Genomic DNA, 144179 nt, shown 5'->3' with positions numbered 1-144179 from the left:
TTTTGGGTGTGACAAATAAAAGAAAAATGTCTTTTTATACTGGTAACATGGAATGATGAGCACTATGATTCCAACATTTCTTGACATAGTCCCCAGCAGGTTGATGTACTTCTTGCCTCATTCCATAATATTTCCAATTACTTAGGGAATTACGCGTTTTAGCAGCTACAAAATGCCACCCACAGAGTAATTAATAAAAGCAACAACATAATCAAGTTCTGGGCAGAGCCAACAGTGTGTTCAAGTGGAGAACTTACTTGGTGGACTCCTGCTTACATCTGCTAGCTTTAGGAATATATGCAGCTGGTTTATCACATAGGGCAAGAGAGGAAAGAGAGAGCAGAGCACAGTAGATAAAAGCAGGTATGGTTGTAGCTGACTGTGGGTCAAATAATGGTTATAACTTAACCCCTCCAAGATGCTTCCACAAAGCAAGCCACCCTGAACGCGATCTTCCGTGCACACATTGAAGACCTGCAGAACCGCAGCAGACGTAACAATGTGCGTCTGAGAGGCCTACCTGAAGCAACCCGGCAGGAAGACCTAGCGGACTCGGTAAGAGCCATCTTTGATAAGATCCTCAACCATGCTCACTCCCCTCCGATCCGCATTGACCGAGTGCATAGAGCCCTCCGCCCGATGCCACGCGGAGAGGCTCCCCCTCGAGACGTGATCTGCCGGATCCACCATTTTGAAATTAAGGATGCAATTATGAGAGCAGCGAGACAGTATGGCGCAGTAGACTTTGATGGAGCCTCCGTTACCCTGTTTCAGGACCTGGCCCCCTTCACCCTTGCACAACGGAAAGCTATTCGCCCGTTAGTGCAGCAGCTGCAGACATCAGGCGCAATCTACCGATGGGGCTTCCCTTTCCATCTGCGTGCAAAAATAGACACTCGCACGGCTATCCTGAGAACCCCTGCTGATCTCAAAGGCTTCTGCACCGCACTCGCCATCCCTCAAATTGAACTCCCTGATTGGGACCCAGACTCTCTACTTATTGAAAGCCAACAAAGACCACGACGAAACGGCCCTCAGGACGCCGCAACCTCGTAAGTAAGGCCCAGGGACTACACCCCCATGGTTTGCTCACCACCACAAACTGAGCCCTCTATCCCCCGCCTTTATGTGGAGCCTCCGGGTGAGTCTATTTCTATCTCAAGACTCGCACATACCCGGCCCTACGTTGCTACCCTGACTTTGGTATTGTAAACCACCCTTTGACACAAGAAAGAGAGGCGGGCAGGGGGGTCTCACTTTTTCCTATAATTTAGTTCCATTGCAATCCCCCGCCACCTCTCAGAAAGCATTTTTTGTTCACTATTGGTTCAACAGTTGATAGTTTTTTTTCTTTTACTCTCCTTCTAGGTAGCTATATCTTACTGCTGTTACTGTGTTATGTAATTGCCGTATGAACATACTGTGGAGCGCTATTATACATGAAAAACCTACACATCTACAATATGCCTCTCCTTAAAAGGCTTGCTATGCAGGCCCGGTACTTGCAGCCCCTCTATTTCTTTTCCCCCCATGCTCCCTTATGGCATACTCATACAATATCAGATATTCAGGCTCGTGAGCTCTGAAAAACGGTACCATGCTGCTTTGTTCCCCACACATTATGGCCTTTAGGGCTATACAAAGTGTTCCAGACAGAAAACTCGCATTTTTAATTGTGACATTAATAATTTGCTTGTCGTCCAACCCTGGACGACCATCTCTCTCTCATTACTCTAACTCTGTCCTTTATATATTCTTTCCTGTCCCGCTGGCCACAGGCCCCACACCGCGTCACTCCTGTCCCCACAGCTACTACCTACACCATTCAAATGTTCCTTAAAATAAGAACAGTGAACGCCAGGGGACTTAATGTCCCTGAAAAAAGGAGGGCTTTATTGAAGCAATTGCATAAAGACAAAATACACGTTGTGTTCCTACAGGAGACGCACTTCAGAGGGGACTCACACCCCAAACTAACAGATAGAAACTACACCCAGGCTTTTTACAGCAACAACCCAGACTCCAAGTCTAAAGGAGTAGCAATCCTCCTCTCCAAACATATATCTCTCTCGTCCCTGCAGACGCACAGAGATTCTGCGGGTAGACTCCTTTTTATAAAGGGTGAATACTTATCCAGGAAACTCACATTGGGTACATTTTATGCCCCCAATGGTGGGCAACCAGCCTTCTTGGTCAGGGCCCTTGAAACCTTGGACTCATTTGCCGAAGGCAGCCTCATACTGGGAGGAGACTTAAACGCGGTCCTGGACCCAACGATAGACAACTCGGCAGGTAAGAGCTCCCTGACCAACAAGGCAATCAGATCCTGCAGAACTGCCCTAAGAATTAGACAGCATATTGATGTTTGGAGAGTACAGAATCCAACCTCCAGAGACTTCACATACTTCTCGCCCTTACACAACACCTATACCCGCATAGATTTTATTTTCATCTCCCAAAATCTCCTCTCTGAGCCAATCACCACTGATATCAACCCCTCCCTCCTATCAGATCATTCCACTGTGACCCTTGAGATAGGACTCCGTCCCAAACAAAGCCTTCCTCGACAATGGCGCCTAAACACCTCCCTGTTGCAAAAACCGGAACTCAAATCAAAACTACAAAAGGCCATCTCAGACTACTTTGTAACCAATAACGTTGAAAATATCTCCCCACTAACCCTCTGGGCGGCACATAAATGCGTCATCCGAGGCATTCTCATACAAGAAGCTAGTATACTCAATAAACAGCGTCTGTCAGCCCTAAATAACTCCCTCTCCTTAATTAGCCAGCTTGAACAAAAACATAAATCAACAATGACAACAGAGGATTACTCCAATCTCACGCAGGAAAAAGATAAATTACGCCAACTTCTATACCAAAAAGAAAAGCACATAATCCTGAAATGCAGACGCACGTACTATGAGTATAGCAACAAATGCAGCAAATATCTAGCCCGGGCCCTACGTGAGCAACAGACAAGAACACATGTCCCATACATACAAGACCATAATGGTTCCAAGAAAACCAGAAATGAATCCATAGCAAGAATTTTCCGAAATTTTTATCACACTCTTTACAACCTCCCTAAGCAACAGACACGCGCCCCCTCAGTAACTAAGGAACAATCTATCACACAATACCTGAGCAAATCAGGACTTCCCTCCCTTTCACCAGAGGCATCGGAGGAACTAGAGCAACCCATCACACCAGATGAAATTAGATTAGCTATCAAAGAGTCTCCGGTAGGAAAAGCCCCCGGCCCAGACGGGTTCCCCTTGGAATACTATAGGGCTTTCAAGGAAGATCTCTGCCCCTTCTTAACCACAGCACTTAATAGCCTAATTTCAGATGATCCCCCGCATACTCAACTTCCCCAAGATATGCTAGCAGCACAAATCACGGTCATCCCGAAAGCAGGTAGGGACGCCACCTTGTGTTCCAATTATAGACCTATATCTTTACTCAATGTCGATCTCAAACTGTTTGCCAAAATCCTCGCCAACAGGCTCTCCCCCTATATGGGCCAACTCGTGCACCCCGACCAAGCTGGCTTCATCCCCTGCAGAGAGGCTAGGGACAACACCATCAGAGCAGTGGATCTGATTGAATGGGCCCATAAGGCACATGTCCCCACTCTGCTCCTGTCAACTGACGCCGAAAAAGCGTTTGACAGGGTAGATTGGGGCTTTTTAGAGGGTACTCTTAAACATATAAGACTCGGCTCTCACATGTTGAGATGGATTCTGTCTCTATACTCTCGCCCCTCAGCTTGTGTCGGGGTGAACGGAACTGTGTCAGACTCACTGCCAATCACCAACGGCACCAGGCAGGGCTGCCCGTTATCCCCACTCATTTTTGCCCTAACTCTAGAACCGCTCTTACGCACAATACGGGCGAACAAGGATGTTAAGGGTCTACAGCTCCCTTCTTCTGAACACAAGGTGGCGGCCTACGCCGATGACCTTCTCTTTTTCATTGCAGAACCTCACATATCTCTCCCTAACCTAATGCGCGAATTAAACACCTACCAGAATCTAGCCAACTATAAAATTAACTCAGACAAAAGTCAGGCAATGGGAATCTCACTTAATCCAGAGCAGAAAGCTAACATTCAACATAACTTCCCCTTCAAATGGGTACCCCATTCCATCAGCTACCTGGGAATCCATCTTCCACCTGTAAGCTCCCTAATATATAAATATAACTTTCCCCCTATAGTAGCCAAAATTAAACAGGATCTACAGCAATGGGACCAACCCCATTTTTCATGGCTGGGCCGCATAAACATCTTAAAGATGAATGTGCTCCCCAGGCTGCTATACCTATACCAAGCACTGCCCATCATGCCCCCTCCAGAACATTTCCGGGATCTGAGAAAATGCTTTTCCCAGTTCATCTGGAAAAGGAAACCTCCTAGAATTCGGCATTCAGCCATGGTACTAACGAAACCCCAAGGAGGATTGGCAGTCCCTGACCCAAAGAAATATCATGCTGCCGCATCCCTTTGCCGACTAATTGACTGGCACCGCCATACTACATACAAAAGATGGGTACAGCTGGAACAAGATCTTTTGGGAAAAGACCTTAACACTTTCCCATGGCAGTCTGCCAGGGTCTCCACCGACTACACCTCTCCATCCTCCACCCTCACCTCTCTCTACCAAAACCGCCGCCTACATTTGATCTCACCCTGGCCGACCCCCCTGCTCCCATTACTGAACAATCCCCTCTTTCCACCGGGAAATAAACCCCGGGGATACACCGCCTGGAGATCGGAACCGGTCTTAAGGGCTAAGGAATTAATCTCCAATAATATCTGGACACCTTTATCCAAGATCCAATCATCTAGGGAAAACCCAAACCTAGATGCATGGAGCCTCATGCAATTTCAACACTTTCTGCGCTCTCTAGGCACTAGGGACCAATTATCCCGGGACCTAACTCCCTTTGAATCACTCTGCTTGGGCTCTGGTCAGACTAAAAGGTCTCTCTCACAGATTTATCAACTGCTTATACATGATGACTCCTGGTCCTTAAACCTCAAACTTAAATGGGAACAGGAACTAGAACATGTATTCACAGATAAACAATGGGAAAAAATACTCCTCCTTAATCAAAAAGCCTCTGTCTCAGCAAAGATTCAAGAATCTAATTATAAAATACTGAGCAGATGGTACTATACCCCTGTTAGACTACACAGCATGTATCCGGCAGTTGACCCTACATGTTGGAGATGCAACTCTGACCAGGGCACCCTGTTACACATTCTCTGGAGCTGCCCCGTAATCAACCCCTTTTGGCAAGAAGTACAGAAGATAATTAAAACACTTACAGACGGTGAACCCAACCCTGACCCAGCTTACTACTTGCTACATCACACTACTAAATCTATTAAAAGCTTTAAAAGGTCCCTAGCTAAACATCTAATACAAGCAGCACGTATTCTCATAACACGCCACTGGAAATCCACTAGTCCTCCTACAATCTCTGAATGGCTTAAGGAAATACAAATGATTAACCTTATGGAATCCATGACACATGCCATTCACGGCAGGGAGGAATCACATAATCGCACATGGATCCACTGGCATATATATACTGAATCACCAGAATACAAAGCAGCAATATCCTCCACCCCACAGCCCCCATAGACACGGCCCACACCCCCTGGCGTTCACAAACCACCCATCCTCATCTAAAAGACTTTATCACTCGTATAGGGGACGGACCTTTAAGGCGTGGCGGAGGCCACCTGGCCGACGGGACTCTTCTTCCTTTTTTCTACTTCTCTCTTTCTTCTTTTCTTCTCTACTACACTCTACCCTATTCATCTTATCTTTTCCTCCTACCTACTTTACTTTTCCAGACGGTTAATCCAGTCTAACAACAGGACAACATATAGCCTATAGATACCACTGAATAGACCCTCCAGTGAAAGATCGTGATTCCCCCAGGTATGGACACTCAAAGCATACGTAAGGTGGGAGACACGGAGAATACACTCTATGGCCAACAATATACCTTCATTAAGGTGAGTCCCTGGTGGATTGATCCCTATGGGCCCCAGGGATTCCTCACTCCCATTCTCAACAAGCAGCAGCTATCGGTTGAGTGGTTCTCCACTCCCCACATTTCTCACTCTTTGAGTGGTTCTCCTCCCTGTCTCTCGCCAGTCCACACTTTCGCACATTTAAAAAAGCAGAATACACTCCCAGCGTAGATGCCACTGGTTCGGTATCTCCCAATTGCAACACCACCAAACTTCGTTGAGTGTAACCTGCCTGATACTCCATACACGAGTGTTTCAATTATTATTGATATATAACTCACTGTCTGAACATACATGAAGACTGTCCTGTAACCTCTCTGATGATTGATATCTTCTGTACTGTTAAACTGTTAAAAATTCTGAAAATAAAAAATCTATAAAAAAAAAAAATAATGGTTATAACTTAAAACTTGTAATCCAAGGTTATATGTTGTAGCCGTTAATGCTCCACACTTACTGCACCCTTTGGGTCACAAGTACCACTGCTCCGCAGACCACGGTACCATACATCCTCCTAAGGAAAAAGATGTAGATTTGTGACTAAATTAAAACAAGTCCCACTGCAGTCAAAAGTAGTGATGGTCATGTCTAGGAAAACTCATGGAGAGCCATTTGATCAGTTTGGTCAGATGATAGATATATGAGACTCTGATTTGCTCATGATCATGTGCTAAAGCAGGATGTGATCACAGCAAATCAGAGTTGGCAAATCTATTAGCAGATCAAACAAATCACATGCTTCTCCATTAGTTCTCCTAGCCATGACCATCACTAGTATTCAACAAGAGATTCAATGAAATGGTCACGCATCTAACCAAGATGCACCTGACAAACACTCACTGCATAGGGCTAATAAGCCTCACAAAGGCACAACTGTGCTCATTGCAGTAGAACAGGTGCATTAAGAACTAATGCATCTCACAATACAAATAATGGAAGCAAACTTATGCATTACATGTTATTCAACTTATTAGGGGACCTTACCCTTCTCTTATTGCGAGAGACATCAGTTCCATGCTGCAAAGTATGTTAGCAGGGACGGCTCGTGCAGCCTTCTCTCGGGGTCCCCACCCTAACCTAAGTTTAAAATCACCCAACTTGCTTCCATTATTTGTATTGTGAGATGCATTAGCTCTTAATGCACCTGTTCAACTGCAATGACCACAGTTGTGCCATTGAGAGGCTTTTTAGCCCTATGCAGTGAGCGTTTGTCAGGTGCATCTTGGTTAGATGCGCGACCATTTCATTAAATCTCTTGTTGCATGGCCATCACTAGTCAGATGTAATGCATTTCATATAGGGATATAAGAAACAGAATTTCTTTTAACATTACAATAAGACAGAAATCTCTTGAAGGCGTAGGTGTTCCTCATTTTATCAAATATGAAATGCAGCTCATAGGTATAGAAAATCATTTTATTAGTGTTTTTAAGATTCAGGATATTCTCTGGTCTCCTCAAATCCTAAGCCAAATTCTTAGATCTGACTTTAATATAACAAAAGACCAAGGTATGGCTCAAAACAAATTCCTTTGGGGGTAAATCTATTATCAGAATAACTGATATAGTGGATGTAAAATCAAAATATTTATGGACTTGAGAGATAGACTCAATATCTTTTTTAATGAGTTCTCAAAGATACTCGCTTATACGCCATTATATTGCTTTTAAGCAATTTCCTTCAAATCCTACTAATATTTTCCTACTTGAAAAACTGGCATTAAACCATTCTGCTGTGTCCCTAATATATAAGAACTTTACTTTGGTGGGTAATTCAATTTAATCAATATCCCAATTACAATGGAATATATATATATATATATATATATATATATATATATATATATATATATATATATATATATATATATATATATATATATATATATATAATCTTGGTCTCCCTTTGAGTCAGACATGTTGGAAGAAATCTGGGAAAATATGGCTAGATGCTCCCCTAATTTGATGCTTACTGAAACGTCTATCAAATTCTTCACTATACATATCTTACTCCAGAAGATAGCCACATTTTCTTCTTCTAACAGCTCTGACTGTTTTAGAGGATGTCCTTGACAGGTTACTTTTGGGATTCCAAAAATTAAACATTTTTTACAAAGTAACAAGCCTTTTATTTAATAAATCTGGACCCCCCAAAAATGCCTTATTAAGTACTAGGGATTATTAATAAGATGCAAATAATTTCTCTTGCATGTAAATTTCATGTAATTATATGCAGCTTGAAACTTCACCAATCAGAAAAACCTCCTAACCATTTCATTGGTCCAAGTTCAAATGGAACATGCAAGGATAAATTATTTGCATCTCATTGATCATTCGTATTAAGTACTCACCTTGCAGATTTATTTTATCCGAGAATAAATTCCTTAAAGGATACCAGAGCCAAAAAGGTTTGGAGAAACGGGGGAGCAAGCATGTATGGGGAACTGTCCTGATGGCCACTGCTTCCCCGTTCTTCTCCTGCCCCCCTCCTTACATGCCTAAAGCCCCCCCTTCAGCCTCCTCTGGGTTGCCAGAGTTGGGCTTCAGTGCGCAGGGGTGAGCCTGGCTGCGCACGTCCTTCAGCAGGCGACATCACAATTAAGTCATGCACAGAGCACTCCCGGACGCGGTCGCATCCTGAGGGACACGCACAGCCAGGCCATTTCTTCAAACCTCTTTGACTCTGGTATCCTTTAAGAAACTATTAGCTACAACTATAATCATTATTGCTTCCAAATGGTTTGATAAAGATCTCGAGTAGTTTACAGTAATTATTAGAGTGAACAATATTTTTATTATTAAATACTTAACACGTTTACAATCGGATTCTGTTGCAACTTTTTTTTTAAAATGTTGACCCCTTGTATTCAATCATATTTCCAAGCTCAAATCACACTTGTACATAACAGGAATCCGTTCTAATCAATATGCTCATACTGTTCTTTTCCTTTTTTTTATTGTTTTCAAACCTATACTTATGTATATTACTTTATATCTCAACTCAACTGAAGTGACATTAGCACAATACAATGTGACTAATGTAGTAGTTATTTTTCTTTTGATTTGCCTTTAAATTGCTTTATCCTTTTTGTTTACCTTTTTGATTTAGTTTTTAGTCCCATTTTTCAATGTATGCTCTTGTTCACACAAGATTTTCTTAACAAATATAATAAAAAAGTTAAAACTAGAAAAAGCAAGGAATAAATAAAGCATTTCATAACAAATCGTTTAGGTTCTTCAAGAACCCCTTATCCAAAAATAGAAACTATGGAGACTGATATATCCTGAATCCATTCTCCAGGATATTTCTTAAAGCGGAATATAACCCTGCATTTCAACTTTACTCTAAAATATTATTTACAGCATATTATATGCAAAAAGCATTTTTTTTTTACTAGACCAGCATTGGAAGGGTTAAACACAGACGTTTCAAGTTCCGTGGAGAGATATGCAGAAGTTCAGATTGTTACATTCTATGTATCTATTGATAAACAGTTACACACTCTTTGGCAGTCCTCCAAGCTCCTTCTCAGTCAGAGAGATGAGTCATTCAACACTTAGATACATTTCTGTAAACAAAATGTATCTCTTTTCAGCTTCGGATGCGTCTGCAGAAATCTAAAGGAACTTTAAAGCCCTGTGTAACCCTTCCAATGCTGGTCTAGTAAAAAAAAAATGCTGGTTGCATATAATATACTGTAAATAATGTTTTAGAGCAAAGTTGAAATGCAGGGTTATATTCCGCTTTAATCCCGCTATATCTCTCCTTCTCCAACCCTATGTTTCTCTCTTCTTTTATATTCCCTCTCATGAATCACCTGTAAACGAATTAGCCTTTCCTTTCATAGGTATACTTAGGGCTTTCCCCCTTTTCAAAGGTTAATAGATACTATTATGACAACTTATGTTCTGTTCTATATCCCCCCTCCTTCTCTAACCCTATCCTGTTGATAGGGGAACCTTCCTTTTACAAACTCCAATTTCAGCATTTGACACCTCAATAATTCTTAATTTCTAGTGTTTTATAAGCAAATAATGATTGTTGCAAGTTACAAATAATCTTCATGAAATTTGTCTATGTTAAAAGCGACCTTCATTATTTTATTGAAAGGCAAAATCCAAAGTAATCAAGATAACACTCCAATTCACTCACATATTGTTATGTCTTTGACGTTTTATACTTACTCTTGGGTTTTAAGTCTTACTTGCTAAATATACTACTACTGTATGAGGTTTTATTGCCACTCTGAATTCTTACTACTGAGCTGATACAAGTTTCATATAATTACAAATGTGTGTATCCTATAACTTAAAAAAACGAATAAAAATGATTGAAACAAACAAACAAAAAATAATATATAAACCAGCTTTAGTAAGCATAAATATATACCGTAGTAACTCACCAAACAAACAACTAATACAAATCCCTGCTATATACATATAAAGTGTTCAGTGTATGTGCATATATATATATTGGCAAATTGAAATGATTTTCTGATGATACCAACAGGCAAATATGAATTACATGAAGGTATGGGAAATGATAGACAAATAGCACTTGTATGCACATAATACTACCGACATTCAGATTTGTGAACAATAGTAAAATACCATTATTATTGCTTATAATATTAATTAGAAGATATAAATGACATTCATCTATTGGAAACAATAGAAAAACACTTACATTGTGCTTATTAACAACAGAAATCAATACCATACATACAGTGCATACGGAAAGTATTCACAGTTCATAACTTTTTCCACATTTTGTTATGTTACAGCCTTACTCCAAATGGATTAAAATCATGTTTTCCTCAGAATTGTACACAACACCCCATAATGACAACATGAAAAAAGTTTACTTGGGGTTTTGGCAAATTGATTAAAAATAAAAAAACTGAGAAAGCACATGTACATAAGTATTCCCAGTCTTTGCCATGAAGCTCAAAATTAAGCTCAGGTGCATCCGGTTCCCCCTGATCATCCTTGAGATGTTTCTGCAGTTTAATTGGAGTCCACCTTTGGTAAATTCAATTGATTGCTCATGATTTGGAAAGGCACACACCTGTCTGTATAAGGTCCCACAGAGTTGATAGTTCATGTCAAAGAACAATCCAAGAATGAAGTCAAAGGAATTGTCTGTACACCTCTGAGGCAGGATTGTCTCGCGTCACAAATCCGGAAAAGGCTACAGAAACGTTTCTTCTGCTTTGAAGGTCCCAATAAGCACAGTGGCCTCCATCATCTGTAAGTGGAAGAGGTACAAAACCACCAGAACTCTTCCTAAAGCTGGCTGGCCATCTACACTGAGTAATCAGGAGACAAGGGCCTTAGTCAGGGAGGTGACCAAGAACTCAATTGTCACTCTTTCAGAGCTTCAGAGGTCTTCTGTGGAGAGAGGAGTACCTTATAGATGGACAACCATCGCTGCAGCAATCCACCAATCAGGCTAGTTTCAATGCTAACACAAAATCGAATATATCATCTATTAAAAAAAACCTTGTACATTGTATGCGTAGGTTCAAATACATTAGACCATAACTATGGCAGGGATTAGACTGTGAGACCGTCTGAGGACAGTCAATGTGACATGGCTATGTGTTCTGTAATTTGCTGCAGAATATGTCAGTTCCATATAAATACATAATAATACTATAGCAGGGAAATGAGACTATGCCTATTGTAGGGATTTGTGTGATGAAACGCGGAAAAGCCGCTGCCTCTCAAGGTGAGGCGGCTTTTTCCGCGTCCAGCATGGCGTCACAACGCGGAAAAGACGCCGCATGCCGCATAGGCAGAGCGGCGGAATCCGTATTGGGAACGGCGGAATCCGCATTGGTAACGGCGGAATCCGCATTGGAGGTGGCTCCCACACTCGGTTCACTGGATACATTGCAAAACAGTACTGGTGTGGCTGGGACTGATAGTCCACCTAGATTCAGAGTGACGCGCGCGCACAGAAGCAGAGCTTAAATAACAGCCAGAAGGGAGTCAGCTGACCAGGCGGGTCAGCTGACATTTTCCACTACTCTCATTGGTCCAGCAATTAGGGAGGTCCTGGAGAGGTCCTTGTGTATATATATTGCTGGCTGTTCACTTGCTCTTTGTCTGGCGTTGCGAACACATACGTGGGAGCACTCAGACCCGTAGTCAGATCCTTAAGTGTGCCGGGACCAGCTGGAGCTGTAATCCTACACTTAGCTAGATTCTGTTGATAGTTTAAAGTACTAGCTTGATTGTGATTATCTGTTATGACCTTCTGCCTGCCTGACCATCCTCTTGTATTCTGATCTTGTACCTTGCTATTTTGATACTCTGTTGCCGAACCCCGGCTCGTCCTTAGACTTTGCTTCTGCCTCTTGATCTTGTACCTCGATATTTCTGATACCCTGTTGCCGAACTCTGCCTGTACCTAGACTCCGCCTCTGCCTTCTGAATCTGTACTTTATCTGTCCGTGTGTTACGACCTGGCTTGTCTGACCTCGAGAACCAACCTCACTATTGGAGGCGGTTCCCCGTCCTGTTAGTGACATTTTCTCCTGAGTGTCACTCTCAGACTTACCTTCCTACTCGCAGCCTGACTCCTCCTGCCTTGGAGAGTTCAGGTCTTCGGAAGGAAGCCGTGCAGTACTCACCACTGCACTGAGGCTTAGTCCTCTTAGTGTTACCGTTACACCAAACACTACACTCTACTCTAGTTCAGAGGTTAGCTGGTATATCGGATTATCGGTGATACTGCAGATCACTTATAATCTGGTATACATCTGTATTCCCAGTGATACTGCAGATCACCGGTAATCAGATCCTCTCTGTGCTCCACCGTTCATTACAGAACGCCAGACCCAAGACAAAATGGACGCACGCACTGGTCCTCTGGGTGAACTTGCCACCTCAGTGGATAATGTCAATCGAGTGCTGGGTGAACACAAAGCATTGATTGAGGCTCTGACAGGGTCCGTCCAAACCCTCCAGACGTCAGTGGATGAAGTGCGATCCCCTCCTAGCGCAGACATACGCATGCCCGTTCCAGAACGGTTCTCTGGCCACAGATCTGACTTCCGCAATTTTAGGAGTAGAGTGTTATCATATTTTGAATTAAGACCCGATCCTCTGGTACTGAGGCCCAGAAAGTCACGTTCATCAAAACTCTACTGGCCGGTGATTCTCAGACCTGGGCATAAAACCTGTCCCCTAGAGACACAGCTCTGACCTCAGTAGAGGAAATCTTTAAGGCCATGGCCGTAATTTACGACAACCCAGATCTTTCTGCGACCTCTGAGCGAAAGCTCAAGCTTTTACGGCAAAGCAAGGGTCCAGTCGAAGAGTACACGGCCGAATTTCGTAGGTGCTCCGTTACCGCCAGATTTGACACCTATGCCCTGATGGATTACTTCCTGTCTGGGTTGTCGGAGGAGGTCTCCAACCTAATGTTAAGTTTGCCCGAGCCCAAAACAGTCGATGAGGCCATCTCATCGGCCATTCGAGTCGACCGTAGGCTACGCCATCAGAGACAGACTAGGGGCAGTCACCGTGCACCCCTAGTAACGCCATCTCCGCCTGTCTCACCCTCTCCGGCCTTGCCTCCACCCGAGCCAATGCAGATTGGTCGATCAAAACTGACCCAGGTGGAACGAAGGCGGAGAATGACTGAACAACTGTGCCTGTACTGTGCAGAAGCAGGGCATAGAGTGCGAAACTGCCCTAACAAGCCGGGAAACGAGTCTGCCTAGGAGTAGTGGGGGGTGACACCCTAGGCACACAATTCTCACCCCATAAAAAGAAAAAATTGCTTCTCCCTTGTACGATTACATGGGATAATAAGTCTTTAGCCACTGAGGCTTTTATTGATTCTGGCTCAGCGGCTAATTTTATGAACTTTGAATTTGCTCAGGAGTTGGGTATTCCTCTCACTCCAGTGAGACCCCCCATTCAGGTCATGGCAGTAGACGATTCCCCTCTGCAACGGAATCGTTCCCTGTCACAGACCCCGGAGGTGAAGGTCACGGTAGGGGTACTACATGGGGAACAACTACAGTTTTTCGTATTTCATATGTCAACCTCCACTATCATCCTAGGCATGCCGTGGTTACAAGTCCATTCACCACAAATAGACTGGGCTACGGGTCAGGTAACCAGCTGGTCCGATCATTGTCGCCAGCAGTGTTTAGGGAAGGTGACATTGGGCCAGACCAGGGTTCAGTTGGAAGGGGTTCCAGTACAGTATTCTGAGTATGCCGATGTGTTCTGTCCTAAGGCCGCTGACAAGTTACCGCTGCATCGCCCATTTGATTGCCCCATTGATCTCCAAACTGGTTGTATGCCCCCTAGGGGTCATCTTTACAATTTGTCCGGGCCAGAGAAACTGCTTTACCCCTTTATTGTCAAGGTGGACTCCTCGGAGGTCGGGGTGGGGGCTGTGCTGTCTCAGCGGTCAGGGTTACAGGGAAGATTACATCCTTGTGCTTATTTCTCTCATAGGTTCTCCCCGGCGGAGAGAAACTACGATATCGGCAACGGAGAGCTCCTGGCCATTAAACTTGCCTTTGAAGAATGGCGTCACTGGCTGGAAGGAGCAGAGCATACCATTACAGTGTACACTGATCACAAGAACCTGGAGTACATCGAGGGGGCTAAAAGGATAAGTCCCCGACAGGCTCGATGGTCATTGTTCTTTTCGAGGTTCAGGTTCATTATTACGTACACCCCGGGCAGCAAGAACATCAAGGCAGATGCCCTGTCCAGATGTTTTGAGCTGGAGACAGCCCAGCCCTCTGACCCAGAATCCATTATACCACAGAGGTTAGTGCTAGCGGCAACTGAGACTTGCGAGGACTGGACAGAGACCCTGAGTCCCTTCCAGCAGGATGTCCCTGAGGGGAAACCGGAAGGGGTTATGTTTGTGCCCTTACCCTTTCGTCTCCGCATTTTACAGATGTTTCATTCCCACAAGAATGCGGGACACCCGGCGGCAGCCAGAACTCAGGATCTGGTATCCAGGTGTGCTTGGTGGCCTTCTCTGGCAGCAGACTGCAGGGAGTTCGTTAGGGAGTGTGCTGTATGCGCAAAAAGTAAACCCTCCCGGCTGGCACCTGTGGGTACCTTGCAGCCTTTGCCCACCCCGAGTGAACCATGGACTCACTTGTCCATGGATTTTGTAGGTGAGCTTCCCAGGTCAGAGGGTATGTCGGTCATTTGGGTGGTGGTCGACCGCTTCAGTAAAATGGCCCATTTTGTGCCCTTGAAAGGACTCCCCTCGGCCCAGGAATTGGCCGACTTGTTTATCACACATGTTTTCCGGCTACACGGCATTCCGGAAAATATAGTGTCGGATCGGGGAGTCCAGTTCGTTTCTAGATTTTGGAGGGCATTTTGCCAACAAATGGGCATGAAGCTGTCGTTTTCATCGGGCTACCACCCACAGACCAATGGTCAAACGGAGAGAACCAATCAGTCTTTAGAGCAATTTTTGAGGTGCTACGTTGCAGAGGCGCAGAACGTCTGGGTAAAATTTTTGCCTTTCGCGGAGTTCGCGCAAAATAATTTGAGAAGCTCTTCCACCGGATTTTCTCCGTTCCAGGTAGTGTCTGGAAGATTGCCCAAATTCTCACCATTGCCAGTGGCCTCCACCCCGTTTCCAGCTCTGGAGGCCTGGCAAAAGTCTTTTAAAAACATTTGGCGCAAGGTGAGAGATAATTTGCAAAAGGCGTTTTTGAATCAGAAGGGTCAAGCTGATAAAAGACGTTTGGTGGAGTGGAGCTTCCAGCCAGGAGACTTGGTGTGGGTATCCACATGTCATTTGACCCTGAAACAGCCCTCAGACAAATTGGGCCCCAAGTTTGTCGGTCCGTTTCCGATAGTTAAAAAGATTAACAACGTTACCTATACCGTTGATCTGCCCGCCAGCATGCGTGGGGTAAGATCATTTCACGTATCCCTGCTCAAACCTGCAGTCCATATGGGCCCTACTCCTCCTCCTCCTGTCCTGGTAGATTGTCAACCTGAGTTCGAAATAGAGAAAATTTTGGACTCACGCATTGTCCAGAACTCGGTACAGTATCTGGTACACTGGAAGGGGTATGGCATTGAGGAGAGACAATGGGTACCGGGGACTCGCATGCATGCGGATGAATTGAGGAAAGAGTTTCATGCCTTACACCCCGAGAAACCTGGTAGGAGTTGTCCGGAGTCCACTCCTCGGGGGGTTTACTGTGATGAAACGCGGAAAAGCCGCTGCCTCTCAAGGTGGGGCGGCTGTTTCCGCGTCCAGCATGGCGTCACAACGCGGAAAAGATGCCGCATGCCGCATAGGCAGAGCAGCGGAATCCGCATTGGGAACGGCGGAATCCGCATTGGTAACGGCGGAATCCGCATTGGAGGCGGCTCCCGCACTCGGTTCACTGGATACATTGCAAAACAGTACTGGTGTGGCTGGGACTGATAGTCCACCTAGATTCAGAGTGACGCGCGCGCACAGAAGCAGAGCTTAAATAACAGCCAGAAGGGAGTCAGCTGACCAGGCGGGTCAGCTGACATTTTCCACTACTCTCAATGGTCCAGCAATTAGGGAGGTCCTGGAGAGGTCCTTGTGTATATATACTGCAGGCTGTTCACTTGCTCTTTGTCTGGCGTTGCGAACACATACGTGGGAGCACTCAGACCCGTAGTCAGATCCTTAAGTGTGCCGGGACCAGCTGGAGCTGTAATCCTACACTTAGCTAGATTCTGTTGATAGTTTAAAGTACTAGCTTGATTGTGATTATCTGTTATGACCTTCTGCCTGCCTGACCATCCTCTTGTATTCTGATCTTGTACCTTGCTATTCTGATACTCTGTTGCCGAACCCCGGCTCGTCCTTAGACTTTGCTTCTGCCTCTTGATCTTGTACCTCGATATTTCTGATACCCTGTTGCCGAACTCTGCCTGTACCTAGACTCCGCCTCTGCCTTCTGAATCTGTACTTTATCTGTCCGTGTGTTACGACCTGGCTTGTCTTACCTCGAGAACCAACCTCACTATTGGAAGCGGCTCCCCGTCCTGTTAGTGACACTTTCTCCTGAGTGTCACTTTCAGACTTACCTTCCTACTCGCAGCCTGACTCCTCCCGCCTTGGAGAGTTCAGGTCTTCGGAAGGAAGCCGTGCAGTACTCACCATTGCACTGAGGCTTAGTCCTCTTAGTGTTACCGTTGCACCAAACACTACACTCTACTCTAGTTCAGAGGTTAGCTGGTATATCGGATTATCGGTGATACTGCAGATCACTTATAATCTGGTATATATCTGTATTCCCAGTGATACTGCAGATCACCGGTAATCAGATCCTCTCTGCGCTCCACCGTTCGTTACAATTTGATTGTGAGCTGTTTTGGTGGGTAGAATCACTGGGTGCTGCTGATGGTGGTAGTGGGGGTGGGGGGATTACTTGTTGCAGCTGCTGGGTAAAAGGGGGAGCTCACTGGGTTTTGGTGGTTGGATGGAGGGCGGATCAGTGGGGGCTGTTGCTGGTGGTGTGCTGGTCATTGTCCTGCTGGAAGCTGAACCTCCGCCACAGTCTCAAGTCTTTTGCAGTCTCCAAGAGGTTTTCTTCCAAGTTTGCCTTGTATTTGGCTCCATCCATCTTCCCATCAACTCTGACCAGCTTCCCTGTCCCTGCTGAAGAGATGCACCCCCCGAGCATGATGCTGCCAGCACCATATTTGACAGTGGGGATGGTGTGTTCAGAGTGATGTGCAGTGTTAGTTTTCCACCACACATATCGTTTTGCATTTTGGCCAAAAAGTTCCATTTTGGTCTCATCTGACCAGAGCACCTTCTTCCACATGGTTGCTGTGTCCCCCACATGGCTTGTGGCAAACTGCAAATGGGACTTCTTATGCTTTCTGTTATCAATGCCTTTCCTCTTGCCACTCTTCCATAAAGGCCAACTTTGTACAGTGCATGACTAATAGTTGTCCTATGGACAGAGTCTCCCACCTGAGCTGTAGATCTCTGCAGCTCGTCCAGAGTCACCATGGGCCTCTTGACTGCATTTCTGATCAGCGCTCTCCTTGTTCGGCCTGTGAGTTTAGGTGGATGGCCTTGTCTTGGTAGGTTTACAGTTGTGCCATACTCCTTCCATTTCTGAATGATCGCTTGAACAGTGCTCCGTGGGATGTTCAAGGCTTTAGAAATCTTTTTGTAGCCTAAGCCTGTTTTAAATTTCTCAATAACTTGATCCCTGACCTGTCTTGGACCTGTCTTGTGTGTTCTTTGGACTTCACAGTGTTGTTGCTCCCAATATTCTCTTAGACAACCTCTGAGGCCCTCACAGAGCAGCTGAATTTGTACTGACATTAGATTACACACAGGTGCACTCTATTTAGCCATTAGCACCCATCAGGCAATGTCTATAGGTAACAGACTGCACTCAGATCAAAGGGGGCTGAATAATTATGCACACACCACTTTGCAGTTATTTGTAAAAAATGTTTGGAATCATGTATGATTTTTGCTCCACTTCTCACGTGTACACCACTTTGTGTTAGTCTTTCATGTGGAATTCCAATAAAATTGATTCATGTTTGTGGCAGTAATATGACAAAATGTGGAAAACTTCAAGGGGGCCGAATACTTTTGCAACCTACTGTAATAGAAACAATTTCATGTTAGAACATGCTATTGGATTTAATGAATGACAATGCAAAAATCTGTACATGCATATAGTGTATATGGCTGGAGACATGCTTTAATACTACTAACACTAGGGGGGCGTGGCTGCCGGCGGAGCGGATGGCAGCATAAGAGGAGAGCTCCGTTCTCAATCTGCCTAACACTGGCTCCAAGCGACTTTTTCCGCCCTGTGGACTATCACACTAATGGAGGAGGATAAGATGGAGACGGAAACCTGCAAGAAACAAGGTAGGACCACTGGCAAACCCCAAAAACTAACAGACTTTTTCCCAGGGAAGCCGCGTGGTCCAATCCAAGATGGCGCCGCCACAAAATGCACAGATCCAGTCCCTGTAGCTCGCAAAGCAAGAGGCGGCGGTAACAGTGCAGAGGCAACAGCGGGTAACGCTTCTGAGAGGTCTGATGATTCTTCTCCCTCTCCGGGCACCCCATCCTCTAGAAGTCCATCAAAAAACAAGCAGAGACTGCAGGACAATGAGGAAGAGGAGGTAAGCTCTATTTCACACATGGAGCCTCTCCTCCCGATCCTTCACATCTCAATATAGTAGGCTTTCCCACTTCGGTCCAAACAGTCCCCCAAGACTTTATGAAAGAGATTCTACTCTCCTTCAAACAAGCTTCCTCTTTACAAAATTCCTTATGTTCTCTAGGGGAAAGAGTAGCTCATACAGAAGATCAGGTTGCTTCATTAACACAAGAACATAATAAAGTGGTAGATAATATGGATGCACAGCTAAAAGAAATCACCAGGCTTAAACTAAAAATGACAGAAGCAGAAGACAGAAATCGGCGAAACAATTTGAAATTCCGTGGAATCGATGAATCTATTCCGCCTGAAGGTCTAAGTGACTTTTTGTTTTCCTTTTTTTTCTTGTTGTGTTTGTATCACTTTATTATTATTTTCTCTACTAACCTAGGCTTCTGAGACTGGTTACCACCTGTTGTGGCATTTACATCTCAGATTTTCTGACAATTTCTATACTACAATCTGAAGTTAATTACTTTTTGGTTTGTACTTCTCCAAAGATTTGTCCCATTTGGTGCCTATCCTGCTATAAGCTACGCTTGTAGGCTCTGCTATAAAGCAATACAGATTAAGATGGTTTTTCCATGGAAAGGTCCATTGGGCTGTTACAAATGCATGTATAGTGTTGGTGTTTATAAAAGTCTGTTTGTAGACCTAACATTGTTCATGTAATGACATCTCCTTTTTCTTGTTGTATGCCTAAAATTGTCAATAAAAAGTTCTTGAATAAAAAAAAATACTACTAACACTATCCTTAAAGTAACCTAATACTAACTAGCCCTACCAATGTCATACAATAATTGAGGCAAACTGTACTGTCTAGGCCAGGGGTAGGGAACCTATGGCTCGGGAGCCATTTGTGGCTCTTTTGATGGCTACATCTGGCTTACAGACGAATCAGTAAGGCGTGTTTCACTAAGCTTTGTTTCACTTCAAAGTAGGCACGCTACTGCTCTAGCATGCACTACTAACTTACTCACCCTTCCCCCAAAACTAACAGCTGCTCCAATTGTCCCACCCTGGATCCTATCAGATCCAGGGACTTTGTAGGATAAGATCCTCGCACTTTCATTGGATCAATAGGCTGTCTCTCACTTGACAGGCAGCCAATTGGGCCAAAGTGTGAGGATCTCGTCCTACAAAGTGAATCAACCCCCAAGTCAGCTAGCTAATTGTACAAGCTGTTAGTCTTTATTTATCCTGTCTGGCTCTCGGAGAAATTGCTGATGATGCAGAAACCCAAGAGAAGCTGAAGACGTGTCTGACACTTCCGCTGCCTGGAGGATCTACTGTGTACACATCACCATGGCAACAGGGACATGAGCCCTCTGCTGTGCATGCGCACTGTGCCATTTTGAAACATATTGTATGGCTCTCGCAGAATTACATTTTAAAATATGTGGCGTTTATGGCTCTCTCAGTCAAAAAAGAGCACACTCATGTAGGACAATTACTGTATGGGCATGATCAACCACGATTTCTTTGTGGCATGTCTCCTTAACTCTGTATAAAATATACCGGTATTCGTTTACAAAAACACATTTACGTACATGCCTTCCCAGCAGCACCAAGTGCCAGATTTATTGTTTTGAGAACAATGAAGAACACTGGAGAGCATATGTGATCGAGCAAACCTAAATAGTTTCCTTTTTAAAAGTGCCAGCTATTGGTGGACCAAAGCATGCAAACAGAGTGAGGCCCCATTCACACTTGCAAAACGCTAGCGCTTATGCTAGCGTTTTGCTCTGGCGACTTTTGGTGATTAAAACGAAAAAATCGCCCAATTCACACTTGGCGATTTTTCGCGATCGCTATTAGCGTTTCTGTAGCACTAAACGCGATCGCCGGGAAATCGCCTGAAAATGGTGCAGGATAAAAATTTGCATTTGCCGATTTGCGTTAATCGCGGGCGATTAACGCAAAACGCCCTAGTGTCATAATAGGGTATTATGGCACTAGCGCTTTAAAAAGCACTAGTGCTTGAGCGTTTTGCCTTAGGCTGCTAAAGTGATCTGCTTTGCAGTGGGCGGAATCATCTGGTGTTAGAATCCCCATCCCCTTCTTTGTTTTTTTAACACAGGCTATCCTGGACAGTTCTTGCTGTGAATACATCTTATTTTAATGCATTAACCTTTCAACATTCTCTGCTATATTCTGAAATGACCAAGGAATGAGGTGAAAATGTTTGCCACCTAAAATCATGTTTTAAAGAAAATACCACCAAGGTTTATTGGATCACGTATGTTCTCTAGTGTTTGCTACTGTTCATGGCAACACAAGCATGTGGAATACAATCAAGTGACAACGTCCCTACTACGTGCTTATATACCCAGATCATCAGCAGATTCAGGAATATGTTTAGCATAGGTTCCTTTCCTTGACAGAGGGGAAAGTATTACAAATGATGGTGACTGTTAGTAACCTTTCTATAGGATCTCCAAACATAGGAAATATTGAACAATTCTGATCACCCTACTCTGCTGGTAGTTCAGTTCTGATACAGAATAATGTCATGCAATGAACTAATAAACTGAGCTTCCCAATAAAGGTGGGCACGAGTCACTAAACAGTGAATGTTAATAATATTATTATTATTGATTTATAAAGCGCCAACATATTCCGTGGCGCTGTACAAAGTAAGAAAAGAACATAGGGTACATAATAATACAAACAATAGTGTACACTGATATACAAGATATATAATTAGTGACACAATACAGAATACAAAATACAGAATTAGTAATGAGAGTGATAAAAGTAACATGATAAATAAAATGTATAATAATGTTCAAGACACAAAAGGGCTTAGGACAAAGGGAAATTTTTAGAGAGCGTTTATAATATACATAAGTAAATAATCAGTTAATGTAAATAATATGTACATGCTGTGACCTATCATGGCCTGTGCTGTAGAAGGAGAAATTAGGCCCTGCCTTGGTCTCCAGTTAGGTCACAGATATGCAGTGCTTCTTTATTTTGATTGAGACTATCCAGAACCCTAATGCCTATTGATTGCTTTTTTTCTTTCAGCCAATCATAGTCTATATAAGAGACACTGGGGTTTATAATCTACAATAGCAAAAAGTATCTTAATATTTAAATCAGCTTCAAAAGTGATGGAAGGTTGGATGCTGTATACAAGTACTGGTTAAATGAATGAGCTGCTATAAACTGGGTTTCGATAAACCCAAATTCTGCCTCCTGGGTGGAGCTAATTAGCATATTATTTCATTTGATCATCATCCCTGTAGTAGTTATTATATTCTGTATGGCTGCACAGCTCACTGACTGCATGGTGTTCAAGGACAGAAAGTATATATACCTTGCAGCTTGTATGGCGTATGACAAATGCTCGTTCATATTTCACCACATTCGCATGATGTGTTGTATTGGAATAAGCAAATATGCCATGGCTTGTTTGAAGGAAAAAGGCCAAAATATATAGAGAGTTCTGCCCCCAGCTACTACAGCAACCCCGTAGGGACTGTCATCAGGAATAATATACAGATAGAGACACGGAGCATAAAACGACTCCAGAACATTTGATATATTTGTTTAGCAGATATTGTCAAGGCAGGTAAAGTGTTGTCAAACATTAATTCTAACATGGAGGCTTGTCCTGAGTTTTCCTCTGTTTATTCTTTCTTGGCAAAGCTCTTGAATGTCATGTTGTGCAAGAGATTGGAAACTCTCATGGATTCTTATTAGGAAAATTAGGACAGATTTAGAGTGGTCAAGCTAAGCAATACAAACATTCACTGTGTACTCTGCTGCTTTGTTTTATTTCCCGATATAGATGGAAGAAGTATTAGCTGGAATAATACCGCAGTAATTCTCAGTTAATCTAAAACTCACGAACAGCCGTATAAATTCTACCCACATATCCCGTCAGTCTATTCTCTGCGGGGCTGTTATAAATGGTACATAACCAAAAGAAGATAAAAAATGATTATTAAGTCAATTACGTACTTCAGTGTTTTCATTTTCTTTTGTGTGTACAGGTTTCTCTAACTTATATATCCTCAATATCTCTCTGGTGACCCATATAACCTAGATTTTGTCTTCAATTGAGAACCTGTGGGAAAAGCAATTTTGAAACAATATAGAACAAAAAAATTGATTGGGTACCTCCTCTGCTACATCTTTTCTATCTAACATAAAATAACACAATTTTCATGAAATCCTCTGTGTTCAGAAACCCATTTACTTTCAGCATGACACGTTTATTGGTGCCTAGCACTGGAGTGTGTTGTATTTGAAGATCAGTTGGTTCCATTTACTTATATGTATATTTTCCAAAGTCAGATTTTTATGTGTTGTTAAAAAGAAAAGATATTTGAATTAAAAGTGTTGAGTGGAAAGGGATATTTACAAAAACTTTACCTTCACTCTAATTAACAGATATGTATTATTCACTTTAGCGCATTAGGGAACTCTAATTTTACAGCAAGGCAAACGAATACAGATTAAATGTGATGTGACTTGTTAATTTGCAGTTTAAAGGCTTTCTAGATGGCGGAGAAGCTATTTGAACCTTTACGTGGTCAAGGTAAAAATTCCAAAGGTTTAATTACCCAGTATGCTCCTTCATTAATGTCTTCGGTACTAAATATCAAAATGTTAAACATTGGTACATAGACCAAAGCCCAAACAGCTTACAGTAATTAGCCCCACTAAACTGTAAAGCAGGCAGCATTCAAAACGCATAAGTACATAATTAAAAAGGTTACATTTTTCTCTTCTAAAAAGAATTCATTAAAGCCAACGATCCTTTAATTAAAAAATTGCCCTGGTTCAGTCATATACATATGTATGGCCCTGTTTATAAATACTGATATATGCAAACGTGTCATTTGTAATGTATTAGAAGTGCATCAGACTAGCAAAACTGGGAAAATTCCAGCCAGTCAGACGGCTGCACAGATACCACAGTGTATTATAATCTTACATGTAGTTATGAGAAGAGGAAAGGACATCTTCTTTCAGTTCTGGGGTTTTACATACAAGGCCGGATACTTTAGGTGCCCCTAGGCAAAGTATGTTGTGGCTCTCCTCTCTTGTGCAGCAGAGCCCCTCCCATTCCATGTGTATCATCCATGTGTGCAGCCTCCCTCTCTTTCATGAACAGCTTCCTTGAACATACATTTTTCTTTTTCGTGTGCTGCTCCCCATTTTCGGTCTCCTTTTTAGTAGTAGTAACCTCTCTTTCATGCCCAGGTCCCCTCTTGGGCTGCATCCGCCAAAGTCCCGGGCTTTTGTGGCCCTTCCAGAAATCTGCCAGTGTTTACATATCAGAACATTATAAAGAATATCAACTGGTCCTTGAGAAGCGAACTTCGACTGGGCCATTGCAGCACATTGATTCTTTTATTTTTCATCCATTCCATTGTGGATTTTGTGGTGTGCTTTGAATTATTGTCCAGCATTGTGGCGAACATTTTGCTGCCCAACCACCGGCACTCAAAATACCTGCTTTGCAAATCCTCACCCCTCTACTATTGTGGTTGAATATTGGTATGAGATGTTTGTACTTATATGCTACTTTGGCTTTTAAAAAACATATCAGGCTTAAGGGTATGTCCAAAGGGCATTGTGGTTCATTGAGATGTAACTTTTCATACTTAGCTTTTATATTTGTACTGTCACAAACTTTGACATTTAACATGCCAAGTAAGGTCTGTAGAGTCTGAGATGTAGCTCATATTTTTTGTGCAGTTTCTCAAAATACCGCATGGTCTGTCCTTGAGGTAGGTCTGCTGGTATGTCCAGTCCTGGAAAGATTGGCCACTGTCTTGAATATTTTCCTTTTGTGAAATATCTTTCTCCCTGTAGAATAGAGATCTTCAGTTTGTTTGGAAATGGTCCTATAACCCATAGTTCCCCAACCCTGTCCTCAAGGCCCACCAACAGTACATGTTTTGCACTAAACCACAAATATTCACAGGTAAGGTAATTAGTGTCCCAGCAGAGCCAATTAACTACCTGTGTGGATTTCCACAAAACATGTACTGTTGGTGGGCCTTGAGGACAGGGTTGGGGAACACTGCAAACCCTTCCCAGACTCATTTGAAGCAACAGTTACTTCTCTCAAGTCAGTGCTGGTATTTTTACTCCTTGGCATTTAGCTAACACGCACCTGAATGTTCCGAACCAGCGGTGGTTAGTAGCGATTAGACTTGCTCATGATCAGTTATCTGTGTGTTACTTACCCTCTTCATTTCTATGGAAGACTTAACATATTTTTTTACGCACTGCTTCTGCATTCTGTGTAAAGGTGCATCCATGCATCCAATTCTGAATGGCCACTTACCGACCAATTTTACCACCTCAATTTAGCATAAGAGCCACCAGACTTTGATTACTATGAACAATATTTGTAGGTAAGCTCTCATACTATATGGAAGTGGTAAAACTGGCCAGTCATTGGTCAATCAAATTCAGATGTGTGTATTAGGGTTTACGGCGTGTACACATACCCAAGTCTGATTGACCAATAACTGGCCAATTTTACTACAGCTATGTATTATGGGGGCCAGAACATTTTGAATGATGTGAACACATGGTATAGTTAAGCTCTCATGTTAAATGGAAGTGGTAAAACCGAATGCATGTACATACCCTTAAGCCTGATACACGCTCCCAGGGAGAGACATTGTTGGAGATAGGGAAAGCGTTAGCTTGCTCCTCGCTGAAATTTGTTTCTGAAAGCACCCCAAAAAATCTATTTTGAGGGCTAATATTCTTCTGATGTGTTTTTTTGTGTATGTGACACTGACACTGCATAGATACAGCCCTGTCTGTTGCACTCGCAGCTGGTCCTTGCTGTACTGTGCCAGGCCCAGTACACTGTATTACCAGTGCATATCTTTCCACTGTATTTGTGTGATTTAACTTACTATACCATAGCTCTCTTTGTGGGTGACACTGCATAGATAAAGCTCACAGTCTCAAACAGCTGTTTGCGGTGCGTTGAAAAGTGAGTTTGGTCTGTCAGTGTGAAGTAGTACTTACACTACCTGATCCATGTATACACACGCAAGATGTTTTCAAGCACTTTAGGCCTCCAATTTAGGAATGTAATGTGATTTCTGCCCTTTAGGGATTATAACCCTGCTCTGCATCAAATGTATAATTTTCCCAGGGACTTTTGGCATGTATCCCACTCTGGCATGCCCCCCTTCAGGTGTTAAACCCCTTGAAACAACTTTCCATCACATTTTGTGGCCAGAAAAAGTCTTTGTAGGTTTTAAAATTCGCCTGCCCATTGAAGTATTTTGCGGTTCGCTCGAACACAAACTTTTGCTCGTCCGCAAACCTAAAATGTGAGGTTCGAGCCATCTCTTCTTTTAGGTTATTATTGCTATCCTGTACCCCTACCTGTAACATTATCCATCAGTGTCAGCCCATTGAAGATGTGAGGCAGGGGCGGTTCTAGCTACAATGGGGCCCTGAGGCACAAGTAACTTGGGTACACCCAAGCAATGCCTCCCCTTCCCTGAAGCCCTCGGGCCACTCCCAGGATCCATCCCACCACACTACCAGCTGCACAAAATCGTTAGGTGTCCATTATATATCCCCAAAAGCATTGTTGGGGACCCAGCTATGCTCTATGCTCCAGACTTCTCCCCACGGTGCCGCTCTTCCTTGTTCTCTGCAGGCATGTATGTATGGGGTCACCATTGCTGGAAGGGAGGGGGACACACCTTGGGGGCACCTACAGGCTCTGGGGCCCTAGGGCAATATTGCCCCTTTTGCCTCTATGGAAGTGCCGGCCCTAATGTGAGGATATCTCTATTTAAGAGTGGCAGAGATAGCCACAAATAGAACATTTGTTTGTGAGATGGGTTGAAGCTAAGTTCCATAACTAGTTTTTTTTTTATTTCTAGCTCCTATCTTCTGTCCTTTTTAGTTTTTGCAAATGCAATCCCAGGGCTTTATGGTGGTCCCAAGGACAAAACATAAAGAAAAATCTCTCCAATGACAACAACCTCCAAAATGTAATTAATGTCCTCACTATATAAAACCTAACTAAAACTTTTTTTTTCTGGAATTGGGTTATCTGTGTCTTTAACCTTAGAGCAAAGTGCACATGAAGCTCATAGCAGACACTCAACTTTTAAGTCAGACAACTAAACAGTGAACTGTGGTTGTTATAGGCAATGTAATTTGCCCATTGATTTCTTTTCTCTTACATAAACCTATTATATTGCCTTAAAGCTGTCCTAGATTCTCAGTGAAGCTGCTGTTGTGTAAAGTCAGCATGTAATATCAACCATCCTGTCCTTGCATTTAATTGGAACACAGCACAAGGCACACTGCAGCTTATGGTAACTCACAGACAAAGGGATATTAAAGTTTAGTAACTGAAAAGCCATTACCCCGGTGATCATTTATAGCAAACTATATTTTTTGTGTTGCAGTAGGACACATTGGGCTTGATTCACAAAGATTTTCTGTTAAATTATTTCACCTTATTTATTAACTTACAATTTATCTCTCCTTAAACGACTTAACTCATGATTTACTTCTCCCTATCTAACTTAACTCATGGTTTAGCTCTCCTTATTTGACATAACTCATGGTTTAGCTTTCCTTATTTGACATAACTCATGGTTTAGCTCCTTATCTATTTATCTCATTAATTATCTCTCCTTATTTGTTTATCTATGCATTAGCATGCCTTACAGTTAAAAGGGCACTATGGCGAAAAATTGTAAAATTTAAAATATGTGCAAACATATACAAATAAGAAGTACATTTTTTCCAGAGTAAAATGAGCAATAAATTACTTTTCTCCTATGTTGCTGTCACTTACAGTAGGTAGTAGAAATCTGACAGAAGCGACAGGTTTTGGACTAGTCCATCTCTTCAGAGGGGATTCTCAGGGATTTATTTATTTTCAAAAGCACTTAGTGAATGGCAGTTACTCTGTCCAACTGCCAAAAAACTGTGTAGCAAGCAGGAAAGCTGGCCATCATCATTGTTTAACCTCCCTAGCGGTATGGACAGAAATGTCCGTTCAAAAAAACATGCTGTGAACAGTATAAACATGCATACACATCAATACTCTCCTGCACTGTATACTAGACCCTTGCTTGACACATTTTGGCAAGTTACAGGAAAAAAAAAGTTTTAAAAATAAATTTTATCACTGTTTGCACAGAAATCCTGGGGAAATTGAACGCTGGGGAGGTTAAATTCTTTTAGTGAATATCTTTATAAAGAATAAATGCCATGCTGAGAATCCCCTATGAAGAGATGGACTAGTCCAAAACCTGTCACTTCTGTCAGATTTCTACTACCTACTGTAAGTGACAGCAACATAGGAGAAAAGTAATTTATGGCTCATTTTACTCTGGAAAAAATGTACCTCTTATCTGTTTATGTTTGCACATATTTTAAATTATACAATTTTTCGCCATAGTGCCCCTTTAAGATGAAAAATAAGTAATCTTTGTGAATCAACCCCATTCTGAGGTGATGCAAATGGAGGATTCTATTGTGAAATTATGAAGAATTTTAAAACATAAAATGTGGCCTTCATTTTGAACAACAAATGAGACAGCTGTAAAAAGTTAGCATAATAAACTAACATCCTGGGCCCTTATTTAATTCACTTTTTCTCCTAGGTTTTCTCCTAGGCAATCATTTTTCATCTTCTGTTTGAAATAACTTTTGAGTGCTCTAGACTTGAAAATGTACCAAAAGTTAGGTGAAAAGTACTGTCAAGAGTAATATGAGTATTTTCTTGCTTGCTGGACTGGTAGCTTAAAAGGCATTTCATTAATAAGTTGTGAAAATATCACTTAGGAAAAAGTGAATTGCATAAGGGCTCCTGAGTTTTCTCCTAGAAGATGATTGTTCATCTTCTCTTTAAAGAGGAGCTGTTAGGTATAGGGTCTCAGAGAAAAAAACACATATATCAGTAGCTAAATATTGGCTCTACTTACATTACATATGCATTTCACTGTCCACATTTGGATTTCACAGAATTTTTATATAGTATTTGCAGAGAATGATGCTCCTGACAGCTCATGGTAGGTTCCATGTTTGTCTGTCTCCTATGAAGCCAATTGTGATGTCATATCCTCCCTGCTTCCTGATGATTCGACTCACAAAAAAGATCCTAATGGACAACACTACTGTGCAGTGAATATTAATTAGCCATGTGGCTAGGAACAATAGCGGACTCATGCAGTATACTCTAACGGAACATGTGCCCGGTGATTTTTCAGTGCTGCCGCTGTTACAAGCTGCGGTAACACGAGCCTGTAACTTCTCACTGAATGAAAGCAGCCTTAGGGCGTGATAGGGAAATGAAGGGAATGACCCAAGGTACTGCAGTGGGGAGAAGAGGCAGCCCCAGAATGCTTTGCAGTATCTGTTATGCGTCCTGCCAGCCTCCTTCAGAGCCTGGGAATAACCAGCCTTGCTGTTCAGCACACATCATAGTAAGAGAGATTTTTAACTTCAGTATTGCCCTTTTGGCTTCCTTCTAAACTGTTTAACCACTTTAGGACTCAGCCTTTACCCCCCCTTAAGGACCAGCGATGATTTCTAAAATCTGTGCTGGGTGGGCTCTACAGCCCCCAGCACAGATCAAATAACAGGCAGAGCGACCAGATCGCCCCCCTTTTTTCCCCACTAGGGGGATGATGTGCTGGGGGGGTCTGATCGCTCCTGCATGCGTGTGGGTGGTGGGGGGGGGGGCACCTCAAAGCCCCCTCCATGGCAGGATTCCCCCTCTCCCTCTTCTCCCTCCCTGCCCTGGAGATCGGAGGCTGCACAGGAACGGATCTGTCCTGTGCAGCCTCTAACAGGCTCCTGCCTGTCATGTGACAGGGATCCCCGGCCGCTGACTGGCCGGGGATCGCTGATCTAGTACAACGCTGCTACTGTTAGCATTGTAAAAATGTAAACAAAGCGGATTATTTCCGCTTGTATTTACATTTAGCCCGCGAGCCGCGATCGGCAGCCCGCAGGTTATTCACGGAGCCCCCCGCTGTGAATTGACAGGAAGCAGCCGCTCGCACGAGTGGCTGTTTCCTGATTAATTAGCCTGCAGCCGGCGACGCAGATGTGCGTCGCTGGTCCTGCAGCTACCACTTTGCCGACGCGCGTTATGAGTGGGCGGTCGGCAAGTGGTTAACACAGGAGAATAGAGGTTTAAATTAGTTTTTGCAGCCTGACAGTTACTCTTTAAAATAACTTTTCAGGTGTAAAAATATCACCTAAGAGAGAAAGTTATTTGGATGTGGCCCCCAGGCCTATATGCAATTCACTTTGTCTTCTGAGTTGTTTTCCTGAGTTACAGAGTACCCAGCAAGCTCATGGTGAACCAGAACTCCCAGGTGATATTTTCACACGTTGTTAATAAAATACCCTTTAAACTACCAGCAAGCAAGAAAATGCTCATAATTATTTTGATAGGACTTTTCACCTACTTTTTGGCACTTTTTCAATTGCAAAGTCCTGAAAAATGATTTTAAATACGAGATTAAAAATTATCTCCTGGGAGAAAAATGTAATTGCATATGGACCCTGCAGGATTACAGGGGGACTTGCACCATGCATCACTTCTCACCTTAGGGTTTTTATATGTTTTTTAATTATTTATAATAATATAAAAAAAATTACAAAGGACCCCCTCCCCTAATCTTTTTAACATCTAAGATAGAAGTTTACAAAAAAAAAATATAACGTCAAAGGAATCAAGTATACTGGAGAAGAAAGAAGATTACAGGAGAGAAAGTTGAAGTATACGGATTAAGATATGGACACAGATGAATTTTTTTTTTTAAATTATGTTATCTGAAATGTATTGTACCTTTTTAACTTTTAACCTTTTCTTCTAGATGAGTAGGGAGTAAAAGATGACCCCCTTTACCTAATTACCTAGAAGTGGGTAGTCATCTGGAGGCCCTTTTACCATTAAATTAGTTCTCAGATTACACCCTAAGCTTTTCCAAAACTACTGCCACTTTATTATATAATTCTGGGAATTCAAAATGAGTGCATTGAATACAGAGTAAATGGTAGTGATTAGTAATTTCTTAATTTGCTAATTAGAAATGACTAAACATTAAAGTGGACTTGAACTCAGAACTCCTCTCTGCTCTAAAAGATACACAACAGCATAAAAACCTTTAAACAAAACACATGTATTTGTTGCAGCTGATACAAAGTGTAACATAAATCTGCACTGTTTCTACTTTCCGATTCATGGAAAAAGCCATATTGTTTACAGCCTGCGCTTTCAAATGGGCTTATCTGCTTATCTGCCATAGGCAGTCATGTGACACAGGGGGAGATCAAATTACAACTAGCGATTAGACACAAATTAAGGAGAATTTGACAGGCTAAACTCTTTAAGTACATACAGGGTGCATTTCTGTTATGTTTTCCTTGTGTCCTGTGCAAGAGTTCAGGTCCACTTTAATCTGCTATGGTCCACAGGCACCTTCACGGCCTTGTGCATATCTAAGACTGTGGTCTTATAAACTTGTCTGCAGGGGCGTTGCTAAGATCCTAGGAGATCCGAGGCACCTGCTGAAAATAATGGGGGTGGTCATGTAGTGAGTGGGCGTGGCCATGTATGAGGAAAAATGTACATGAACTTAGCAGCAGTGTAACCTAAAGATAATAGGCATGCCCAACAAAATGTTAGATGGAGATCCTTAAGCTTTAATTAGACAGCGGGTCCCCCCCCCCATAAATAGGTAGCATTTCACATAAATAGGCAGAGAGCCCCCTAAATATTTACTAGGTAGAGTCCTATCACCTGGCTTCTGTGTTGTCCTCACCTGGCTGGCCTGGGTGCTGTGCTTGGCAGGCCTTGTGATACTGTGACAGCTGGCTGGCCTGGTGATAGTGCACTGGCTGGCATGGTGATGCTGTGTAGGAAGACTGGCCTGGTGAAGCTGTGCAGGCTGGCCATGATGCTGTGGTTGATAATGTTCTGGCTGGCGGTAATGATGGGCTGGTTGGCGGTGATGCTGCACTAGTAGGGGGCCTTGCTGTGCTGGCTGACAGTGATGCTGCGCTGGTCTAGCAATAATGCTGAGCTGGACTGGCGGTGATGCAGTGGCCTGGCTGGCAGTAATTCTTTGACCTAGCTGGTGATGATGCTTTGTCTTAGCGGGTGGTGCTAAGCTGCCAGTGATGTGTTGTCTGGTGATGATGCTGGGCTGGCCGTGATACTGCACTGGCAGTGATGCTGAGCTGGGCTGGCAGTGATGCTGAGCTGGGCTGGCGGTGATGCTGAGCTGGGCTGGCGGTGATGCTGAGCTGGGCTGGCGGTGATGCTGACCTGGGCTGGCGGTGATGCTGAGCTGGGTTGGGGGTGGTGCTGAGCTGGGCTGGCAGGTGATGCTGCACATGGCTGGCGAGTGATGCTGAGCTGGGGAGGCAGGTGATGCGGAGCTGGGGAGGCGGGTGATGCTGAGCTGGAGAGGCGGGTGATGCTGAGCTGGACTGGCGGTGCTGCTGAGCTGGGCTGGTGGTGCTGCTGAGCTGGGCTGGCGGTGATGCTGGACTGATGGTGATGCTGGGCTGGAGGTGATGGGCTGGCCTCACTAGTGGTGATGCTATAATAATTTATGTAGATAAGTTCTTGCCACATAGCTTGTACTTGGCTCCAGCACCGATTAGATCATACACCAAAGGAATACACAGTGAGCTAGGGAACAACTGCTGGTTCCATTACTCAGAACATATTTAGGTGCCGGTGGTAGGTTCTGATGAAGTACCGCCAAACCATGTTCTGAGTGACTGAACCAGAAGATAGGCAGTTTTTTCCCCAGCTCACTGTGTAAGCCTTTGGTGTACGATCAAATCGGTGTTGGGGCCAAAAGCAGGCTATGTGGTGGGAGCATTCCTTATCTCCACAATTTATTATAACATTATCTATAATATAATCTTTTAAATTCATCTGCATTTTGTAATTGCATTTTTATCTTTTAGACTAAGAGATAAAAATGCACTTGCCACTTACAAAATGACCATAAATATAAATAGAGAGGCAATAGATTCCCTATAGACAGGGGAGGAGAAGCAATAAATTCCCGTACTGTGTGGATGGCTGATGTTGTCTCCTCTCCTTCCTTCCCCCCCTGCACAGCATTGTAGAAGAGGAGGACTCTGGGCAGCCATGCAGACGAGGCCATGCTCTCTTCCAGGGCAGCAGTATTGCTCTATGCACGCTCCTCTGAAGCACCGTGAGGAGCGTGCAATAACATAGGAGGCCACGGCCACCACTCACAGGGTGCAGGGGGAAAGCGGCTCGTTGTTATGGCCACTGTACTGCAAGGAGGGTAAGCAGAGAGCAGTGATGCCATAACAATGGACACTGCTGCTTCATTTCGGGGACTCACAATTGGCACCGCGTGGAGGTTTGGGGCACAGTGGGTGGAGATTGGAAGCACGTGCTCCAGATGTTCAGCCCTAATGACGCGCCTGCTTGTCTGGGAGTGCTCACCTTTGTGTATCATCACATCAGCTTTTGAGCACCAGTGTAGAAGCAGGCAACAGTGAGGGTACATGAGGATTGTTCACCAAAGGTGTCGTTCAGATAGCTGCTGTTCAAACTCTCCCTGAAAGCACTTATTACTGTTAACGTGTGTGTGTGTGTGTGTGTGTGTGTGTGTGTGTGTGTGTGTGTGTGTGTGTGTGTTTAATTCTGGGTGCATTTACAACAAAAAAAAAAAACACCAACTTGAAGTAAAAATAAGCTTATGAGATAATGAAATTTATAGTATGGCTTATAGATAAAACAGTAGCTAATGTTTAGAATCCACACTCTGGCCTTGATTCACTAAGACAAATAACGTGCCTTATCCGAGTTGACATGCTTTATCAGAGTTAACATACCATATCAGAGTTAACACGCCTTATCAGAGTAGCATAGGTAGTGCTGACGAAAGCTGCACTTGTTCTGCCCTGAGCCCCTGCGGGTCCAATCACTTTAAAGGACATTATCCCCACACTTTGATTGGCCCAATAGGCTGTCTGTCAAGTTTCCTGTTAAGTGACAGGCAGCCTATTGGGCCAATCAAAGTGCGGGGATAAAGTCCTTTAAAGTGATCGGACCCCTGCAGGGGCTTAGGGCAGGACGAGTGGAGCTTTCGTCATTGCCAATTAGCAGGCATACATTTGTAGTACTCCCTATGTTACACTGATAAGGCATGTTAACTCTGATAAGGCATGCTATTTGTCTTAGTGAATCAAGCCCTCTGTCTTTTAAGCTGAACAAGAAGCAAAAGAAACAACCCGTTGTTGCATTAAAATCTTATCTCTCTTCTCACTGATGGATAACAGGCTTTTTACTTCTATTTACTTTTTAGGAAACTAGATTGTATCCCACAACCAATCTCTTTTGCATAAAAAGTCTAGTTTTTTTTTAACTCTTTCTGTATTGTAAAACAGAAAAGGACTTCAGATAATTTCTAACTAGGGCTTGTACTATATGAGTTTGTCACTTCTAGTTATGGACTAACATGTTCGCAATGTCTCCTGACACTGTCACACAAAAGCATTTCACACCACTGTTGAGTTTGTAGTGTAGTGTTAGGCCTACACTGCACAAGCAGTGGATTTGTTTACGTTTACAAATTTAAAAAAAAGTCTCTTTGTAAAATATGTATTTTTGAGGGAACATGCCATTATCCACCTCTGTCGTGCCATTGTCTGTGTTTTTAGATAGATTTTTTTGTTTTGATACATGTTCAAAAGAAATTATGGCTGAACATATGGCCTGAAGGTTTTTGAAGTTCGTCTGCGGTTAAACTCAGTGGGGTCCGCCACAAACGCTCGGTTTACGAACTTTCACGGAAAAGTTTCCAATGGTCGTCCATCACTAGTCACTTCAGGTATGCTTTAAAATATCAAAGACATTGCTAATAATTGCGTTCAGAAAACAAGGTCATTGACCTGGAGTGAGGTCTATGGCAGAAGTGGAGAATTTTCATTTCCTGGCACAAACCAATTACCACTCTGGAGACTTTTATTTTTATTTTACTATGTTCTTGTTCTGGAATTTTTTTTAACTCACTTATTTTCTATCATTTGGCATACATGAGGATAATAGTGACAAAAACATGTGGTGTTGGAGAACATATTCATTTACTTTATTACTGTTTATTAACCACTTCAGCCTACAGCTTCGAAAATCTTATGCATCCGAGCAATGTTCACCTCCCATTCATTCGCTAATAACTTTATCGCTACTTATCAAAATTAATTGATCTATATCTCGTTTTTTCCGCCACTAATTAGGCTTTCTTTAGGTAGTATATTTTGCTAAGAGCCACTTTACTGTAAATACATTTTAACGGGAAGATTAAGATAGAAATGGAAAAAAATCATTATTTCTCAGTTTTTGGCCATTATAGTTTAAAATTAATACATGCTACAGTAATTAACACCCATGCATTTTATGTGCCCATTTGTCCCACTTATTACACCATTTAAATTACATCCCTATCACAATTTATGGCGCCGATATTTTATTTAGAAATAAAGGTGAATTTTTTCAATTTGCATCCATCACTATTTACAAGCTTATAATTTTAAAAAATTTAATAAGATACTCTCTTGACATGTATATTTAAAAACTGTAATTTTTTTTATTTTTTTTTTAATACAAAAATGTATTTGGGTAATTTTAGTTTGGGAGGTAAATAGCCAATTTTAGATGTAATGTAATGTATTTTTTTATTCAATACAGGTATGTGGGTGCAGTTTACTATTTGGCCACAAGATGGCCACATTCAAAAAATTCCTAGATGCGAACGATGTCGCATCTAGGAACTAAAAAGAGGAGAAGAAGTTTCCTGGGGGCAGAAATACCACGCTCTCTGATGAGAAAGCGTCGGTATTTCTGCCGGGGACTTAGATCGGTGAATGGGAATTATATTCCCATTCACTGATCGGGGGGGGCAGCGGGAGGCAGTATGAGCGCGCGCGGGCGCGCGCCCGATCGCGCGCACCACACGGCTGCAGCACCACTGCCTATCTGGACGGATATATGCGTCCAGATATGGCGAAGTGGTTAAATGGACATGACTGTGGGTGTTTTTTTAAGGCAATGAAATGGTCAGAGATAACCCTGGATGGAATCAGTAAGCCACACATTAAAATCAAAATGTAATTTGAACAAATAAATGTATAACAATTTGTAGTTGAAAATGTTTTAAAATAAAGTGCACTTATGTCATAATTACAGGATAACTGAAGTGAGAGGGATATGGAGGCTGCCATATTTATTTCCTTTAAACTATACCAGTTGCCTGGCATGTTGCAGATCAGCTGCCTTTAATACTTTTAGCCATAGACCCTGAACAAGCTTATGCAAATCAGGTGTTTCTGACATTATTCTCAGATCTAACAAGATAAGCTGCATGCTTGTTTTTGCTGTTAAGGCGCTACTGCAGCCAAATAGATCAGCAGGGCTGCCAGGCAAGTGGTATTGTTTAAATCGACCCTGAGTGCTACATATATGTCCCCTGGCATCCTCTTCTCCCCTCTCCTGGCTCCGCTGGTGGCTCCGGTAATTTGCAACTCTCGAGTGAAGTGCTCCCCCCTTCTCGCGCCTGTTACGCTGGTCGCCGTAAGCCTCCTGTGCATGTGTGGTTCTCTAAAGACTGATACGCATGTGCAGGAGGCTTACGGTGACTGGCATGATGATGCGGCAGATGCGCGGCTTTACCTGATAGTCGCCGATTACCCGACCAAGAGAGGGGAGAAGAGGATGCCAGAGGTCCTTGGGGGCTACTTGGGACTGGAGGAAGCCCCAGGTAAGTGGAAATGTCTTTTTAATGTAACGCCCAGGGTCCCTTTAAAAATAAATAAATATGGCAGCATCCATATTCTTCTCACTTCAATGGTCTTTTTAAAAAATTAGGCATGCATATTCACCTATATTTACAGTGGCTTGCAAAAGTATTCGGCCCCCTTGAAGTTTTCCACATTTTGTCACATTACTGCCACAAACATGAATCAATTTTATTGGAATTCCATGTGAAAGACCAATACAAGGTGGTGTACACTTGAGAAGTGGAACGAAAATCATACATGATTCCAAACATTTTTTACAAATCAATAACTGCAAAGTGGTGTGTTCGTAATTATTCAGCCCCCTTTGGTCTGAGTGCAGTCAGTTGCCTATAGACATTGCCTGATGAGTGCTAATGACTAAATAGAGTGCACCTGTGTGTAATCTAATGTCAGTACAAATACAGCTGCTCTGTGACAACCTCAGATGTTGTCTAAGAGAATATTGGGAGCAACAACACCATGAAGTCCAAAGAACACACCAGACAGGTCAGGGATAAAGTTATTGAGAAATTTAAAGCAGGCTTAGGCTAAAAAATTTTTTCCAAAGCCTTGAACATCCCACGGAACACTATTCAAACGATCATTCAGAAATGGACGGAGTATGGCACAGTTGTAAACCTACCAAGACAAGGCTGTACACCTAAACTCACAGGCCAAACAAGGAGAGCGCTGATCAGAAATGCAGTCAAGAGGCCCATGGTGACTCTGGACGAACTGCAGAGATCTACAGCTCAGGTGGGGGAATCTGTCCATAGGACAACTATTAGTCATGCACTGCACAAAATAGGCCTTTATGGAAGAGTGGCAAGAAGAAAGCCATTGTTAACAGAAAAGCATAAGAAATCCCATTTGCAGTTTGCCACAAGCCATGTGGGGGACAGTGCAAACATGTGGAAGAAGGTGCTCTGGTCAGATGAGACCAAAATGGAACTTTGTGGCCAAAATGCAAAACACTTTGTGTGGCAGAAAACTAACACTGCACATCACTCTGAACACACCATCTCCACTGTCAAATATGGTGGTGGCAGTTAGTGTTGGGCGAACAGTGTTCGCCACTGTTCGGGTTCTGCAGAACATCACCCTGTTCGGGTGATGTTCGAGTTCGGCCGAACACCTGACGGTGCTCGGCCAAACCGTTCGGCCACATGGCCGAACTAAGAGCGCATGGCCGAACGTTCCCCGAACGTTCGGCTAGCGCTGTGATTGGCCGAACGGGTCACGTGGTTCGGACCCGAACGCGCTCTGATTGGCCGAACGGTCACGTGGTTCGGGTAAATAAATACCCGAACCACGTCATATCTCCGCCATTTGTCTGTGGGTTTAGCTTTGGGTAGGCAGGCAGGGTAGTTCGCGCTCCAGCCACGCTAGCCAGGGTCCCCCCCAGTCATTGTGTGTCACTGCTGGGAACAGTAGTACACCGCTCGTTCAGCCACACTATATAGCATTCTGTGTACTGTTCTGTGTCTGCTGGGAATAGTGGTACACCGCTCGTTCAGCCACACTATATAGCATTCTGTGTACTGTTCTGTGTCTGCTGGGAACAGTAGTACACCGCTCGTTCAGCCACACTATATAGCATTCTGTGTACTGTTCTGTGTCTGCTGGGAACAGTAGTACACCGCTCGTTCAGCCACACTATATAGCATTCTGTGTACTGTTCTGTGTCTGCTGGGAACAGTAGTACACCGCTCGTTCAGCCACACTATATAGCATTCTGTGTACTGTTCTGTGTCTGCTGGGGATAGTGGTACACCGCTCGTTCAGCCACACTATATAGCATTCTGTGTACTGTTCTGTGTCTGCTGGGAACAGTAGTACACCGCTCTTTCAGCCACACTATATAGCATTCTGTGTACTGTTCTGTGTCTGCTGGGAACAGTAGTACACCGCTCGTTCAGCCACACTATATAGCATTCTGTGTACTGTTCTGTGTCTGCTGGGAACAGTAGTACACCGCTCGTTCAGCCACACTATATAGCATTCTGTGTACTGTTCTGTGTCTGCTGGGAACAGTAGTACACCGCTCGTTCAGCCACACTATATAGCATTCTGTGTACTGTTCTGTGTCTGCTGGGAATAGTGGTACACCGCTCGTTCAGCCACACTATATAGCATTCTGTGTACTGTTCTGTGTCTGCTGGGAATAGTGGTACAACGCTCGTTCAGCCACACTATATAGCATTCTGTGTACTGTTCTGTGTCTGCTGGGAATAGTGGTACACCGCTCGCTCAGCCACACTATATAGCATTCTGTGTACTGTTCTGTGTCTGCTGGGAACAGTAGTACACCGCTCGTTCAGCCACACTATATAGCATTCTGTGTACTGTTCTGTGTCTGCTGGGAACAGTAGTACACCGCTCGTTCAGCCACACTATATAGCATTCTGTGTACTGTTCTGTGTCTGCTGGGAATAGTGGTACACCGCTCGTTCAGCCACACTATATAGCATTCTGTGTACTGTTCTGTGTCTGCTGGGAATAGTGGTACACCGCTCACCCGCCACTGTATAGCATTGTGCTCTGTGTCGCTGCTGGGAATAGTGGTACACCGCTCACCCGTCACTGTATAGCATTGTGCTCTGTGTCGCTGCTGGGAATAGTGGTACTGTATAGCATTTCTGTACTGCCACTGTACTGCTGCCAGTCAGCGTGTACTGTAAGGATAAGTGAAATGAGGAAGAAATCCGGTGAAAGAGGGAGGGGCAAGGGAAGAGGTGTTTCCCCTGACGGTTCACGTACAGGCCACAGGGGAGCACCCAAGAAAACCCACTCAATACCGCCCATGTTGTCCAGGACAACAACCCTCACAAATCCAAAAGAACAGGACCAGATAATTACTTGGATGACCTCTCAAGCGTCCAGCAGTGGGTTAAGCAGCACCAGCACATCACGCACGAGGTCCGAGTCCTCAGCCAGTTACAAGGAGCCAGTGGGCACAAAGCTGACACAACCGGCAGCGACACCACGCACACAACTGCCAGATAACCAGTCCGATGAATTACCTCAGGACACAATGGGGTATTCGCAGGAGCTATTCCCAGCCCAACAAACTTCCACCTTTCAAAGGTCAATGGAGGAACAGCCAGAAATGTTGTGCCTGGATTCACAACCGTTAACTGTGGGAAATGCACCGCGCACTGAAATACAAGGCGAGTCCGAAGAGGACTCGGAAACCCAAATCCCAGAGCAATTTGGGCAGGAGGGGTTGCAATTGCAGGAGGTCGGCCGACAAGATCTGGAAGACGACGTTGGAGTGTGCTGCGCAGAGGTTGTTGTGGGGAGCTCTACTCCACGGCGGCGGCCCACAATGACATATGACGAGTTTGAGGAGATGGAAGAGGAGGGTATGGACAATGTGGACAGAGACCCAGATTTTGTTTGTGAACGAGAACATCGCCGTCGTAGCAGCAGCACAGATGAGTCTGTTGAAGAACCCACTGCTGCACGAGCTCGCCTTGTGCCACAAGGTAGGCGGCGCGCAATTTCAGGCACCACAAGCGTGGAAGTTCAAGTGAGAGGCAAAAGAGGAGCAAACAGAAATCGCCAGCAAGGAGGCAGGTGCTCCAAAGTCTGGGCTTTCTTTGAAGACTGCACTGAGGATGTTACCATGGCGATTTGCAAGGTGTGCAAGACCCGCCTGAGCAGGGGGAAAAGTATTAACAACCTCTCCACCACCAGCATGAGCCGTCACATGCTATCCAAACATCCCACTCTTTGGGCAAACGCGTCAGGACAGGGTACCAGAAACAACACTGCCTCCCTTGGGTTCACCAGACCCGCCTCAGCAGCAGCAGTAGCCCAGCCATTGCGTGGTTCACAACATTCACAAACATCAGACGACGCTGACACTGTCACTTTCCGGAGTAGTGCTCTTGAGGTCTCCCAGTGTTCTTCAAACACAACAACCAACAGCCCTTCCGTGTGCAGCGCTACGGTTCAGTTGTCTGTGTCGGAGATGTTTGAGCGCAAGAGGAAATTGCCAGCAAATGACCCCCGGGCCGTGGCAGTAACAGCCAGCATAGCCAAGCTTCTGGCCTGCGAAATGCTGCCATATCGATTGGTGGAGACAAACAGCTTCAAGGGCATGATGTCAGTGGCCATCCCACGTTACGTGGTTCCCAGCCGCTACCACTTTGCACGCTCTGCAGTGCCTGAGTTGCATGAGCACGTGGTCAGCAAAATAACCCGAAGCTTGAAGAATGCCGTTGCCTGCAAGGTTCACCTCACCACTGACACCTGGACGAGTGCGTTCGGCCAGGGTCGATACATCTCCCTTACCGCGCACTGGGTGAACCTTGTGGAGCCTGGCAGCGATTCCTCACCTGCTACGGCACGGGTGTTGCCCACGCCACAAACAGCTGCACCGCCGTCCCTCCCACTGGATAACAGCAGCACCTACCTCTCTGACTCCTTCTCCTCCAACGCATCTCAAAGCTGTACCTCATCCGGAAACGCTAACCCAGCAGCAGTAGGATCGTGGAAGCAGTGCAGCACAGCTGTTGGCATGCGTCAGCAAGCGTTGCTGAAGCTAATCTGCCTTGGGGATAAGCAGCACACAGGGGAGGAAATTTGGAAGGGAATAAAGGAACAGACGGATTTGTGGCTGGCACCGCTGGACCTGAAACCGGGCATGGTTGTGTGTGATAATGGGAGTAATCTCATTCGCGCTTTAAGGTTGGCTAAGCTGACACACATCCCTTGCCTGGCGCACGTGATGAACCTAGTAGTTCAGCGGTTCCTGAGGACATACCCAGGCGTGGCCGATCTTCTGTTGAAGGTGCGTCGAGTGGCCAAACATTGTAGAACTTCCAGTACTGCTTCGGGGGCACTCGCCAAGATGCAGGAGCGCTTCAATCTCCCCCACCATCGCTTGCTGTGTGATGTCCCTACGCGCTGGAATTCTACGCTGCACATGCTAGCCCGCTTTTGCGAGCAGAAGAGTGCAGTGGTCCAGTACATGACGGCGCAGTACCGAGGCGCATCCGGCCAGCTGCCAAGCTTCTGTGGATCCGATTGGGCCAACATGTTGGACCTCTGCCAAGTCCTCCAAAATTTTGAGCAATCCACGTTGCTTGTGAGCAGTGACAACTCTTCAGTCAGCATTACCATACCACTGCTGTGTTTACTGAAGAGGTCGATGTTAAAAATCAAGGAAACAGCTGTCATGATGCAACTGGGGGAATCTGAAGGAGAAAACGATCAGCGTGATGGTACCAACATCAGGCCATCCGCCTCAGGGAACGCTGGCCCCAGCAGCTATGACGAAGAAGAGGAGGAGGAACAGCTGGAGTTGGAGCAGGAATTTCATGCCACCACTGACGAGGGCCAGAGCGGTGCACGTTGGACTTCCACAATTCAACGCGAATGGTCAGCAGAAGCAGACCAGGAGGAAGGTGACGACTATGATGCATCACAACAACTATCACAACGCTCACAAGAGGATGATGAGGATTCTGGTAGGACTCTGGCACACATGGCTCAATTCATGCTAGACTGCATTGAACGTGACCCACGCATTGTGCGCATTCTGGACAACACCAATTACTGGGTTTATACCCTTCTGGATCCACGGTACAAACACAATGTTCCAAAACTGCTTGAAGAAAGAGTCAGACAGGTCAAAATGGAAGAATACCAGCAGGCCCTTGTGGAGACTTTAGAGAGGAGATTGACATCCTCCCCCTCCTCTAGCCAGTTGTACGCAGACAGACTGACTTCCGCAAACCCAGGACGACCAGGAGGGCAGCAAACAACGCAAGCCGCAGCTAGTACCCAAAAGGGAATGGTATCGGCAGTGTCCTTGGAGTGGGAAAATTTTCTGACACCCATGCAGCAGCAGCCCACAGAACAGCAAGCGTGCAGATCCACCTCCAACACCGATCGCCTGGAGAAGATGGTCAAGGACTACATGTCAGATGACGTAGCTGTGTCTAACAATCCATCTGCACCCTTCAACTATTGGGTATCGAAGCTAGACACCTGGCACGAACTGGCAATGTACGCAATAGAGGTGCTGGCTTGCCCGGCAGCCAGCGTTATGTCGGAACGCTGTTTCAGTGCTGCCGGAGGCATCGTCACAGATCGGCGTATCCGCCTCTCCACAGAAAATGCAGACCGTCTGACTCAAATTAAAATGAATCAATCCTGGATTGGAAACGACTACGCAACACTCCAGGACCCCAACCAAGTAACATGACCAATGAACATCTGGGATGGTTTAGCGTTTCCGGTCCCTGTTTATTGAACCTCTCATCTGTATTACACTTATGACTGCATGGCGGCAAAAAGCATTGCTATATCCGCACGCTTTTTGTCCTCATGCAAGGCCTGTGTTGTTGTGTCTCAAAAAGCTTGGCCTTCTCCTCCTGCGCCTGCTCCTAGTCCTGTTCCATCACGTCTGCTGCTGCTGGGTTAGCATTTCCAGTCCCTGTTTATTGAACCTCTCATCTGTATTACATTTATGACTGCATGGCGGCAAAAAGCATTGCTATATCCGCACGCTTTTTGTCCTCATGCAAGGCCTGGGTTGCGTCTCAAAAAGCGTGGCCTTCTCCTCCTGCGCCTGCTCCTGTTCCATCACGTCTGCTGCTGCTGCTGGGTTAGCGTTGCCGCTCCCTGTTTATGGAACCTCTTATCTTTATTACATTTATGACTGCATGGCGGTACAAAGCATGCTATCCGCACGCTTCTTGCCCTCATGCAAGGCCTGGGTTGTTGTGTCTCACAAAGCGTGGCCTTCTCCTCCTGCACCTGCTCCTGTTCCATCACGTCTGCTGCTGCTGCTGCTGCTGCTGGGTTAGCGTTGCCGGTCCCTGTTTATGGAACCTCTTATCTTTATTACATTTATGACTGCATGGCGGTACAAAGCATGCTATCCGCACGCTTCTTGCCCTCATGCAAGGCCGGGGTTGTTGTGTCTCACAAAGCGTGGCCTTCTCCTCCTGCGCCTCCTCCTGTTCCATCACGTGTGCTGCTGCTGGGTTAGCGTTACCGGTCCCTTTTCCTGGAACCTCTTATATGTATTACATTTATGACTGCATGCCGACAAAAAACATGTTACCTGTGCAAAGAAAACAGACATTTCCCGCATTTAAAAGACAGTTTTCCCTTTGAAACTTTAAAATCGATTTTCTCAAAAACTATAAGCTCTTTTTGCAAATTTTTTTTTCCTCTTGTACCCACTCCCAAGGTGCACATACCCTGTAAATTTGGGGTATGTAGCATGTAAGGAGGCTTTACAAACCACAAAAGTTCGGGTCCCCATTGACTTCCATTATGTTCGGAGTTCGGGTCGAACACCCGAACATCGCGGCCATGTTCGGCCTGTTCGGCCCGAACCCGAACATCTAGATGTTCGCCCAACACTAGTGGCAGTATCATGCTCTTGGGGTGCTTCTCTTCAGCAGGGACAGGGAAGCTGGTCAGAGTTGATGGGAAGATGGATAGAGCCAAATACAGGGCAATCTTGGAAGAAAACCTCTTGGAGGCCTGAAACACACCAGAGGAGTTTTTCTGAGCGTTTTGAGTTTTTAAATCTGCTGCTAATGTTATCCTATGTGTCTGTGCACACTGGAGCAATGAGGTTTTGTAAAAAACCCCATAGCATTACATTGGGAAGAGGTTTTGAAACCTCTAAAAGCTCTTCCCAATGTAATGCTATGGGGTTTTTTACAAAACCTCATTGCTCCAGTGTGCACAGACACATAGGATAACATTAGCAGCAGATTTAAAAACTCAAAACGCTCAGAAAAACTCCTCTGGTGTGTTTCAGGCCGCAGTCTGCAAAAGACTTGAGACTGGGGCGATGGTTCACCTTCCAGCAGGACAAGGACCCTAAACATAAAGCCAGGGCAACAATGGAATGGTTTAAAACAAAACATATCCATGTGTTAGAATGGCCCAGTCAAAGTCCAGATCTAAATCTAATCGAAAATCTGTGGCAAGATCTGAAAACTGCTGTTCACAAACTCTGTCCATCTAATCTGACTGAGCTGGAGCTGTTTTGCAAAGAAGAATGGGCAAGGATTTCAGTCTCTAGATGTGCAAAGCTGGTAGAGACATACCCTAAAAGACTGGCAGCTGTAATTGCAGCAAAAGGTGGTTATACAAAGTATTGACTCAGGGGGGCCGAATAATTATGCACACCCCACTTTGCAGTTATTTATTTGTAAAAAATGTTTGGAATCATGTATGATTTTCGTTCCACTTCTCACGTGTACACCACTTTGTATTGGTCTTTCACGTGGAATTCCAATAAAATTGATTCATGTTTGTGGCAGTAATGTGACAAAATGTGGAAAACTTGAAGGGGGTCGAATACTTTTGCAAGCCACTGTATCTGCAGCCTTGATGAATATGTTTGAATTGTGGACAAATATTTAGCTGCTTTGTGCAGATGATTATTACGTATTTGGTATTGCTATTTTATTGTTCTTTTAGTATTCTTTTGCTCCTTTAGCTTGTTCAGGTAAACTGGTTGGAGAGTATAATCATTTACTCTTTTACATTCTCCTTCTGTCCTGTAGAAGCTGTTCTGAGATCCTCAGTGATCTGTTGTTTCAGATGTACAATCTGATGGCTGAAAATGACATCTATAAATGTTGTCAGACAGAGATGTAATTGCATCACAGAAAAAGTACCCAGCCACAATCCCTTTACATGTGCATGCTGTTGGCCGCACGCCACGGCGCTAAATCACATTTTGTTTCTCCTCTAATATGCTAAAGAACATATTTGCATTTGAACATCTCTCTTTCAAACATTACAGCTGTACATTGCTTAAATAGCATGAATAAATAATAAGAAATAAATGTAACATCTGAAAAGCAAGGATGATACTTTTAAGTTTATTAGGCATTGGAGGTTTCTTAGGCTCTTAAAGGACATCCGAGGTGAAATATGACATAATGAGATAGACATGTGTATGTACAGTGCCAAACACAAACAAATAACTATGCTGCATTCATTTTTTTCTTTCTTAGCCTGAAAGAATTAAACATTAGGTATGAAAGTTACAATTTCTGTCCGGGTCGGGACCGGGTCGGACTGGGTCAGACTATAGCGTAATGCTCACTGATGGGGAATTACAGCCAAAAAACTTTTTCCTGGCAGTAATTGACTTCTGAGAGTAGGAAAGAGATAAGACGGGTCAGTAGTTCATAGATTTTAGCTCTGGCATACTTCAATGAATGTGTCATTGAGCAGAGACCATGAAACTGTAATAACTTAAAAAGTACATTTAAATTTAAAATAAAACTGTGGGATGTCTTAAAAAGTCATTTTAGGAGGAGGAGGATAGATACAGTTGTTTATCTCATCATTATATTTTCACCTCGGATGTCCTTTAACACTAAAATTGCTCCTGCAATTCATGTACAAGCCCCAGTTATTAGTGACTTTTTGTTTTGAGTGAGATTGAAGAATGTGCATCTGTAAAAAGGACACTAATGACATATAGTAGAATGTAATACATTATTAAGGATACACAGTTTTATGTTAATTATCCTGGTTTCTGTATAAGAAACACTTCCTATATCTACTTATTGCTGTACATTGGTATGTAACACCCTCCCAGGGATGCTTAGCCTAGGCTATAAGCAAGAAGTTTTGAATCAGGATGATACCATTTATTGGCTAACTTAAAATAATAAGAGCAAGCAAATCATTGATGCTGGAGGAGAAGCACTGAGGGGAGAGCCCGAAGTGAGGGAAGGGGAGGAGTGGCCCCCCTCCCAGCCGATCTAGGTGGCCATGCTCTCCCCTCATGCTGCGACCCCACCTGCCCCCCAAACCAGCCCTGGGAATTCCCCGGATGGCCCTCTCACGTGTGCAGAGGCTGCAGCCCCTATTGTTATGCCACTGTTTTGTACTATAATTTGAAAATAAAAACTTAAAGTTTAAAAAACTTGAGAACATGGATTTATATCAATAAGGCAAGACTGTTGTTAGATTGATCAGGATGCTTAAAAAAGTAAGCAAATATTAAGTACTAGTCTACCTAAGCCTGTTTAAAAACGGGCTCTAGGTAGTGAACTTACAGCCGCCAGTCAGTGTGCGCGTGCACCTGGCCACCCTGCTTTCTGGCCCGACCTCCCGTCCCAACAGCTGTCTGTACTGCGCACATGCGCAGTACAAAAAAGCCACGGATGAACAGACAGGGAAAGTGGATGACTCAGGGACAGTAGGCTTTGAGAAAGGCGGCTGTAGACCGCTGAAACGCGTAAGCCCTTTGTACGCACTCCAAGCGGTCCAAATATTGCCATAAGAACAAGGACTCTGTGATTATACCAACAAGCACGACAGGTACACTTGCAAGTACGCTTTGTACCTTTGCCATACAAAGTAGCAACCTAGCAACAAAGGACACAACAGAGGACGCGAGGAGTAGGTGACGTCACCGGAAGTGAACTAGCCTCGACCCGGAAGCATTGCACCCAATCAGTGGACAGATCGAGGATACAGCCCGCAAGCGGACTCGAGTCAATGATCTGCCGGCCGGAGCTCTGACCCGAAACATTGGACATCAGGGGTGTGAGTACATTCCCCATACCATTTGATTGCGACAATTACAGACTGTACGCTGTGGGATGTGAGTATACTCCCATACTATTATACTATTATACTCCTATATTACTGGATTGCGGAAGCTACAGATTATACGTTTTTTGGATTGAATCTCATGAACTGATATACACCCTTATACTTCACCATCAACAGGAAGCTTTTTTGACAAATTAATTTTAGAGGAATTTTATCCCTTTAAAAGCGATCCTTTCATCTTTATTTATTTATTACAACAAGGAAAAAACTCCTTTTTTTATATAGATCTTTTATTTATCTTTTCATATATATATTTTTTCATAATGATTAATTTTTATGCACATTGGAGGGTCTGTGTGAGTGTGTATGCATGAATGTGGTACACGGAGCTCATAAGGAATATATACAAATGTGTTACAATCACTGTATTATACAAATTGCTCTACTTAAACTGCTCTAATTCATGTGACATTTGATTGCTATATTTTAGATCATATAACATATGTATTTTGAATAAATAGAAAATTATTTTTATCAGATTGAATAACACTGATCATTTATTAGTGGCAAATTGTTATATTATATAACAGGCCCAGCGCGACTGGTCCTCGCTTTTATTTTAATATATTGTTTTGTATAGGGTGAGTGGGTCCCCCTATCTTACCAGTTTTGCAGCAGGGCAAGATAAGATACGTTTATACCTACATAAGCGCCCTCCAACCTTAGAGATTCATTAAGTACTAGTCTACCTAAGCCTGTTTAAAAACGGGCTCTAGGTAGTGAACTTACAGCCGCCAGTCAGTGTGCGCGCGCACCCGGCCACCCTGCTTTCTGGCCCGACCTCCCGTCCCAACAGCTGTCTGTACTGCGCACATGCGCAGTACAAAAAAGCCACGGATGAACAGACAGGGAAAGTGGATGACTCAGGGACAGTTGGGTTTTATTGTATAGGATATGTACAATAACAGTACATACTGCACAATAACAGTACTTGTATATTTGTCTTCCTTACTTGGCTTTCTTGCTGCTTTAAGAGGATTAATTCCAGATGCTACTCGTGTCAACAAATAATGAGGGTAAATGTTTTTTATAGTTAAAGGATTTTTCCAAAATATCCAGCATTCAGCCCTCGACTAAAATGGCCTAACATGCACACTGAAAACATGCAGAAAAGCGTTCTGTATTTCATTAGGAGTCATGTGCCTGAGGGTTTGTCCATTCTCTAGTATCATTTCAGGCAGCTGCAATTGCATCTAAATGAGTGAGAGAAAATATCTTATTGATTATTATAGGTTTAATATTTCTTATTACACTGCTGTATTCTTTCCAACATTTTACATGCCTGATTACCACTTTATAGGTCTCTCTGTGATTAATAGAAATAAATCTCTCTCTGGCTAAACACAAATGGCAGTTTGTACATTCATAATTGAATTGAGATTACTTATATTTATCATGAAACCTTAATATAACATGGCTCATTGATTTAAACAAACATTGATAATAGAAGTAATGGAGCACATTAGACTGCAGTAAATAGGTTAATGTGAATCTCCTACACGTGATAGGAAATAATACACATTTAATGCACATTATTAAAGCACCATAACATAAATACCATTAATAAATATGATTTAAATAGTTAATAAGCAAGGGGAAAACATTGTGTTTTGATGGCATGGAAGCAGAACAGCAATGTCTGTGCTTGTGTTTGTATCTGCGGGGTCATAAGATGAGGAGTGTAAGCACTAGTTGGCAGTTTGTATCTGCTAAGGCATAAACAACACTATTGCGTGGTTTACTATCTATCTTCTCTCTCTTCTTTAACTATTCGGGTGTAAGAGATCAGGGGATCAGTCTACCTACAATGCTCCAAACTGACACTTGAGACCACTTACACACACTTTCTCCATCACCACAATTTTAAGGCATTGATTCTTCCATGTTAAACCTTCATTAGGGTCCAACTCTCACAACCATACATTGCCACTGGAAAAACCATGGCTTTGACTATAGGAATATTTGTTGACAAGGCAACATTTTTGCTTTTTATTACACTGTCCAAGTGTGTCATTGCTTTCCTTTTAAGGAGTATTTGTATTTTAATTCATGTCTGCATTCTTCATCTGCAGTGATCTTTGAGTCCAAGAACACAAAGTCTGATACTGCTTCCAAAAAACAGTTGAGCTTATCGTAGATTTCAGGAAGCACCCCTCCATGCTCTTGCCAGTCCTCATTGAGAAGACTAAAGTCTCCAGGGTATCCGACATTCATCTGACATTTGTTTCCTCAGCATGACCATAACTAAGGACTAAGGTGGGAGCCGAACACCTCCAAAATACAGAAGAAAGGTCAGCAGAGGCTATTCGTCCTGCGCTAACTGTAGAAATTTGGCATGTATGTCACGTTGCTGACTGGCTTTTACACCGCTACCACAGAATCCATCCTCTACTCCTCCATCATTGTCTGGTATGCCAGGGCATCCGCCAAGGACATAAACTTCAAAGAGTAATACATTCTGCTGAAAGGATCATAGGATTGCCCCTACCGCTGGTAGACTTTCTCTACATGGCAAGACTGTGGTCGAGGGCGTCCAAGATTTTGCACGATCCCACCCAGCTGGGCAGTTGCTCCTGCCAACGGCATGACGTTACAGAACCATCTTCTCCAGAACTACCAGGTGCAGAAACATATTCTTCCCTCAAGCTGTCCTCCACCTGAACTCCAACCCCTCCCACCATGTGCGTCCGTGGCACTTTAGCCCCTAGCCAGAGCTCTGAACTCTTGCCGCTATGCCCGTCTCAGTGTATATCTCATGTTTGTCCTTGTACTGTATGTCTTGTACAGTGCCTATGCCATGTGTACCACAACCAATTCCGGGTACAACAAGTATCATACTTAACAAACAAAGTCCATTCCGATACAAGTTCCTCAGGAGACATGTTAGGTGATCCAGTACTCCCATCTTTTTAAAGCAGCGGAGACTACCCAGGAAAAAAATAAACACATATATAAGTAAATAAATACTTGTTCTGCTTGCATAAAATATGAATTGTAATGTGCACGCTTTGATGTCAGATAATTGCATATACTAAAAAAAGAAAAAACTGTTCCAGACATTTTCCATCTTTACTGCATCTTACTGAAGCCAAACCCTATGTCATTTCTTCTCTTGCTCTTTTTACCTCCTAGAAACTGCACTGGCATATCTAGCTTGCTTAGTAAACACATGTGAGCATAGCATTGATTGTATTTTAGCAGCTTCTGCATGGGGTAAAGTGTATTTCCCTTCTCAGCCTCATGTCACACAGAACTGCCCTCAGCCAATCAGTAAGGAGTCGAAATGTCATAGGGGTGATAAAAAGCTTACCTCTCTCTAGAAATGTGCCAGAAAGGAGCCAGGCTGACTGAGATAAGATTAGTTGCAGAAGGAAAATATATGATTATATTGGAATGTTTGCAATGCAGGGTCAGGATGTAGACTACATAATAAGCACAGAGCAGTGGGTAAATGGAATTTGATTTTGTGGCTGACAATCCTGCTTTAAGAACTTGCAATAATTTATTGTGATCCACACAGTCAAAGGCTCAGGTTTAGGCAATGAAACAGAAGAAGTAGTGTTTTTCAGAAATTCCCTTGCTTTCTCCATAATCCATCAAAGGTTGGCAATTTGATATCTAGTTCCCCTGCCTCTTTGAAAACGAACGTGTTCTTCCGGTAGTTCTTGGTTCACATATTGCTGACGCCTAGCCTGCAAAATCTTGAGCATGACCTTGCTAGCTTGTAAAATGAGGGCAATTATCCAGTAGTTACAAAAATCCTTGGCATTGCCCTTCTTTGGAATTGGGATTTAAACTGACTTTTTCCAGTCCCATGGCCATTGTTGCATTTTCTAAACCTTCTGGCATATTGAGTGCATCATCTTTTACTATTGGGTACTGTGTAAAGGTAAATGAGATGCTAATACTTTTGAATTGATGCACATTTATGGTAAATTTATACAATTTCAAATTGTATCAATTATACAATATCAAAGCATAATGCAATGGAATGGACCAAATGTTGTTATTGGTGGTTTGGGTTGTTCTAGTAACAAGCTGTATACATTTGCATAACATAAAAAGTATAACTAATGTAAAATTGGGTAACCTGAATAATGTATTACATTCTACTCTAGGTAATTATAGTGTCTGTTTAACCACTTGCCGACCGCCTACTTCATATTGGCGGCGGCAAAGTGGCAGCCCCAGGACCACGTAACGCAGATTGGCGTCAGGTCCTGGGGCACTCTCTGGCCGGGGATCGCGCGCTGGGATGCGCGCGCATCCGCCGGCAATAGGCTCCGCCCACCCGCGACGTCAACCCGCCGGTCAATCGGAAGCGCCGGCGGGTTGTTAACCCGACGATCGCCGGATAGGAAGCGTATAATACGCTTTGTAATGTTTACAAAGTGTATTATACAGGCTGCCTCCTGCCCTGGTGGTCCCAGTGTCCGAGGGACCACCAGGGCAGGCTGCAGCCACCCTAGTCTGCACCCAAACACACTGATCTGCCCCCCCCTACCCCCTGATCGCCCACAGTACCCCTCAGACCCCCCCCCTGCCCACCCCCCAGACCACCGTTTGCACACAATCACCCCCCTAATCACCCATCAATCACTCCCTGTCACTATCTGTCAACGCTATTTTTTTTTTTAGTCCCTAAACTGCCCCCTGCTCCCTCCTGATCACCCCCCCACCCCTCAGATTCTCCCCAGACCCCCCCCAGACCCTCCCCCCCTGTGTACTGTATGCATCTATCCCCCCTGATCACCTGTCAATCACCTGTCAATCACCCGTCAATCACCCCCTGTCACTGCCACCCATCAATCAGCCCCTAACCTGCCCCTTGCGGGCAATCTGATCACCCACCCACACCAATAGATCGCCCGCAGATCCGACATCAGATCACCTCCTAAATCCATTGTTTACATCTATTCTCTCCTCTAAACACCCACTAATTACCCATCAATCACCCATCAATCACCCCCTATCACCACCTGTCACTTTTACCCATCAGATTAGACCCTTGCGGGCACCCAATCACCTGCCCACACGCTCAGATTGCCCTCAAACCCCCCCTTATCGATTCGCCAGTGCATTATTTACATCCGTTCTTCCCTGTAATAACCCACTGATCACCTGTCAATCACCCCCTGTCACTGCCACCCATCAATCACCCCCTGTCACTGCCACCCATCAATCAGCCCCTAACCTGCCCCTTGCGGGCAATCTGATCACCCACCCACACCAATAGATCGCCCGCAGATCCGACATCAGATCACCTCCCAAGTGCAGTGTTTACATCTCTTCTCTCCTCTAAACACCCACTAATTACCCATCAATCACCCCCTATCACCACCTGTCACTGTTACCCATCAGATTAGACCCTAATCTGCCCCTTGCGGGCACCCAATCACCCGCCCACACGCTCAGATTGCCCTCAGACCCCCGCCTTATCAATTCGCCAGTGCAATATTTACATCTGTTATTCCCTGTAATAACCCACTGATCACCTGTCAATCACCCATCAATCACCCCCTGTCACTGCCACCCATTAATCACCCCCTGTCACTGCCACCCATCAATCAGCCCCTAACCTGCCCCTTGCAGGCAATCTGATCACCCACCCACACCAATAGATCGCCCGCAGATCTGACATCAGATCAGCTCCCAAGTGCAGTGTTTACATCTCTTCTCTCCTCTAAACACCCACTAATTACCCATCAATCACCCCCTATCACCACCTGTCACTGTTACCCATCAGATTAGACCCTAATCTGCCCCTTGCGGGCACCCAATCACCCGCCCACACCTCAGAACGCCCTCAGACCCCAGCCCTGATCACCTCGCTAGTGCATTGCTTGCATCTATTTCCCCCCTCTAATCACACCTTGAGACACCCATAAATCACCTCCTGTCACCCCCTAGCACACCTACCCATCAGATCAGGCCCTAATTTGCCCCGTGTGGGCTCCTGATCACTCAGCCAAACCCTCAGATCCCCCTCAGACCCCCTTCCGATCACCTCCCCAGTGCATTGATTGCATCTATTTTCCCCTCTAACCGCCCCCTGAGACACCCATCAATCACCTCCTGTCACCCCCCTAGCACTCCTATCCATCAGATCAGGCCCAATACATCCTGTCATCTAAGAGGCCACCCTGCTTATGACCGTTTCCACAAAATTTGCCCCCTCATAGACCACCTGTCATCAAAATTTGCAGATGCTTATACCCCTGAACAGTCATTTTGAGAAATTTGGTTTCCAGACTACTCACAGTTTTGGGCCCGTAAAATGCCAGGGCAGTATAGGAACCCCACAAGTGACCCCATTTTAGAAAGAAGACACCCCAAGGTATTCTGTTAGGTGTATGATGAGTTCATAGAAGATTTTATTTTTTGTCAAAAGTTAGCGGAAATTGGATTTTTATTGTTTTTTTCACAAAGTGTCATTTTTCACTAACTTGTGACAAAAAATAAAATCTTCTATGAACTCACCATACCCCTAACGGAATACCTTGGGGTGTCTTCTTTCTAAAATGGGGTCACTTGTGGGGTTCCTATACTGCCCTGGCATTTTAGGGGCCCTAAACCGTGGGGAGTAGTCTAGAAAACAAATGCCTCAAAATGACCTGTGAATAGGACGTTGGGCCCCTTAGCGCACCTAGGCTGCAGAAAAGTGTCACACATGTAGTATCGCCATACTCAGGAGAAGTGGTATAATGTGTTTTGTGGTGTATTTTTACACATACCCATGCTGGGTGGGAGAAATCTCTCTGTAAATGGACAATTGTGTGTAAAAAAAAAATCAAAAATGTGTCATTTACAGAGATATTTTTTCCACCCAGCATGGTTATATGTAAAAATACACCACAAAACACATTATACTACTTCTTCTGAGTACGGCGATACCACATGTGTGACACTTTTTTGCAGCCTAACTGTGCTAAGTGGCCCAAAGTCCAATGAGTACCTTTAGGATTTCACAGGTCATTTTGAGACATTTGGGTTCAAGACTACTCCTCACGGTTTAGGGCCCCTAAAATGCCAGGGCAGTATTGGAACCCCACAAATGACCCCATTCTAGAAAGAAGACACCCCAAGGTATTCTGTTAGGTGTATGATGAGTTCATAGAAGATTTTATTTTTTTGTCAAAAGTTAGCGGAAATTGGATTTTTATTGTTTTTTTCACAAAGTGTCATTTTTCACTAACTTGTGACAAAAAATAAAATCTTCTATGAACTCACCATACCCCTAACAGAATACCTTGGGGTGTCTTCTTTCTAAAATGGAGTCACTTGTGGGGTTCCTATACTGCCCTGGCATTTTAGGGGCCCTAAACCGTGAGGAGTAGTCTAGAATCCAAATGTCTCAAAATGACCTGTGAATAGGACGTTAGGCCCCTTAGCGCACCTAGGTTGCAAAAAAGTGTCACACATGTGGTATCGCCGTACTCAGAAGAAGTAGTATAATGTGTTTTGGGGTGTATTTTTATACATACCCATGCTGGGTGGGAGAAATCTCTCTGTAAATGGACAATTGTGTGTAAAAAAAATCAAATAATTGTCATTTACAGAGATATTTCTCCCACCTAGCATCTGTATGTGTAAAAATACACCCCAAAACACATTATACTACTTCTCCTGAGTACGGCGGTACCACATGTGTGGCACTTTTTTGCACCCTAAGTGCGCTAAGGGGCCCAAAGTCCAATGAGTACCTTTAGGATTTCACAGGTCATTTTGCGACATTTGGTTTCAAGACTACTCCTCACGGTTTAGGGCCCCTAAAATGCCAGGGCAGTATAGGAACCCCACAAATGACCCCGTTTTAGAAAGAAGACACCCCAAGGTATTCCGTTAGGAGTATGGTGAGTTTATAGAAGATTTTATTTTTGTCACAAATTAGCGGAAAATGACACTTTGTGAAAAAAAACAATTAAAATCAATTTCCGCTAACTTGTGACAAAAAAAAAAAATCTTCTATAAACTCACCATACTCCTAATGGAATACCTTGGGGTGTCTTCTTTCTAAAATGGGGTAATTTGTGGGATTCCTATACTGTCCTGGCATTTTAGGGGCCCTAAACCGTGAGGAGCAGTCTTGAAACGAAATTTCTCAAAATGACCTGTGAAATCCTAAAGGTACTCATTGGACTTTGGGCCCCTTAGCGCAGTTAGGGTGCAAAAAAGTGCCACACATGTGGTATCGCCGTACTCAGGAGAAGTAGTATAATGTGTTTTGGGGTGTATTTTTCCACATACCCATGCTGAGTGGGAGAAATATCTCTATAAATTGACAATTGTGTGTAAAAAAAATAAAAAAATTGTCATTTACGGAGATATTTCTCCCACCCAGCATGGGTATGTGTAAAAATGCACCCCAAAACACATTATACTACTTCTCCTGAGTACGGCAATACCACATGTGTGGCACTTTTTTGCAGCCTAACTGCGCTAAGGGGCCCAAAGTCCAATGAGCATCTTTAGGCTTTACAGGGGTGCTTACAATTAGGCACCCCCCAAAATTCCAGGACAGTGAACACACCCCACAAATGGCCCCATTTCGGAAAGTAGACACTTCAAGGTATTCAGAGAGGAGCATAGTGAGTCCGTGGCAGATTTCATTTTTTTTTGTCGCAAGTTAGAAGAAATGGAAACTTTTTTTTTTTTTCTGTCACAAAGTGTCATTTTCCGCTAACTTGTGACAAAAAATAAAATCTTCAATGAACTCACCATGCCTCTCACTGAATACTTTGGGATGTCTTCTTTCCAAAATGGGGTAATTTGGGGGGTATTTGTACTATCCTGGAATTTTAGCCCTTCATGAAACCTGACAGGTGCGCAGAAAAGTCAGAGATGCTTGAAAATGGGAAAATTCACTTTTTGCACCATAGTTTGTAAACGCTATAACTTTTACCCAATCCAATAAATATACACTGAATGGTTTTTTTTTTATCAAAGACATGTAGCAGAATAACTTTCGCGCTCAAATGTATAGGAAATTTTACTTTATTTGAAAAATGTCAGCACAGAAAGTTAAAAAAGTCATTTTTTTGACAAAATTCATGTCTTTTTTGATGAATATAATAAAAAGTAAAACTCGCAGCAGCAATCAAATAGCACCAAAAGAAAGCTGTATTAGTGACAAGAAAAAGAGGTAAAATTCATTTAGGTGGTAGGTTGTATGACTGAGCAATAAACCGTGAAAGCTGCAGTGGTCCGAATGGAAAAAAAGGCTCTGGTCCTTAAGGGGTTTTATGACTGCAGTCCTTAAGTGGTTAAGTTTGATATTACTTTTCTTAACTAATTGTAGTACTTTTTGAATTGTGTCATGTATGTGTACATTAGATGAGAATTCGTCTCCTTTGAGAAAATGCAGGAGAAAATAATTCATAAGTGATTTTCTATTCATACAGCATATATGTGAACTTTCAGCTAATGTTATTATTATAGAGGCTATTCTCTGTGACCTACGCAAGTAAAATTAAGCTAGAGTGCAGTCTTCCTCTGTACTGTACCACTTGGGGTATCAACAAACATAAAAATGTTATCAAAGATGAGACTGTTATCAAAGCTACTCTAAGTCAAACTATACTGTAGTCAGTGAAAAGGAACAGGAACTTCTGGTCTCAAGTTCAAATTACTGTTATATTTACCACTACAAGTAACTTCTCCAGCTGATCAGCTCATTGCCATCTCAGCAGTGCCATCTGTACTGTTCTCTGAAAAAGAAAGATTGAGGTGATTAAACAAGTAAATATCAGATCTATTGGTAGAAACAGAATATGTGCCTTTTAGGCATATTTTGTTAAATGAAATCTAAATTCTGGACTGAAAGTATGATCTTGACATAATCACTCCATGGCCTTTGCAGAATTAGTAGTTTAACTTACCAAGAATCTCATTGATTTACTTTAATCCAACAGTGAATGAAAAGCCATGTGAAACGTAGAAGAAAATGCGAAAGTAGCAAGGCATCAACCTTGGCAAAAAAAGTTCACATATCCATAGAGTGAAGTAGTCACAGCCAGGGCCACTATGGGTGCACAAGATAATCCAGATCCATACAACAAATCAGCTGGAAATGCAACCTTGTAGTGAAAAAAGTTTTGATTTATATTGAATGAGTGACAACGTGAATGACAGCAAGACATTTCAGGTGGCTAATAAACAAGGACAGAAGCCTTGATTTCTTGGACACCCAGAATTATTTTTTTTATTCACTCATAGACTTGAAGTGATGCTTTATGTGAATAACTTCTTGCTCATTTGAAGAAAAATACTCACATGTGCCTTCTGTTTTGGGAAGGCAAAATTATATTTGGCACACTATTTTTTTTAGCATGGAAACTTTTTGGCTCTAACACGAAACATGTCGTGTATTGCTGAGATTTGATAAACACAAGTTTAAAAGCCAATGGACTGCCTCCTTCGTATTTATTGATTTATAAACTTTTTGGCTCTAGTTGATGCTCTTTAAAAATTATCTTAGTGATTCTGGTTCTTTAAGTGTAACCGAAGCGACATGTGACATGATGAGATAAATAGGTGTATGTAGAGTGTAAAACATATTAATAATCAGGTTGTTTTACTTGCTTTATTTTTCTGCCTGAAAGAGTTCATTTGTAGGCATGTAAGTGACAACTTCTGTCTTGTCGGTACCTTGTCGGGAATATAGTAGACATCACTGATAAGCAAATTACAGCCTTAAAAGTTTTCTTGGCAGAATACAACTAATACAACTTCTGAGAGCAGAGGGAAATAGGAAAAGGTCAATACTTCATGTATTTTCACTCAGAGACACTTAGACACAAGTGTTAGAGTGTAATTGTTTGATGAGAAGCTCTCTGAATTCCCTTTATACACTTGTACATAAATATTTGTGGCTGTCCTGTTGATCATCTGCCTCTAATACTTTAAGACACAAACTCTAAACAAGCAGGTAGATCAGGAGCTCTGACCCAAGTCTGACCCGATGAGGTGCATGATTGTTTTAGGGCTGTTATTCAGACACTACTTCAGCCAAAGAAATCAGCTAAACAGCCAGGCAACTGGTTTTGTTCAAAAGAAAATAAATATGGTAGCCACCGTATGCTTCCTACTTCAGGTTCCCTTTAAAATTAGAGCGGTAGTGCTTAACAATATGGGGAATATCCAAATGATCCTTTTTTCCAAAATATGTCTGAGAATTGACGTCAATCACTTGTCTAAGTGCTGTATACAAGGTAAAAAAGTCATGATAAACATAAAAGTAAACTTAAAGTTAATATTGAAAACTATAATTTCACATGTACAGCACCTATAGCCCACAAGTGAAGCACATTTTCAAACATAATGCACATACAATTATACTTTCTGCTCTATGAAAAGTCGTGCTCTGAGGACACACTGATCCTGCCTCCAACATGACTAACGGTTGACCATTATTTTCATTTCCTCCAATGATTTAGATAGGGAAATCAGAATTTAGCTTAGAAGAGAGTTGGTTTGATGAACAGTTTATTCCATTTATCCAACATCTGTTTGAGAAATGAACCTAGCCACTGCTGTCAAGCATTATCCGAGCCTGATTTCAGGAAGAAAATTAAGACATTTTTATTATGTTGTTTAAAAAAACATGACTTGAGCTAACTGTTCTAGCATACCAGGTATATCAGAGACCAAAAAATACATCAAATTTCTTTTACTTGGTAAAAATTCTGTCCGCAATTAAATATAGATGACCGGACTTCAAATATTTGAAGTCCATATCACCATTCACCAGGGATGTGCTTTCAAAACAGAGACTTTCATGCTGCAACAAATCTTTTAAGCCTTGATTTCACAAGTGACCTTCATAGTGTTGATGGATGGACAATGACATTAGAGTCTTCTGCCAGTTCTGCTGTCAATTCTGAATTTGTCTTCTTTCTGTACCTTGAGGATATTATCTCCAGGAATTGCTCATCTTTGTTAGACAGCTTTCAGGATTCCAGACATTGGTTTGTCAATTACAGATGATCTTTCCTTGTATTGCTTGATAGAGCCTTCGATACTACAAATTGGAAAGGGAATAATGCAAGGTACACTGTTCTGTCTTTTTTTGCAGAGCAAAACATTGTAGGAATGATTTAATGTTTTTAAAAAATGTAAAACCAACAGTTAGAGATCACAAATATAATAAAAGGTAATTTATATACAATAGTTCATAAAAGCACATTGTCCAAAATGACAATAGTGCTATTTGAGGAGTGTGTATGTTCATGTTCATTTGATTTGGGTGCAGGGAGAAGCTGAGAGACATCTCTCTCTACTCAAGGTAATCTAGGGGAATATACAAATACATATTCCCCTACTGATTAACTCATTTCTTCCTCTTCGGATGTAAATTGGGGTACAGCTGTTGGCAGCAACCAAATTACAGAGGTTTAATTAGGGCATCCAAATCCGGTGGTGCGCAGACGCCAAAATAATCTATTTAAGATCTGTGCACTAGGTATGGTTATGCCTGTGAGTTATGCACAACATATGATATTTATCTGATAATAGTAATTCAGATTGAATATAGCCATTTTTGAGAAAGTTCATAATTTTGTGTAAATATGAATCTTGTGAAAATTCCATATTTTCATGAACATTTACAGTGAGGAGAAAATTGAATTTTTTAAGTGAAATTGACTTTGGGGAACATTCTACCTTATCACTAACTAAACCAATGATGTCCAATAACAGTGAGTATTTCAAAATTAAAATAATAAATGATAATTGGCCCAATTTTGGTAGCACCCTTTCACCTGCTTTTTGGACCGTTTTCAATTGCAAAATGCTGAAAAGCTTTTTTTAAGAGAAGATGAAATGTATTAACAGGAAAAAAACTCAGGAGAAAAAAGGTCAATGTTTGAAAACAAAAACAAAAAACAAAACAAACAGTTCAAAGCATGTTTTTATGGCACATACAGACATTAGATACTGTAATCATCTTCTGAACTGTCTGTTTCTCCATGGTGAAGTGATGAATTAGATTCCAATGACATCTTTGTAAACTTTTTCAGATGATTGTTCTCAGAAGGAACAGTTGAACTTTATTTTACTTTGTATTCTCTAAGTTTTTGAATTATCTATTAACACCAGCCACCGTTGTATAATAATAACATTTGATGGAACAGGAGCCATATTTATATAAACTATTCAAGAATGATGGTGGGACAACACCCCATCCCACTTTCTTTCGATGTCACATTGGCGCTACAGCAGGGTGAAGCAGTGTACTGTGTGTGGAATGACCATGATAGTAGTTTGTGTGCATCGTTAGGCGGGAAGAGATAATTTCAATTTGTATCAGTATAGTCATCCTCTTGTATTTGTTTTAATGATGATGATGATGTTGGTGTTGTTATGAGCTGACAGATATACATATGATGGTGATGATTTTGACACCAGGTAAACCCCCACTCCTTATGGTTTAAAATCCTATACTGATTGGAGATTAGTTACACGGTGTCACAGGTTATTACTGTTATATTGATTTTGTTGGCTAAATATTATTTAGAGTTTTGTCAATTGTTATTTTTCCTCTGACATAAGACAGGCATGGTGATGCATGATCCTTTAATATGAATGTGAATGTCTATGAGCTAATAAATGAATAATGCATTTTTCTACAGTCCAGCTGTGTGCAGCATCAGATTGTCATCTGTCATGGAATACATATTATAAGTAGCTTTTGTACTGAAAATAGTATGCTTATGTAACTTCTTGAGACATCATCATCAGTAGAACTGTAGTCTGTGGTTCCAAATAACCTTTGGCACTTAGCTCAGAATGCGCCATTCTTATAACATAAGTACGTATAATTGCAGAACGTATGTGTATAAGAGCAAAGGAGTGCTGTGAAGCTTAGATGTGCAGGTCACTTGCATGTAGCCAGTGAAAAATGAAACAATTCACACTTGTATTTTACAGCATTGTCCCCTGACAAGCATATTTAAACAATGCTGAATTAGTGACGTCAATATCCAGTATGCGTGGCAAAAGAGTCCGTAGATTTCATTGCAGTTTTACAGCCTAATTTCATTTGTATGGTAAAGCCTCATACACACTGATGATCAGTGACCTGAAATTATCTTTCTAGACAGATAGCTTTAGGTGGTAGTTTGGAAGGGTTGTTGTACAGAGATGCTGTTCACCCATGGCCAAGCAGCGTGTTCTGCTCCATGGGTGGGAAGATGTGCGTCCTCCATAGGAACTGCTCGGGTCAGGTAGGCCAGCAATGTACTCATACAGATTTCCTGCTGAAACAATCATGAATGAGCATTTAAGCCATAGAAAATCTAATATGAGTATAGATTAAAGCTACATTTACAGTGACATCTTGCAGTGCACTTCCTGTCAAAACCGGGATTGCGGTACAATGGAGGGGAAAGGTCGCATTGCACATCATGTATGTGGTGCAATCAGGGCCGGTACTAGACTTTTTGCTATCGGAGGCAAACTTATTTTTCTATTTTACTGTGGGTTTTATTGTTTATTTGTTATTTTTCATATATTCATTTTCTTTGTGCAGATTGGAGATACTGGGTATCTTTTGTCACAGTGGAGATCTTCAAAATGGTCCTGTCAAGTACAAGTGCTGCACATTTTAGTTTTTGGGGTTTTCTAATGGGGCAACAAATTAAGTGGGACTTACCATGAAGTTTAAGGTAACATCAGGCCCGGTCCGCCCATGATGCCAGGTGAAGGGACTTCCTCAGGCAGCAAAAGTCTGGGGGCAGCACCAAGCAGACAAAGGAAGTGAAGAGAGTGCCTAGACAACCAATACTTGGGGCACCTGTAACTGGCTACCTACATATAGTGAGGGCGGTTTTTGGGGGGCTCACCACAGCTATAACATGCGGTGCAAATTGCCAGGTGCACATTCCAATTCAGGGGGGGGGGGGGTGCACATCCTCACAAGTTTGTATCAGGCAGCAAAAAGTCTAGAACCGGCCCTGAGTAGGGTAGCTTTTTGGATTTCATGTGGTTAATTGCATTACTGTTTCTACTTTACTTACGTAAAAGATAACTGTACTACTGAGAATAAGAAACATTATCTGTTAACACCAACATGTAAAAAGCACAGATAAATAAATAGATAAAAAAAGAAACAAACTAGGCCTCCTGCCTAGATCTGCCTCCTGCCTAGATTCCAACCAATTTGGAGAAAGATATCTGGTCACTGCAGCCTAGTGCCATTCCAGTCTTAAATGGAAGTTTTAAGAAGTGATATCATCTCCTGTCTATATTAAAAAGCCAGGAGATAGACAAAGGGAAATACTTTGTGACTATGGGTAGGAAGTCTGCTAGATTGGTAGGGGCTTCCAACCTTCCAAACCAAATAAACTTAGCTAATACTTTAGAACAATGCTGAAGACACCCTAAAACAGAGTTAGATACACACTCATGGAGCGGAACGGTTCTGGATCCCTTAGAGCCTTCACAGTCCTGTCTCCAAGCCCTAGATCCCCTGCTGTCCACTTTTGTAATTCCTTGACTTCGGGAGTTCCCAAGCACATACTCAGTACAGAGCCACATGTCTTTGGAGGCATTTGGGGACACTCACACTCCTAATGATCCAGCAGCAGGTCCTTCCTCTTCAGTGGACATCAATTCCAGAACTCAGCCCGAGATGGAGTGTACACTGCATGCTCACTACCCTCGGGGCAGAGTTTACATTACTGGTGCTAAGGCCAGGGTTATTTAAACCTTGGCCAAACAGTTTCCAGTGCAGTTTCACATCTGTGCAGCTGCAGCATGTTGCCACCCCCATTCCGGATGACTTGTTAGTCCTGTCAATCAATCCTGTTGCCAGTCAGTCCTGTCATCAATCAGTCCTGTCACCAGTCACTTCTATCAGTCAGTCTTGTCACCAATCAGTTCTGCCAGCCAGTACTGTCAGTCAGTCCTGTCTCCAGTCTGGCCTACCAGTCCTACCCTCCAGTGTATTCTGGTAGTCCTACTCTCCTGTCCATGCAGCCAGTTTTATCTTCTAGTCCCTCCTGCCAGTTCTACCCTCCAGTCTATAGTGTCTTGAAGAGAGGAAAAGAACACAAAGATACCCAGAACCGAATCTGGTGTAGTATTTATATATTATATTCATAATATTGTATATATAATATGATGGTAATTGAAGAATAGATGAGAATTTATACTCACAAAATTGGGTTGCCAAGAGAAGCAACCACTCAGTGTGCATGAGGGAAAGTGCTGCCCACCCCTCAGCCATTAATTCAGCACAAGGCTCTGAAAAAAAAGGAAATTGTTCACTAAAATAGTAAGTCTCCCTTGCAAGAGGGATAAGCTATGAAAACACAAATAGGAGGCACTCGTTAAACTAACAGAGGTAAAAAGGTTGTAGACGGGTCCTACCTTAAATGAAGACACACTGTAAGTTCAATGCAGAACAACTTTATTTAGCACAATGGAATTCACCTCTACAAACAGCTTCTTCAGGTCAATAGTAGTGCACAAAAACAAGGTGTATTGATCTTGGCACTTACCCTCCAGTCCATCCTGACACTCTTATTTTCCAGTCTCCCCTGTCTAGCCTACCTGTAAGTCCTTTGTACCAGTACACCCTTCTCCTTAGTTTTACCAGCTTTTCCTCCCCTCACTGTAGGGTTCTTCCAGGGTTTTTACATAGTGGTCACTAGGCACCAAAGTAGCCCATTACTCATTAGAGGTGACCGCCCACCATCCCCTACAGGGTGCTCTGGTGAATACCTGTGGTAACTTAGACTCCATGCCCTGGGAGCACCACACCAACCACTGATGTTGAAATCAACAGGGCCTTGACAACAAACTAGGCAAGGGTGTCATTTATATATTTGATACTTTTTGGAGGGCTGATGAATAAACTATACTTATGGACATAAGCTTCTAAATTAGAAACTGAATGACTGGCATTTGTTTCTAAGTATCTACTGTATATAAAAATAAGCAAAAAAAAACAAACAAAACAACACAAAAAACAATTATAACAAAATACTAGCGTTCATTTCAAAAGTGACCCAGAGGTTTAAGATAAAAATGTAAAGGTTACCTTTTTAATAGAGCAAATTATGCTTACATTTCACAGTAATTACATGCAGAATCTCATTTGGCAAGATAAAGCACGCAAGCATATTCAGTACACAATGATAAAGCTGAACAATCAACAATAGCCAACAGGGCCAGACAGTGTAACTACTACATACTGAATGGCAGGTGGCTAAAGAACAAAGCAGCAAGACACAGGGCAAGCCTGAAGCCAGCAGTCTGCCACACAAAGTGCAGCTGTGAAGGTGGAAATGACTAAATAGCTGCTACATGAATTTCAATTACAGGGGTTTTGAGATCATATATTATGGTTCATCCATTGCTAGATGTGGGATGTCTAGACACAAAATATAGCTAATTAAGTTGAGATCAGGATGACAGGATGGAGCAACAATGTCTTGGAACCTGAAGGGCAGGTAAAAGTTGTTTTCTTATGACCCAGTAGAGCACCTCATTTCTGTCTTTTTAAAGACTTTTTTTCTTTTCTCATTACTGTCTTGAATTTCTACTTAATATTTATAGAGATGGTCCAAACGGTTCGCCGCCGAACTTCGGTGGTTCGCGTTCGCCAGCGAACGCTTCCAGATGTTTGGTTTGCCCCCATAGTGCATCTTGAGGGTCAACTTTGACCCTCTACATCACAGTCAGCAGGCACATTGTAGCCAATCAGACTACACTCCCTCCTGGAGCCCCACTCCTCTTATAAAAGGCAGGCAGCGTCAGGCTTTGGACTCACTCGTGTGCCTGCATTAATTAGAGAAGGGAAAGCTGCTGCAGACTCTCATAGGGAAAACTTAAATAGGTTCTTGTAGGTTTGGTAGCTTGCTCCTTGCTCATTCTTATTGCTAAAAAAAGCACCCCTCAACAGCTCTTTTGAGAACTAATCTTATTCTTGTGATCTATTTTTTTTTTTGTGTGTGTGTGTGTGTTTCCCACTGACACTTGTGTTACATAGACAGGCTTGGTAATTCCTACTGTGTGTGCCACTGCCAGGCCCAGCACATTCAGTGACTACCTGTCTGTGTGTCTGGGGGCACATTGTAATACCCATCACTGCATATACCTACCTGTTGTGTTCAGTGCACCCACCTACCTACGTGAGTGCACGCAGTGTGATATATTACTCCATGCATACCTGTTAACTGCACCTGTGTGACTGCACATTGTATTAGTCAAGTCAGTACATACCTTTCACGTCATTCCACCCAATATGGACAAAACAAAAGGCAGAGGCAGGCCACCTGGCAGGTCTGTTCAATTTCGCGCTGTCGTGATTTCGTGCGGCCCTCGACCAAGGTACAGTGTTCAGAAGAAGGCACGTGCCATCAACCCCCACTATTGTCAGGACGTAGTTGACTATTTAACACAGAACACCTCATCTTTTTCAGCTTCCGCACGGAAGCGTGACATATCTTCCTCTTCCTGCTCTGATTCTGGCACCCCACTTAACACTCAGTCAGCCGCCACCACCACCAAAGTGCCATCACCCCAGGGCTCAGCGGTGTGGAAATTTTTGTGTGTGTCTGCCTCAGATGAGAGCAATGCCATCTGTACTCTCTGCACCGAAAATTGAGCCGTGGAAAGACCAAGACCCGTGTAGGGACAACTACCTTACGAAGGCACATGATTACAAAGCACAAACTACAATTGGATGACCACCTGAGGAAAAGCAGCACACAAAAGCAGATCCACACACCGCAGTGGAAGATAACAGGCCGCAATTTTTTCTCAAAAAAGGCGATGCCTAAACTGTACCATGATGTTGAAAGGCAAGTGGGGACATCTCTGGCATACAGCGTTGGGTCAAGGGTCCATCTGACCACGGATGCCTGGTCTGCAAAGCACGCTCAGGCCTGCCCCAAGACTAAGTCAGTCCCCACACACAGCATCTCTGCCTGCACGCCGTGTGACTGCCTGCCCCAAGACTAAGTCACTCCCCACACAGCATCTCTGCCAGCAGGCTGGTTGACTGCCTTCTCCACCACCACCAACAGGGTCCAGGACTCAAGGTGGATTCCTGAATTTTTAAAGCCGCTGCTAGCAGTGGCCACTATAATCATTTTTAAGGTGCGTGTACATGCCTGCCTAATTTTTTGGGCTGCACTGCAGCAACAAAACAAAAGGCATGTGCATGTGTCAATTCCCCTTCGTGATCATTATCTTGCCGCGGTGAAGGGGCTTGCGTATCACAATGAAGCAATGACCGCTGGCTATATGAGTGTCTCGGGGAGGGGGGGCGGCACACCCAAGATAATAAGGTCATTGCTTCATTGTGGATAAACAAAATTCGATCAGCTGGACAGTCACTGTTCTGTCATTGAGCTACCTCAGCCTGGCGACCATATGGGCTTGAAAACCGCCATGGCCTGCACTCTCGCCATGGTGCGCACCAGTCTAGCATGGTCGTCACTACACAAACAGCTGTTTGCGGTGCGTTACACAGTGAGTTTGGTGTGTCAGTGTGAAGCAGTACTCTAATTACACTCCCTGATTGATGTATACACATGCAAGATGTTTTAAAGCACTTTAGGCCTGCAATTTAGCATTCAATGTGATTTCTGCCCTTAAAACGCTGCTTTGCGTCAAATCCAGATTTTTCTCCAGGACTTTTGGCGTCTATCCCACTCCACCATGCCCCCCTCCAGGTGTTAGACCCCTTGAAACATCTTTTCCATCACTTTTCTGGCCAGCATAAGTGTTTCTAGTTTTCAAAGTTCGCCACCCCATTGAAGTCTATTGCGGTTCTCGAAAGTTTACACGAACCGAACTTTCGCGGAAGTTCGCGATCCGAAAATCAGAAGTTCGGGCCATCTCTAAATATTTATATGGATTGATATTTCAGAAAAAGTTTTGATACGCTAAGCATGGGTTGAGTCTCTTAGGGCATCTACACATGAGAACTGATTCCCTTTTTCTTTTCTCCTGAGTTTTCTCACAGGTGATGTTTTCTCAACGTATCTATAAAGTATCTCTTGAGCACCTTACAAGTGAAAAAGTACAGCAAATAATGTAAAGAAGAGTAATATCAAACTTGTAGATTTGGAAAAATGTATTTTGAGTATTTTTTGTTTTGCTTGCTTTAGTACTGAAAAGCTACTGGTTCTCAAGGTGTAAAAGATTTGTGAGAAATCTTAAGAGAAAAGTCAGTTAATCTGTGGCACTGTGGCGGAATCTAGAATTTAGGGAACAATGCAGTGAAATCAATGAAGAAGCAGAAATTGAAAAATCACCTTCCCTGCTGGCCCTATAAAACATTCCAATGTAAATTCCATATTGTGGATTTTGCAAAGACTTGCAAGTATTTTACCTAACTTCCAAATTCCACCTTCAAATCCCTAGACTAGATTGCCGAGACCACGCTAAACCTCAATGGAAAACCACATTTTTGAGAACCAGTCACAAACATGCTGGTGTAATACTGGTGTAATACACTGACCACCATTGTACTCATACACAACTTGCCTTCCCCTATTGTCCTATCCCCTAACCCTTTAGATTATGAGGCCAATTGGCCAGGGCTCGTTTTCCTCTTTGCCTCTTAATGCTGTGTAATGAGTGCACATATCTTCCATCCCTATGTAAAATTCTGTAGTTGACCTGTTTACGGCATCAGCTGTAATCCACCATTGTTTTGTAAACTATTGTTAACTGTTGTATTATTTATATTGTATTGCTATGCCTTCTATTCTGTTGTATAGGGCCACTTAAGATGCTGGTGCTGCATAAATCAATAAAGATAATAAATAATACAGTAACCCTAATCCTACTCTCCACTCAGGAAAAATAATAAAATATAAAACATAAATGTACAATAATACAACTTCCCAGTATGATCAGTTTCAGGGTGGATGAATTTGAAAAGGCTGCTTACTGTGTTACCTAAGCCCAGTGCTGGCAAGCCCCTGAAAAGGCTGTACAGTATGGTGGCTTGCATCGCACTCTCCCTTTGTAACTGTTCTGAAAAAAATGTTTTGTCTGTTATACACGTATAACTGACAGGCCTATCTAATATGTAACAGTTACCTCAATGTAACAAGTTAAATTAACTGAATCCCCAAAAACCTTTCCACTGCATTGCATTGCTGTCATTTAAAGAGGAACTCCAGTGAAAATAATGTAGTAAAAAAAGTGCTTCATTTTTTACCATAATTATGTATAAATGATTTAGTCAGTGTTTGCTCATTGTAAAATCTTTCCTCTCCCAGATTCACATTCTGACATGTATTACATAGTGACATTGTTACTGTGGGCAGGTTATGTAGCTGCTCCTAGCTGTTTTGGCTGTTAGAGACAGCTGTAAACAGCTAATTCCTGTCTGTGAACATTGTTACATTGTGGCAGTTTGCCCAGAGTACCGCGGTACTCAGAGCTTCTTGTGGGAGGGGTTTCAGCACAAAATCAGTCATACAGCGCCCCCTGATGGTCTGTTTGTGAAAATCATTATATTTCTCATGTAAAAGGGGGTATCAGCTACTGATTGGAATAAAGTTCATTTCTAGGTTGGAGTTTCTCTTTAAGGACCTGCTGAGATCATTTCAGTAATCGTCTTGTTAACTCAGGTGAGAATGTTGACGAGCACAAGGCTGGAGATCATTATGTCAGGCTGATTGGGTTAGAATGGCAGACTTGACATGTTAAAAGGAGGATGATGCTTGAAATCATTGATTTTCCATTGTTAACCATCGTGACCAGCAAAGAAACGCATGCAGCCATCATTACGTTCCATAAAAATGGTTTCACAGGCAAGGATATTATGGCTACTAAGATTGTGCCTAAATCAACAATTTATAGGAACATTAAGAACTTCAAGGAAAGAGGTTTAATTCTTGTTAAGAAGGATTCAGAGTGTCCAAGAAAGTCTAGCACGTGCCAGGATTGTCTCCTAAAGGTGATTCAGCTGCGGGATCTGAGTGCAACCAGTGCAGAGGTTGCTCAGGAATGGCAGCAGACAGGTGTGAAGATGGCCTGGTGTCAAGAAGGGCAGCAAAGAAGCCACTTCTCTCCCCCAAAAAATCAGGGACATATTGATCTGCTGAGGACTGGGGCAAAGTCATATTCTCCGATGAAGCCCCTTTCCAATTGTTTGGGGCATCTGGAAAAATGCTTGTCAAGAGAAGAAAAGGTGAGCGCTACCATCAGTCCTGCGTCATGCCAACAGTAAAGCATCCTGAGAACATTCATGTGTGGGGTTGCTTCTCATCCAAGGGAGTGGGCTCACTCACAATTTTGCCAAAAAACACAGCCATGAATAAAGCATGGTACCAAAACACCCTCCAACAGCAACTTCTTCCAACAATCCAACAACAGTTTGGTAAAGAACCATGCATTTTCCAACACGATGGAGCACCGTGTCATAAGGCAAAAGTGATAACTAAGTGGCTCGGGGACCAAAACGTTGAAATTTTGGGTCCATGGCCTGGAAACTCCCCAGATCTTAATCCCATTGAGAACTTGTGGTCATTCCTCAAGAGGCAGGTGGACAAACAAAAGCCAACTAATTCTGAGAAACTCAAAGAAGTGGTTATGAAAGAATGGGTTGCTATCGGTCAGGATTTGGCCCAGAAGTTGATTGAGAGCATGCCCAGTCAAATTGCAGAGGTCCTAAAAAAGAAGGGCCAACACTGCAAATACTGACTCTTTGCATAAATCTCATGTAATTGTCAATAAAAGCCTTTGAAACCTATGAAGTGTTTATAATTTTATTTCAGTACATCACATAAACAACTGAAACAAAGATCTAAAAGCAGTTTAGCAGCAAACTTTGGGAAAACTAATATTTTTGACAGTCTCAAAACTTTTGCTAAGGACTGTACACACCATAAGGCAGCACTGAATTGCAAAGCACTGGTGATTTCCTAAATCATGGAAGTCTGCGATTTTACCATGATTCCCAGTGCGATCGCTATTTGGCCTTGTATACAGTCAATATGTTCCCTCTGGGATTGTTCCCAAAATGCTGCGTACGGTATTTTGCAACCGTTCCATGAGCACAATGCTGCAAGTGGAAACCCCCATAGGGGTTCCACTGTTGCAGTGCTCTGCCGATTGCTGGTAATGTACAAGCACTGTCAGTGGGTCCCAGGCCTTAGGCATATTCCCCTTCCTCATGACATGAACTGTATCACTGCTCCATGTGACCTACAAAGAGTCTGTTTCCACTGACCATAGAAATTTTGCCAAAAAACACAGCCATGAATAAAGAATGGTACCAAAACACCCTCCAACAGCAACTTCTTCAGACAATCCAACAACAGTTTGGTGAAGAACCATGCATTTTCCAACACGATGGAGCACCGTGTCATAAGGCAAAAGTGATAACTAAGTGGCTCGGGGACCAAAATGTTGAAATTTTGGGTACATGGCCTGGAAACTCCCCAGATCTTAATCCCATTGAGAACTTGTGGTCATTCCTCAAGAGGCAGGTGGACAAACAAAAACCAACTAATTCTGAGAAACTCAAAGAAGTGGTTATGAAAGAATGGGTTGCTATCGGTCAGGATTTGGCCCAGAAGTTGATTGAGAGCATGCCCAGTCAAATTGCAGAGGTCCTAAAAAAGAAGGGCCAACACTGCAAATACTGACTCTTTGCATAAATCTCATGTAATTGTCAATAAAAGCCTTTGAAACCTATGAAGTGTTTATAATTTTATTTCAGTACATCACATAAACAACTGAAACAAAGATCTAAAAGCAGTTTAGCAGCAAACTTTGGGAAAACTAATATTTTTGACAGTCTCAAAACTTTTGCTAAGGACTGTACACACCATAAGGCAGCACTGAATTGCAAAGCACTGGTGATTTCCTAAATCATGGAAGTCTGCGATTTTACCATGATTCCCAGTGCGATCGCTATTTGGCCTTGTATACAGTCAATATGTTCCCTCTGGGATTGTTCCCAAAATGCTGCGTACGGTATTTTGCAACCGTTCCATGAGCACAATGCTGCAAGTGGAAACCCCCATAGGGGTTCCACTGTTGCAGTGCTCTGCCGATTGCTGGTAATGTACAAGCACTGTCAGTGGGTCCCAGGCCTTAGGCATATTCCCCTTCCTCATGACATGAACTGTATCACTGCTCCATGTGACCTACAAAGAGTCTGTTTCCACTGACCATAGAAATTTTGCCAAAAAACACAGCCATGAATAAAGAATGGTACCAAAACACCCTCCAACAGCAACTTCTTCAGACAATCCAACAACAGTTTGGTGAAGAACCATGCATTTTCCAACACGATGGAGCACCGTGTCATAAGGCAAAAGTGATAACTAAGTGGCTCGGGGACCAAAATGTTGAAATTTTGGGTACATGGCCTGGAAACTCCCCAGATCTTAATCCCATTGAGAACTTGTGGTCATTCCTCAAGAGGCAGGTGGACAAACAAAAACCAACTAATTCTGAGAAACTCAAAGAAGTGGTTATGAAAGAATGGGTTGCTATCGGTCAGGATTTGGCCCAGAAGTTGATTGAGAGCATGCCCAGTCAAATTGCAGAGGTCCTAAAAAAGAAGGGCCAACACTGCAAATACTGACTCTTTGCATAAATCTCATGTAATTGTCAATAAAAGCCTTTGAAACCTATGAAGTGTTTATAAATTAATTTTATTTCAGTACATCACATAAACAACTGAAACAAAGATCTAAAAGCATAAAAATTGAATGCCTCGCTGCGCCTCAATGACAATACATTTGATGATTCAATAAAAATGTATTATAAAATTAATTGGTCAGAGTGATAACTAATGATATAGAAATGTCTCCCAAGCTATTACTGAGATCAGCTGACCTCACCACACTGCATACCTTCATGCACACTGCTTCATTCACAACCTGGATTGGTTAAACCCCCCCCCACAAAAAGCCAGCTGCTGCCGCCCGTGATCGTGTAGGGAGATTCCACCCTAATTGTGTCCGGTAACAGGCTGCAAGCTCGTCCTTTAAATGTGGCAGCGTGGTTTACACCCCAAAAAATTCAGTGCAAACAAAATAGTTAAAAACATAGAATGTAAAAGGATTCCGATAATCTCTTGTGTTATAATTCATAGCATTCATATGCTCCACACACGGCGTATTAAAGCATATTGTGGGCCTGATGAAGGTAGGCGTTCCCTACCGAAACGCGTAGGCCCTGATTGGTGGATACAGAGTGGTGACGTCACCTGAAACTTCCGATCCACGGAGGATACCATCGCAAAGTAACAAGCGGCTCCGGGCTCTTAGTGTCCTCGGCCGGGACAAGGGAGCTCGTTGAGCTGCGGAAAAGGACTATCATAGTCTGGCTGCCAGTCTCGAACCTCCTAACTGCTCAGTGAAGGACACATGAGTCTATCAGCCACACGCTACAAGCGGAGCAGCAAGACTGCTATGAATTATCTGACAATCTGAGTCTACCCACAATATGCTTTAATACGCTGTGTGCGGAGCATATGAATGCTATGAATTATAACACAAGAGATTATCGGAATCCTTTTACATTCTATGTTTTTAACTATTTTGTTTGCACTGAATTTTTTGGGGTGTAAACCACGCTGCCACATTTAAAGGACGAGCTTGCAGCCTGTTACCGGACACAATTGGGGTGGAATCTCCCTACACGATCACGGGTGGCAGCAGCTGGCTTTTTGTGGGGGGGGGGATTTAACCAATCCAGGTTGTGAATGGAGCAGTGTGCATGAAGGTATGCAGTGTGGTGAGGTCAGCTGATCTCAGTAATAGCTTGGGAGACATTTCTATATCATTAGTTATCACTCTGACCAATTAATTTTATAATAAATTTTTATTGAATCATCAAATGTATTGTCATTGAGGCACAGCGAGGCATTCAATTTTTATGTCCTTAAATCGATGAGGTATTGAGCAAACCCCATAGCTCTCTCTGCAGCCCACACTATTGTTACAAAGCGCCACAGTCATTCAATTCAAAGATCTAAAAGCAGTTTAGCAGCAAACTTTGGGAAAACTAATATTTTTGACAGTCTCAAAACTTTTACAAAGGACTGTACACACCATAAGGCAGCACTGAATTGCAAAGCACTGGTGATTTCCTAAATCATGGAAGTCTGCGATTTTTCCATGATTCCCAGAGCGATCGCTATTTGGTCTTGTATACAGTCAATATGTTCCCTCTGGCATTGTTCCCAAAATGCTGCGTACGGTATTTGCAACCAATCCATGAGCACAATGCTGCAAGTGGAAACCCCCATAGGGGTTCCACTGTTGCAGTGCTCTGCCGATTGCTGGTAGGTAATCTACAAGCACTGTCAGTGGGTACCAGGCCTTAGGCATATTCCCCTTCCGCATGACATGAACTGTATCACTGCTCCATGTGACCTACAAAGAGTCTGTTTCCACTGACCATAGAAAGGGGGGAGGAGTAGTGTGAGACACTGGCCATCTGTGATCAAATGTTTTTACTAATTTATTTGTATTGCATATTTCATTTATAATTGCTTTTTTGTAAGATTCAGTTATAACATCAAAAGATAAATTGGGATTTTAAGCAGCTGTCAACTGTTCTTTTAAGTGAATGTGTTATGTAAACTGACAACTTTCCATAAAAACAATTGCAAAATGGAAACCATTGATTACAATGCATCTGTTTCTATTGTAGTTAACTGACCTATATTGGACATATGGAGTGGGCACTAAGTACAAAGTTGGTCTAAAAAAATGTTCCTGATTGTTCAATAATTTGTCAATTAAAAGTTTAGGTCTACTCTCCTTCACTAAGACAGAAAGCAAGAGTTAATAGTGGAAGTCTCTAATATTTGCTGAAAAGTATAAAGATTTGTAAGTGATTTTTGAAAACACTTCTAGTAAGGTCTCATTATTTTACGAGATAACTGTCTCCGACGTGGCAGAACAGTCAATCTGCTGCTTTGTCAGAGGTGCTTCCTTCCTGCTCATTTTTTTTTCTCTTTAGCAGTGCGAACGACTTACTGCTACTTATTTATACAGAATATTTTCATGTCATGTATTTAGCTATTAAAAGGAATGTCTGTGCATAGTTGAAGGTTAGATAGTAGCACAGCAGTTGAAATTGATAGGCGTAGCATCTGCAGTATCAGAGCTTAAAACTTGACACAAAGTGAATTAAATTGTTTATTTTACTTCTGTAAAGTAAAACGACATCAACGAAGGCAAAGCGCTGTATAATACAGAAAATCAATGTGAGGAATCATTTTTAATTTTTACTTTTTGTCATAACAATTGATCAGCTGCAAATCCATCCTTTCCCAAGCTATCATTTATTCCACCCTGATAATCAGGCAGCCACTGCACTAGTATGAATATCTTTTGAAGCCATATAGTATAAGGAATATGCCTAAATGATGTGGCTGAGAGACTGCAGTTTGTGATCCAGGGTTTATTTCTGGCTAGTACACAGTCTGCATGTTCTCCCTGTATCTGCATCAGTTTCCTCAGGGCATTGCTGTTTCCACCCCAATCCCAGAAAACATACTGTGAGTTTCCAGATTGGCTGAACTTTCCAAGTCACTCATATTTTACCTTGCCATAGACCAAGCCTACTGATTTTGACCATAATGCATTGCAGTAGCAGGCAGTTGCAGTCAAGCCACCCGTAATTTATAATTTAACTACTTTGCATCCAAACCTTCTTTTCCACTTATGGACCAGGGCAATTTGGCTGCAGTATGGTCACAGGAATCAGGCGAGGTGAGACAGGCTGCCAGGTGCCAGCTACTTTTTTTTTTAATGATCTGGCATGGGGGAGGGGGGGGGGGATGAACGATCACTGCAGTTGGCTACTGCAGTGATCGTTCATCTGTGGGGGTTTCTCTAATTGGCTTAAAGGGAACATGTTCCCTTTCACCAATCAGTACTGCAGCTGAAAGTGCCAGGGGGGTGCAAACGGGAGTGTGCCTGTTCATGCACAGCTGGTGACAAGGGCAAACTATACCTATGTCCTTGTGGCTTTGATGAGGTCACAGAGGATGTAGATATACTGTAGGGGTGGGGGAAGTGTTTAACCACTTAACGACCCGCGGTACGAATTTCTCCGTCCCTTTTTTCCCCCCTAACAAAGCCAGGGACGGAGAAATCCATACCTTCCGCGCTACCGCCGCTGTCTGCACTCCCACCACTCGTGCACGCCGCCGCCCGCTCGCTGGAGATCAATGAATGGGAAAATCCATTCCCGTTCTTTGATCTAAGCCCCCGCAATGATCCGCTGCTTCTGATAGAAACAGCGCGATCATTGTGATCTTCTCAGCCTCCTACTGCTTCCTGTAAGCGTCCTTGCGGACGCTTACAGGTCGCATGTAAACAAACACACTGTGGCCATCTTGTGGCCAAATAGTAAAACTACACCCTAAAGCATTTTACATATACAAACACATTACATTTACACAATAAATTAACTCATTACCTCCCACATTCCCCAATTTGTTTTTTTGTAATTAAAAAAAAAATACAATTAAAAAAAACATAAATAGTTACCTTAGGGTCTGAACTTTTTAAATATTTATGTCAAGAGGGCATAACACTGTTACTTTATAAACTGCGGGCTTGTAATTAGGTATGGATGCAAAACTGAAAAAAATGCACCTTTATTTCGAAATAAAATATTGTCGCCAAACATTGTGATAGGGACATAATTTAAACGGTTTTATAACCGGGACAAATGGGCAAATACATTTCATGGGTTTTAATTACAGTAGCATGCATTATTTAAAAACTATAATGGCCGAAAACTGAAAAATAATATTTTTTTCCCACATTTTTTCCTATTTTCCCATTAAAACACATTCAGAATAAAATAATTCTTGGCATAATGTCCCACCTTAAGAAAGCCTAATTGGTGGCAAAAAAACAAGATATAGTTCATTTCATTGCGATAAGTAATAATAAAGTTATAGATGAATGAATGGAAGGAGCGCTGAAAGGTGAAAATTGCTCTGGTGTTCAAGGGGTAAAACCCCTCAGTGGTGAAGTGTTTTTTAAAACACTTTGTTTTCATTAAACACTGAAGGAAATAGTAATCTGGATAATGCAATCATCAGCCAAGGGTTGCTCTCAGTCTCTCACAATTCAATATTGCTAACTGAAAATTGAAAGGGGCTGTCACCTGATGAAGTGTGTGTATGTGTTTTACCAGTTTTACCATCACATTGGCCTCAATTCACTAAGCTTTATCGAACGTTGTCGAACACTTTATCGAACGTTTGATAATTTACCTCATGAGTAAAATCGAATTTTCAATTAACTAAGGTGTTATAGTTTTATTGAACATTTTATCAATAAAACATTTGATAAATCTATAACACCTTAGTGAATTCAAAATTAGATTTTACTCATGATGTAAATTATCAAACGTTCGATAAAGTGTTCGATAAAGCTTAGTGAATTGAGGCCATTATCTCTTAACCTTCCCAGCGTTCAATTTCCCCAGGATTTCTGTGCAAACAGTGATAAAATTTATTTTTAAAACTTTTTTTTTCCTGTAACTTGCCAAAATGTGTCAAGCAAGGGTCTAGTATACAGTGCAGGAGAGTATTGATGTGTATGCATGTTTATACTGTTCACAGCATGTTTTTTTTGAACGGACATTTCTGTCCATACCGCTAGGAGGGTTAAAGGGAACCTAAACTGAGAAGGATATGGACGTTTCCTTTTAAAATAATACCAGTTGCCTGACTCTCCTGCTGATCCTGTGTCCCTAGTACTATTAGCCACAGACCCTTATAAAGCATGCAGGTCAGGTGCTCTGACTGAAGTCAGACTGGATTAGCTGGATGCTTGTTTCAGGTGTGCGTTTCAGCCACTACTACAGCCAAAGAGATCAGCAGGACTGCTAGGCAACTGGTATTGTTTAAAAGGAAACATCCATATCCCTCTCAGTTTAGGTTCCCTTTAACCTGCTGAGCGGTCTGGACGAGCTCAGCTCGTCCAACACCGCCAGAGGCTGCCGCTCAGGCCCTGCTGGGCCGATTTTAATGAAATAAAAAGCAGCACACGCAGCCGGCACTTTGCCAGCCGCGTGTGCTGCCTGATCGCCGCTGCAGCGCGGCGATCCGCCGCGTGCAGCGGCGAAAGAGGGTCCCCCCAGCCGCCCGAGCCCAGCGTAGCCGGAACAAACAGTTCCGGCCAGCGCTAAGGGCTGGATCGGAGGCGGCTGACGTCAGGACGTCGGCTGACGTCCATGACGTCACTCTGCTCGTCGCCATGGCGACGAGGTAAGCGAAACACGGAAGGCCGCTTATTGCGGCCTTCCGTGTTACTTCTGGCCGCCGGAGGCGATCGGAAGAACGCCTCCGGAGCGCCCTCTAGTGGGCTTTCATGCAGCCAACTTTCAGTTGGCTGCATGAAATAGTTTTTTTTTTATTTAAAAAAAACCCTCCCGCAGCCACCCTGGCGATTTAATCAGAACGCCAGGGTGGTTAAGTGTCTCTCCATTTATGCTTGGGAGAAATTCAGGAGACCTGTGGGACTACTAGTCGCAGCTGAGGTGAAGAGGACGCCTCTTGGTGCACAGATGGATGGTGCACTATTATCTCTGATGATTTGTTGGAGAGTCAGAGGGGGTACCTAGGATAGAGCCCAGGGGTGTGCCAGTTCGAGCCCAGTCTCCGGCAGCATGCGGGGACACAAATTCTCTTGCTGCTTTGCCAGCATATACAGTATTCCAGATGAGGCCTGTCCAACAAAGCAGAAGCTGGACGCTGCTATAGCAGTTATGCTATAGTGTGAAGGTCTCATGAGGGTTAAGTCAAGGTTCCAACAATCGTTGGAACCCGAATTACTTCTCCCTCCAAGTTGCTACAACTCACAGGGGGAATAGTATTTAACGCAATAGGGGATTAGAGCGGCAGCTGGGTGAGCACTCCTTCTGCTTACCCTGCGCCCAACTCACCGGCGACGTACCTGTAACATACGCCTGTCTAAGAGGGTTGTATATAGAGCCACTGCAAGAGCTTATTGTCTTTTTAATTTTTGTATTCAATAAAGCACCTAGGTGTTGTTTTCATGCTCTGTTTTCTTAATAATATACCTTGTTATTCCTTTTCATCAGGTCACTCATTTTGTACTTGTGCCTAAACAGCTCTCAGGAGAATACCTGCAGAAATAAATATTCTGAAATGCATTCTGTAGAAATAAATATTCTGTAAGGAATAAAGTATTCCATACTTAAACTGAAATGATTCAGGATTTTGCCTAAACATAATTTTTTTCATTTAAAATGGGGGAATATTAACATTAGTTAGAAGTCATATTTTACAGTAATCATTGAAAGCATAATTCATTGAGAGTTTAGAGAAATGTATAAAAGCAACGTTTGACTGTCAAGTAAACTGATCATTTAGATGTGCATTTACACCATAAATTGACTGACACCTGAGGCAAAGCTTGTGCACTAAAAATCCAGTGAGTAATAACCTTCGAGATCTGATGGATATATCAGAAGACTTTCTGTATATCCAATGAATCAAAACTGTAGACTGGAAATGTAGAAAATCTTTCCAATGGCAACTTATAAATAAACCTTTCAAACTGCCAATTCTAAAATGGATGCTCTTAAAGGACTCACAAGGCCAAAAAAGAAATGTAGTTTGATTTACCAGGGGCTCCTGCCAGCCCATAGAATTCATTCAGGTCCCTCAGCGCACGCTTTATCGAGAGTGCACTGCACCGACGCAGTACTACTGTGCCGGCATAGTATGCTCACGGTGATGTGAGCGCATTCTTGTGCAGGACAGGCACATACCCACACATGCGCAGAAGGCACTGACCCATTGGGGGTCGGCAATCCTTACTGGCTACTAGCAAGACCCCGGAGAGGACCGGAGCTGCCCCGGGGGACCTTAATGACTATTAGGGGCTGGAAGAAGCCCCAGGTAAGTAAAACTAAATTCCTTTTTTTGGCATTTAAGACATTGAAAACAATAGAATAAAAAAATGTAAACCCACAAAATTTCAGTGTGTCATGAACTCACCTGCAATGGGTCTAGCAGTCCAGAAAGTAAGTGTGAGGGTCTGATTTCCTTCAAGATCCTGCACAGTCTGGTAATTCCAGTGGGCAGGCTCTGCAAGACGGAGTTTCCTGTAAATGTTCAGAAAGCCACACATGGGGCCTGATTCACAAAGCGGTGATAACTCAGTTATCATGCCTGAAAGACTTTAGGCATGATAACCTTTGCACTAGCAAAGTTATCATCGCTTTGTGCTATAATTCGCGCGAAGCAAACGCGCACGCGCGCAAAGTCCCATAGGGTTTAATGGGCGCTTCGCGCGAAGCACGGTGCGCTGCGCGCGTAGCGCGGTGTGCTGCGCGCGCAAAACTTTGCGCACGGGAGTTCGCGCAAATACCTTCAGATCACGCCTAAACTAAGTTTAGGCGTGATAAAGGGCTTTTCACAGGCATGCAAAGTGTTTGCACCGCTTTGTGAATCAGGCCCTAGGTGTCCACTGAGGCAGATGTGTGTGATCACTCATTCCTCCTATGCATTATGTCGCAGATGCTGATGATGATTAACTAGCTCATTGCTAAGGCATGGATGGTGTGCAGGAAGTGGTTTTTGGTTGGATGCAGGGAGGTGTGGTCTGGTGTGATTGGTTTACAGTGGTATATAAGCTGATCCTGACTCTCACTTTTTGCCAGTGATAGCGTTAGTTACACTAGCTGCTGGGTGTGCTTTGATTACTACTGATCTTCGGTTGTGACTATTGCCTGGACTCTGACTTCTCTTTTGGATTGCTGTCTGTATTGAAGCTTGTCTGGACTTTGACTATATTGATTGTTGCCTGGACCAACCTTTGTTAGTTTTGACCACTCTTCTGTCTCATCTCTTGTAGCTTGTTATGATCGCTTCTGCAGCAGGTACTGCTGGCAGTAGTAGTGCTGCAGCTCAGGCAGTTCTGATCTCTTTCCATGCAAGCTGCATAGCTTTGTCTGCCTTTTCCTGCTGTCAGCTTGTGACTGATTATCATTCACCTGTGTGGGAATCTGCATGTCTGCTCCCATTGGATGACCTCAGTATAAAGATCTGCTTCCTGCAGGGCTCCTTGGGCTATCATAGCTTCAGTTTAAGCCTGTCTTGCTGTTGCTTCAGCCCCAGATCGTGTTTCTTGTTCTAAAGATACTTTGCTGGTCTTGCATCATATATTGGTTTATTGCCAATATATATGCATACCAGCACGTTTGTTATTTTCCTTGTATTCGTGTTACGTTGATACATCAGTGTCGCTGATGTATACGTACACGAACTGTTTATATCCTGTGTTCAGTTAGTCAGCTTTCCAGCACGTTTTGGTAGTTTGCGCGTATCGTGATCACCCGTGCTGAGTTAGTTATCCTGCTCCTGGTTCTGTTTGTGGATTGCGTTCATCTCTGCGAAGAGATAACGAATCCTTCTGAATCCTGTTCTGTTACCGTTGTGGATTGCGTTCATCTCTGCGAAGAGATAGCGAATCCTTCTGAGTCCTGTTCCCTGTATTGCTCCAGTCCTAGTCAGTGTTCCTGCTTATGTCATATATCGGTTCATTGCCGATATATACATATGTTAGTCAGACGTTACAAATAGTTTCATTGATAGCTGTAATTGTAATACGCTAGGAAAACATACTTATTGTATTTTTGTCTGTGTTACGTTCATCTATCTTGATCCTGCTATTTCCTGACTATCCTGTCCTGTCTTTGTGAGGCACGCCATCGCTGCAAACGCATTGGCTGCCTCATTCCAGTCTGTCTTGTTGTGGACGCTTGCTGTCACTAAGTAGAGGCTAGTTAAGCAAGCGTTCATTCTGTCTACCTGTCCTGATCTCCTCAGTTCTGGTTTATGCGCTCAGCGCTACTTTGCGCTGAGACGTTATCACGAAAGTATTGTTTGTGGCTGTTCGGATCTGCACCGGCTCTGTGCGCCACAATCTCCTATTGGAGTCAGTCTTCTCCTCCACTAAACTGGGGATATCCTGATTCCTTGTGCTGGTGTGTGTACCTCCTTCACGTCAGCTTATGTGTTGCATGCTGACTGTGGAGAATACACCACCAAGCCTGACATAGCTGGTATGGTCTGTGTGTGTATGATCTCTGGATTACTGACTATGATGTTTGCCTGCATCTCAGCTCAGTGAGTTCTGGTGGTACTCGAGTCTTCCTGACGTCAGTTCCTATGCTTTGCACACTGAAGTCCTAGGGGTAACCTTAGTCAAGCAGATGTAAACGTAACTCCTGTGCATGCGGGGGCTCGTTTATAGGTGAAGAGCGGGGTGTCATATTGTGACATAGGGACTGAAGGAAGATAAGATATCTGCCAGTTCTTTCCCACTATCAATAACATTATTTGTTGGTTAAGCACGAAAACATTTTTTAAGGTGCATACACATACGTTCAAATTCTGTTTCCTGTCATTATTGGGACAAGATCCCTCGGTAGACAGTTTGTGCCCCATTTCTGCACAAATGCATTGCAAGCCTCCAGGCTAGCAAGGCATTCTGTTGCTATGAAGTGGTAGAGAGGCATCTGACAATGCACATGGCAAAGCACATGATGGAGCAGCATGGAGTAGGCAGAGGGTGCTCGGCCAAGGTGTGCATGGGGGGGATGGCTGTGGACCATATCTTAGGTTCTTGGCAGGGGTGGCACTGGCCAGCTTCCTCAGCCAAGAACCATCTAGCATGTGTACAAGGCTTTAGGATCCCTCTTTAAAGGACTACTGTCGTGGAAATTTAAAAATGTCAAATACATGTGCACAATTAAGAATCATATTTCTCTCAGGGTAAACTGCACTATAAATTAGTGGTTTCCTATGTTACTGTAACTTACAGTAGGTAGCAAAAATAGGACAGATCTGACAGGTTTGTAACTAGTTCTTCTTCTCATGGAGGATTCTTAGTATTTCATTTATTTCTGAAAAAGATCTATACAAAGATGCAGGCCCACCTGCCAGCTTGCGTGCACACTGTTTTGGCAGCTGGTGTGAGCAAACATCCAGAAAGTGCTTTTGAAAATAAGGAAAACCCTGAGAGCCCCTCAGAGAAGAGAAGGACTAGTCCAAAATCAGATCTGTAAGATGTTGACTACCTACTGTAAGTGACAACAGTCAAAAAAAGTTATTTTTAATGTATTTTACTCTGGGGAAATGTACATCTTATATGTATGCAGAGACAGGATTTTTTCATTTTACAATTTTATTTAATACATTTTTTTTGTTTTGCAATAGTGGGCTTATAAGCCAGAAGAAGAAATCTAAACATGCTCATTAATGATCTTGATTGTACAATCTTAATCAGGGCCGTAACTTCAAAACATGGGCCCCCCAGCAAAAATGCGATGGGCCCCATTAATGGTCACCACCCATCTCTTGCCTGCCCTTGATGACCCTCACAACATGGGGGATCCATCATACAAGGTGGTAAAACAAGTGTGCATCTTCACATCCATAACACAAGGAGCCACAAAAACACCTGATCTAGAGTATCGGAGGAAGGGAAGGTTATTAGTTGGGATCCTCCCACAGCTCTGGGCTTCCCTGCAGCCGCAGCGGCTGCTCCCCCCTAGTTACGCCCCTGATCTTAATACTAATATATTACATGTAATGTATGGGACTGCCTGAAGTATTTTTTTTACTAGAAAGATTTGGAAAGATGGTAAAATCAAGATTGTAATATTGATGGGTACCTTTGTATTTGGAAAGGTTGTTTTGTTTTAATTTTAATTCTGTTAATAGATGGATCCATGCTTACTCAAAACACGTTTCTATCTCTTGACCGATGGCTATAATACTGTCTTGCAACACTTGGAAACATATCAGTGAACTTTCCATTTAAAGGACAACTTTAGTGAGAGGGATATGGAGCCTGCCATATTTCTTTTCTTTTAAGCAATACCCATTACCCAACAGCCCTGCTGATCCTCTGCCTCTAATACTTTTAGCCATAGACCCTGAACAAGCATGCAGCAGATCAGGTGTTTCTGACATTATGGTCAGATCTGACAAGATTAGCTGCATGCTTGTTTCTGGTATTATTCAGACACTATTGCAGCCAAATAGATCAGCAGGGCTGCCAGGCAACTGGTATTGTTTAAAAGGAAATAAATATGGCAGCTTCACTATACCTCTCACTTCAGTTGTCTTTTAATTTCAGCACGGGATGAAAATAGATGTCACATACTGTAGAAGACCAGGGTAAAGAGGTATAATAACATCTATTTTAAACCCCTAAATAGACAATATAATTTAACAGGATCTGTCATGAATTTTACTTGTACAGTCAGCTTCATCTTATGTGGAAAGCCTTTAGGTACGCATTAATCTTTGTTATTGGAAATGATGTGGCTCTTACAATGCAAATCATTGTAACTCACTTATCAAAATATTTTGTAAAGTCAAGTTGTCATCTATATCAATAAAATGAGAAGTACGCAGTTTATGTTCTAAGTGAAAGTGCTGCAGAGCTATTCAATCTTAATTAATAATAACAATTACAGCACAAAAGCTGAAACATAAATACCTGAAAGGAATAGAAATGCTACAATTCAGTGGCACAGGAGGGATGTAGTCTAATGGTAAAAGTAACATAAAAGACAATTAAGTATTTTATTAGAGGACCCACTAGGAAAATAGTTTGATCTGTTTTGCTATGTATTTGTTTTGCTCACTGCTGCTGAGTTTGGCTCTTTGTGCTGTGTCGCTGTGTGCTATGCACAGTTCTCAGAAAATTACCCATAGGCAAGTCTCTGCAAGCACAAGAGAAGACAAACAGATTTAGTACTAGGATCCCCTTTTATAGAACTACCATTAAAGAAGGTCAGTTGTGTTGAATGGTACACTGCTGAGTGTTGTTTTCTCAAAAGTAATGGAATGGATGCATTAGAAACCATTCAGACATGTTAAAGGAAATCTGAGATAAATTAGTGGTATACAGTACATTTATAGTTACCTTGGGCTTCCTCCAGCCCCCTGTAGACCATCTGTTTGATCATCTTCCTTCTGGACCATTCCATTGTCTTGCAATGTGGGCCGGTAAATTTCCCAGTCGTTCTCCACTGTGCGTAAGCAGTCCTGGTTGTGCGCATCCCCAATTGTGCTCCCGTGGCTGGTAGCATTCTGTGCAATAGCTGTTTGCTGTGCAGAACACTCCTGGCAGTGGGAGCGAGATCGGGGGCTGCGCGCAGACTGAGCTTGTCTGGAGAATTTACTTGGCCACATTGTGGAATAATGGAGCGGTCCGGGAGGACAGCGATCAAGCAGACTGTCTAAGGGGTGTTAGAGGAAGCCCCAGGCAAGTATAAGTCTATACTATTTATTTTTCTCAGGATTCCTTTTAATAACTTCACATTTTATAACATTTACAAATTGTCCCTTTTTAATATAGACAAAATGGATTTGAGCATGGATATAATTCTTGCACTGCAGATACATCCCAAGGCATTTTAACTCCCAAAATGAGCCATGCAAAACGTGCCTATGAGTAAGTACCATATAGATGTATCTTCTTTAGTACAGTAGATTACAATATTTCAGCAAATATGTGTAGTTATTTGTCAAAAAATGTTTTATCAAACAATTTTACCCTTGTCTTTTCCCCAAGGCCCAGGAGTGTCAATGCACATTGTCATTGTGAGTACTGCCCAGGCTCAACTACTAACTTACACAGCCTTCCCATGTGAACAATGAACAACAAGCACCTCACAGGCCACTGCAGCACATGAACTTATATGGAGAGAATGCACAAGGCAACACAGGGTTAACCATCATCCATGAAAATCCAATAAATCAAAACGAATGCCATTGCTCAACCAGATTTGGGACATTCTCTTTATTGCTGGATTTCAGCAAGCTATATAATACATAGAATGACCAGCACCATGTAACCATGCATCTGCCCTTTGCATTGGTGCAGAGGTTGGAGCGGAAGTACCCAATAGAGATGGCCCGAACCTCTGGTTTTCGGTTTGCGAACTGCAATAGACTTCAATGGGGAGGCAAACTTTGAAAACTAGAAACACTTATGCTGGCCAGAAAAGTGATGGAAAATATGTGTCAAGGGGTCTAACATCTGAGTTTTTGCATGGATGAGTGGGATAGACGCCAAAAGTCCCGGGGAAAAATCTGGATTTGACGCAAAGCAGCGTTTTAAGGGCAGAAATTACATTGAATGCTAAATTGCAGGCCTAAAGTGCTTTAAAACATCTCTCATGTGTATACATCAATCAGGTAGTGTAATTAGAGTACTTCTTCACACTGACACACCAAACTCACTGTGTAACGCACCACAAACAGCTGTTTGTGTTGTGACGGCCATGCTGGACTGGTGCGCACCATGGCAAGATTGCTCTTTCTCAGTGATACCAGGTAATGTTTGGCTGCCTTATCAACTTTCGATGGTTCTTTCTCTACCATTGTTAAAGCTTACATCTATTTTTTTGTTTAAATTACATTTTCTGCTGGCTGTTCAGTAGTAGTACCTGTAACAAGAATCTGTTATGCAGGGCAAGTCTGCTATTGTGAGTGACCACGGGTAATGGCCGGGGAATCAGGGTTCGATTCCGGTCCAGAGTGGGAGCCTGAGAACCGGCTACCACCACCAAACATCCAAGTAAGGACCCATTTGCTGTATAAGTAATGTACCTGCCCTGACAGTGCTTTGCAGACCAGGCATCCGTGGTCAGATGGACCCTTGACTCAACGCTGTGTGCCAGAGATTGCACCTCTTGCCTTTCAACATCATGATACAGTTTAGGTATCGCCTTTTTTGAGAAAAAATTGCGGCCTGTTATCTTCCCCTGCGGTGTGTGGCTTTGCTTTTGTGTGCTGCTTTTCCTCATAAGGTAGTTGTCCCTACGCGGGTCTTGGTCTTTCCACGGCTCAATTTTCAATGGTAGAGAGTACAGATGGCATTGCTCTCATCTGAGGCAGACACAGAAAAAAATTTCCACACCGCTGAGCCCTGGGGTGATGGCACTTTGGTGGTGCCGACTGAGTGTTAAGTGGGGTGCCAGAATCAGAGCAGGAGGAGGAAGATATGCCACGCTTGCGGAAGCTGAGAAAGATGAGGTGTTCTGTGTTAAATAGTCAACTACATCATTACAATATAGGGGGTTGATGGCACGTGCCTTCTTCTGAACACTGTACTTTGGTCGAGGGCCACACAAAATCACGACAGCGCGACCTCGAACAGACCTGCCAGGTGGCCTGCCTCTGCCTTTTGTTTAGTCCATATTGGGGGGGGGGGGGGGGATGAAGTGAAAGGTATGCACTGACTTGACTAATACAATGTGCAGTCACACATGTGTAGTTAATGTAAGAAACTATACGTTGGTTGCTATTGGCAACAACACAACACACCTTTATTCCGGCACCAGCAACTCATTAGTAAGAGCTGCAAACACAACTCTCATCACAGCAACAGCATTGGAGATAGAACTCCTCAGGCGTCTTCAGTGTTTAGGAGTTTATTCAGTCAACAAATATACAGTACAGTTCGTTACATCTTAGCAAAGCAGATTCTTCTGTAGTACGTCTTCTTGGCGTTACAGGCTCTTGGTTACCTTCCTGGTGAATGGTAACCAGTCTTTATCTTCATTCTATACTACGTTACATCTATACTACATACTATACTATGTACAGCATACAGTTGTAGAAAATGACACGACATGAATCAATAGAAGTCAAGGGTTGGAGGCTACTATGCCCCTTTGTACCCTTACTCTCAAACAAACCCTTCCCATGCTATTTTTAAGGTGCCCTCACCAAAATTTCCAGCTGTCGGTATTTTCATATATTTTCATATTTTCATAGGTGTCTATGGCACCCCCAAATTGTCTATTTCATTGGTACTGTGATAAGCAGTAGATAATTAATATTACTTACTACCTAACAGAGATTCATCTCCTACTTTGTTAGTGGTCTCTTAACAGCTTAGCCCAAAGGCCGTTTATTGCTCATCCTTCTCGATCTGCCATCAGTTGTTGATACTATAAATAACCCTCTGGTTATTTAGAGCCTTTCATCTTTAGGTATAAATAGCCTAGTATTTTTTTTTATTTTTTTTTTTGTCTACACTGTGTCTTAATCAAACACCACTTCTGTCCATGCCATCTGTCCTGTCTGGGTACCTTAAGGCTTTCTTTTACTATCTATATCCATAGCTTTGCGCAAGTTCACATGGAATTCAACACCACTACACAAATGTAGTGTTGGGTGGACAGTGTGTTCGCCACTGTTCGGGTTCTGCAGAACATCACCCTGTTCGGGTGATGTTCGAGTTCGGCCGAACACCTCATGGTGTTCGGCCTTTTTAGTTCGGGTTCGCCCGAACAGCTCAATGCCCAGCCGAACAGGGCCCTGTTCGGCCGAATACTGCCCCCCTATGGGGTCGCAGGCATAAGGGGGGAGCATGCCCCGGTCGTGGGGGGGGGGGGGGGGGGTCGGAAATTCCCCCCACCCCCTCCGCTAGAGCTCCCCCCTCTGCCCGCTTCCTCATACAAACATTTTCCGTAAAGTTCAATAGTACCTTCAGTGGCTGGCTGGCACTGTGGTGTAAGTGAGTAGGAGGAGTCCGAGTAGGACGCGTTGAGGCCGGGCAGCGGGCGGTTCAGCGGTAGTACCCTTGTGGTACTTCCGCCCTTTCTCTGACCTCACGTCCTCTACGTGATGACGCATACGAGGGTACACGTGACGCGTACCCTCGTATGCAGAGGACGTGAGGTCAGAGAAAGGGCGGAAGTACCACAAGGGTACTACCGCTGAACCGCCCGCTGCCCGGCCTCAACGCGTCCTACTCGGACTCCTCCTACTCACTCACACCACAGTGCCAGCCAGCCACTGAAGGTACTATTGAACTTTACGGAAAATTTTTGTATGGGGAAGCGGGCAGAGGGGGGAGCGCTAGCGGAGGGGGTGGGGGGAATTTCCGACCCCCCCGAGACCGGGGCATGCTCCCCCTTATGCCTGCGACCCCATAGGGCCCCCAAAAGCGGGATGTTCGGGGGAGTTCGGGGTTCGGGCCGAACATGCCGAACATCTGGCCCATGTTCGGCAAACGGACCCGAACCCGAACATCCAGGTGTTCACCCAACACTACACAAATGACACAGAACTCTATATTTTTTAGTTCCACAACTCACTACTGTACCATCTCATTTCCCCAGCTACCTTTCTGCTGTAATCTTGCTCTCTTGTGTCCTGAAACCTAACATGAGTAAATCTGAAATTATTATTTTCCTACTCTATCATTCCTACTCTACACCTAACATAAAAATAAATGTTGAGAACATCCCCAAAACCTTAGACCCCAAGCATGTTGCTTTTTCTAGCAACATCCTGTTATTTTCAACATAAAAAATGATGTGGCTTTAGCGCTTTCCTTACATTGTGACAGGAACAACTTATATCGCACATACTGAAGATGACATTCTAGTATTATAAAATGTGTTTAAAATCAGTCAATCAAATATGTTCAATTACTGATTAGGATGCCATTTAATCCATTTTAAAACACCTAAGCATAAATACACTAACACCTTAAAATATAGGAAAATAAATGTATATTTGATCTATATTTTACATTTCTGGAGTGAAAACACTGTGCGTGATGCCACAAATGAGAACCCTGCCTAGGACATAGAAATGTATTGCTTATTAAAGCTGGGTAATAGAAAACTTCAGAGCTGGGTGGGGGCATCGAATGTCACAACAGATGCAATGACAGGTCCTTTATAAGAGAAGGATTTGTGTAAACAGATCCAGCTTTGCTCCAAACTATGAATACAGTCATATGCCAGTGTTGCCTAGAAAGAGTTTGTACTTACGTACTGAATTTATATTCACCGAGTCTCACACTTGCTAAATCTAGCCTTGTCTCTATCATATTGTTTCCATAGAAACTGGGACTAAAGGGAATCAGTCTGTATTCCCAGCTCAATGAAGATTTGCATTCTGGTGCAAGAGCTCTATTGTACTATACTCTCTAGGCAAAAGGCTTCTTGATGTGATGTGATGCGATTTGAAAACTTGTACCCATTGACATCACAGTCTTATTTATGACTTTTCATTAAATCTAGCAAACCCAGCTTCCTTGTTATTTTCTAAATGTATTTTATACAATGGGTAAGTGGTACTGAATTACCTTTCAATCTTTTTAAAGACTGAAATATATGAGTTGAAAGACACATCATTACACAGTTAAATCTTGCAATAATAGCCTAGTGAAATTATCTATCTGTGGGGAAAATTATGAAAGGAACCACATGTGTGAATCACTATGTAAATGTAAGCTGTTTTTTTTTTTTTTTTAACAATTTATGTATGAAACGGCATGGATGCAATACATTTTCTGAGATGCTTATCACAAAAAAAATCACGTTTTCTGAATGTAACTGTAAGTGTTACATTTTTTTCTGATTTCAATTAAGAGGCAAAGTAAAGAATGATGTAGCCCGCAGCAACCAATCAAAAAACATCATTGTCTGGCTTATAGTGGAAATGCTGATAAGAAAACAGTGCAAGGATATGCAATAAAGCATATTATTCCCTCAGCTTTACTTTTTTTTGAAAAATATATAAAAAAAATGAAAAGAAAAACAATCCTTTGATGCCAGACATCACAAGAGCAGTAACAACAAGTTGCTGTTGTGTGCTTGAAAGGATCTCTATCAAGAAAAATGTTAAGATGCATACAGTATCTCACAAAATTAGTACACCTTTCACATTTTTTTTAATTTCTATTATGACGCTTTGGTGCAATGTTAAGTAGTCAGTGTATAGCTTGTATAACAATGTAACTTTGCAGTTCCCATCCAAATAACTCAACACACAGCCACTAATGTTTAAACTACTAGCAACAAAAGTGAGTACACCCCTAAGTGAAGAATGTGAACTGTAGATCTTCAGTGTGGGCAGCATTCATGCAGCCCTAAACCAAGACACTCCCACCACCATGCTTGGCTGGAGGAAAGACACGCTTGTCTTCATACTCTTCACCTGTTTGCTCCCACACAAGCACCAACCAAACTAAATAAGTTTATTTTGGTCTCCTCAGACCACAGGACATGATTCCAGTAATCCGTGTCCTTAGTCTGCTTATCTTCAGCAAGCTTTCTTGTGCATCATCTTTTAAAGAGAAACTCCAACCTAGAATTGAACTTTATCCCAATCAGTAGCTGATACCCCCTTTTACATGAGAAATATAATGATTTTCACAAACAGACCATCAGGGGGCGCTGTATGACTGATTTTGTGCTGAAACCCCTCCTACAAGAAGCTCTGAGTACCGTGGTACTCTGGGCAAACTGCCACAATGTAACAATGTTCTCAGACAGGAATTAGCTGTTTACAGCTGTCTCTAACAGCCAAAACCGCTAGGAGCAGCTACATAACCTGCCCACAGTAAAAATGTCACCATGTAATAAATGTCAGAATGTAAATCGGGGAGACTACAGATTTTACAATGAGCAAACACTGACTAAATCATTTATACATAATTATGGTAAAAAATGAAGCACTTTTTTTTACTACATTATTTTCACTGGAGTTCCTCTTTAAGCATTTAAGCCGCCTAGATGTGATTGTCACTTCCAGGCGGCTGCTGTTGCGCTGCTGCGCGCTCCCGCACACACCATGTTGGCCCTGTTAGCACCCATTCATTGATCTCAGTCCCTGGTAGAAAGACCAACGGCTTCTTACCAGGATCCTCCTTATGCTTCCTGGAAGCGAGAGCGTTCGCTTCCTGGACTAAAATTTTTTTTTTGACTGTGGCCATCTTGTGGCCAAATAGTAAAACTACATCTACATACATTTTTTTTAATGAAATTAACACACATTATTACATTTAAAATTAACTGTTTACCTCCCACACCTAAAATTACCGAAATAAAAATGTTAATGATAAAAAAAAAATTTCAATTAAAAAAACAAACAAAAAAAACAAACAAACATAAATAGTTACCTAAGGGTCTGAACTTTTTAATATGCATGTAAAGATGGTATATGACGAACATTTTTTAAATTATAAGCTTGTAAATAGTGATGGACGCTAAACTGAAAAATTGTACCTTTATTTCCAAATAAAATATTGGTGCCATATATTGTGATAGGGACATAATGTAAATGGTGTAATAACTGGGACAAATTGGCAAATAAAATACATAGGTTTTAATTATAGTAGCATGTATTATTTTAAAGCTATAATGGCTGAAATCTGAGAAATAATGCATTTTTTCAATTTTTTCTTAATATTCCTGTGAAAATGCATTTAGAAAAAAATAATTCTTAGCAAATGTACCACCCAAAGAAAGCCTAATTGGTGGCAGAAAAAACAAGATCTAGATTAATTCATTGTGATAGTGATATTTTGCTATAATTTCGGCAAAATAATGGGAGGTGAAAATTGCTCTACATGCATAAGGTGAAAAATACCTGCGGGCTGAAATGGTTAAGGACCTCTGCCGCAAAAATCTTAAAATTTAAAATATATGTAAACATACACAAATAAGAACTACGTTTCTTCCAGAGTAAAATGAGCGATAAATTATTTTTTTCCTATGTTGCTGTCACTTATAGTAAGTAGTAGAAATTTGACATTACCGATAGATTTATGACTACCCCATCTTCTCATGGGGGGGGGGGGGGGGGGGGGGTTCTCAGGGTTTTCTTTATTTTTAAAAGCACTTAGTGAATGACAGTTGCTCCATCCAACTTCCAAAAAAGTGTGCAGCGAGCAGGAAGGCTGGCCAACATCTTTGTGTAAATCTTTATCTTTTCAGGGAATGTCTTTATAAAGAATAAAGGCTATGCTGAGAATTCCCCATGAAGAGATGGACTAGCCCAAAACCTGTCGGTAATGTCAGATTTCTACTACCTACTGTAATTAACAGCAACATTGGAGGAGTAATGTATGGCTCATTTTACTCTGGAAGAAATGTACTTCTTATTTGTATTTCTTTTAAATTTTAAGATTTTTGCGACAGTTCCTCTTTAGGAGCCTCTTTATTCTGGGACAACAGACATACAGAGCAATTTGATGCAATGTGCAGCATATGGTTTGAGCACTGACAGACTGACTCCCCACCCCTTCAACCTTTGCAGCAATGTTGCCAGCTTAAACAGCTGTATAGCCTTGGCCACTGTGCTGTTTCAGGGTGTTGGCAATCCTATTATATCCTACAACATCTCAATTCTTTTTTTAAGATCCTTAGAGAGTTATCTGCCTTTAAGTGCCAGTGACCAGTATGAGCAAGTAGGAGAGTAATAACACGACATTTTGCACACCTGCTCCCCATTCACGCCTGAGTCTTTGTAACCCTGACAAGTAAGCCTAGGGAGGGAAAATGTCTAGTTGGGCAGAATTAGACAATATTCATTAAGGGGTGTACTCACTTTCGTTGCCACCGATATAGACATTAATGGTTGTATATTGATGGGACTTGTAGAGAAGACAAAAAAACAAAAGGAGACCGGGAGCCCAATCTAGTGTATTATCGTTGGTTTATGGGGTAAGTATACTCAAAATGACAAAGTCATACTCACACAACTGGGTTGCAGCATGAGGCAACCACTCTGCATCAGCATGTGGGGAAGTATTGTCCCCACTCGGCCTTGTGTATGTTGGATGAAGGTTGCAACCCCTTAAAAGACAACCGCAGGTGGTGAGATCCACTAGTAGGGGGCGGTAAATAGATAGCGTAGTGGTAAAAGGCACCCAGGTAACTTCAATCAGTAGAAAATCACTGTCTAGAAGTATACATAGCTCTATGGTATAAAATAATAAAATAGGGTCCTACCTTAATAATTCAGTAGACCTTGATTGAAATAAAAGAACATTTATTGGACACTTTCTAAAAATGACAACACGTTTGACGGTGTAAGCCACTTCCTAAGGTCGACTACAGTGCCTGGCCCGGGGGTCTCCTCCCGCTGCTGCTGGGACAAATTTTATTTCAATCAAGGTCTATTGAATTATTAAGGTAGGAGCCTATTTTATTATTTTATACCATGGAGCTATGTATACTTCAAGACATTGGTTTTCTTCTGATTAAAGGTACCTGGGCACCTCCTACCACTACGCAGTCCGGTTGTATATTGAGTTATTTTGATGGGTCAGAAGATGTACACTGTTGTACAAGCGGTACACTAACTATTTTACATTGTACTAAAATGCCATATCTTCTGTGCTGTCCCATGAAAAGATATGATGAAATATTTACAAAAATGTGAGAGGTGTGCTCACTTTTATGAGATCAGATGCTGTACATATAAGATGAAGATGTGTCCCAGTGTGAAATGCACTTCTTTTTTCCTATGCTGCTGTCACTTGCAGTAGGTATTAAAAAGCTGACAGGTCTGACATATTTTGGACTAGTCCATTTTCTTATGGGAGATTCTCAATATTACCTTTATTCTTTACAAAAGCACTCCCTGAAAAAACATGTATTTATATATGTCAGCTAGCCTCCCTACTCATGTGCACAGTATTTTGGCAGTTGAACTGAGCATCTGCCGTTCAGTAAGTGCTTTTATAAATGAAATAACTGAAATCCCCCATGCAGACACATACAAGTCCAAAACCTGTTAGATTTTTTTTAGATTTTTGCTGCCTACTTTTAGTGACAGCAACATAAGAAAAATGTAATTTATAGTTCATTTTACTCTGGGAGAAATGTAAATGTATATTTTACAATTGCTCGTGATAGTTGTCCTTTAACTGTTCACAACTGCACTACATAGTATTAGTAGCAACTGCTTAGCATCTTCGTTGCTGTGATTAGTCACTTATGTGCCATGGCCCTTAGTGTCTCCAAGTGATTATAAAATGTTAATTACCTACTGCCTAGCACAGTACCAACATGTTTTCAGAGTTAATAGTAGACATTCTGTGTGACATCTGTCCTAATTGAATTTGAAGCATTGAAAATTTCACATCTAAATGTAAAACACACAGCTATATACAGAAGATCAGATTTGTGTAATAAAATAACCAAGCCAGGAAATGTATTGCAGATCCGCTTTTGTAGGGAATAAATCTCTTGTGTGACCTGGCCCTAAAGGGGCCGATTTATGAAAGAGTTAAAAATCAGTGAAGAGTGTTTTTTTTTCTATTTTATGTCTGCGTTTAATTTTTTTTAATACCAATTGAAAATAGAAAAAGGAGGACATTTATGTGGTTTTTTTGTTGTTGTTGCAGTTTTACAAACAGCTTATATCTGGCAGGATGTCCAGCTACTTATAGAGCAGCAAAAAGTCAATTTTGCTATAATTTCGGCTAAATGACTGTGCATTAGCCATCTTGGTGAATTTGTGTGTGTTTGTTTGTGTGTATGTCTGTGTGCATGTGGATGTGCTTGCATGTGCGTGTGCATAGGGAGTGAGTGTGGGTGGGGATAGGGAATCAACTTAAAAAAATATACATTTATTGATCATATAATGGTTAAAAAATGTTTACATTTATTTAGTATTTATATGGTGAAACGATTCTTATAATTATAAGCCAGTGTTTTAAAGCATCCAGTTTTTTATTATTGATTTGTAAATACCAAAAAACAAGCATGAGAAGAGTGTAAAACATAATTTTAATGCTGTTTAAAGCGGAATATAACCCAGAATTTCTTCTTTGCTCTAAAAGATTATTTACAGCATATAATATACTAACACAATGTTTTTTTTTTAGCTAAACAGCATTCAATGGTTTACATCACAGAGCTGACTCTTTCTTCTGCAGGGAGAACCCGCATCCGAACTGCTTATAATCTTATCTTGTGTACACATTCTTTACTTGATACATTTATGTAAACATTCTCTGGCTGTGCAGGACTTCAGCTGATGAGTGCTGAAGTGAAAAACGGATCAAAAATAACTGCTGGCAGCATTTAAAACAGAATGACAACAGTTATAAATAAAATGCACCAGCAGCTTTCAAAGTAAATTAACTGAACTTTGGGAAGTTATAATATCTAAATGAATATTAATACTTGTGCACAAAAGCAAATATGATTATTGTATGGGTTATAAAAAGTAGGAAAATACATTTTTGTTGAAAATGTTTTCAGAGTTTTAAACCGCTTTAATAAGTAGGTCCCTAAAAGGCAAAGAAATTCAAAGATGTTTTACCATTTCAGCAATATATATATAGGAAGTGTTTCTGAAGCTGAAACTAGGATAATTAACATAACACTGGGTACCCTGAATAATGTATTACATTCTACTATACGGTATGGAGCCTCTTTAAGATAACGATCTCAATCCATCCCACCAGTGCCACTGTTAGAACAGCCCTGAAGCTTCCTATAGAGATGTAATCAGGAATACTGGTGAAAATAGGTGCCTTCTTTTGATTTGAAAAAAAAAAAAAAAATGATAAGAAAGAATACTTACGAAAGAGGGAAAATAAGGTATTGACGTAATTTAGAGTGAGTCTAGAGTTAATGTCTTGCTATTAAAACAATAAATCAGAATTGCATATCTCTATGCTTTGTGCAATACCTCAAAACCCCTTGTATGGATCAATTCCATATAGCAAAAAAGAGAGGCTGCAATAAAGGACTTCAAGTGATTATAGAACAAAATGTACGTGTTTCATTCCAAGCCAGGAACTGTGGATACAGTACCGGTTAGGGATGTCGATTTCCAATTCTGCAGAAATTCCAATTTCTGCCAATGCCGATTACCGATTTTTGCGGATTTCAAATCGGTTTCCGAGTTCGTATTTCCGATTTCCGAGTAGTGTTTTTTTGATAATTTTTTGCATTCTCTGATTGGCCAATGGCCAAATCCTTCCGAGTTGACTCTGCATTCTCTGATTGGTCCAATGCCTCTGAGTTCTGTGACTGGGCTAAAGTTACCGAGTTGTGGTAATGCAATATTTGTTCAGAAATCCGATTTCCGATCAGTTTCCGATTTCCGAGTATTTTTTTATTTTTTATTTTTTGCATTCTCTGATCGGCTAAATACTTTTGAGTTGTTTCTGCATTCTCTGATTGGTCCATTGTTTCCGAGTTCTGTAATTGGCTTAAAATTGCCGAATTGCAGTAATGCAGTATTTCTGCAGAAATGTCCTTTGGAGGAAATATATCTGTAATCATTCCTATAACTGCTAGGAAGGGGTTGACATTACATTTCTAAAATATTATATATTTCACCATGAGTTATGATAAAGGCTATTTTGCTAAGCTAAACCTTGAGGACATAAGCTCTGTTTAAATGACAGAATGTTAAAGTATGTTTTGTAGAAATGACAGATCAATCTTCCCATATTGTATAACTGCCATTTGTTTATGCTTATAAGTCTGAATTTGTGTGGCATGAGCACCAAGAACCCTATTCCTTTCTATTAACTGTAATTCTTAATGTCAGGCTATTTGAACTTTAGAGTGACAGCCTGATCCGCAATAGTGCACAGATATTGTGATTCTAATTATCCCTTTCCCTCTCTTCCTTTGAACTATCTGCTTTTTTTAACCTCTTTCTTTGTAGGGTTTCTGTTTTTGTTTACCCTTTTCTTTGTCTGGCAGTCAGTAGGAAGAAACAGAATACAGTGCACATTCACTGACATACCATCTATCATTTTTGGGGATTTCAATGTGCCGATTGATACTAACTTCCCTACTGTCACTAAACTTAATCTCACTCAAACTAGCCTCCTCTTATGACCTCTTCCAATGGTCCTCTACATCCATCCACAAAGATGGCCACACTCTGGACCTAGTCTTTACTCGGTTTTGCTCTGTTTCAACCTTTAACAACTGTCTATTTCCCATTTCAGATCACAACTTTATAATGTTCACAATATGACCCTTGCTGTCACCTCCTTCCCCAACACTGCGCCCCAGTCATTTATGTAAGAATTATTGCAATCTTGATCTCCAGTCCGTGGCTGAATCTTTAAAATCCCTGAGCAATTTGTCATCCTGCACTGACCCTGAGACAGTGCCCGCTCACTATTCCAACATAGTGTCTGCTGTCATGAATTCAGCTGCCCCTCTTCACCCATATTTGCCCCCGCCGCCTCAACAGGCAGCCTGGCTAAGTGAACCCTTTAAACAACTCAAAAGACAGTCCAGAGTAGTAGTGTAACCCGATTTATCCGTTAGCACTGGGCTCCGGCTGACAGGAATCCACCAGACACTGACTCAGGTAGTTTCAATCAACCCGTAACACTTCAACAACACAATACACCTCCCTTGCACATAAAAGGTCAAAATACACAAATAATCAAAAAGGATTAGGAAAATAAAAGTAAACAAAATAAAAATACAAAGTGATCAATGCACCCAGCTATGCCACCCAAATTACTCTCCCACAACTCTCTTTTAGTGCACTTTGACTTTTAGGCTGAATGAGCTCTAATTTAGAGTTGTTGCAAAACGTGTACTCCAAGTAAGCGAACTCTGTATCTTGGTCAAAGATCAGTTCAATCCTTACTATAGCACACTTTTAGTACCACAAGACTCAATGCAACTCCTCCTCTTTCACTTATCTTCTTTAATACTGACAGGTTCTCTTTACTCTCACTTCCTTAGTAATTTCCGGTTTCTTTAGGACCGTGTACTTGGGTAATATGCATAAATCACACTTTGGTTCACTTCTTGTATCAAATTATTAGTAACACTTCAGAACATAGCACAGAAGAGCACATGAACTTTAACTCTTGACTTGAAACGGACTTGACAGGAACAATGTCTCTATAACAGGACTTAATGCAAGCGGGGGGCTGTATCAGCTCTGTGGGGTACTTATGGGGGCTGTTAATGTCTCTTAGTGACAGCAAGGTCTTTACACTCAATACACTTTACATAATCAGCAGAGGATTACTTCACCTTAGCTGGGCAGCTCTATCTTGCATCAACAACTGTATCATCAACACAAGGTCTCTGTATCTTTAAAGCTTTTGCACACAAACAGTCTCTAGTAACAGCACTTTGAACAGACTTAGCCTCTTCAGGTTCTGGGTTGCTATATTTCTATCTCAGCAAGCCTCCGCTGAACACTGGCTACTAACTGAACACACACTGTAACTTGTAGTAGGCTCTCAGGCCTAATAATCATCTGCCTGCCAGGGTCCCTTCTTTCCAGACTAGCTCGGATGGACTCTGTGAATGCTGCCTCTGGTCTCTGGTCACTGTCTGGCTGGGTTGCCTCTGCCTTACTTGCTCCACTGAAGTCTCTGCGTGGCCACCGGGTCACCTCTTAGTCTCCAGGGTGACTGCTACGGCCATTCTCTTCGTGGCCTCCTTTCCCGCTCCTCACCGCTGCTTCTGTCTTCTCCTACGTTCCGCTCTCTCTCACTCTCTGGAGCGCTCTGGCTGGCTCCGACCAGTTCCCTCCGGCTACACCCTACTAGCTCTGCCCCTCTGCACCTGCGCTGTATCGTTCTGACAGGCCGCGCAGGGCTTTTAGAAAGTTCCACTGCTCTGTGTGCTTTGGTTGCTTAGTAACAGTCTAAGCGACTATTACAACACACAACTAAGGCAAAACTTAGCCTTAGATGCTAAAGTTACCTTACACATCGAAATACATTAGCAAAACTTTTGGGACATTAGCAAAACTTTTGGGGAAACCCAGGTAAGTGAAACTTTTTTATTCTTAAATCTCGGTTAAGGTTCACTTTAAGTAGATGGGAAGTGAAGTGAACTTGTGTTTACCTCAATTATTCAATCATCTATAAGAGATGTATCACATTATCTATATAATCAGATAATTGGAATGAAAAGGGAACTACTTCACAGTACTTTACTGTGCCTACATTTTGTTTAACAATGAACAAAAACAATCTCCTAACATATAGATCATAAATGGCCCAGGGAGTGAATAAAATTAAGTCAATCAAAGCTTCTAACTGCTGGTTTATTAACCAGCTGCTAGAAAATGAATCAGCGATTGTGGTCAGTAGAATTTTGTGTGGAAAAAGGGATTTTTTTGCTAATCTCTTCTTGCTTAACAAATCATTCAGAGTTAAAGCAAGATGTGATAGAATGTAACTGATATTCGTGAAACAAGGATTTCCAGTTTAGCTTGGCTGTGCTAGTGAAGTCAGAGCAAATCATTGCTGAGATATGAAAACTTACTGAAAAATTGTGTCAGGGAATGCTTGAGAGCCAAAGAAAATATTTTCAATGCCTATTTTTCAGTGCCTTGTCATATCAAGTCCAATATTGTAATATGGCAAAATCAAATCTAATATGGCAAAGTTTGACAGAAACCAAACGAAGAAATATTTGCAGCTGTTGCACTGACCATTATTTATGTGCCTGGCCATGATCCTGACGTCCAGGCGGCTGCTCTGCTGCGGTTCCACGCTTCGGTGCGCGCGCCCCTGTGTTCCGTGCCATTCCCCGGTAGCCCGGAGATCAATGAACGGGAACATGGTTCCCGTTCATCGATCTAAGTCCCCCGCTGAAAAACCAGCGGTCTGTTATCAGAGGCCGCAGTCTTTTTGAAAAATAAAGTTTCCCGGCCGCTTCTCGCTTCTAAGCGAGAAGGCTCAAAAGAAAAATCTCAATGTGGCCATCTTGTGGCCAAATAGTAAAACTACATCTACATACATTTTTCAATGTAATAAACACACAGTATTACATTTAAAATTAACTGTTTATTTCCCACACCAACAATTACCCAAATAAATTTTTTAATGGAAAAAAAAAATTGTAATAAAAATAAAAAGAAAAACATAAATAGTTACCTAAGGGTTTGAACTTTTTTTTAATATGCATGTGAAGAGGGTATATTACAAACATTTTTTAAATTATAAGCTTGTAAATCATGATGGACGCAAAACTGAAAAAATGCACCTTTATTTCCAAATAAAATATTGGCGGCATACATTGTGAAAGGGACAGAATGTAAATGGCGTAATAACCGAGACAGACGGACAAATAAAATACATAGGTTTTAATTATGGTAGCATGTATTATTTTAAAGCTATAATGGCCAAAAACCAAGAAATAATGAATTTTTCCAATTTTTTTTTCTTAATATTCCTGTTAAAATAAATTTATAAAAAAATAATTCTTAGCAAAATGTACCACCCAAAGAAAGCCTAATTAGTGTTGGAAAAAACAAGATATAGATCAATAAATTGTGATAAGTAGTGATAAAGTTATTAGCAAATGAATGGGAGGTGAAAATTGCTCTGATGCATAAGGTGAAAAATTCCTGCGGGCTGAGATGGTTAAGCACCTGCATAACAGCACTGGTAATATTGCTATTCTAAAATCAATCAGAGTTTAATTAAAAGATCAAAAATTTCATGAACTTTAATGCATTTTTTCAGTACAAACGTTGTATTACATATTCTATGCGATCAATATTTTTTTATTGAAAACCCTACAGGACAATATAACTTTTTAGTTAAATTGTGTACAGACACCTTTAAGCTTACTGTTCTGTATGTGCACTGGAGGTGTCCAGTTGGGAGCTCACTTGTATGTGAGTGGTTGCTCACAATTTTCTTCTGTCTGCCATGCTTTTTCTTGCAGCAGACTGTTTCTAGCCACAAGGGCAATACTATATAAGTTCCCTTTCTGGTAGCAATCAACCTTGGATAATTTATCACTTCAAGTTGCTTATAGTGGTCCATGTGATTGATTCAGCTTTGATTCAACTACTCTTAATTTTATGATCCTGGTTTGCAGCACAAGCTCCTATCCAGTGTACTTCACTTGTTCCTGTTTGCCTAACTGTGCTTTACTACTTCTGATCTCCTGGTCCTCATCAAAGCAATCGTTTGGATGGTTTAGACATCATTCTTTCAATTCCTGTTCTAGATCTGGTCAGTCTTACTTACCTCAATTTCCTGCTGATTGATACCCTCTGTCCAAGCCTGTTTGGTGACAGCCCCAAACCTATTCCAATATTCCAATTCAACGTGGTAAGACTGCTTGCCAGCCTTGACTCCTGCTTATTTATACATTCAGACCTGTTTTCCTGATTTCTGACTTCTATCTTTCTGCTACAAGTCATATCTCAGCTCAAGTCATTTTGTCCGGCCAACTCCCAATGCTGCATTACCCGTTCTGCCACTTTTCAACAGCGCACGAACTTACAGCTGACAACCTGGAAGTTCTTGGCAGCAAAGAGGTCTGGTGCCTACTTAGGGTTGGTCTAGCATCTTTAATACAACATAGCTCAAGGAATATGACCAAAACAGCACCACACCTATTTATAATCAATTATCAGAAAACATTTATTAAACTTCACAAGAGCACCATCATATAAAAACATCTAAAAATACATTGGACATCTCATATCGTAATAATATTGTATTGTATATGTTATAAATTGTATACACTCAGTTGGAGTATAGATATTCAAATACAGAGATCACCTGGGCAGCTCAATATAAGAGCTGCCGCAGGGATAGAACCCGGGTTCAGATAACCAAATCTCAATTAAAGTGCATACGTGATCCAAAAGTGCATAATCAATATCTCATAACAAGGGGATTTGAAAATATCATACCATAATGCATACATAAATCATGTGATAAAGTGCTAATTGTGCTAAAAATGATCAGCCCCTAAATAAACATGGATGCTGAAGTAAGGTAAAGTGACTTGATGCTGAGACCCACGCAGCAATATAAAGTGGCAGATGGAGCAAGGCTTACGTGACCCGGGTAAGGATGAACCAATGGAGTGTCCAATGCTGTGGATAATCCCCCGGCAGACTACTCTACCGGTATCGCGGCAGTCATGCCGCTTTGTCAAGAGTGTCATTCCGGCTGAAAAGCCGTCCAGATATAGTGCATGTATGGCGGTCACGTGGGCGCCAGACGCGCACCACGTGACCCGCCCAGTATACGCCGCCCAATGCGGTGAAGGGAAGGAGAGAACCGGGAGTGGACCACGCTGGAGCGCACAGAGCGTAAGTACGAAACGCGCAAAGGGACAAGGTTGCAGGGGAATGCGGATGCATAGGCGGACCACGCTGGAGCGCAGAGTGCGTGAGTATAGGCGGCACCCTAGGACAATATTAAAGGGAAATACACAGCCATGTAACGGCATAGAAACTATATAGGCCCAACAATGATTAGTAATTTGGCTAAAGGATGGGAATTATATACACAAATGGATAACACCATCTCTCACTATGGCTTCAACCATCCATATTTATGTTAGGACTAACCCAAAAGTATATGTCCTAAAGGGAAAAAAAGGGTGTTAACACAGATCCAACCAATTACATAATACATATATATAAAAATGGGTCGCAACCACAGCAGTAAATTCTATATCCACTACATGAAATCACAGTTGTCATAAATTCATTAGGTGACCATAAGTCCATAAACCCATGTTGTTGCAAAAGAGTATAGTCCCAAAAGAACATGAGGTAGTCCATTCAAGTCAATACCCGCATAATGTACGCACAGAGCATACTGCAGGCAAAATCCAAGAACAAATAAACGCGCCAGAGTCCATGTAAGCGCGCCAAAGTCCATGGGAAGTTCTCGGGTAGTCCATACATATACATCAAGGTCCATAAGAGACAATCAAGCAGTCCATCAAAGGTTACACAGGCAGTATTTGGAAAACCAGGTACATAATACATATATCTGAAATAAATCAAAACAACAATTAGCTACAATTCATAGAAAGCCAGAGAAATCAATTTCCTCATTGAGGCCAGCAGGTGATTTGGAACCTAGATTATATATCCATCTAGCCTCCTTTTGAAGCAGTTTACTGACCAAATCTCCCCCCCCTGATAGTAGATCTAATATGTTCCAGACCCATCACTTGAAGGCACGAGTACGACGAGGAATGCATCTGTAAAAAATGAGCAGCCACTGAGGTTAACGTTTTACCCTCACTGAGATCTCTTTGGGCTAACCTAATTTTTGATAGGTGCTGTTGAATTCTTACTTTCAGGGCATTTTTAGTATGCCCAACATAAATCTTTGGACACGAGCATTTCAATGCATAGATCACCCCTCTAGTTTTACAATTGATATATTGTTTCAACACAAATTCCTTGCTGTTAGAAGAATCCTTAATATGTGTTTGTCTCTGCATCAGGGGACATATGTTACAAGCACCACAAGGATAGCTACCACGTATACCACCAGTTTGTGATCTGCCCCCTATTGATCTCAAATGACTAGAGCATAATCTATCCTTCAGTGTGGGACTTCTTTTAGCAGTAATCGAGGGGTGAGGAGAGATACAACATACAAGATCAGGATCAGCTTGTAGTATTGGCCAAGCCCCTTGTAAAGCTTTATAAATATCGGGCCACCCATTGTTGAAAGTGGAGCTTAATCTCACCAGGCTATTGGAGGATGGTGGTCGACTGTTGATCAATTCAGTCCGGTTCCTGTGTCGCGCCATATAGAATGCCTTCTTGACAATCTTTCGTGGGTATCCCCGGTCCAAGAATCTTTGCTGGAGTTCATTGGGCCTGTCTAAGAAAATCGGATTCATTAGAACACAGCCTACGCAATCTAAGAAACTGGCTAACAGGTATGTTATTTCTCAAGGATTTATTATGTGAGCTCCTATAATGCAACAAGCTATTGACAGCTGTGGGCTTACGGTAAAGGTCTGAAGATAGGGTTCCATCTTCTTGTACATTGATGGTTATGTCCAAAAAACTCAGCTCGTAACGGAGACATCTGTACAGTGAGGAAGATATTCATGTCATTCTGATTAAGTTCCGCAATGAACACATCACATAATTCTTTTGGGCCTTGCCATATAATAAACATGTCGTCAATATATCTATGCCACCCTAGTATATAAGGGGTGGTATGCACAAAACTGGTCACTAAATACTACTTCTCGTTCCCAGTACCCCAGGAAAAGGTTAGCAATGGCCGGTGCACACTGGCACCCATGGCCACGCCACATACCTGCTTATAGAATCTTCCATTGAAGATAAAGTAGTTATGGCCCAATATGAATTTCAGAAGCTGTAATAGAAAAGAGTGTAGATCAGAAAATGAGTGATCCTCCGTGTCCAGGAAATAACGAACAGTGTGTATTGCCCACCGATGGGAAATGTTGGTATACAAGGACTCAACATCACAGGTGACCAATAGCGCTCCAGGTGGAATTCTGATGTCTTCGATGATTCTAAGAAGATCAAGACTGTCACATAAATATGAGTCCAGGGCTGTAACATGGTGCTGCAGGAAGTAATCTAAAAATGAGCAAGCAAATGATGTTAAACTATTAATACCTGCAACAATCGGTCTCCCCAGGAGGATTATCAACAGTTTTGTGTACTTTGGGAAGCATGTAGAAGGTTGGAACAACTGGTGATTTAGGTAACAAAAAGTCATATTCCTTTGCTGTAATGATCCCTCTAACCTTTGCTTCGCTTAGTAGAGTTTCCAATTGTACATGATAATATTCAGTAGGATCCCCGGGTAAAGTTACATAGTTCTTTGGATTGTTTAGTTGTCTATATGCTTCCTGTAGGTACATATCCCTTGGCCATATTACAATGTTTCCACCTTTGTCTGCTTCCTTAATAATCAGATTCATGTTGTTTTTAAGGCCCTCAATAGCCTTCCATTCTGCTGATGTTAAGTTATTAGATCGCCTGGTATATATATTCATCTGGGAAATTGCTCTTAGCATCACTTCAAAAAAGATTTTAATAGATGGGTAGTTACCGAAACTCGGCATATATTTAGAAGGATTACGAAACAGTCTTGAGCGTACACTCACCACATCCTGGTTATCGTTTTCATTAAGTAGGTCCATCAGATCCGTTAAAGCTTGTCTATCCGTATCACTGAGTCCAGGGTCCACAGAGGTGGTGGAAGAAAAATGTTTCCTAAAAGACAACTTCCTGCAGAATAAATAAATATCCTTAACCAATTCAAATTTATCCAACGATTTTGTGGGTGAGAATGAGAGGCCCCTCTCCAAAACAGCAATCTCCGTTTCACATAATTGATAATCAGAAAGATTAATTACATTCAATCTATCTCCGTGTGGTGACCCCTCAGCCATTTGCGTCTGTGTTGTCCAGGGCTGTCTAGCATTTGTCTGAGTCTCTCTATGCTTGCGCCCGCCCCTTCGGGTTCTCCTTCGGTGTCGCTTGATAAAAAAATCACTTTGAGTGTCAGAAGCCTCAATGGTAGTATTAATCACCCCTCTCCCTGAGCCACCAGGTCTATTAGGTTTTGGTTTGTTAGGGGGATGTTTTGGGGCAGGATTCTGCCCATGTGGTCTACCCCTGGGTCTGCCTCTCCCATATCTGCCATTGCCCTTATGGGTCCACCTATACGCAGTCCCAGCATCAAAATCACGTCTGTCACGGTCCAATTTTTTCTTTTTGTTTTCAATAATAGAAGACTCTAATTTCTCCATATCTTTCTTAAACAATGTAATAAAGGGTTCCACAATCGCCTGTTTATCCAACTTAGCAATCTCTATTTCAAGTGCAGAGATGTCAGATTTAACCTTTGTCAATACTTGTTTATCATGATCTAACAACATATCAATGATAATCACTGAGCATTTGCCCAAACCATCCTCCCATGTCTGTTTGAGGTCGCCCACTAGTTCCCAAGTAGGAAAAATTTGGACTCGAAGTCCCCTTGGATAAATGTGTTCCCGCTTATATTGTTCAAGACTATGGATATTCCACCAAAGTTTAATGTGGTTTTTATGTAGATCCTTGTATTGTCTTAGTAATGATCTGGTTGCATCTGGCATCTGCTGCTCTGAATATGTTTTAGTACAAAACGCTTTCTTAAACTTAGCATTCCAGCTGGCCTCCATGGAGTCCACCAGGCTCTCCATCTTCGATAATCCAATATATACCTAATTTATTGTCAACAGGTGCACAAAAAAATTTGAGGAAAAAATCCTCAGATAAACTACAAAGCAAGATTCATGCACTCATGTTGCAATAAGTGTGTGCTAAGTCACTAAGTAAAGTATAGCTCAAGGAATATGACCAAAACAGCACCACACCTATTTATAATCAATTATCAGAAAACATTTATTAAACTTCACAAGAGCACCATCATATAAAAACATCTAAAAATACATTGGACATCTCATATCGTAATAATATTGTATTGTATATGTTATAAATTGTATACACTCGGTTGGAGTATAGATATTCAAATACAGAGATCACCTGGGCAGCTCAATATAAGAGCTGCCGCAGGGATAGAACCCGGGTTCAGATAACCAAATCTCAATTAAAGTGCATACGTGATCCAAAAGTGCATAATCAATATCTCATAACAAGGGGATTTGAAAATATCATACCATAATGCATACATAAATCATGTGATAAAGTGCTAATTGTGCTAAAAATGATCAGCCCCTAAATAAACATGGATGCTGAAGTAAGGTAAAGTGACTTGATGCTGAGACCCACGCAGCAATATAAAGTGGCAGATGGAGCAAGGCTTACGTGACCCGGGTAAGGATGAACCAATGGAGTGTCCAATGCTGTGGATAATCCCCCGGCAGACTACTCTACCGGTATCGCGGCAGTCACGCCGCTTTGTCAAGAGTGGGGGGATCCGTGTCATTCCGGCTGAAAAGCCGTCCAGATATAGTGCATGTACGGCAGTCACGTGGGCACCAGACGCGCACCACGTGACCCGCCCAGTATACGCCGCCCAATGCGGTGAAGGGAAGGAGAGAAGCGGGAGTGGACCACGCTGGAGCGCACAGAGCGTAAGAGCGTAAGTACGAAACGCGCAAAGGGACAAAGTTGCATAGGCGGACCACGCTGGAGCGCAGAGTGCGTGAGTATAGGCTGCACCCTAGGACAATATTAAAGGGAAATACACAGCCATGTAACGGCATAGAAACTATATAGGCCCAACAATGATTAGTAATTTGGCTAAAGGATGGGAATTATATACACAAATGGATAACACCATCTCTCACTATGGCTTCAACCATCCATATTTATGTTAGGACTAACCCAAAAGTATATGTCCTAAAGGGAAAAAAAGGGTGTTAACACAGATCCAACCAATTACATAATACATATATATAAAAATGGGTCGCAACCACAGCAGTAAATTCTATATCCACTACATGAAATCACAGTTGTCATAAATTCATTAGGTGACCATAAGTCCATAAACCCATGTTGTTGCAAAAGAGTATAGTCCCAAAAGAACATGAGGTAGTCCATTCAAGTCAATACCCGCATAATGTACGCACAGAGCATACTGCAGGCAAAATCCAAGAACAAATAAACGCGCCAGAGTCCATGTAAGCGCGCCAAAGTCCATGGGAAGTTCTTGGGTAGTCCATACATATACATCAAGGTCCATAAGAGACAATCAAGCAGTCCATCAAAGGTTACACAGGCAGTATTTGGAAAACCAGGTACATAATACATATATCTGAAATAAATCAAAACAACAATTAGCTACAATTCATAGAAAGCCAGAGAAATCAATTTCCTCATTGAGGCCAGCAGGTGATTTGGAACCTAGATTATATATCCATCTAGCCTCCTTTTGAAGCAGTTTACTGACCAAATCTCCCCCCCTGATAGTAAATCTGTAAAAAATGAGCAGCCACTGAGGTTAACGTTTTACCCTCACTGAGATCTCTTTGGGCTAACCTAATTTTTGATAGGTGCTGTTGAATTTTTACTTTCAGGGCATTTTTAGTCTGCCCAACATAAATCTTTGGACACGAGCATTTCAATGCATATATCAGGCGATCTAATAACTTAACATCAGCAGAATGGAAGGCTATTGAGGGCCTTAAAAACAACATGAATCTGATTATTAAGGAAGCAGACAAAGGTGGAAACATTGTAATATGGCCAAGGGATATGTACCTACAGGAAGCATATAGACAACTAAACAATCCAAAGAACTATGTAACTTTACCCGGGGATCCTACTGAATATTATCATGTACAATTAGAAACTCTACTAAGTGAAGCAAAGGTTAGAGGGATCATTACAGCAAAGGAATATGACTTTTTGTTACCTAAATCACCAGTTGTTCCAACCTTCTACATGCTTCCCAAAGTACACAAAACTGTTGATAACCCTCCTGGGAGACCGATTGTTGCAGGTATTAATAGTTTAACATCATTTGCTTGCTCATTTTTAGATTACTTCCTGCAGCACCATGTTACAGCCCTGGACTCATATTTACGTGACAGTCTTGATCTTCTTAGAATCATCGAAGACATCAGAATTCCACCTGGAGCGCTATTGGTCACCTGTGATGTTGAGTCCTTGTATACCAACATTTCCCATCGGTGGGCAATACACACTGTTCGTTATTTCCTGGACATGGAGGATCACTCATTTTCTGATCTACACTCTTTTCTATTACAGCTTCTGAAATTCATATTGGGTCATAACTACTTTATCTTCAATGGAAGATTCTATAAGCAGGTATGTGGCGTGGCCATGGGTGCCAAGTGTGCACCGGCCATTGCTAACCTTTTCCTGGGGTACTGGGAACGAGAAGTAGTATTTACTGACCAGTTTTGTGCATACCACCCTTATATACTAGGGTGGCATAGATATATTGACAACCTGTTTATTATATGGCAAGGCCCAAAAGAATTATGTGATGTGTTCATTGCGGAACTTAATCAGAATGACATGAATATCTTCCTCACTGTACAGATGTCTCCGTTACGAGCTGAGTTTTTGGACATAACCATCAATGTACAAGAAGATGGAACCCTATCTTCAGGCCTTTACCGTAAGCCCACAGCTGTCAATAGCTTGTTGCATTATAGGAGCTCACATAATAAATCCTTGAGAAAAAACATACCTGTCAGCCAGTTTCTTAGATTGCGTAGGCTGTGTTCTAATGAATCCGATTTTCTTAGACAGGCCAATGAACTCCAGCAAAGATTCTTGGACCGGGGATACCCACGAAAGATTGTCAAGAAGGCATTCTATATGGCGCGACACAGGAACCGGACTGAATTGATCAACAGTCGACCACCATCCTCCAATAACCTGGTGAGATTAAGCTCCACTTTCAACAATGGGTGGCCCGATATTTATAAAGCTTTACAAGGGGCTTGGCCAATACTACAAGCTGATCCTGATCTTGTATGTTGTATCTCTCCTCACCCCTCGATTACTGCTAAAAGAAGTCCCACACTGAAGGATAGATTATGCTCTAGTCATTTGAGATCAATAGGGGGCAGATCACAAACTGGTGGTATACGTGGTAGCTATCCTTGTGGTGCTTGTAACATATGTCCCCTGATGCAGAGACAAACACATATTAAGGATTCTTCTAACAGCAAAGAATTTGTGTTGAAACAATATATCAATTGTAAAACTAGAGGGGTGATCTATGCATTGAAATGCTCGTGTCCAAAGATTTATGTTGGGCAGACTAAAAATGCCCTGAAAGTAAAAATTCAACAGCACCTATCAAAAATTAGGTTAGCCCAAAGAGATCTCAGTGAGGGTAAAACGTTAACCTCAGTGGCTGCTCATTTTTTACAGATGCATTCCTCGTCGTACTCGTGCCTTCAAGTGATGGGTCTGGAACATATTAGATCTACTATCAGGGGGGGAGATTTGGTCAGTAAACTGCTTCAAAAGGAGGCTAGATGGATATATAATCTAGGTCCCAAATCACCTGCTGGACTCAATGAGGAAATTGATTTCTCTGGCTTTCTATGAATTGTAGCTAATTGTTGTTTTGATTTATTTCAGATATATGTATTATGTACCTGGTTTTCCAAATACTGCCTGTGTAACCTTTGATGGACTGCTTGATTGTCTCTTATGGACCTTGATGTATATGTATGGACTACCCGAGAACTTCCCATGGACTTTGGCGCGCTTACATGGACTCTGGCGCGTTTATTTGTTCTTGGATTTTGCCTGCAGTATGCTCTGTGCGTACATTATGCGGGTATTGACTTGAATGGACTACCTCATGTTCTTTTGGGACTATACTCTTTTGCAACAACATGGGTTTATGGACTTATGGTCACCTAATGAATTTATGACAACTGTGATTTCATGTAGTGGATATAGAATTTACTGCTGTGGTTGCGACCCATTTATATATATATGTATTATGTAATTGGTTGGATCTGTGTTAACACCCTTTTTTTTCCCTTTAGGACATATACTTTTGGGTTAGTCCTAACATAAATATGGATGGTTGAAGCCATAGTGAGAGATGGTGTTATCCATTTGTGTATATAATTCCCATCCTTTAGCCAAATTACTAATCATTGTTGGGCCTATATAGTTTCTATGCCGTTACATGGCTGTGTATTTCCCTTTAATATTGTCCTAGGGTGCCGCCTATACTCACGCACTCTGCGCTCCAGCGTGGTCCGCCTATGCAACTTTGTCCCTTTGCGCGTTTCGTACTTACGCTCTTACGCTCTGTGCGCTCCAGCGTGGTCCACTCCCGCTTCTCTCCTTCCCTTCACCGCATTGGGCGGCGTATACTGGGCGGGTCACGTGGTGCGCGTCTGGCGCCCACGTGACCGCCGTACATGCACTATATCTGGACGGCTTTTCAGCCGGAATGACACGGTTCTCCCCACTCTTGACAAAGCGGCGTGCCTGCCGCGATACCGGTAGAGTAGTCTGCCGGGGGATTATCCACAGCATTGGACACTCCATTGGTTCATCCTTACCCGGGTCACGTAAGCCTTGCTCCATCTGCCACTTTATATTGCTGCGTGGGTCTCAGCATCAAGTCACTTTACCTTACTTCAGCATCCATGTTTATTTAGGGGCTGATCATTTTTAGCACAATTAGCACTTTATCACATGATTTATGTATGCATTATGGTATGATATTTTCAAATCCCCTTGTTATGAGATATTGATTATGCACTTTTGGATCACGTATGCACTTTAATTGAGATTTGGTTATCTGAACCCGGGTTCTATCCCTGCGGCAGCTCTTATATTGAGCTGCCCAGGTGATCTCTGTATTTGAATATCTATACTCCAACTGAGTGTATACAATTTATAATATATACAATACAATATTATTACGATATGAGATGTCCAATGTATTTTTAGATGTTTTTATATGATGGTGCTTTTGTGAAGTTGAATAAATGTTTTCTGATAATTGATTATAAATAGGTGTGGTGCTGTTTTGGTCATATTCCTTGAGCTATACTTTACTTAGTGACTTAGCACACACTTATTGCAACATGAGTGCATGAATCTTGCTTTGATCTTTAATACAACAACACAACAAAATATTTGTAAAACACTTTTCTCCCATAGGACCTAAACCACATTAGCTTGTCTCAGATCTGTACATAGTGATGTATACAGGGGAAAAAGTTATGTGATCATAAATGCCAGATTAAACAGGTGGATTTTTTAGTTTTGATTTAAAAATGTCCAGGGTTGGAGCTGTTTGCGGCTTATCAATGCTTCACAACAGCTGAAATTTGATTCCTGAAGTTTATTTTCCCCATCAATCAGTTAACCCAATACAATGCTCTTAAGAAGATCAGGGTGCTCCTTATATTCTGTTCCTTGGATGAACCTACATGTATGTTACCAGCCCACAATCACCGTAAGGGCTGGTTCACGCGGATGTTCGGCAAGTGTTTACCGCTGGCATCCAGGACTCTTCGTTCAAGTGAATGGGAGTATTTGTACCGAGCTTTTACCGGCGTTTGCGCGAACGTGGTGTTCTGATCCCAATTTACACTGTAGTTTGAAGCGACCGACCCTGGACGCTATATGTGTATTAACCACCATGTTTAGTGTCCCCCATGGGGACAAAAAAAAGGCTGACCAAAAAGGGATGCCACTGAAAGCCGATGAAAGCCCGAACGAGATGCTACCGTAAGCTGGGCGGACATCCGTGTGAACCAGCCCTAACTCAGTCTACAGAATAGATTTATGAATGCCTTAGCCAAAGATGCAATCTGATGTGTGGTAAGTTCCTGTAGCTTGCTGATCAGATTCTTGGTATCAACATCCTGGGCTATATGCAATTAACATTTTCTACTAGGTGAGATTTTCAAACTTGTCAATAAAATGCTCTCTAAACCACCAACATGCAAAAAAAAAGACTTAAAATAATGTTGATGGTACCTTTTCACCAATTTGTTGCTACTTTTTCCGTTGCAAAATTCTGAAAAGCTATTCTAAATCAAAGATGAAACATTATCTCCTAGGAAAAACTCAGGAGAAAAAGTGAATTGCATATGCCCCCCTGTGTCTTCAGAAACATTGAGCCGGTGGAAACAGGAAAGGAAGAGGTTTCTCTCTACTTCTAATGCAGAGATGCCAAAATGACCCCGTTATCAAACCATCATTATCATGCAGCAGGGAATGCTCAGGTACTTCAAATCATTATTGCAAAACCTGTTACAGGGACTGCATCTGGCTAAGTAATACTCCTTGAGACTGATCCTATGTTGCAGTAGTACATTATGGCTACTAGAGTCTAATCCAGATCTTGATGCCTGTAAGTGTAGCAAAGCTAGAACAACAAGGCAGACTGATTGCCTGACCCCAAAGTAAACTTGGAACTGCAATGACTAAGATGATGACAGTGAGTGATATTGTGCAGTAATTTCTGCAGCACAGATGATTTATTGTTACAAAGAACAGTGATATCTTTGCAGGTCCTATTTCCAGGCATTAACAGACAATGTAAATGACTGTATGTGGCTCTTGGCTAGCTTTCTTATGTGGATGTGCTACTTGTGTAAGCTTAATTCTTGTTGCGCTGCATAGATGTGCAATTATTTCATCAGATAATTTCATCTGTTGCCCTGTGTAGTATGCTAACACAATCCATTAAAAGATGGAGCACATTTTGCTTAAGGACTGTAATAATTACGTTTATGTCATTAAGTCTGTCACAGCTTTTTTTTTTCTGTCATTATATTTTGGAGATGAAAAATAACACATTTTATTTGCTGGGAGTTGTTTTCTTTTTATAAAGTGGTGAGTCAGAATGAAGCTTCTGGCTTGCACTGTAATACAGCTTTGCATTTGCAAAGGCTGCTGTAAGAAAAAAAAAGAAAAGGAAAAAAAAAGAAAAAGCTAATTTAAAATGGCATGCTCTTGCTTCGTGTAGCCTTTCCAGTAACTTGTATTTCTTAATATTGCCCAGGGTGATTTCTGAATCCTAATGCCTCAGTTAAACTCTGTAGATAGTTTGGTGGAGTGGAGCGTGTAGACTGCGTGTTTACCAAGTGAAAGAGGCTGAGCATCTGTGTCCATGTTTAGTTTTCTGTTACGCTTCTTATTGCAATTCATTTAAATGTTTCACGTTTCAAGCTAGGTGACAGAAATGCAAACGCAACATGAAGCAGACCAGCCGCACTGAAATAACTGAACTGTGGTCTCAATTTAGCTACAGCTGTTTCGCTTCTCCAGATTGATGCAATTTAAAATGGACTGCCAACCCGGAGACCCACTAATATTCACGGGACAGAGGTTTGTCACCTGAATATAATTTAGTATTTTGAGAATTTTATTCCCTACCAGTGGACTTGTATCACTAAGATGTAAACATTGGGTACTAAGTGATCTGGGTTAATGCCCTGGAGAATGAACATGAAAATGAACCGTGTTTGCGTTACTGGCCTGCAGAAAATACATACACCAGAAGGCATAGGCCATTGAATATATTTATATGTAAAGTTCTCACATGCAAAGCTCCCTGCATACTATATGCTATTTGCTCAGCTTCACATTATCTCTTATTTTAGTCAACACATGGTTAATTCAAGTTGAAACGGCTATATGTGTGAAATGGCCTGGTCTTCGGATTTGACATTCATAGAGGAGGCTGTTGTAGGTACCGATAAATTAAGTAGACATTCTATATTTTATTTATCTCTTATTTGAGACTAACTGTCAGGTATATATTCAATGTTGGACAACTTCAATAGTGAGCACTGTGAGTGTCTGCTGTCTGCAGCACAGTAATGTGGGGGGAGGTGTGTTTTATGATATGGGAAACGCTATTATGTTGTAGATTTAATAAAAGCAAAAGGGTTAAGTACTTTGTGTGCTGTCACAATATTGAGTAGTGTAGTAATAACATTAGAGATCCATTTCAAGCAGGAATAATTCTTAACTACAATATTAATCACTGAATCACTGTAAAGATGCAAAAGAGAAAACCTGCTGTACGCACACTTACAAAGTAAAAAAAAACCATGCTGTGCGCACTATATGCATCCTGAATCATGGCTACCGGCATTGACACAGTGCTTGCTTGCTTGCTAAATAGCTGTGCTTATACATTTGCAGTGTGCAGGTCGTATTTTAAACATTTTTCCTGTTATTTTTGGTCTGAGAGAAAAGTTTTCTAATGTATAATATTTTACAATGTTTTCATTTTTTTAAACACATTTAAAATATTTATTTCTTAAAACAAAACATTTTTTTTTAAATTAGCATACCGCCTCCAAATCCCATTAACCACTTATCCCCTATGGAGGCTAATACATCCCTGAGAAATATAAATCCAAATGTGCATAACGTACCCCCCTTCCTCCCTACAGAGCAACCTCATCCAATGTCCTCACCTTGTGCTCAGGGAGGTGGTGGTAGGGCTGGAACACCATATGTCTGCCTTTGCCCAGGTAAATAAGTAAAAACTTAAATTTGTGGTGTGCTACCTATTTATAACAATGGGGTCTTAAATCTCTAGCATTGTTTCTTGTGTATTCTTCTATCTTCTTACATCATAATTTTCTGGATACTTCTATCTTCAGGCATTCCTATCTATATACTGTTCTTCTCTCTTTTTTGTTGTTGGTCAAGTTACCATTTATACATGCATACAAGTTGATTTCATGTATAAGCTGACCCAACTTTTTGACCCTCTTAATGTAGAATTTTCCCACATTGCTGCTATTAATGTTGTATGAGGCAAGATGTCTGAAAAAATTAACCCCTCGTGATCTCCAAGCATCTTCCCCACACTGTGCTGTTATTGTGTTAATACATAACATTAACAGCAGCAAAATGCTGGAAAGATGTTTGCAGACAAGAGCATAAGGAGTTATTTCCTCCAGATATCTTGCCTCAGTGCTGGGATGCTGACACCTGTAATGCTGCTCTCTTCCCGAGGCTGCACAGTGACACTATCACTATATCTCGCAGTGCTGACACTTCAAAGAGAGGGAGCAGCAATTCAAGACAATAAATGGCCAGGCATGTGTATATTGTGTATATGGCTGGTGGGGGTTGCTTTGCAGCCACCAGAGCATCAGGCACTACCACAGCTGGTGAGAGCAGTGATCAGTGGCTGGAATGAGATGATGGGAGAGTGGCACTTGAACTGCAGCCGGCGGGGGGGGGGGGGGGGGGGGGTAGGTAGAGGGGAACAGTGATTGGCTGCCAAAATGGGACGGGGATGGAACAGAGGCAAATTTATGACAATCGGCAACTAGCAGGGGAACAACATTTGGGGTGGCCAGAATGGGGGTTATAGAGCAGAGGGACACTTCTGCAGCCAGTGGGGATAGGAGCATTTTGGGTGGCCAGAACGTGGAGGAATACAGCCCAGGGGCAGTCAGAAATACTTGGCAGTCAGAAATTTAGGTCTGAATATAAGTCGCCTCCTCTACAGTACTTCACTTTAGCAGATCAGACCTACATTTCTCCACTTATAGTTGAGTATATTTGGTATTTTATTCATTGGTTTTCAGTTCTTTTCTTCTGCTCTTTTAATAGCTTGATAGAAGACCACCATCTGCCATCTCTCCCTGCCACACTTATGATCAGGAGTCAGTCAGGAGCAGAGGCATATCTAGAAGGGTGCATGGGCACTACCTACATCATAGAGGCCATGCCTGCCCCTGTGCCTCCCTGTCAGTCAGACCTCAGATCAGATTAAAGGACCACTGAAGTGAGAGTTATATGGAGGCTGCCATATTTGTTTCCTTTTAAACAATAGAAGTTGCCTGGCAGCCCTGCTGAGTTATTTGGCTGCAGTGTTGTTTGAATCACACATCAAAAACAAGCATGCAGCTAATCCATTGAACTACTCATCCACCATGTGGGATAGCTACACTTCACTTGTTGCTACCAAACAAGTGGAGGGGGTTAAGCCAGGACCCCCACAGATAAGCAGTGGGTAGAGGTCCCTATTCAGGGAGTTCACAGGGGACTTACCACGACAGTGAGATCCATCCTAACCAATTGGTGTTTTACTTATAAACAAAGTATATCAAACTTTATATTGCACCTATAGGGCTTGTCTTCTGAGAATACGGTGTTTGTACAGCATGCAGCTAATCTTGACAGATCTGACAATAATGTCAGAAACAGCTAATCTGCTGCATACTTGCTTCAGAGTGTATGGCTATAAATATTAGAGGCAGAGGATCAGCAAAGCTTCCAGGCAACCGGTATTGCTTAAAAGGATATAAATATGGCAGCCTCCATATCCCCATCACTTCAGTAGTCCTTTAATTCTGTTATCTAGGAAACATGGGTACTTAACTTATGTATGTACGGTGCACTTGGCTTAGTGTGAGAAAAGAGGATAGAGAGGAAATAAGAAGAGAAATTTCCCAAAAAGTAATCGGCAATATCCCAAGCCCCCCCCCCCCAAAAAAAAAACAAAAAAAAAAACAGGCAACCATACAACATGTATACGAGAAAGGATGCTGTTTTTAGAGGGGAAAGGGGCTCTGGCCTAGGGTGGGGCGGAATTTCAGTGTTTGCCATAGGCTCTATATTACCCAGATATGCTCCTAGTCAGGAGTCAGTCTGGCTCATTTAAGCTTCTTTCAGAAACTTCCTATAGGTCCATCATGTGAATGCTACTGCCAAATAACTTCTATAAACTGCCACAAAGTGCCTACTCCCACTCACTCATAGCTCCTGTTTCTGCCACTGCCTGCCTATTTCCTCCTCTTCCCTCTTCTGGCTACTCACTTATCATGGTGGCAAAGTGAACTATGGAAAGCCAGAATGGAAAGGAAGGTGTGAGCATGAATTATCATGCTTGCTCATCTCAGATGAGTGCAGCATTTCCTGGTTTACAGCAGTGTGCTGCTGAGCTGCAATGCGTTTGATGAAGGTCAGGAGAGCCATGCTCCATCAATGAAAGGGAAGACATCAAGGAACTGATCTGACCACTAATGTCTTTAAATAGCATGTGTCCCAGTATATTCTCTCAAATAGGGCCTATGTCAAGAAAAAAGTAGAAAACAAAAATTAAAACTAAAGACAAAAAACAAAAACTCCTAAATGAGCACATACAGCACAGTTTTTTATTTCCTTTTTGTAAGCACTGGTAAATGTTTCAATGATGTTTTAGTCTTTAAGATGTATCTTCTTGCTGCATGCAAAACAAAAATTTGAACTGGCTTGGTGACCAGGGGCACAATTTTGAAGTGAGATATTGGCTCTGATGGGATTGAAGGGAACTGAACAGGCAAAATAACAAAACTGAAATTATAAGTAAAAAAAGGCAATTTTTATAACTTCATATTTGGTGGAGGAAGAAAAAATATTTTCTTACATGGAGAAATGTGAATATATCTGTCATTTGTGATAAGGAAAATCTGGGTTCAGCTGCATGAGGTATCCGAGTTGCTTCTCATGGTGAAATGTAATCCTTAGTGGAAATCTTCCTTAGTTGATATCACTTTTCTGCAAATGTCTAATAGTCAAATAAGGGTTAAAAAGATGTGATCACATGTGATAAAAATATCGCATATAGTTAAGCGCTTAATGTGCCAGTTGAGCTTTAACAGTTGCTGTTAGGGCTGTCTGAAACATATGCCTTTCTATGTGTTGAAGAGCTGTCACTAAGACCTTTTGGATTGATGGTGACAGATGTTTAAAAATAATGCATAGACGTGCAGGCCTGATTGATTCAGTGACTGTCTCTAATACATTTACCTGCCTTTGCCAATAAATATCAATCATCTACAATCAGTTGTCATCTCTTTTCTATACTGATTTTGAACAAACTTAGGCAAGTTGCAACTAGGCTTTAGCAGTAACACAGTATCCATTTGTAATAAAGAGAGCATAGGTGAGTGAGGCTATTTACTAAATATCAAATTACAACCAAATAAAAAAAACAAAAAACAAAGCTTAATTGTGCTGTGAATGAATGTTTCCTCATGCCCCATGTGTCTATTACAAATGCATATTTCATGTAGATGAATATACCTCGTAGTAAGATAATGACAACGTCTTCCCCCTTTGCAATGCAATTATTTGTATAACAGCAGAAAATGACCTTTTTGACATCTACATGATTAAGTAAAACTACAATAAAGCAGATAGTGTATGAAGTGAATGACTGGAGTATATCTAGGTTGAAAAAAGACACTTGTCCATCAAGTTTAATATTTTGTGCTCCACTTTACTATAATATGCCTTTTTGAAATTTAGTATACGGTTGTAGTGAATGATGCTGTTCTTATTGGAGCTACTTTTTCTTTCTTATGTGGGTATCTTATTGCATTGATCCATTCTGAACCCTCCCATTGGCTGCTTATATTTTATTGCATGTTGAGCTTCATTACCTATACATGTATGGATGGTGCTTGCCTACTTTTATGGTTTCATCCCACTCCAGAAGAATGAAAAGGCAAAAATATTTTTATTTATTTTTATTTATTTATGAGATACAGGCTTGTGAGAGGGTTGGATATAAGAACTGGATCTCTAGGTGAGGTCAACCCTTCTAATGAATTCGTAAGGTGTCCATTATTGTCCAAATGTGGAGTCATCACTAATGGCCTCCTCTGATTTTCGGTTCGCGAACCGCGAACTTGGCCAAAAGTTTGGTTTGCGCGAACCTTCGCAAACCACAATAGACTTCAATGGGGAGGCGAACTTTGAAAACGAGAAACACTTATGTTGGCCAGACAAATGATGGAAAAGATGTTTCATGGGGTCTAACACCTGGAAAGGGGGGGGGGGGGGGCGTGGATGAGTGGGATAGACGCCAAAAGTCCCGGGGAAAAATCTGGATTTGACACAAAGCAGCGTTTTAAGGGCAGAGATCACATTGAATGCTAAATTGCAGGCCTAAAGTGCTTTAAAACATCATGCATGTGTATACATCAATCAGGGAGTGTAATTAGAGTACTGCTTCACACTTGACACACCAAACTCAGGGCTCGATTCACAAAGCGGTGCTAACCCAGTTAGAGACTTTAGGCGTGATAACCATTGCACCACGCTGGTGAAAAGCCAGTTTAGGCATGATAAGTTTAGGTGTGATAAGTTTAGGCGTGATAAGTTTAGGCGTGATAAGTTTAGATAAGTTTAGATCGCGCGCAAAGTCCCGCACGCAAAGCAGCAAAGTGCACCAGACTTTGCTAGCGCAAAACTTTTGATCAGCTGTGCACTGCGGTGCTAACCCAGTTGGTGCTTAAACTTATCATGCCTAAACTTATCACACCTAAACTTATCACACCTAAACTTATCACGCCTAAACTTATCATGCCTAAACTGAGTTTAGGCATGATAAAGGGCTTTTCACCAGCTTGCTAACTGTTAGCACCGCTTTGTGAATCAAGCCCTCACTGTGTAAAGCACCGCAAACAGCTGTTTGTGTTGTGACGGCCGTGCTGGACTGGTGCGCATCATGGTGAGATTGCTCTTCCTCAGTGATATCAGGTAATGTCTGACTTCTTTATCAACTTTTGATGGTTCTTTCTCTACCACTGATAAAGCTTACATCTATTTTTTAAAAATTACATTTTCTGCTAGCCGTTCAGTACCTTCAACGAGAATCTATTACGGAGGGCAAGTCTGCCATTGTGACCACGGGTAATGGCAGGGAATCAGGGTTCGATTCCGGTCCGGAGTGGGAGCCTGAGAACCGGCTACCACCACCACACATCCAAGTAAGGACCCATTTGCTGTATAAGTAATGTACCTGCCCTTACTGTGCTTTGCAGACCAGGCATCTGTGGTCAGATGGACCCTTGACCCAGCGCAAGACGAACCAAATCAAAAGCATTTGCCAAGAATGAATTATGGAGGGCAAGTCTGCCATTCATTCAACTGTGTGAAACTTTCTATGGTACTTTCTCAGTACTATGGGTAATGACCGGGGAATCCTGGTTCGATTTCGGTCCAGAGTGGGAGCCTAAGAAATGGCTACCACCACCACACATCCAAGGAAGGCAGCAGGCACGCTGTGGGCAAAGGAGCAGGAACGACTACCACCACACATCCAAGGAAGGCAGCAGGCACGCTGTGGGCAAAGGAGCAGGAATGGCTACCACACATCCAAGGAAGGCAGCAGGCATGGCATGCACGTCCCGAGGTAGTGACCAAAAATAACAATACAGGAGGACTTTTGAGGCTCTGCTGTATATGAGATGAATCAACTTTAAATCCTTTAAAGGGACACTTAATTTCAAACAAAAAAAATGAGTTTTAGTCACCTAGGGCTTCCAATAGCCCCCTGCAGCTGTCCGGTGCCCTCGCCGTCTCCCTCCGATCCTCCTTGCCTCGCCGGCAGCCACTTCCTGTTTCAGTGACAGGAGCTGACAGGCTGGGGACGCGAGTGATTCTTCGCGTTCCCAGACTCATTAGCACCCTCTATGCTGCTATATGGTATATGATATATGCTATAGCAGCATAGATGGTGCTATTGTGGCCAGGAACGCGAAGAATCACTCGTGTCCCCAGCCTGTCAGCTCCTGTCACCAAAACCGGAAGTGGCTGCCGGCGGGGCCAGGAGGATCGGAGGGAGACGGCGAGGGCACCGGACAGCTGCAGGGGGCTATTGGAAGCCCCAGGTGAGTAAAACTCATTTTTTTTTAACTTAAGTGTCCCTTTAACGAGAATCTGTTATGGAGGACAAGTCTGCCATCCATTCAAGTGAAAGGTATGCACTGACTGCCAGGTATAATACAATGTGCATTCAAAGATGCAGTGAAAGGTATGCAGTGACTGCAAACAGCTGTTTGTGTAGTGACGGTCATGCTGGACTGGTGCGCACCATGACGAGAGTGCAGGTGATGGAGGCTTTCCAGCCCATATGGTCGCCGGGCTGAGGTAGCTGAATGACAGAACAGTGACTGTCCAGCTGATCAAATTTGTTCTTTCCACAATGAAGCAATGACCTTATTATCATGGGTGTGCCTCCCCCCCCTCCCCCGAGACACTCATATAGCCGGCGGTCATTGCTTCATTGTGATACGCAAGCCCCTTCACTGTGGCAAGGTAATGATCACGAAATGGATTTGGCACATGTACATGCCTTTTGTTTTGTTGTTGCAGCTGCAGTGCAGCCAGAAAAATTAGGCAGGCATCTACACTCGCCAGAAAAATTATTATAGCGGCTGCTGCTAGCAGCGGCGTTAAAAATTCAGGAATCCACCTTGAGTCCTGGACCCTGTTGGTGGTGGCGGAGAAGGCAGTCAAGTGGCCTGCGGGCAGAGATGCTGTGTGGGGAGCGACTTAGTCTTGGGGCAGGCAGTCACACGGCGTGCAGGCAGAGATGCTGTGTGTGGGGACTGACTTAGTCTTGGGGCGAGCAGTAGCCCTCCGGGATCCATGCCTCATTCATTTTGATAGGTGAGGTACTGAATACTTTTGTGACTTAGGCAACTTCTCTTCTTAGTGACAATGCCTCCAGCTGCACTGAAGGTCCTTTCTGACAGGACGCTTGAGGCAGGACAAGACAGAAGTTGGATGGCAAATTGGGACAGCTCTGGCCACAGGTCAAGCTTGCGCACCCAGTAGTCCAAGGGTTAATCGCTGCTCACAATGTCTACATCCACACTTAAGGCCAGGTAGTCAGGTACCTGCCGGTCCAGGCGTTGGTGGAGGGTGGATCCGGAAGGGCTAAGGTGAGGCGTTGGACTAAAGAATGTCTGCATGTCCGCACATCACCATGAGATCGCTGGAGCATACTGTTCTTTCCTGCGTGGACATGGGAGAAGGATTACTGGCAGTGGTACCTTTATTGCGTTGTGCTGTGACATCAGCCTTAAACGCATTGTAAAGCATAGTTGCCAGCTTGTTCTGCAAGTGCTGCATACTTTCTGCCTTCATGTGATTTGGAAACATCTCCGCCACTTTGTACCTACACCAAGGGTCTAGTAGCTTGGCCACGCAGTACAGCTCATTCCCCTTGAGTTTTTTTTATACGGGGGTCCCTCAACAGCCTGGGTGTACTATCCATCTCCTCTTGCTCCTCCTCAGTGACATCAGGTAAGTCCTCCTCCTCCCCCCAGCCACGAACACCACCACGGGAATGTTGAGCAGCACAAGCCCCCTGCGATGTCTGCTGCGGTTGTTCTTCTGCCGCCGCCTCCTCCTCCTCCTCCAAAGAAACACCTTCCTCATCATCCGAGTCTGACTCCTCTTCCCCACATGACTCTTCCTCCTCCTCCTCCTCCCCCATCTGTGCTGCCGCAGGTGTTGAGGAAACATCTGGTTCTGATGAGAATTGATCCCACAATGCTTCCTCCTGTAACTGTTCCTGTTCACGCTCCTCCACAGCTTGATCCACCACTTTACGCATGGCACGCTCCAGGAAGTAAGCGTACGGGATCAAGTCACTGATGGTGCCTTCACTGCAACTCACCAGGTTGGTCACCTCCTCAAACAGCCGCATGAGTCTGCATGCATTTCGCATGAGTGTCTAGTTGTTGGGCCAAAATATCCCCATCTCCCCAGACTGTGTCCTTCTACTGTAGTTGTAAAGGTACTGGGTGATGGCTTTCTCCTGTTCTAGCAGGCGAGAGAACATAAGGAGGATCGAATTCCAGCGAGTCGGGCTATCGCAAATCAGGTGTCTCACCGGCAACTTGTTTCTCTGCTGAATATCGGCAAAGTGTGCCATGGCCGTATAAGACTGCCTGAAATGCCCACACAACTTCTTGGTCTGCTTCAGGATGTCCTCTAAGCCTGGGTACTTTGACACAAATCTTTGAATGACTAGATTCAGCACATGTGCCATGCAGGGTACATGTGTCAGCTTTCCCAAATTCAAAGCGGAAATGAGATTGCTGCCGTTGTCACACACCACGTTGCCGATCTCCAGCTGGTGCGAGGTCAGCCAATGATCCACCTGTTTGTTAAGAGCAGCCAGGAGAGCTGGTCCAGTGTGACTCTCTGCTTTGAGGCAAGACATGTCTAAGATGGCGTGACACCATCGTACCTGGCATGCAGCATAGGCCCTGGGGAGCTGGGGCTGTGTAGCTGGAGAGGAGATCACAGCACCAGTAGAGTTGAACTGCCACTCAGCCAAGGAGGAGGAGAATGACGACAGCAAAGAGGATGTAGAAGAAGGAGAGGAGGTGTCAGGAGGCCTGCCTGCAAGCCATGAAGGTTTCACAAGTTGGTCCGCTGCACAGCCACGTACTCCCTGCTTGTCAGCGGTCACCAGGTTGACCCAATGGGTTGTGTAAGTAATGTACCTGCCCTGACCATGCTTGGCAGACCAGGCATCCATGGTCAGGTGGACCCTTGACCCAACGCTGTGTGCCAGAGATGACACCACTTGCCTCTCAACTTCACGGTACAGTTTGGGCATCGCCTTTTCAGAGAAACAATTGCGGCCTGGCATCTTCCACTGCGGTGTCCCAATGGCCACAAATTTATGGAAGGCCTTAGAGTCCACCAGCTGGTATGGTAACAGATGGCGAGCTAACAGTTCCTCCAAGCCAGCTGTCAGACGCCAGGCAAGGGGGTGACTGGCAGAAATTGGCTTCTACCGATCAAAGATTTCTTTCACAGACACATGGCTGCTGTGGGCAGAGGAGCAGGAACTGCTCAAGGTCTAGGCGGAGTGGAGGAGGGTGGCTGTGAAGGTGCAAGAGAGAAAGCGGTTGAAGATGCTGCACCTGAGGGAGGAAGAGAAGAAGGAGGGTGGCTTTTATTTTGTGTGCTGCTTTTGCTCAGGTGCTCTTCCCATTGCAGTTTGTGCCTTTTCTGTGTGTGCCTTCGTAAGGCAGTTGTCCCTACGTGGGTGTTGGCCTTTCCACGGCTCGATTTTTGGAGGCAGAGAGAACAGATGGCATTACTCTGATCTGAGGCAGACACATTAAAACATTTCCAAACCGATGAGCCCCCCTGGGGTGATGGCACTATGGTGGCATCAGCAGCTGACATTGTAGGGCGTGTTGGATGGCTGTCCATAGGTGGCAATACATGGTGCCGGACACTGCCACCAGCTGTTTCTGATGATGAGCTCCCCCTGCTTCTTTCAGGAACTCGTCTCCTCCTCCTCCTCTCTTACTCCCCCTCTGAGCTGTCCCCCTGTTTATCTCCTTTATTGGGAACCCATCCGTATCATCATAATCATCATAATCATCCTGCCCAACAGCAGGTACTTCATCCTCCTCCTCATCACACGTTACGTCCATAGTGTCACCTAACTCAGACATATGAGGTGGTGTAACTTGCTTAGCGCCTTCATCTTGTTGTAGCAGTAGTGGCTGTAAATTAGTTATTTCCCCACCAAATAACTCCTGTAAAGTGTCAAATGCAGCGGAGGTGGTGCTTGTAATAGCGCTGGTGGCTGCGGAAGATGAGGTGTTCTGTATTAAATAGTCAACCACGTCCTGACAATCTTGGGAGTTGATGGCACGTGCCTTCTTCTGAGCACTGTACTTTGGTCCAGGGCCGCACAAAATCACATCAGCATGACCTCGCACAGACCTGCCGGGTGGCCTTCCTCTGGGTCTACCTCTACCTGTTTTGTCCGTTTTGTCCATATCGGGGGGGGGGGGGATGAAGTGAAAGGTATGCACTGACTTGACTAATACAATGTGCAGTCACACAGGTGCAGTTAACAGGTATGCACGGAGTGGTATATCACACTGCGTGCGCTCACGTAGGTAGGTGGGTGCATTAAACACAACAGGTAGGTATATGCAGTGATGGGTATTACAAATGTGCACCTGTCACACACACGTACCATGAACAGGTACAGTGACTGGTGGTATTGAATATCACACTGCGTGCGCTCACGTAGGTAGGTGGGTGCACTGAACACAACAGGTAGGTATATGCAGTGATGGGTATTACAAATGTGCACCTGTCACACACACACACACAGGTACCGCCGTGAACAGGTGCAATGACTGGTGGTATTAACAATGCGTGCGCTCATGTAGGTAGGTAGGTAGGTAGGTGCACTGAACATTGAACAGGTGCAGTGATTGGGATGGGATTACAAATCTGCAGCTGTCTGTCACACACACAGGTAGTCACTGAATGTGCAGAGCCTGGCAGTGGCACAGTAGGAATTACACCAAAGGCCAGCTGCGACTGACTGACAGGGCTGTATATAATGCAAGTGGGCCACACAAAAAAAAATAGATCACAAGAACAAGATTAGCTCTCGAAATAGCTGTTGAGGGGTGCTTTTTTTAGCAATAAGAATCTGCAAGGAGCAAGCTAAGAAGCCTACAAGAGCCTAACTAAGCTTTCCCTATGAGATTCTGCAGCAGCTCTCCCTTCTCTAATTACTTCAGGCACACAATGCCTGACACTGCCTACCTTTATTAAGGGTGGGAGTGGCTCCAGGGGGGAGTGTAGCCTGATTGGCTACAATGTGCCTGCTGACTGTGATGTAGAGGGTCAAAGTTGACCCTAGTGATGCACTATGGGGGCGAATCAAACTTCCGGAAAAGTTTGCGGTTCTCTGTGTTCGCGAACCATGGAAGTTCGCCGGGAACTGTTCGCCGGCGAACCGTTCGGACCATCTCTAGTTAGAAGATCCCAAGTGTTCCAGGGAGCACCTCTATTAGAATTGTTTTGCATTTGCATTTTAAAGGCTGCATTTTTCATATTCCTAGGTTGCATTTGCTTTTTGATTTCGCATTTTTAAGATGGTGGTAGGCTGAATATAATACAGAAACCCACTTATCAGAGATATTCAACAGTGGATCAGGTTTAACTAGGTAGTACTGTTGTATTTATAATGCTGCTGGTGCAACATAGTCAATGTTTTTTTTTTTTAAATCAGCTTGGATTTGCTTTAAGCTGTCTTGTTAGACTGATGATTTTTCTATATCATTATGGCAGATCATATATGAGTCCAAGTTTAAATGATATAATCCCTTCAACAATATGGTGCACATGTATTGTGTGGACCCAATTCAATCCCAGCAAGCTATTGTTTTGAAGTGCTGGCAATTGTTTAACTCATGATTTGAGACTCACGTGATTCCATTAAGTGCTCATCTGGGAGTGTGAGACCATATTTGGATATTTCTCTTTTAACCTGATATACTGTAGTTACTGAGGGGAGATGAGCATTAAACTTATCACGTACTTTACCCAGGTGATCAGACTTTTTGCACCATTTTTAACTTATCTTTGTACCATTTATTAATACAATAAAAAACAAAATCAATGTAGCCTCTACAAATCACAAAATTCTGACTGATCAATAGATACACAGGAATTTCCCTGAGAGGAACTGAATCCTAAAACTTAACCTTTAATAGTAAGTTTAAAATCAAGTGAAAATGCTGTCATATATGAGATGGACAAATACCATTAAACTGCGTTGGAAACCATTATAAGGTAAGTATTGTATTAGGGAAGACCCATTCCAATCGCAGTATTTGTATATTAGAATTAAAATTAAACACCCAACATGTTTCAATTCATAAAGAACATTTTAAAGGGTAAGTGCAGGCAGTAAAGTGCTAATGTGCCAAGGTGCAAAAAATATACATTATATACAAATTATAGCATAGCGTATAGGCCGTATGACAGCAGCCCAAATGAACATGCTGCAGACCTAGTGCTTTTATACCTGAGATGAAGGGAATGGTTAGAGGTCCACCCATCTCGGGTCGCCACCCCTTCATTAAGGTCTGCTGATTGGACATCAATGCTGTATATCACATATTGGCCAATCATAGTGTAGCTCTATCTTTTGCCAAATCAGTGTAAACACATCCTTCCACTCAGAATATAGATCCTGAAATCAGGGATCTAATGAATGTTCGACTGGTGAGTGCAACATGATCTGTGTAGATTCACTCACCCATTGAAAAAAAATTGTTTAAAAGTATAAAATACTTCCAGACGACAATCCTTGTTTCCATTTGGCCAATACACCGTAATGTGACCATGTCCAGCTGACCAATAAAGATGTGCTGAAAGCCGGGTGTCATCACTGACATCACTGGTGGGTGTATAATACAACAGTACCAGCAAGCCCAGTGGGTGTTTCCAGCAATTGTGTAACACCCTCCAAAGGCGGAGAGGGCTAAAAGTAAACATAGCCATCTATGTTATGTAAGTAAGTCTTGTTAGATAATGCAATGGTCAAGGGCTCTGCCTCCGACACAGGAGACCCGGGTTCAAGCCGGGTGTCATCACTGGCATCGCTGGCGGGTGTATAATTCAACAGTACCAGCAAGCCCAGTGGGTGTTTCCAGCAATTGTGTAACACCCTCCAAAGGTGGAGAGGGCTAAAAGTAAACATAGCCATCTATTTTATGTAAGTAAGTCTTGTTAGACCTGTTAGTGGCTGGATAGTGCCATGGTCAAGGGCTCTGCCCCTGACACAGGAGACCCGGGTTCAAGTCCCGGCTCCCCCAGCTCAGCAATCCAGAACCCACGTAGCAAAGAATTATCCGGACAAGACCCCCCAATCACCTCCATTACCCACCAAGTGCGCTCAGGGGGACCACTGTTATTATTAATATTGTTAAGTATAAGGTCATGTGTCCCCATGACCTGTATGAATGAAAATATATGAGGGAGAAGGCATGCATATCATGATAGGGGAAGAAAGATTTATATCGTGTGGAGAACGTACAGTGCATCAGCATAATACAAGTACACAAACATGAATATGTATATGATGACAAAGTAGCCCTACCAACGGAATGGACCCGAATGTAATATGGTGGGGGAACAGCCTTATAAGAAAGGGGAATAGGTAAACCCCTCATTTAGGCCAACGGGGCTCAGAGTGCCCAATCTATAAATCCATTTGAATTCCAGTTGTCTTAAGGCCTGATCCAAGTTCCCTCCCCTAGGTCCAAGTTTCCACTGTTGGATTACCCAGAATTTAAGCAAATCGGGATTGCCATTATGCAGCTCAAGGAAATGCTTAGCCACTGAGGTAGTTTGTTTGTTTCTGATGTCCCCCACATGTTCCAAAACTCGATTTTTCACAGATCTTGTAGTCTTTCCAATATAAAGGAAAAGACAGGGGCATTTTATTGTGTAAACAACTCCTTCTGTGTCACAATTGTAAAAATCAAACAAATCAAAATGACAATTATCTTTGGGGGATTTGAAACTTCGACACCTCTCCACATGTGTACATGCTATGCACTTTCCGCATTTGTGCATACCATTCAGGTTGGAATCCAACCATGTTCTTTTCTTTTTTATCGTCTGACATTCTGTTCTTATCTTTGAGGGCAAAAATGAGTGGGTTAGGGCATCACTAAGATTACTACCATGTCTATATGTAAATCGTGGGTACGGGGATAATAGTTCTTTAAGCCGTGGGTCTATTTGAAGAATCGACTAGTGCTTCTCCACTATCTTTTTAATAGCTAGAGATCTGTCTAATTATGTATTGATGATGTTAAATCTGCCCCTATTGTCATCCGTTTTGACCCTAGGCTTCAAGAGATCTTGTCTTTCCCTTGATCTGGCATTAGACTCTGCTGTAACCAGGACACTCTTTGGGTACCCTCTGTCCAAGAATCTCCTCTGAAGGTTGGCACATTCAGAGTCGAAGTCCTCTTGATTAGAGCAATTTTGACGGACTTGGAGATATTGACCCTTCGGGATACCCCTTTTAAGGGGTTCGGGGTGATAACTATTCCAAGACAGTATGGAATCTGTTGCAGTGGGTTTTCTATACATTTTTTTTGTCCAAGCCTCCCATCTCATTTTTGCTAATCTGTACATCCAGGAAGTCGATGGTACTCAGATCGATATTGTATGTGAATAGCATGCCAATTTCGTTGTTGTTGAGAATGCTGATAAAGTTCACAAATAAGTCCCTGGGGCCGTCCCACAAAATGAACACATCGTCTATAAAACGGCCCCAGAACAATACATGCGAGGTATAGAAACTCACATCCTCCCCAAATACACAAGTATCCTCCCACCAACCTAAAAAGAAATTGGCGTAGGAAGGAGCACATGCTGTCCCCATAGCACAGCCATGTTCCTGCAAGTAGTACTGATTCTGAAACAGGAAAAAGTTATGTGTTAGGATAAATTTCAATAAATCCAGCACAAATAGGGAATGTTTCCTTACGTGGATACTGCAGGCTTTCAGGAAGTAATCCACGGACTGTAAGCCTAGGTCGTGATGGATATTATTATATAAAGATTGGACATCTAGGCTAGCCAGCCATGTATCTCTGGAAACTTTTATATCCTGCAGTTTGTTTAGCCAATGTAGCCTCTGTCAGATTTTTTCTTTAATATATATTGAATTGATAACATTTTTTTGGTGAGTTTTTATGTCAAATAATTTTTAACTCTTTAACCATTTATTCTAAATAGGTATGTAGTCAAGAATACCCACCCCTTTCCCTGTTTACCTGGAAGGAGGTGCACATCTAGGGGTCCATTTATTATTAAAGGGTTCTCCCAGACTCCATTAAAAGCCACCAGGCAGGGGTGGCACTTCCATAGTGGCAAACGAGGAAATTGCCCATGGCCCCAAAGGCTTTAGTGGCCCCCAAGTTGTCACTGTTAAGGGAAGTCACTATGGGTGTGCGAAGGTACAACCATCAGAAGGATGAAAGATGGAGTTACAGATTGCACAGCGCAGTGTAATTACACTTGTCCAGCCAGGGGACTCTTCCTGCTTGCAAAGTACAAATCACAGTGGCAATATTTAAAAGCAGTGTACTAACATGTTTGGGGCTGTAGTCCTTCTTCAAGAGTGACAATACGAGCCCCACAATGCATTGTAAGCCCTCCCACAGGGAGTCAGATCCAGTAGTGACACTTAACTCTAAAAGTGCACATGATGCAAAGATAACCCTTGCAGTGCAAATACAGAGGGAATTACACTAAAAGTGTATACCCTGCTGGAAGACCTGAATGGAGAATGGTATTAAAACATTTTTTTTTAGGAAACAAAAAATGTAGATACTTACCTCAGTAGGTGTAAGCCTTTGGTTGGTCCAGAGGCTTCCACTAGCTTCGTACATCCCTCCTGCACTGTGCATGGTACCCCTAAGCAATACTCAACTTTTTTCCATGTGCAAGTGGCTCCATACTACTCTGCAGGTGAAAATCTGCTGGCGCCTGTGCAGTGCAGCCGCATACATACTTGGAGGGGAAAGCAACCATGAAGATAAAAAGGGTCCTGGTAGGCAGCAGAGGGGTTGCGGTAGGTCAGAGAAGTCTCTGGAGCATCCAGAGGTGCACCCCTACTGACGTAACCATGCAACCTTTTTATTTTTTAAGTTACAGGTGTACATTAACTGAATTTGCAGTAGCATTAAAGCAACAGTCTACAAAATACAAAGCATGTAATTAATACAATTATCATTACAACTCTGAACCACCCCCTATTTTCTTCAAATCAGTTCTCAAATCAGTGTAACAAACATGGATTAAGCAGTACAGATTATTAAGAAATATTCAATACAGTTTCACTTTTTTTATCCTTTTAAGACAAAACTTGTTTATGGCATTTGTTTTTCTAAGAGGTGTATGTTTTTTTAGTTGCATGGCTTCCAACCAATTCTACTTCCATAATATTATTTTTTCAATAATCTAAAGGGATAATTCTGATAACGAGCGAAGAAATCTCTTATTGCTCTACTAGCCTTAAAATGTATTAATAGATTGTGCAGGAACAGTTTTCTTCTAACAGCATGCATACAAATAACTTCAATAATTTATAGGCATATCTCCTCAACATTCTTCTGAAACATAAAAAATAGCTTAGTTTTCCCTCGTTTCATTAGTAAATTATTAAAGTAGATATTGTTCAAAAACAATCAAAATTTATAAATATATATATATATATTCCTATCCCTTTGCAAGGACCATGGTAGAAATGAGAGGCTATACCAACAAAACAAAGCAGAAATAGTCTCCTGAAAATGTCTGTATTCAACTGCTTATGGCAAGGTTGAATTTTAACACAGACAGAATTCCTTAGTGTATCTGGAAGAAGTAAATTATCAATATTTATGCATACAAGGTAGTGCTCATCTGCAATTGCTCCCAGCCATGACAATAAACACTTTCAGCAGGTGTCCCAGAAGTCTTTGGACTGCCTATTATTATTTTTATGTGGCTACATGCTATTACCATATTGTTTGAGCCATGAAGCTTTTTTTATCTCGATGCAAAGACTTGGCAACTGCATCCCTTTTCTATATGAACAGTAGAAATGAATGATTTTGTTTCAAGCCAAATGTTTTTAGCACAATAACGCACTAAATGCCAGAGTGAATATTTACTTTATACCTAAATTGACAAGACGGGCAATTGGACACAGACATTTTGATGCTCAGAAATATATTAAAACAAATGTTAAAAAAGGACAAAAAGAAAGTAACACTAACCAAAATAGTATGCCTAACACTAAATAATTGCACAAACACATTTAATCTCAACCTTTACACTCAGCTTGACACTAACCTTAAAGTGTACCTGAAGTGGATTTTAGAGGGAAAAACTGGACACAGAGGCATGTTCCATGTTCCATGACATGCTCTGTGTCCTCTAGGTGCCACTCTGTGCTGCCCTCCCCTGAATCTACTAACATTCAGCTTGTCAGTAACCTAATAGGTAAGGGGTGTCCTTTGTAAGAAAGGCACTCCTGCCTAACACCCCCTCTGGCATCAGGAACACCCTTTTCCCTCTTCTCTGGGCTCTCAGCTCTCTGATCAGAAGCAGAGAGCTGAGATGCTGGAGCATCATCACCCTAGAACTACTTCCAGGGTCGTGGCCATCTTTAAAAAAAAAGTCCCTCTGACCTGTCGGATGAACAGAGCGATGTGGTATGGGGGGGGGGGGGGGGGCAGATTGTTGGACTCGGGAAAGACAGCTGCTTAAGGTAATGACCATGGCCCCGATAGTTTTTGGCTGAGAACCGGGTTGCAGTGTGGGAAATAACAGCTGTTCCTAACTGTCAAAAAAGTTTGATTTTTTTAACTTCTCACTTAGCAAAAGCCATGTGTTTTTTCTGTTCTCTTTATTGCAGTCTCCATGCACTGTCTGTTCCCATGATGTCTGCTAAAATAGTGATCAGGAGCCCTGTTTAAAATTGTCATTTAGATTTCTTATTAATCCATAGTGAGGAGTAAGAATACAACAAATCTTCTAACTGTAATATCAAATACTTAACGCAGGAAGAAGTGAAGGCAAGACTAAATAAATTAAAAATAGACAAGGCACCTGGCCCGGATGGCATGCATCCTCGGGTCCTAAGGGAATTAAGTTCAGTTATAGCTAAACCCCTTTATCTTATCTTTTTTGACTCTCTTGCAACTGGCAGAGTCCCAGTGGATTGGCGTACAGCCCACGTTTTCCCATTATTTAAGAAGGGCAAAAAAATCAGATCCAGGAAATTATAGACCTGTAAGCTTAATATCAGTTGTATGCAAACTATTTGAGGGGTTACTAAGAGATACTATACATGACTTCATAGTAGAAAATAATCTTATTTCTCAGCATCAACATGGGCTTACTAAAGACAGGTCCTGTTTGACTAACATGCTCAGCTTTTATGAGGTAGTGAATGCTAATATGGATATTGGGAATGCTGTAGATGTGATATACTTGCACTTTGCAAAGGCCTTCGACACTGTTCCCCACAAAAGTCTGGTGCAAAAGTTGAGGATGCAAGGACTGGGGAAGAGTCTGTGTTCATGGATAGGGAACTGGCTAATGGACAGAAAACAAAGAGTTGTGGTCAATGGATCGTACTCAAAATGGGAGACTGTTGGCAGTGGGGTCCCACAGGGGTCTGTTCTGGGTCCAGTGCTCTTCAATTTATTTATTAATGACCTAGTAGATGCAGTAGTGAGCAATGTTGCTATTTTTGCAGATGATACAAAATTGTGCAGAATCATCAACTCTCAGGAAGATAGTGTCATATTGCAACAGGATCTGGATAGGTTGGCTATATGGGCACATACATGGCAGATGAAATTCAAAGTTGACAAATGTAAAGTCATGCATTTTGGACGTACTAATGGACTAGCACCATACAAAATAAATGGGATACAGTTGGGGACATCAAACTTGGAGAAGGACTTAGGAGTACTCATTGACAACAAGTTAAATAATCGTACTCAATGCCAAGCAGCTGCAGCTAAAGCTAACAAAATTTTGGGATGCATTAAAAGGGAAATAAAAACTCGAGATGCTAGCATAATATTGCCCCTGTTTAACTCTCTAGTAAGGCCACATCTGGAATATGGAATTCAGTTCTGGGCACCACATTACAAAAAAGATATTGCAGTTTTAGAGCAGGTGCAGAGACGAGCAACAAAATTGATACGTGGGATGGAAGGTCTCACTTATCAAGAAAGGTTAGATAAACTGGGTTTATTTAGTCTAGAGAAAAGACGCCTTAGAGGGGATCTAATTAACATTTATAAATACATCAGAGGGCAATATAATAGCTTGGCGGATGAGCTTTTTGTCCCTAGGCCTTCTCAAAGGACTAGAGGACATGATCTGCGCATGGAGGAAAAACGTTTTAGCCATTTATTTAGGAAAGGATTCTTTACAGTTAGAGTGATTAAGATGTGGAATGCATTGCCACAGGAAGTCGTTATGGCAAACTCTATACCTGCATTTAAAGGGGGCTTAGATGCTTTCCTTGCGTTGAAAGACATCCATGGCTACAATTACTAGGTAATGCCTAATGATGTTGATCCAGAGATTTTATCTGATTGCCATTTGGAGTCGGGAAGGAATTTTTCCCTTTAGGGGCTAATTGGACCATGCCTTGTAAGGGTTTTTTCGCCTTCCTCTGGATCAACAGGGATATGTGAGGGAGCAGGCTGGTGTTGTACTATATACTGGTTGAACTCGATGGACGTATGTCTTTTTTCAACCAAAATAACTATGTAACTATATGTAACAGGGAAATTCAATGTAGTAAATCCAATATTAAATTTATTGTCGAGCATTCCTGTTGGTCCAGTCATATGTGGCACTTGCTACAATCAGGAGTTTAAAAGAACCAAAGAATAGAAGAGAGAAAGGTGGAAGGATAGAAAGCCCGAAGAATACAAGAAGAAAAGAATAAAGAAAGCCTTACAAGAAGATAGAGTTATATAGAAAAAATGGTGTTGATATCCAAAGATAGAAATATACAAAAGAAGAATGAGGTATACAAAAGTTATAAAATAAAAATGCAGATAAAAAAATAATCTGACAGGTGTGAAAAAGAAAATACAAGGTGTTATTTGTAAAAGTATAGTTACAGTTTGACTTATGATGTATTGGGCGGAGCCTACAATGTCACAGGTCACAAACCTGGAAGCTAGTGGATTGCTGTTGCGGTTACCATGGAGGGGCAATGGAAAAGTCTATACAGATATCTCGGGGCAGAGCGGGATGCCACGGACCGGTGAGAGTGACAAGAGTGTGCTTGGAGGTGCCCTCCATGCAGTTTATATGTAACTGCTGTTGTATTTGGAACTGTGCTGTGGGCTCAGTGTTGTAGCCTTGAGAGTACGAGTGCCACTGGGCTGCTTATGTTTTTAAAGTGTTTTTATGTTGGACTCTTTTTTGTACAAACTTTTTAGATCACAATCTTGTTAATGTTTGGAGGTGAAGTTGGATAGTCTCATTGAGCACATGTAATTAAGCGCTATTCCACTGCCTGTTTGCAAGGAGTGGCAGTGTTTATGGTAAGAGGCTGAGCTCTAACTGTTTACTAAGTGGACCTACCTGGACAGCCCTAAGAGACAGGACTGCCACGGGAGGTCTGTGTATTTGTAGTGTGTTGCATCTGGGGAGTGCACACGTACTATGCTATTTTAAGGTTTATTATTGCAGATCAGTTCCATTTTCTACCAAAAGTGTCGTGGCAAAAAAATCACCACAAGCGTGAATAACACTACATGCATATAGTGGTGCACATCTGGTGAACATTTAAATGCTGTGGTGGAGGTCACAGAGTTGATTTGTTGTACAGGCTTTACTTAACCTTTCACTGCATGTCCTCCTGTGTTTCATTGGTGGCTGGGTAGAAGACACCATACAGTACTACGCTATTGTGAGTTTCTCTCATTTAGTCATTCTGTGAGGGCAAGGAACAGCATGAGCGTGACATGCAATGAGACAATTCAAGAAGTGGTTATAGTGTGCCTTATGGTAATAAATTCAGTCGTGTAAGCCTTTTAATACATGTTGTGCACACCTTTCTGTACATTGTAGATGATGAATATTGACTAATAGCCATTTCCCATTAGAAATTCATTTGTCTTGCTTTTTTTTATGATCATTAGGTGCTGCATAGACACAATTGATATGACTTAATGAGAACTAACAATAGAGAACATTGTATGAAATGATTAATGATTCAAGGCCTAAGTATTGCATTTCATCTGTGTATGGAATTGAGTAAGAGTTTTAAGCTTTATGCATAGGTATTTGTATGTATACATGTTTTGAATTTAACAGGATGTAGCACCAACACATGTAGTATCTGTCTATCTGAAGATGTGAATTAAGGGGAGGGTGGGGGTTTGGAGTCATTGTGCTAAAGGTGCCTACACATATCCAATTCCAATCTTAATTTGCCTATTTTACCACTTGTAGTATGAAAGCTTATCTACTCAGTCTGTTTATTGTAGTCAAACTCTGTTGGATCTCATACAACATGGATACTACATGAAGTGGTAACATTATCCAATCAAGATTTGATGTGTGTACCAGGATTAAAACAGACCTAAACTCTTGCTCAGCAGAAACATAAAACACATAGTTGGTGGGAAATGCACTCTGTGTCTTTAGAGAGATAAGCTTGTCCAATTAGGCCTTATCAGCAAGTAATCAGTGAATGTAAATCAGAGCTGTCAGCTGTGTCTGAACTGTGATACAGAATTCCAGAAAGTAAACACTGTAGGGTTTTTGTAAGTTTTCTATACGTTGTAATGGAGAAATGTTTCTCTTTAAAGGTTATTATGCAGTTCTTTAGGATAGAGAGGAAGTTCTGAGTTTAGGTCTACTTTAAAGTTTACCTTAGGTAACATGGGATATGGTGAGATAAACATGTGTATGTACAGTGCAAAACATATTAATAACAAGGCTTTTTTATTTTGCTGCCTGGATAGTTAATTTTCTGGCATGAAAGAGACAGCTTCTGTCTTGTTGGTGCCTTGTCGGGAATATAGTAAACCTTACAGATAAGCAATTTACAGCCATAAAAGTTTTCCTGTATACAATGAACAGAGGCACCAAAGTATAAAATTAGATTAAATGAGCTTAAAAACCAACTTAATTGGCAAAAATGAAGGAGGAAGTGGTGGTCTTACCTCCCTCAAGCAGACACGACAACGACTGTGATTCAGACAGTCAAACATTTATTAGAAACTCACAAAAAATTGCAACGCGTTTCGCAGGCTCAATCCCGCTTCATCAGGCAATACAGGGAGGAGTATCAAGCGATCTGCACAAGGTTTCAAGTTAAGTGCCTCCCTGTATTGCCTAATAAAGCGGGATTGAGCCTGCGAAACGCAGTGCAATTTTTTGGGAGTTTCTAATAAATGTTTGACTGTCTGAATCGCAGTCGTTGTCGTGTCTGCTTGAGGGAGGTAAGACCACCACTTCCTCCTTCATTTTTGACAATTAAGTTGATTTTTAAGCTCATTTAATCTAATTTTATACTTTTGGCACCTCTGTTCATTGTATACAATTTCGAGTTCACCCTTGGTGAAGGGTTGCTACCCTTTTTTCCTGTCTACAGAGAGCGACTTCTTAATCCTGAGTGGGGTCAGAATAATCTCCCCACCTGCCTTTACAGTTGTTGCCTGCTGGTGACCCTGACTTGTGAGTATCTAGCAATACGAAGTTATTGCCACCTTATCCAGTACGTATTGCACTATTGGGGCTCTTGGTGTTCCCTGTTTTTATAAAAGTTTTCCTGGCCGAAAACAACTTCTGAGAGCAGGGGATAGATAGAAAAGGTTAACTCTGGGACACTTAATAGACTGCAATTGCGCAAAGACAATAAAACATTCAATCTACTTTGTAAATGTAATAATATAATAATAATAATAATAGTAATAATGTAATGTATAATGTAATATAAAATAAAACCATGGGATATCTAAAAAAGGTAATTTTAAGAAGTAGGAGGATAAATACAATTGTTTATCTCATCAGTTTATTTTCACTTCAGGTTGTTTTAAGTGAAGATCTTGGAGATGTAGTAAATCAGTTAATCGTTTTCTTTTCCTGTATTGTGTTGTCTGTCACTTCTATTATCCTTGTCTGCAACCTTATATATTGTAAAGTGCTGCATAATGTGTTGGCGCTATATAAAACCAACAAGTAATAATAATTTTCTAATAGTATCTATCTATCTATCTATCTATCTATCTATCTATCTATCTATCTATCTATCTATCCTCTCCCAGTTGTGGAAGGTTGAGCACACCCTACATTAAGTAGTAAAATTGTGATGTTTGCCATTGTGCTATTTGCAGTCTTGAATATGTGGGTGTACACATACATCCAGTTTTAACTAGAAAATCACTGGTCAATTTTAGCACCTCCATATAGAAGGAGAGTTTACCTACACAATCTGTTCATAGTTTTCAAAATCTGTTGACACTCATACTTCATGGAAGTGGTAAAATTTGCCAGTCATTGGCCAATCAAATCTGGATGTGTGTATACACTCTGATATGTCACTTCTGGTTCTGACGTATCAGAGTGCACATACAATCGACGCATCCTGAATACCACATATGGCTGGCCAGGGGGAGGCCTCTGCTATATTTAAACAAGTGTATAGGGGGTTGATTCAGTGTTTAAGTCCCCTGAGGAAAGGGATAACTCCCTCAAACACCAGGCTCAGCCACATTCAGTTTTGCTGGGTAATACTCTGCTCCTTTGTATTATGTTCTGTATTAGCATGTATGTATATAACGCTTTATAGCTGAGCAAGTCGCTATCAACAAGAAGGTGTGATCTAGTTCATACCGCTTTCAATTATCTGTTTAACATGAAGGTTTTGTTGAATACAAATTGTATGCATTTTGAATGATTTTATGTAAGACAATTGTATATAGGCATATACTGTGTATATATATATATATATATATATATATATACGTGCATAATACAATAAGTAAGGTTAAAAACATTCAATATTTCCTTCAACGTATATATACTGTATATATTGACAATAACTTGCAATCAGTTGTTAGTAATCAAAATACAAAAAAAAGACAAAGACTTATATAGCGCTTTTCTCCTGGCGGACTCAAAGCGCCAGAGCTGCAGCCACTAGGACGCGCTCTATAGGCAGTAGCAGTGTTAGGGAGACTTGCCTAAGGTCTCCTACTGAATAGGTGCAGGCTTACTGAACAGGCAGAGCCGATATTCGAACCCCGGTCTCCCGTGTCAGAGGCAGAGCCCTTAACCATTACACCACTCCTCATTAAACCTCTAATCTCAAATACTCACTTCATGCATTCCATATGACCCCCCCCCCCCCAAAAAAAAAATGATGACATTGAAAGGTTCAAAACCTGATCCCATTCTTTTTACACTTTTAAGTGTAACTTTCTGCCACCTTGAGGGGAGTAGCAGCCTCTTTATGAGCAACCTATTGGTATTATGATGTGATAAATGCTAAGTGCCAACTAACTTTGTCTATTGCCCACCTGTTAAATCCCCACACCCCATGTGGTAAGTTATATACACAGAAAAAGTGGGATCAGCGCATCACCAGGCCGCCTCTGGATGGCCTCAGCTCAGAGATGCGCTGAGCCCCCCCAGGAACTACAAAACGCACCTTGAACCCAAACAGAGGCTCTGCATATACACCAAAGAAAACTATCAAGTGGGAGCAGCTGACCAGAATTAAATCAAACATAGCAAAGAAATGAACAGCGCTACTTAAAAACAGATGAGTGCTTACCTGCAAAAAAGTGCACACCCCACTCATGGGATTCAAATACACAATGAGCATACACATGACCTGTCTACCACTTGGAGGATGTTAGTTTCACTAACAATTTGCAATTTGTTAGGTACTTGTCCCTCCCACTGTCGAAGAAGTCTTTCCTCCATGGGAGGGGACCTAACACTAACTAAAACCTACCTATGCATATGCATAGCCTGGGCGCGCTACCAGTAAATTTAAGAATTGCGCAGAAAAAGTGGGATCAGCGCATCACCAGGCCGCCTCTGGATGGCCTCAGCTCAGAGATGCGCTGAGCCCCCCCAGGAACTACAAAACGCACCTTGAACCCAAACAGAGGCTCTGCATATACACCAAAGAAAACTATCAAGTGGGAGCAGCTGACCAGAATTAAATCAAACATAGCAAAGAAATGAACAGCGCTACTTAAAAACAGATGAGTGCTTACCTGCAAAAAAGTGCACACCCCACTCATGGGATTCAAATACACAATGAGCATACACATGACCTGTCTACCACTTGGAGGATGTTAGTTTCACTAACAATTTGCAATTTGTTAGGTACTTGTCCCTCCCACTGTCGAAGAAGTCTTTCCTCCATGGGAGGGGACCTAACACTAACTAAAACCTACCTATGCATATGCATAGCCTGGGCGCGCTACCAGTAAATTTAAGAATTGCGCAGAAAAAGTGGGATCCCAGGCTATGCATATGCATAGGTAGGTTTTAGTTAGTGTTAGGTCCCCTCCCATGGAGGAAAGACTTCTTCGACAGTGGGAGGGACAAGTACCTAACAAATTGCAAATTGTTAGTGAAACTAACATCCTCCAAGTGGTAGACAGGTCATGTGTATGCTCATTGTGTATTTGAATCCCATGAGTGGGGTGTGCACTTTTTTGCAGGTAAGCACTCATCTGTTTTTAAGTAGCGCTGTTCATTTCTTTGCTAAGTTATATACACAGCTCATTCCCCATACAGAGTAAGCACATGCATGCATGTACATTTACCTGCTCCAGCACAGCATTGTGTGTTCTCATCCTCCCGGCAGCCACTCACTCTACACTGCATACCCGGCTCCCAATCGTGACATGGATCGGGACGTGGCAGTATTCAACCTCAGAGCTTGTAACTGCCAGGAAGAGGAGGAGACCCGACAGAGCACTAAAGCAGATACAGTAAATATACACTGCTGCACTCACTCAAATATGACTGCCAGCATTTACAGTAGAGCTAAAATCAAACAATATATTGCATTATTATTAATCAGAATTTCTTTTAATACATTTTGGCCAAATTTAAGTATAAGTACACTAACACTTAATGGTATCAAGGGGTTTGGAGGTGACAAAGGAAAAGTGGAGGTAAATTGTAGAGAAGCGAAGAAACTCATGAAAAGTCCTGGATGGTAGAGCATAAGAAGGTAATGAACGTGGTAGGGGATAGTAGAAACGTATGTTCAAATGTAATGATGTACATCTTTCTATAGCCTGTCCTTATCATGTACTACCTTCCTCTTGTATTTCAGGGTTAGACACTTACATTGTATTTTCAGAGTAATTAAGAGCCTCTGAAGGGACTGGAAAAGCATAACAGTTTCTAAGAAGAAAAAGTGAAGTGGATGAGTCAGGCAGAAGAGTTCAAGGTGAATTAGAATAGCACTAGTGTGTTTGCTGGTAGGCCACAGAGAAGTATCAATAGCCCAGTAAGAGATGATGTTATGCTCCATATGAAGGTTATTACAAGGCTTTAATTAAACTGTATAGCAAGAGTAGGACAAGAATAATAGTACAGGGATAGTGCTGAAAACACATTGAACATACATTTATATATCTTTAAAGCAACTGTGGCCTTTCTGGTATTCCAATAGGCTTGACAGGCCCTAGAGTGAACCTAAAAGTGTTTTGTTTATTGAGCACTTATGGGTCCACAATAACATGTCTACAAGGTGAAGGGGGCACTATTTATATTTAAATACTTTTATTAATACTTATTGGCCAAATCTATCTTCTTCCAGGCATCTTCTTACTGCTATAAAGGCTGCTGTGCATCCAGGTTTTGTCTTTTTTACCTAGTACTGTCCTGCCTTCTGATAATGCTGCGCCCAGCCCACTACTCTGGTCAAGCATGCTCCCCCATTGTTCAATTGGTGCAGAGGGTAGAGAGGAAGCGCTGGGTTAGGTTTGCATGCAAGACTATTCCTTAACATGTGGCGTATGATGACCCCATCCAGAGCACATACAGAAAGCAGAGAAGACCTATCAGTGCCCCCCCCCCCTCCCCTCCAGCAAGTAATAGGCCAGAGGGGCCTACATATTGTCTGTGTAAGTTCGCTTCTGGAGCTTGAAAGGCCACTTTAAGTTTTATGGTGCTGCGTATGTGCAAAGATTTAGTATGGCGGACCATTGTACATTTCCTTGCATAATCCCACATATTTGTCTTTAGCCAATGTAAAAAATACTTAGAGCAATAGAAGTAGGTGTATTTTTGCATTATTATTATTTATTTATGTAGCACCATCAGCTCCTGTAAAATAAAAATAATGCTAACCTCCGTTACACTACTTAACACACTTTCCTCCTTGGACTCAATGCTCTTAAGAGCTGCAGACACTAAGGGCACGCTCAGTAAGCCACCATGGGTTATTAGGAATTCTTGCCGAATAACTCCTAACTTGATTGGTACTGGCTCCAGCCAGGATTCAAACCTTTGTCTCCTATGTCAAATGTTATGTGATGTCTGTAATGCTGTACAAAAAAATGACAAGACATAGGTGGATAAAATAAAGGTGGAGTACATCAGTAAGTAGGAGAATTATTTTAGACAATTATGTAAGAAATTCTCAGTAGTAATAAGAAACAGTTGGTAAGAGATACTTGCCCATGCCAGACTCATTTTACAGTCTAAGCAACATTGTGCACTGGAGCTGAATGGTGGAGCTGAAGTTAGTATTGGATACGACTTTTGTCTTTGAATTTGACCCAGGGCACTGCATGAAGTTTGTATGTTCTCCCAGCGTATGTGTGGGTTTCTTCTGGGCACTTCAGTTTCCTTCCAAAGCCCAATAACATACAGATAAGTTAATTGTCCCTCCAAAAATTAGCCTTTGATAATGATATGATAAGGCTATAATTATGGTAGGGATTAGATTGTGTGAATCTTTGAGGGACAGTTAGCAACCACTACTAAAGACAACTTTTTCTTTTGGAGAGCTACCTATTCAAGAATTAAGCTCAGATTTTTGCCCTATGGAAATTGGTTACAATTAACTTTTCAAACTCTACTTTTTGGTTGCTTGAACAGGTGACCCTGACTTGTAAGTACTGTATACTTTCATCTATCTCTCCTTCATAATATGAATAGTACACTACCGCTGTTTGTCTTTTTACCTTTTTCTGTGGTACTTACAGGTTGAAGAGTCTGGATTGTAGTGAGGACGTTTATAAAAAAAAAAAAAAAACTTATTTCAGTCGTATGTCTTTTTTTTTTGCTAAATGTTGTTGACATGCTATTTGCATCTTTTTACATATTTAACCATTTGTGGGAATTAGAAAGTGCTACTAGATCCCTGTAGTCTTTTCCTTAGGTGAGGATAGACATATGCAACATAAGACCCTCCCTCTACTAATATCTATAACTACCTGCTGGGGCACCAGAGGTGGAGAAGAGTTCTGGTCCTTCTTATTGAAAAAGGATGCTTTACAACGTGGAACTGAGGAAGGTTTTTCCACCTCTACTTTCAACGAATCCCCAAAAGTTAAAAACATGAGGGGGCAGACATCTATGTTCACTGCCCCCCACCCCCCCCCACACTCACACAGTGCCAGCTTGCATTGGGCATAGGTGATTAGGAAAGCTTAATTGGTTAGTAGGCATCGTATATGTTTCTTGGTAGCGCTTGCAGGGATGTTTTTTTAAACACTATCAGGAAAAATGTTTATGAAACATCAAAGCTTGTTTGAGCTTACAGAGGAAGTCGTGTGTTTTTATTCAGTGAACCCTCAAATGCCATCTTTCGGAAGTTGTGAATTTTTGCAACTTTCACAAATCTGCCCCAGTGTGATATGTGAATTGACCACACCTTCAAGAATTTAGGCAGAAAATCTCTTCTTTTGCTTGATGCATGTTCTCTTCTTTAACTACTTTCGGACCGAGCGAGTGCGAATCTACGTCGGGCAGGGGGCGCTGCGGTCCTGACAGGACGTAAACTCTACATCCCATTGACCGCGATCCCCTGCCCGTTTCCGCCGCCCGGTCCGCTCTGCCCCCGCCGCTCGTTGCTGCCCTGCCGCCTCTATGACGGCAGAGCACTGTGAGCCGGGCAGGAGCCGTTTTCATTGGCTCCTGGCCCTGTCATTAATGTAAGCCGTTCTCATTGGCTTACATGGAGTGACAGGGTCAGGAGCCAATGAAAGCGGCTCCTGACCGGCGCACAGCGCTCTGCCGTCATAGCGACGGCAGAGAGAGCAGCCTGCGGCGGGGACAGAGCGGTGTGTTCGTCGGGAGCGGCGGATCATTGCGGCGATTCGTCGGGAAGCGGCGATTTA

Source organism: Hyperolius riggenbachi, chromosome 2 (genome assembly GCF_040937935.1).
Source record: "Hyperolius riggenbachi isolate aHypRig1 chromosome 2, aHypRig1.pri, whole genome shotgun sequence".
NCBI classification, from domain to species: domain Eukaryota; kingdom Metazoa; phylum Chordata; class Amphibia; order Anura; family Hyperoliidae; genus Hyperolius; species Hyperolius riggenbachi.
The sequence above is the reverse complement of the archived record's forward strand: the minus strand, read 5'-3'. Positions refer to the sequence as shown.